The following is a 131,859-nucleotide window of genomic DNA, read 5'->3' on the forward strand; positions in this document are numbered from 1 at the left end:
AAAATTGCCTGGTTCTCCTAAGACTTTTACTACCTCAAAGAGAGAAAGATCAGCCCAGGCTGCAAAGTCTAGATCCAATCCAAAGTTCAGGGGTGTTTGAAAGACAGACCAGGAGATAAAAAAGTGCTATTAAATTGCAGTATCGACTTTCAGGGTTGGGCTGAAGCCCAGGCTCTAGGAACCTCCCGCTTTACACAGGTCTCAGAGCCCAGACTCCAGCCCAAGCCTAATGTCTACACTGCAATTTTATAGCCCCGCATCCTGAGCGCTGCGAGTCAAAGTCAGCTGACATGGGTCAAAAGAAGTTCCCCATAGGGCTGCTAACTTTCTAATCGCACAAAACTGAACACCCTTGCCATGTACCCTGCTCTGAGGCCCTGCCTCTGCCCTGCCCCCTCTCTGAGGCCCCACTCTCATTCTCTTTCACTGGGCTGGAGCAGGAGGTGGGGTGCAGAAGGGGGTGAGGGCTCTGTCTGGGGCTGAGGGCTCCGGGGTTGGGCCAGAAATGAGGGGTTAAGTATATAGGAGGGGGTTCAGGGCTGGGGCAAAGGTTTGGGGTGTGGGAGGGGGTGTGGGCTTCAGCTGGGGTTGCAGGCTCTGGGGTGGGGCCAGGGATGAGGGGTTTCAGATACAGGAGGAGGCTCCAGGCTGGGGCAGGGGGTTGGAGTGAGGGATCTGGGAGAGAATTAGGGTGCGGGAGGGTGTTCCAACCTGGGGCAGAGGGTTGGGGTGTAGAAGGGGATTAAGGGTGTGGGCTCTGGCCGGGCAGCGCTTACCTCAAGTGGCTCCTGGAAGCGGCCGGCATGTCCAGCTCCTAGGCAGTGGGGCCAGAGGGTTCTGCGTTCTGCCCGCATCCACAGCTCCCATTGGCCATGGTTCCCGGCCAATGGGAGCTGTGGAGCCAGCACTCAGGGCAGGGGCATCACACAGAGCCCTAGGAGCCGGACGTGCCAGCTGCTTCTGGGAGCCACGTGGAGCCTGCCTTAGCCTTAGAAGATCTCTTTGTTAAAGTAATATTTGCTAACTACAACGCATGCATTATACGCCAACCGGACTTTTAGTGGCCCGGTCAGCAGTGCTGGATGCCTAGCAACCCTAATTTCCCAGTGGGCATTTAATCCAGTTGACAAGCTGCTTGACACAGCTGGAGCAGGGCAAATAAGCCGGAGCAGGGACCAGTATCTGGCCCATATAATTTTTTCCTCCAACTTAAGTTAGTTGCAAACATTTCTTTTGCTCCAACAGTCTGAGCTTGGAAGTAGTGAGAGAGGGTAGTAATTCCCGCCGCAGCTGGATAAACCCTCCTTGTCACAGCTGTAACAAGACATACACGAAGGAATAACATTGATCAAAGTGGAATAATATTTAGACCAGAATGTCAGTTTCAGGCACAAATAGACATAGTGTGGAAGCAGCTGCTCTATCAGTTAGAATTTTCTAATAAACGATTATGAAGACTGACACCTTGGAAGTAATTAAGTATTAGATATTTGTAAGTAATTACTACAGCAACAACATAAAACGTGCTTATTTTGGGAATGAGGAATTATCAGTAGCTCCTGTTGTTGTGCAAGGTTTAATGATTCATAACAGTTCTGACACCAATGATTATTTTGATTACTCCAGATTTGCAACTTTCCAAACAAACTAATAGAGGCAAAAAAATTGTTTACAATCTAAAGTGAATTCCATCATTTTAACTTTTCTTAAGTCATATGGAACATCCTAGAGCGAGAGAGATGCGGAGGGCAGGACAAAAAAACCCCACTGATGATATAAGACACTCAGATGAACAGCAAGCATATTTCAGCAAAGGTCTATTCTAAATGCGCATTAAAGTGCAATTAGGCGCAGAACAAGTAGCTATGTAAAAATGTCACCTTCTTATTAAACTGACCTGTTCCCTGTGTGTGTTAGGAGCCATATCTGCTGACTTTACAAATGAAAACAAGTTTTTATTCCAGTTAACCCTAGAGACTGATCTGAATTTGGTTCCACTCCTCTCACTACATTAACTTCCAAACTGTGATCCAAGATTAGATTACAGAATCTTTTTGATTAAGTAAAGGATGTGTAGCTTGATGTTCACATCCCAGGGGGAGTTTGCAAGGCTAGCAGCTAGAAGTGGCAGGTTTAATTCCGCTCTCACTTGCACGGCTGTCAATCAGGAATAGCCCCATTCAAGCCTTCGGAATGGCAGTGCTATAAAATGAATGTGAGGTGATAATCTGGCCCATAGTCCTTTATTCAAAACCAGGAAATGTTATATGGAAGTCACCAAGAGAGAAACGATTGGACCCAGCAGTGTCATTTTTACAGGTGTCCTTTTTATTTTGTTGTATAATTGTCCTGCTAAGCGACTATAGATAATTTATGAAGTGGTTGCAGGACACCACAAACACACGGATTCTTCAGATTATGACTGTACACTGATGAAGAGGTTTGCACAGAAAGCATGTCTGTGCTGGTGCCGTTTGTGAGATGAATGGCCACACAGGATTTCAGTGAGGCTGGTATGCTGCACACTGTGACTATTCCAGAATTCAGAGCAGCAGCAGAGACCAAATTCAGATCTTCCATCTCCAAAAAGCACAGGCTTCTGCCACTGGAGCTAAGGAGGATCTCCATCATGTCTAGCAGTATTAGCATTAAAGCAATTCTCATCCCATCTAGTCACGGATACCGGTGTGCACACCGGCATATTACTCCACCTGGGGGGAAATCCCCTCCTGTACCAAACTAGTGGAAGGGAGAACATTAAGTTTAAAGAATCCTCTTGAATGACAGTGCAGAGGAATTAGCAGCTGTGCCCATGGGCATGAGCATAGCTTCATAACTAGAGCTGGGCAGGAAACATTTTACCCATCCAGCCCGAACTTTTGAGAGTCTGACAAATTTTTCCAGCCCTGAATTGGGGGGGAGGGGAGGAATGTCAAAATCTTAGAAATTTTCACAAACCAAAAGTCAGAAAACACTTCAGATCGGGTCACCTGAAAACTTTCCAGTTCAATAAATTCAAAATATGTTGATTTTGACTTTTTCATTTTAATTTTTACATATTATTAATTAAATTACAACATGAAAAGTCATTTTGAACGGACAAATGGAACGTTTTCATTTCACTTAAAATTGTCAAAACAGGACAATTTTGAAATTTTTTCCAAAAGGAGAAATGTGTTGAATCTGACCCTTTCCTACAAATAATTGTGGTTTCAACAAATGGGCTTTTTCCAAAGGAAAAATGTTTTGTCAAAAAATTCCTGACCAGCTCCACTCAGAATAGTGCATCCCCAAGGATACACGGAGAATCTTAACTACAAGTCAGTGGATCTCAGTGCATACTTTTGCAAAACCTGCCCCTTTAGGGGCCTCCTTTGGCAGCATGGCCAGGTCAGTGGTGCCACCATTTATTTATTACCTACTTGTCTATGCCATCTACTCCCTCACCCTGTCCCATCGTGGAGTTAAGAAGAAGACACAGGCTGGCCTGAGACTTAAAAGAGCAACATTAAATAATGTGCAATTTGATGCCTGTTTTGCTGGCAGGTAATCACCATGAGATCTGAGCACCTCTTCCAAACTAGTATCATCATTCTTTTTCTCCCCCCTGCAAGGAATAGAGAGGAACATCCAGCCCCTAGATAGCATCCTTCCATCCCCATTAACAGACAATTACAATAGGCATCAAATGAGAGAATAATGATTTGTCATTTATTTTAACGTACTTCCTGGTAGTTGTTGATTTTTTTTTTAAACTTACCATCTGTGCTTATACCATGATAACAAGGCTGGTGTTCACAAAACACTGCTGTTTCTTTAAAGGCCCAGAACTGATTTAAAATCTAAATGTATCCCCCTAGCTGAGAATATCACCTCCAGCTACTAGTATACATTCCTTGGGAGCTAGCCCAACAGTAGCTGCTAGTGAGTTGGACTGCAATCCCCCAACCTGTGAAAGAAAATCTCTCCAACATTGCTGGGTGCATGAATGCTTTCTGCAGAAGACTGTGTAAAATGCACCAGTAACACTGAGCTCCTTTTACAATTAAGACATAATGAGGCCCAAGGAGATTTTAGTATCAATAGATTAAAAGTAATGGCTGGATTCAGGCAGCTGGAATTGAGACGCACTCTCAGAGAGAGTGCTCATGTTTGTTTTAACCAGCAGACATTGGGATAACCTTCTTTTTAAAATCCCCGGACTCTAATAACGGTGCATTTTTCCTTAGCTACTTTTTTATTTGCATTTACTCATGAAAAGCTTTAGCATCTGCAATACAAGGCAAAAATGATTAGAAAACGGATGAAAGCTTGGGATTAGGGTGCGAGTGAATTCTCTCTAGATAAACATTTCAAACCTGCATCTAAACCCTGCTTTGGAGGGGAATTCAAAGTTTTATTAAAGATCTGTTTGGTGCTCTTTGTCAGCACATACTCTAGGCAGAAGTCTGAGATTACCATCATGCTGAAGTAAGCAGTCAAGTCGTTTAAAAGGGACCAGATGCCACTCTTCAGAGAGGAACGCTAAGGAAGTTTCCCAAATATATTTTCAGCAGAAACAAACCCCCAGATTACACTAGCAAGATGGTGGATTAATTTCATCTTCTTCAAATGGAAGCACCATTAAGGATAATGATTTTTAAAAATACAAACAAAACTAAATGACATTTTCTTGGCTAGCAATAGCTCTCGGTGCTCAGAAATAAGGAGGGTTTTTTTTTCTGATTTTGGGGTGGGCGGGGATTTTCATGCTAACTTTAAAAGTCACCATTCTTCAAGGACATGACAAACTAGAGCCTAATTTCCTACTTCCATCTCTGTCTGAGAAGGAGTTTCATTAATGAAACCCTTTGTGACCCCAAATGGAAAGGTATGGGTTATCACATGAGAGAGAGAAATAATAATATCCAGTGACCTAGTAGTGAATAAGAAACTCTGAATGAGATTTTTTTAATATTAATTCTGTGTTTGAAGTTTCAGTCTATCCTAAAGTTAAACAGAAAGCATGAACCTACCAAAATATGGAAATAAGTTTGAATTGTGTTTCAAATGGTTTTGTTCATATGCGGTGCATGTCCCCAAATTTCTTATTAAGCCACTGAGGCATTGTTCCATTTGTTAGATTATTTTAAGTTACTCAGAATGATTAAGTTTCTGGTGGAGTTATTTGGACTTGAAAGGCACCTTTATTTACCTCATTTATCATGTACGGCAGCATTCTGCTGAAGTGTGGAGGTAAACAATTTTAAATAGCTAGTCTTTACGGCTTGGAATGCAGTCCTCTTGTCTATCTTGACCACAAGTTTTGGGGAAAAAAGCAGATTTTAATGGTACCAATTATAGGTTTATCTGTATTTCAATCTGAATTAATAATTTACCATTAAGATCATCAATAGAGAAATAGGGGGAAGATAATAAATATTCATTCATCTTCAGTGGCTTGCAAGTTTTTAGCAAAAACATTAATAAAGATTACAAAAACAGAAAACGAAAATATAAATGATCCAGTCATCAGGAATGAAAAAAGCTGCCTTCCAAGTACATCAGACAATACTGCACCCTCATTAGTCTTATGTATTTACAGTAATTCTTACTGTAGAGAAAAATAATTTTCCTAGTGTTAAACAATAAATGTATAGTAGTGCCTTCCAGAAACAATAGTGTTTGCATGCTGCAGTATTAAAAAAAAAAGTCCTGGTCAGGTTCCCTCACTTTGCTACTCCATTTTTAGGCTGGGGTAATTCCATTGATTTCAGTGTATAGCTTTTCCTTAAAATTCAGTCTGACTGAAATTTTCGCTTCCATGCAGACAGCAAACACAAGGCCTATGTGTAATTCACTGTTCAGGCACTCAGATACTAGGGTGATGGGTGATAGTATCCTAAGGATTTTATACTACCACTTATCACCCTAGTAGTTGAGTGTCTGAGGCCTGGTCTACACTACGAGTTTAGGTCGACTTTAGCAGCGTTAAATCGAATTAAGCCTGGACACGTCCACACGACGAAGCCTCGACTTAAAGGGCCCTTTAAACCGGTTTCTTTACTCCACCTCCGACGAGGGGATTAGCGCTAAAATCGGCCTTTGTGGGTTGGATTTGGGGTAGTGTGAACAGAATTTGACGTTATTGGCCTCCGGGACCTATCCCACCGTGCTTCATTGTGACCGCTCTGGACAGCACTCTCAACTCAGATGCACTGACCAGGTAGACAGGAAAAGCCCTGCGAACTTTTGAATTTCATTTCCTGTTTGCCCAGCATGGAGAGCACAGGTGACCAGGCAGAGCTCATCAGCACAGGTAACCATGATGGAGTCCCAGGATCACAAAAGAGCTTGACCGAACGGGAGGTACAGGATCTGCTCGCCATATGGGGAGACGAATCAGTGCTAGCTGAACTCCGTAGCAGTAAACGAAATGGCAAAATATTAGAAAAGGTGTCAAAGGCCATGAAGGACAGAGGCCATAAGAGGGACGCACAGCAGTGCTGCGTGAAAATTAAGGAGCTAAGGCAAGCCTACCACAAAGCCAGAGAGGTAAACGGAAGGTCTGGGGCACAGCCGCAAACATGCCGCTTCTACGTGGAGCTGCATGCGATGCTAGGGGGTGCAGCCACCACTACCCCAACCGTGCGCTTTGACTCCGTCAATGGAGAAACACGCAACAGGGAAGCGGGTTCGGGGTACGAGGAAGATGACGATGAAGACAATGAAGAGAGCTCACAGCAAGGAAGCGGAGAAATCGGTTTCCCCAACAGCCAGGATATATTTGTCACCCTGGACCTGGAACCAGTAACCCCCGAACTCACCCAAGGCGTGCTCCCAGACTCTGGTGAGTGTACCTTTGTAAATATTACACATGGTTTAAAAGCAAGCGTGTTTAATCATTAATGATTAATTTGCCCTGGCAATCGCGGCCAGTACAGCTACTGGAAAAGTCTGTTAACGTGTATGGGGATGGAGCGGAAATCCTCCAGGGACATCTCCAGAAAGCTCTCCTTCATATACTCCCAAAGCCTTTGCAAAAGGTTTCTGGGGAGGACTGCCTTATCCTGTCCGCCATGGTAGGACACTTTACCACGCCAGGCCAGTAGCACGTAGTCTGGAATCATTGCATAACAAAGCATGGCAGCGTATGGTCCTCGTGTTTGCTGGCATGCAGACTCCTTATCTCTCTTCGTTATCCACAGGAGAGTGATATCATTCACGGTCATCTGGTTGAAATGGGGTGATTTTATTAAGGGGACATTCAGAGGTGCCCGTTCCTGCTCGGCTGAACAGAAATGTTCCCCGCTGTTAGCCACACAATGGGGGGGAGGGGTGAAGTGATCATCCCAGAGAATTGGGGGGGGGAAGGGGGGATAGTTTGGTTTGTGCTGCATGTTAACCCGGAAACCCCAGCCCCTCCTTTTACATAGCAAACCCATTTTAAATGGCCAACCCAATGGATCCTTGGTATGGGAAATGAAGGCGCTACTGTTTGAAACCATTCCCACGTTATGAAGGTTAAAAAAGCCAAAAGACTGTGGCTTACCATGGCTGCCTGCAAGCCGAATTCTGTTGCCTGGCATTGCGTGAGTGATCTCTCACACCAAACCGGCAGGCCCTCAATATAAGAGGAAAAATGCAACCTTGTAACGAAAGCAGATGTGCTGTGTAATGTGAACAGCAAAATTTAACGTGAAAGAGTGAACCCATTGTTCTCTAAAATGTGTCTTTTTTAACCACCTCTCCCTTCTCCTCCACCAGCTGCAAATGTTTCTCCTTCGCAGAGGCTAGCGAAGATTAGAAGGAGAAAACGGCGGACTCGGGATGACATGTTCACGGAGGTCCAGATGTCCTCCCACGCTGAAAGAGCACAGCAGAATGCGTGGAGGCAGTCGAAGTCAGAGTACAAAAAAGCACAATATGAATGAGAGGAGAGGTGGTGGGCTGAATCGTGGGCTGAACAGAGCAAGTGGTGGGCTGAAGAGGATAGGTGGCGTCAGCTTGCTGACAGAAGGCAAGAGTCGATGCTCCGGCTGCTGGAGCATCAAACTGATATGCTCCAGTGTATAGCTGAGCTGCCGGAAAGGCAGCAGGAGCAGAGACCGCCGCTACAGCCCCTATGTAACCAACAGCCCTCCTCCCCAAGTCCCATTGCCTCCTCACCCAGACGCCCAAGAACACGGTGGGGGGGCCTCCAGCCACCCAGTCACTCCACCCCAGATGATTGTCCGAGCATCGGAAGGCTGGCCTTCAATAAGTGTTATAGTTTTAAACTGCCATGTGTCCTTTTCCTTCCCTCCTCCCCCACCCATCCCGGGCTACCTTGGCAATTATCCCCCTAGTTGTGTGATGAATTAATAAAGAATGCATGAATGAGAAGTAACAATGACTTTACTATCTCTGCAAGCGGTGCTCGAAGGGGGGAGGGGAGGGTGGGGTGGTTGGTTTACAGGGAAGTAGAGTGAACGGGGGGGCAGAGGGTTCATCAAGGAGAAACAAACAGAAGTTTCACACCGTAGCCTGGCCAGTCACAAAACTGGTTTTCAAAGCTTCTCTGATGCGCACCGCACCCTGCTATACTCTTCTAACTTCCCTGGTGTCTGGCTGTGCGTAATCAGCGGCCAGGCGATGTGCCTCAACCTCCCACCCTGCCATAAATGTCTCCCCCTTACTCTCACAGATATTGTGGAGCGCACAGCAAGCGGCAATAACAATGGGGATATTGGTTTCACTGAGGTCTATCCGAGTCAGTTAGCTGCGCCAGCACGCTTTTAAACATCCAAATGCACATTCCACCACCATTCGGTACTTGCTCAGCCTATAGTTGAACAGGTACTGACTACTGTCCAGGCTGCCTGTGTACGGCTTCATGAGCCATGGCATTAAGGGGTAGGCTGGGTCCCCAAGGATAACGATAGGCATTTCAACATCTCCAACAGTTATTTTCTGGTCCGGGACGAAAGTCCGTTCCTCCAGCTTTCGAAACAGACCAGAGTGCCTGAAGACGCGAGCATCATGTACCTTTCCCGGCCATCCCATGTTGATGTTGGTGAAACGTCCCTTGTGATCCACCAGGGCTTGCAGCAGCATTGAAAAGTACCCCTTGCGGTTTATGTACTCGGTGGCTTGGTGCTCCGGTGACAAGATAGGGATATGGGTTCCGTCTATCTCCCCACCACAGTTTGGGAATCCCATTGCAGCAAAGCCATCCACTATGACCTGCATGTTTCCCAGAGTCTCTACCCTTGATATCAGCAGGTCTTTGATTGCCCTGGCAACTTGGATCACAGCACTCCCCGCAGTAGATTTGCCCACTCCAAATTAATTCCCGACTGACCGATAGCTGTCTGGCGTTGCAAGCTTCCACAGGGCTATTGCCACTCGCTTCTCAACTGTGAGGGCTGCTCTCATCCTGGTATTCTGGCGCTTCAGGGCAGGGGAAAGCAAGTCAAAGTTCCATGAAAGTGCCCTTACGCATGCGAAAGTTTCGCAGCCACTGGGAATTGTCCCACACCTGCAACACAATGCGGTCCCACCAGTCTGTGCTTGTTTCCCGGGCCCAGAATCGGCATTCCACGCCATGAACCTGCCCCAGTAACACCATGATTTGCACATTGCTGGGGCCCGTACTTTGTGAGAGGTCTATGTCCATGTCAATTTCCTCATTACTCTCGTCGCTACGCTGAAATAACCTCCTCGGCTGGTCCTGGTTTTGCTTTGGCATGTCCTGGCTCTGCATATACTCCAGGACCAATGCATGTGGTGTTCATAGTGCTCATAATTGCCGCGGTGATCTGAGCGGGCTCCATGATCCCAGTGCTATGGTGTCTGGTCTGAAAAAAGGCGCGAAACTAGTGTCTGACGGAGGAAGGGAGGGGCGACTGACGATATGGCGTACAGGTACAGGGAATTGAAATCAACAAAGGTGGCTGTGCATCAGGGAGAAACACAAACAACTGGCACACAGAATGGCCTCCCAAAGTTTGAACTCAAAACCCTGGGTTTAGCAGGCCGTTGATTTCACGGAGGGAGGGGGAAGCAAATGAATACAGAACAAATCTGGTCCATCTATTTTTTACATCTTAAGCTGGCAGCAGACGGTGCAGCATGACTGATAGCCATCGGCATCTTCTGGATGCTTGGCAGAAAATGATGTACTACAACTGATAGCCATCATCGTCAAGAATCAGATGCCCAGAGTGGAAAGTTTGGTGGTTCAGTATTTCTTAGAGGAATCTGCTGAAGAACTTTCCCGGGTGCCTCTGATTGAACTCACTGAGGAGTACAACGACGACGGATACCAGTCGTAATACACCATCCACTGCCAAAAGGCAAGGAGCTGCTGCTGTGTAGCAATGCAGTACCACGTCTGCCGGCACCCAGATGACATATGGTGACGGTGAGCTGAGCTGAGCTGAGCGGGCTCCATGCTTGCCATGGTATGTTGTCTGCACAGGTAACCCAGATAACCCAAGTAAAAAGGCGCAAATCGATTGTCTGCTGTTGCTCTGACGGAGGGGGAGGGGCCTGAGAACATGTACCCAGAACCCCCCGCGACACTGTTTTTGCATCATCAGGCATTGGGATCTCAACGCAGAATTCCAATGGGTGGCGGAGACTGTGGGAACTGTGGGATAGCTACCCACAGTGCAACGCTCTGGAAGTCGACGCTAGCCTCGGTATCGTGGATGCGGTCCGCCGACTTAATGCACTTAGAGCATTTTATGTGGGGGGACACACAATCGACTGTATAAAACCAATATCTATAAAACCGGCTTCTATAAATTTGACCTAATTTCATAGTGTAGACATACCCTAATACAGTGAGTGTTGCTAGTTCCCTTTTGTACACAGCCAGGGCCTTTAGCTCAAGCTGTAGAAACCCATGCTTCTAACTCCCAAGGTCCTTGGTTTCAACTCTCATCACTAGAGCTGGGTAGGAAAAACCGGATTTTCCATTGTGCAATTTAGAAAAAAAATCTCCATTCGAAAATAGAACAAACATTTGAAATTTCTCACAGAATTAAATTCTGAAAAAGTTTCATTTTGAATCCACCGAAACATTTCATTAAAATCGAGACATTTCATTCCAATTTCCACTTTTTTAAAACTTTCACGTGTGTTATACAAAACAATAACTTCATTTCGAAAAGTCATTTTGAAACAAAGACATGGAATTGTTCCGTTCTGAAAATATCAAACCGGGGTGTTACATGATTGTAATGCTGTACCTGGGGGCTTGTTCAAAATGAAACTGTCCAAATCAACATGGTTTTAAATATTTTGATTCCAACAAAAATGACATTTTTCATCAAAAAGTTGTGTTATCAAAACATTTCCAATCAGCTCTACTGGTCACAACCTTCATCGTGGCCTTTATGGTACAGCCACACTGAAATTTTATAGCCCTTCTGCCAGAGCCTGGTGAACCTGAGTCTGCTGACCCCGGTCAGTTACAGGTCTTTTACTGCAGCCTATGCAGACCCTAAATCCTCACCTCTGATATCCAAGAACTGCTCTGTTCCATTTCTCTGCACAGGGCTGAATTTCACCCTCTTTGCTGCAATGTACAAGGTGCTGCTAGAAGACACAGCTTTTTTAAAACAAAAAAACAAATTTTCCCCCCAATAATCCGTTTGATTGCATTATTACTGTTTGTGAGAAAATGTGCATTCATGTCAGAGGAGGACTAACTGGGACTAACGTTGCTATGAGTCGGGCACAGCGCTGGCTCACCTCTCTCCCCACAGCTCTGCAATGCTCCTCAATCCCTCCTAGTCCAGATCTAGTCCTCCACACACTCAATCTGCAGCGTTCCCTGCTTCCCAGTCCTGTCCCTCACAAGCCAAGGCGGCTCATTTCTGAGTCTTCAGTTCTGGACCTCTCCCAGGGCCGGCTCCAGGCACCAGCCGACCAAGCATGTGCTTGGGGCGGCACCTGGTAAGGGGCGGCCAACCTTGGAGTGGCAGGGGGGGCGCTCAGGGTTTTTTTTGGGGTTCGGTCGGGGGGTGCTGGGGTGGGTTGTTTTTGTTTCAGCGGCTGGGCGCGTGGGGGGGATTTGGCAGCGGCGCTCCGCGGGGGGGGGGTTGTTCGGCAGTGCGGCTCGGCAGTGGGGGTGTTTGGCGGCGCAGCGCTTGGCGGGGGGGGTTCGGCAGCGCGGCGCTGGGTTCAGCAGCGCGACGCGGCGCGGGATGGGGGTGTTCGGCTGCACTGCACTTCACGGGGGGCTGGGGGGGTGAAGCGGCACTCTGTGGGGGGGGAGGTTTGGCTGCATGGCACTCCACAGGGGGGCTGGGGGATTCGGCAGGGGGGGGTTCGGCAGCGCGGCGGTCCGCCGGGGGGGGGCGCGTGTTTGGTGCTCCGTGGGAGGCTGGGGGGTTCGGCGGTGCTCATAACACAAGAACTAGGGGCCACCAAATGAAATTAATAGGCAGCAGGTTTAAAACAAACAAAAGGAAGTATTTTTTCACACATCGCAAGTCAACCTGTGGAACTCCTTGCCAGAGGATGTTGTGAAGGCCAAGACTATTAGAGTTAAAAAAAAAATTAGATAAATTCATGGAGGATAGGGTCCATCAATGGCTATTAGCCACGATGGGCAGGGATGTTGTCCCTAGCCTCTGTTTGCCAGAAGCTGGAAATGCATGACCGGGGATGAATCACTTGATGATTATCTGTTCTGTTCATTCCCTCTGGGGTACCTGGCATTGGCCACTGTCAAAAAGCAAGATACTGGGCTAGATGGAGTTTTGGTCTGACTCAGTATGGCCGTGCTTATGAATTCATCACAGTTGCCCTCAGTTGCAGTTTTTACTCGCACATCACAGAGACATCCATCCTACACTAGCTGTTCTATCCCACAGATTAGGTGTAGCTCATATCAGCCATGCCAACTACTAGGGATAGACAGTTACCCATCATGCCTGCGTGTTAAAGCTGGTCTGTACTAGTAGATGGTGGTGTTTATAGTAAGAGTTGGTTTTTATTTCTTGCAGAAATAATTGCAGTCTCTGGAAAGAAACAGCAGATCTTTGCTGAAAGAGTCTACTATAAAGGCAACCTGTATGGATGAGTAGGGAAAAAGGAAAAGACACCAGCTACTCTGGGCCACAGCTGAAAATCAAAGATAGTTGGGATAAATAAAAAATAACCTCCACTTCACCAGGGTAAAATTTTAATAATGCCCCCCCAAATGTCAGTGTTTACATCACATATGTTCATTTCTTTAACAGGGACCACCATCAGCACGGCATAATAATGGCTATCAAGCACCACAGACACTAAACTGAAACTCAGACTTATTGCATTACAGTGGATTTTAGGTACCGCAGCTTCTCAAGGGCAGAGACGTAGGGTCAAGAACATAAAACCCACTGAACAGAAGTCTAATTCCGGAGCCGGCAAAGGCACAGATCTCTCTCCCCATCCCCAAAATAGATTCAAAAATTGAAATGAATCCCCTATTACAGCTCAGCTTCTGTCAGAGTTTCCACTTTGACTGTTTTATTACCACCTTATCAAGTGACTTCATGGTAAAAACAAAACACATATATTCCTCTAAAACCCATTTATCCAGCTAGGATTCAATAGTTCTATGGAGTATGCTCGTTTAATTGAAACTTGTTTCCAGCATATGATTCTAGGACTGTCTACTAATCTGGTATATTCACAACACCACACTGAAGTGTGTCCTTTTATTAACACTGTCTACCTCCCACATTCATAGTCCCCGTTTCAGATAATGTTCAGGCACTTTCCTTTACACTTTTACAAGCTCAGGAAATTACTTTTCTATTTGGGTTAGCTTCAATTTTAAACTTTATTTTTTGAGGAAATGGTTGTTATCCTGCAGCAGAATGACATGTATACCTCTCGTTATGCGTCTATGCTTCTGAATATGCTACTTCAGCCTTTTCTGTACTAGGAAAAAATGTTGTGCTAGCCAATAGACTACAATCCTAGTATAGACAGGGCAAGTTCTGGTTGTATCCTGGGTTCAAACTACAACTTGCCCTGTCTACACGAGGATTTTATAATGTGTTAGCTATCACACTGTAAAAACGCACCTCTCTCCCTAGTGCAGACACACCCTTGGATACATTGCACCAACAGTGACTAGTATTTTGTTGCACCTTCCATCTGAGGATCTCAAAACACTTTACCGATATAAATTGGCTGATTAAAGAAGACACTCTGAGGCCTTCTGAGAGATGTTAGTAAACCCATCTAGAAGAGTAAACAGAAATATTCCATCAATCAAATTCTCTGAGTTACACTAGTGTAAATCTGGACTATCTCATCTGATCTTTGGGACCTGTTCAGGTCTTTTTGTGATGGTGACACAGCTTTATCCCAGACCCTGTCATCCTTCTCTGCTGTGCGTTGATAGAAGAGAAGGGAAAATGGTCTAGCAGACAGGACATTAAACTGGGACTCAAAAGATGTGGATTCAATTCCCAGCTCAGGCACAAACTCCCTCTATGACTGTGAGCAACTCACTAGATCTTCCCTGTGCCTCAGTTTTCTATCTGTAATATGGGGATAGTACTTCCCTACGTCAAAGGGTTTTGTGAGGCTAAATCCGTTAGTGAGTGTGAGGTGCTCAGACAAGGGACACTAAGTAAATACCCCTAGAGATAGAACAATCCCTGGGAAACCAGCCAAACCAGCACAAGTTACAGCAGCTTTGACTTGCACTGACCACCTTTTCCTCCCCACCCCTCACAATGCCAAGAAGCCAGCTAGGGATTATGCCCACTGAGTAACTGAAAGAGAAGACAGTTACCTTTTCCGTAACTGATGTTCTTTGAGATGTGTTGCTCAGGTCTATTCCACAATAGGTGTGTGTGCTCACCACGTGCATCAGTGCCAGAAGTTTTTCCCCTAGCAGTACCCATAGGGGAGCACCCCAGCAACTCCTGGAGTGCTGCCTCCATGGCGCGGTATAAGAGGCGCTGCGCGCTCCCTCCACCCTCAGTTCCTTCTTGCCAGACAACTCCAACAGAGGGGAAGGAGGGCAGGATGTGGAATAGACATGAGCAACACATCTCGAAGAACACCAGTTACAGAAAAGGTAACTGTCTTTTCTTCTTCGAGTGATTGCTCATGTGTATTCCACAATAGGTGATTCCAAGCTATATCTGTTGGAGGTGGGAAGGAGCTCACAAAGTCTCAGGATGGAGCACAGCCCTGCCGAACCCGGCGCCATCCCTGGTGTGGGAAACGATTGCATAGTGCGAGGTGAATGTGTGAACTTAAGACCACGTGGCAGCCCTACAAATGTCCTGAATGGGTACATGAGCCAAAAAGGGCAGCCGACGAGGTCTGCACCCAAGTCGAGTGTGCCTTCACAATTGGTGGTGGAGGGATTCCCGCCAGGTCATAACAGGTACAGATGCACGAGGTGATCCAGTTGGAGAGCCGCTGAGCGGAGATTGGCCAACCTTTCATGCGCTCGGCCAAGGCAATGAACAGTTGCGAGGACTTTTTAAATGGCTTAGTCTGCTCCAGGTAAAAAGGCAGAGCCCATCTCACATCCAGCGTGTGGAGGCGGCGCTCCTCACTAGATGCATGGGGCTTGGGGCAGAGGACCGGCAGAAAAATGTTCTGATCCATGTGATAGGCGGAGACCACCTTCAGGAGAAACGCAGGGTGTGGACAGAGTTGGACCTTATCTTTATGAGATGAGGACCTTTGGCGATGTCTGCCTCGGTCCCATGGGTGTTCGCTCCTCGAGGCGAAGCGGTGCCAGGAGTCTCAGTCACATGGAACCCAACCAGACAGCCTGGTGGGCGTCGAGGGCGATCCATGTGGACTTTGCCCTGAATGGACGCTGGGTGGCGAACGGCGTTGGGAACATTCCCTTGACCGAGACTGGTACCAAGCCGGGAGCGACTGCAGAGATCCCAGCGGCAGCTTGCCTCTGGAGCATGGGGCCGACATTGGCGGTGCTCCTGGTACCGGCATGGACATAACATCCTGGGCCGCCTGCAGGGACTCTGGTGTGGAGGCCTGCCCTGAATGGGCCGGGCTACTCTGCTCGACTTGAGTTGGAGTCCTAGAGGCCAGTGGGGATTGAGGACTGCCCAACGTGGGCCTAGCCTCTGTCCCGGGTTTACTCCGGTACCACGGCGAAGGCGGCCTCTTCCTAGCCCTCTTGGCGTGCCCCATGGATGGGGAGCGGCGCCGACAAGTCGATGGCACCAGAGGGTCACAGCGTACCGACACCGCAGTGCCCAGTGCCAACTCAGAGCCGCAAGCCAGAGCCGGGATCAGCGCCGACTCCATCAGGATAGCCCGGAGCCTAATGTCCCTTTCTCTCTTGGTCCGAGGCTTAAACGACTTGCAAATCTTGCAGCAATCGCTGAGATGGGTTTCCCCCAAACAGCGTAGACAGTCCGCATGCGGATCACTCAGTGGCACAGATCGCCTACAAGTGTCGCACAACTTAAAACCCAGGGTACAGGGCATGTCCCAGCCCGGGCACTCTAGCTAAATTAAACAACTAACTAACTACAGGTACCATACGCTGAACGAACAAGCAGTTTTGGGGATGAGCTACAGCAAAGCTGGAGCAGAGCAGTTCTGAAGCACCTTCACTGGTGGCAAGAAGGAACTGAGGGAGGGGGGAGCGCGCAGCACCCCTTATACTGCACCATGGAGGCACCACTCCAGGGGTCGCTGGGGCGCTCCCTTACGGGTACTGCTAGGGGAAAAACTTCCGACACCGGTGCATGTGGCGAGCATGCACACCTGTTGTGGAATACACGTGAGCAATCACTCGAAGAATTTAACAGAACTTGCTCAAGATCATGTAGTGACTGAGTCAGGGGCAGAACTGAGAACAGAATGCAACAGCTGTAACTTCCAGTCACCTGTTCTAACCATGTCTATCTCCCCTATCCTTGTCGTTTCAAACATCAAAATCTGCAAGACAACATCCAGATTTGTGACAGGAACGCATTTATTGCATGCAATCAACATGCGCTAATTAGAGATTCTAAAAATCACACAAGTTAAGACAGATCCTAAGGTAAATAAAATGAGGTTTTTATTAGAACCAAATTGCAAATGAAGTCGCTGATGCTTGTGCAAATCACTGAGCTGCTTTCCAGATAACACTAGCATCCAAAACATCTGGGCACACATTTCACTTCTGAAAGCTAAGAAGCTTTTACTTTAGTGTGTTGTTTCCACAATATATTATTAGTGTAAAGGATCTGATGTTTCATATGTGTGTCTTTGTCCACTTCCAATAGCAGTGCCAAATGCATTTATTTGAAGGACATTATTTTAATGAAGTCATTTATGCCCTTAAAATTAATATGTCAGAGCAGTTAAAGTCTAGTGACTGTAACCAAACCAAATAATGTATAATGGAGAACTGTAATGAGATAGAAAAAATACAGCCAGAAGTCAAGGTTAAATAGCTAACTTTAAAAGAGAGAGAGAGAGAGAGAGAGAGAGAGAGGAAAGACAACTTCAGTGATATGTCCCCTTGACATAACATAAAAGGAAACTACTATACGGTCATCATTATCCTATATACCACAGCCAATTAGGATTTATGGCTGTCGCTATACTGCACACGGGAGGCATCCAGGAGTTACAATGATATAAGTGTAGATAAAACTTTGGCTGGTTGGTTCTAGAAGCACAGTCCCCGAATGCTTGATCCGTAAGAGAATCCCCTTTAGCAGTGACAATATTAGGGCTTATATCACGGACTCTTGCCTAGGTCTGACATTCTATCCAATAACTGGACATGGAATTCATCTAAATTCAGCATGGTGCAAAGCTCCTGCTTAACAACTCTCTAAGCCAATTAGCGAAGGAACAGCTCTTAATACAGTGAGCGGAAGAAAAATGTTTCATTCATCACAAAAAGTACATTCATTTTTGTTCTAAGTCAGTGAAGCCTAGTATTGCTTGAGCTAGTGTTTCCCAGTTTCTGATAATGGACTGCTTCTTTCCCTCCCCCCCTCAGAAAAAATTAAATAAGTCATGCCCCCTCCAGCCCTAAATGGCATTGTGCAGATATTCATTGCCCTGTCCTCCCTTCTGCTTTGATAGCAGTGAAATAGTTAACAGTTAACCATGTTGACATTTAAAATCATCATCAACAGCACCTGAGTTAATCTCCAGTGAAATGAATGAAGTATTTCATGCTGCAAAGCTAGTGTTTCAGGCACTCTGAAAACTCAGGTCATGTTCTAAAGGGCTTCTTTGCTACTATAACAGCTAAAGACTAACAACAAAAAGAAAGCTTGGACCCTGGAGAACAATGAAAGAACTTTTTATGCCCCCTATCCCTGCTCCAGCAAACCATGCAGTTAAGACTCCTCCTTCAATGTGTACAATAATAAATATACTACTGAGCCACTAGCTGTCTCTGTGTGCTATACAGAGCTCTAGGCTCGGCATGGACCCTGGTAAATAAAAGAGACAATGCTGGGACTAAAGCTTTGTAGAAACCTGTTCAGGTCTAGAGTTGTATTTGTTTGGCTTTTAATAAAGGCCTGCCTGTTTAAGAAAGATTGATTCCACCTATCATGCCAGGACAGAGTCCAACTATAGTCTATGATGTTTTGTATATGTACATGATCTATTATCTATGAAAAGCATGTTATAGGATTGGACCTATTCATCTGTTTGTGCAGCTTATTTCTCTCTGTTTCTTGCAATTGTTCATATTAGACGATTTCTTCACCACTAACACAGGACCATGTTCATTTCGTAAGCACTTCAAATAAAGATGCAGGTAAGGCTGTTTGCATTTGCTGAACTGAAGGCCTGACAGATTTTCACATGGTCTGTTCCTTGGAATGTAGAGTTCACTAGTGTGATCAACCTCATCTCCAATCCAATGTTACTGACACTCTCAGACGTCTCTCTTCAAACTGGGGTAATGGCCTCCTGAGCATTCATGAGGCAAGGAAATGTAATTTAATTTGTGATTGCATAACCCAGTCACGGAAGCCAGCAAGTAGCCTGAGTTTTCATTTCTTTCGTAGTAGACATTTAATTATATGATAATTACTTACAGCTTGCTGCTCAGCTTCTACTTTTATGAAATATAAATTGCACTTCACTCAAAAGTGCAAGATGAGCATTTAAAAGGCTTCATTAAGTAAGTTTTAAGATTTTTCTTATGACTTTCTCGAAGCTCTAGAATAGAAAGTAGATGTACCTGTAAACAGAAACTTGTTTCACAGAACAACAAAGCAGAATTCCTAATGAAAAACTGAGACACATGAGCTTTACAAGAAAAAAAAAATTAACTTTTAACATACACTTGCTTAACAAACCAAATATTGCTGTCAATCTGGTTTATGGAAAGGACAATAAGCAGGGAAGCCAATGATGCTAAATCACAATTTTATTACCAGGCTCAATATATTTGTTATTTTTCTTGAAGTCCCAGCTCCTGGAATCATGTGATTAAGTTAGCTTATGCACTTTCATTTTACAAAACCAAATCTCACTCATGATTGCATAGAAAAGTTTGAAAATGTGAACCCAAAAGACTCAAAAACAAGAAGGAAATAGGAAGAACTCAATATGTTTGGGGTTTTATAGTTTTGAGAAAAAAACACTTTTTTTTTGTGCTTGCCTTGTGATTTTTGCACATTTGGGGTTGGCAGTGTTGCTACGGATTCCCTGTCCAGCTACCTCGGGTTAGGCCAGATCATCAGTATGGGGATCTACAACCTCCAAGTGCTGCAGAAAGTCACCTGGCTGATTAGTGTAGGTGACAGCCTTCCCTCTTGAGCTGGTACTAATCCAGTACCCCGACAGGATGCTATGGAGGCACTGTATTGCCACAGGAGCTGGGACAGATAGACAATCAAGCCTTAAATATATCCAGAACCCCCTTTTACTGAAGTATTTCAGTACTTGCCATCCCAGGCAGAACTGAGAAGTCCAGAGATGCGCCAAATTAATTTATTATGGGGGCAATCTATCTACAATATTCTGAAGATCAAACAGGGAGGATTTTTTAAAATTATATTTCTTGCAAACTACTGCTGCATTCACGAAACATGAAAATACAATAAGATAATAAAGCTAACGCTCACAAGCTGCATGCAGAGTTCTTAGGGATTCTGTTCCTTGGGAAAAGAAGATACTCAAATTTGCAGTGTCTTCCTTTAATTGCATCAAGCTGCCATACGAAAGGCAATTAAGCCATCCTTCTAGAGTGCCTTGTCATTTTGAAGGTTTATGACAAACAATTTGTAAATACACTGACATTTAAGCCACACTTGGAGAGAAAGGCAACAAACAATAATGGCAAGTGGGAGCACTAACTCATTTCAAGAGTCTGCAAAACATATCAGTGAAAACCCTGCCCAGTCAGGGCCAGATTCTAGTCCCCTATAGTAACATGAGGCGAAGTGACCTGAATTCATATCAGTGTAATCAGATCAGAATCTGTTCCACAGTGTCTGTCGATAGGCACATCTACACTGCAAAGTGATGGTGTGATCGGAGCATTAGCAGGTAGACCCGTGCAAGCTTTTGTCTAGCATAGCAGTGAAGACGCAGTGGCACAGACTTCAGCACGGGGTAGTTGCCCAAGTTCATCCTCAGCAGGCTTGCACTGTGGCCACTAGCCCACGCTGACGTCTGTGCCACTATGTCTTCACTGTTATTGTTACCACTCTAGCTAGATTACTGCGAGCATGGAGATGCCTACCAGCACTATGATCACACCTTCACTGGCAGTGTAGATAGGGTGACCAGACAGCAAGTGTGAAAAATCGGGACAGGGGGGTGGAGGGTAATAGGAGCCTATATAAGAAAAAGACCCAAAAATCGGGACTGTCTCTATAAAATCAGGACATCTGGTCACCCTAAATGTAGATGTACCCTTAGTCCAAGCACCTCGCGATAAGGAACAGTATTTGTCCATCAGCTTATACTGTTTTTCCATCTTATGCTGTCTCCATCAGCTAAAACAGATTCCAGGGGCAAACTGAACCTCTTATTTAGCTGAAGAGAATCACTTTCTCACATTAAATATCACTCATTAGCAGCTGTTAATGACATTAGGTCCAGGCACAGAAATTTGCATAGAAATTGTTCTATGGCATAGCCACTCCCAATGATCATATTGATTTCCCAGTGCTTTTGCTGCTGCCTCTAAATTGATTCCTTTGGAGATGGCTATAGATAACACAACTGTTCAACTGTGACACCAGAATATAAACAGATTGAGATTCTGTTGGCTCAGTTGACTTGGGAGAGCTATAAATACATACAGTCTTTCATGGTAGCAAAGTATGATAAGTAGTGCTGATATTTTAAGCTTAATATTTAATACATTCTCAAAGTCAAGGTAGTTTTACACTTTTCTATGTTCTACAGCCCAGTCCGAATAATTGCTTAAAATATGTCATCCAACTTTTTCCATCTACCCAGTACACCTGAAGGTCAAATTAAAATGAAGGTCAAACAGCAGTAATTTATTTCAAGAATTGTGGCTCAGCCATTATTTGCCACCTCCCTTTGAAGCTTCTGGCCTTATGTTACAATGGAGAAGACAGACAGCGTCTATGAAACAGAAGAGCACTTATAAAACCGCCATAGATTCAGGGTTTGTGGTGTACACTATGCAGACAAGTGTGCCCCATTCAAAAACTAATCTGCAGCTATTGCGGAAAGAGATTTTTTTTGGTCCTTCGTCCCGCTGCCTGTGCTGGCAGCAAGAAGCAGACATTTCTGGAGATCACTCAACTGTAACTTCTGAGGCATGCCCATCATCTCATTCCCTGAGATCTGTAGCCATCTTCAGACAGTAAGTGAATTCAATTTAGTTTTTCACCATGACAGATTGTGGAGATACATTTTTCAAGGAGTCCCTAGCCAGTGGAGTGGCTGAGTTAAGCAAAACCACTCAAGTTAATATCTGGGTACAATACAAGTACAACACTCCCAATTTACTGTCATTTGAGGTCAGCAATTAATCAAATCAGAAAAACAACAGCAGTGGGTGAGAGTAAATGTGATGAAAGTTCATCTTTATTTTACTGAGTGCACGAATGGGCATGCCACGCCCTATCACTTCATTCTGAAGGGCGTCTTTCACAGTGGCTGCAACGCAGAGCCCTTAACACAGTTACGTAACAGCAAAGGAGGACATTAAGAGAAGGGAGAGCAATTATATTTTCAGTTGAGATTTGAAATTAATTGGGAGGAAATGGAAGGCTGTTCTAGATGGCAGTGCTAGAGGAGCAGGCAGAGGAATGAAACAATTGAGGGCTTGATCCTGAAAATCCTTAGCCATCTGTATATATTCTATGGGGTCACATTCTGATACCTTTACTTATGTTGATCAGTACCTTGCTCCATCTGTGGTCCCACTGATATCAGCCTAATACAGGAACTACAGTTCCCAGTTAGCTACAAGCTTTTATTGTAAATGAGAAAGTTCTGCAGCTTAGGTTTTGTTTTATAACAGTCAGCTCTTGAAACTTTATTGTCTCATCTCTCCAAAACACGTAAACAATTCAGAAAGCAATAAACTGCAGTTACTTGGACAAAAAATATCCACTAGAAATCCTAAAAGTGCCCTGAGCCAGGCTCTGGGAAGCCGGAAGTGAGAATATCTGAAAGCCAATGGGGCTGGTCAACATTCTCCAAATTGGCAACATACATTTTTGGTGAGATCTTGCATTTTGACCACCACAAAAAAAAAAAGAGGAAAATGTTAAGACTATTTCTGTGACTATTTCTTCCTGCTTTTCACCCACGTAGAGGGCTAGTTGAAATTTTGGGAATTCTGATGAAAATTGTCATCAAAATTCTAAATTTCAACCCAAAAAATGGGAGGGCGGGGTTTTTAAATTTTCCACAAAATTCTCCTCCCTCCCATTTTCCATCAGCTCTGCAAGTCTCCACAGAAAGTGAGATAGCTAGATGGATAATCAGGATGCCAGAAGAGTTTTTAAAACTTGACCCTTGTGTTGTAGCATGAAGGCATACAGATACAGATACAGATACAGATGACCACCGTGATCAGGACATTCTCTTATCTGAGTTCCAGACACCTGCGCGTTACTTCCTTGAGTATGACATTTGGTACAACTTTATCGTTGCTGCATATAATCATGAGCCATTACTTCTCATTATTAACCACAGAAGACTCTTTTGCTTAATTGTTTTTCAAGCTAAGAATATATCCATGACCTGCAACCTATTAACCACCATTAATTACTAATCTATTATTTTGCTAATCTGCCAATGATTTCTGTACCTTCTGAAATAATTTGTGTAGTACTAGCTACACCATGCCGTTCATAACAGTGATCTGACACTGAACCCATATGGAAGGGTAAACATAACCGGAACAAGAATACTCACTGGCTGGGAAGAAAGAGATGCTGTTAGCAGCAACCACTTGTTGCAAAATGGCCACTTTAGGGCTGCAGCTGCTTTGGTCTTCCAAATGTAATCCCACTGGGGTTTAGAAAGCGTGGCCCCCCTTTAAATCTTTTTCCTGAGGGGAGAAGTGTAGATTGTTTCAGAAGGAGGAAGTGCTGTTGGGGGAGGGGGAGCAGAGAGAGAAGGGAGAGGACATTGGGGGGTGGGAACAGGGGGTGTCTGGAGCTCCAGACAGAAGGGCTGCAGCAAGCCGGCCCTCACAGTGTGAAGCAGCCAAGAACCTGCCTGAAGCCTGGGAGGGACAGAGCGGACACCCCAGGACAGGAGTCAGAAGTCACACCGTGCCAGGGAGGAATCGCCTGAGAAGGACAAACCGGAGCTGGACCCAGTAGCACTGCTGGTCAGAGCTGCATGGGCTTGGGGCCGTGAATACTGGGGCTGGTGACTTTTAGGGTTACCATATTTCAGCAAGCAAAAAAGAGGACGGGAAGAGCCCCGCCCCTGCCCTAGCCCCGCCCCTGCCCCACCCACTTCCCGCCCCCGTCCTGCCCTAGCCCCGCCCCTGCCCCACCCACTTCCCGCCCCCTTCAGAATCCCCAACCCTCCCCCCCGCTCCTTGTCCCCTGACTGCCGCCTCCTGAGACCCTCCCCCCCCCCATCCTAACTGGCCACCTAGAACCCTACCCCCTACCTGTGCCCTGACTGCTCCAACCCTTATCCACACCCCCACCCCCAGACAGACTCCTGGGACTCCCACGCCCCATCCAACCACTCCCCACCCCCTGACAGCCCCCCCCAGAACTCCCAACCCATCTAAACCTCTCTGCTCCGTGTCCCATTGACTGCTCCGATCCCTCTCCCCACTCCTGCCCCCTGACAGCCCCCCCCCAGAACTCCCAACCCCCCCCTCGCTCCTTGTCCCCTGACTGCCCCCTCCTGGGACCCCTGCTCCTAACTGCCCTCCAGAACCCCACCCCCTACCTAAGCCTCCCTGTTCCTTGTCCCCTAACTGCCCCTTCCTAAGACCCCCCCACACCCTAACTGCCCCCCAGGACCCTACCCCCTACCCGTACCTTGACTGCCCAAAACCTTCTCCACACACCTCCCAGAAAGCCCCCTCCGAACTCCCGATCCCCCCCCGTCTCTTGACTGCCCCCTCCAGAACCTCCCTGCCCCTTCTCCTGCCCCCTGGCTCCCTTGTCGTTGGCCTTCGGTTCGCCTAAGGTCTCTCTGGGAGCTTGCTGAGTCTGAGCCGTTCTCCTGCAACACTGGGCAGCAGCGGGGGAGGAGCTCCAGACTGCCGGAGGCGAATGCAGGGAGGGAGGGAGGGAGGGAGGGAGTGAGCTATGCTGCAGGGGGAGGAGGGGGAAGTGGAGGAGGGACTCTCTCTCGCTGTCGGAGCCCCATGTAAGTGGCACCATCCGGCTGCCCTGTTAGCCGAGCGCGCTCTGCATGGGGGGTGGGGTGGGGGGGTGAGTCCGGACATTAACAAATTCCCCCCGGACGCCATTTTTAGTTCAAAAATCCGGACATATCAGGGGGAATCCGGACGAATGGTAACCCTAGTGACTTTGCATTGGGAATAAGGAGGGATACCGTTAACTAGTTAAGTGGGGAGGTGGTCACGCTGTGTGGCTTTGCAGAAAGCGGCAGAAGAGGGCACTGGAGGGGTTTGCTGGGGAAAGTTTACTGATGCCAAAGATGACCAGGAACACCCAAGACTCACCACTGGCCTGAAACGTTGCCCAGGACCCCTGAACTCTGTGTGCAGACACGTTGCTGGGTGCCTGTCCTTTCAGACTGTGGTTCCACTGGGCCTGTGAAGCCTTGTGTTGAATGCAACCGTTTTACCGCACCCCCAGCTTTCCCCGTTTTTCTCCGTTCATCCCTCTGTAAATAAATATTTCCCTTTTTTATATTCATTGTACTCATCTGGCGAGGGTGTATGGTCACAGTGGGGAGCTTAGAACAGGTGGAAGGAACTTTCCCTGCTGTGTTCCTGAGCGTGCCTTCTCTTGGCCAGACCTGCTGGCAGAGCAGACTCCATCTTGGCCACAAGGGCACTAATGTTACACAAATTTAAAGGCCTAGTACCCAGAAAGGCATGCTGAAAAAAATGTCCCCATAAGAGAGGAACCATGCAGTGGTACAATTAGTGCAGACCAAGCAGTCACTAAGGAAAGTCCTCATTGGGAGAGGGGAGGTCTGCATTGTATATGTACATGCCATACAATCCCACCATGTTTAATTTCTCCTGGGAAATGCTCATTGGTACAGAATTTTTTAAAGAAGAGAAACCAGTGGGTTCTGTCTTCTTCGTTGTCTGTGGTGAAGATAGAGAAGAACAAAACTCTGTAAAGAGAGGTTTTGGGTCACTGGTCTCCTCAAACCACCTTTCAACAAAGTTGGACACGATGAGAAATAATACTTATTTTTCAAGGACCAAACATTAATGGTTAAAATTGGCTATCTACAGTACTTATATAGCCCCCATCCCCACAGTATCTGATTGCCTAACAAACTTTAAAGTATTTAGCCTCAAAACACCTCTGAGAGGTAGGGATGTCCCATTAGCCCCATTTTATAGATGGGAACTGAGGCACAGAGAGGCTAAGTGACTTGCCCAAGGTCATGCAAGAAATCTGTGGCAGAACAGGGAATGGCACCCATGCTACCCCAGGCCCAGGCTAGCTCCCTAACCATTGGATAATACTGCCTTTCTAAAAATGGGGAATTTTGCATCACCACTTCTGTGAAAAATTCATCTTCTCCCCCCTCAAAATTTTGACATAAAAAGATTGGCAAATAGAATTTAGAAAAATTTCAACCAGTTCTCGGTTTAAGGGCCTGGCCCTTTAAACACTTCCACACAAGTAATTCTACTCAGTGATATCACTAGGACTGATTATATGAGTAAAAGCTAAGGTTTAGGCCCCTGATCCTTCAACCCCTTATGTATGTGCTTAACTTTCGGTACATGAGTGATCCCATTCAATCACTGGTACCATTCATAAGCTTAAAGTTAAGCATATATCCAAGTGTTTGTAAAACAGAGACCTTGGCAAATGTAACTACTTATTATTATAGCGGGGTCTAGGGGCCCATCCGTACAAAACACATAGTAAGAGACAGTCCCTGACCCAAGAAGTTTATTGTCCAATAGATAAAAGGTGGGAGGGGAAACTGAAGCATAGAGTAGTAAAGCCCCTCACCTAAGTTCACACAGTAGTTCTGTGGTAGCAGCGTGAATAGAACCAAGATCAGTGTGTTAGCCACTCAGTCGCAGTGCCTTTCACCCAATGGATTATCCCCACAAATCTCACCTTCCACACTCATTCCTCCAGGATGGTCCCCTGGTTTAGAGAATACCAAGGCAGAGCACCTATTTTGGTGATAACTGTAAGATTGTGTGGTCTTTTCTCTCCTAGCTTCTCTCTAGCATACTGCTTCTCAAAGAGTAGTCCATGAATGAGTGTGTTCTGTGGAGCCCATCCTGGTGGTGTGAGAAATGAACCCTTTGAGAGCCAAGTAGCAAGGATGTTCAAATAGGGTGAAAATCTTGCAAAGTGCATAAAAAGGCTGAAGAGCTGTTGCTCTAATGACACCCGATACTGCAGTTCTATTGAATTCAGCTGGTGTTCTGTGTCCAGAACAACAGCCCAACCAGGACCTTAGAGGATAAGCTGTAATTTAAATCTGTAATTAAAATAAAGCTCCTAAACTGCAAACTTTTATACCTCTCAATCTGTGCTTCTACCTTTCTGTCAGGCTGAGGCATTTTTAAAGCCCATTGCAAGACATAACACTGCTCTCCTCCCAGGAAGTTAAGTGATAAGACCTCTGATAACATCTGTGATCAGACAGGTGTACTTTGTGCTCCACTGAAGAATGTCCCATTTTTCATAGTAGGATACTGCTTGGGAACCTCATTAGAAACCAAATTACAACCTGCATCAGATTTACACTAATGTATTGACATCTACAGCACTTGTTAAATGAACCGTAAATCCAATACTCTAAAGTCATTTTCAACTGAATCAAACCAGGTTCCAGTCAAAAGAATTGCAATTGTGATATACTTAATGCCTGGCACTTTCATGGTGTCTCTAGCTAGAACATTTCAGACACAGAGAGAAAATTTTAAACCCAGGAACAGTGCAAACTAAATTGGACACACTGCATGCATACTAAAGATGGTGCCAGGAGTCTAAGGACAATAATTGACTCTAATTGACTAGTTGGTAAAGCAATCCAAGCATCCACAGTTCTCTATAGTAATCTGCTTTCAATATACTTTATTTCCTTCTCTCTTAGTTAATTTATACCTTCTTATTGTAAATAACATTTGTTTTCATTTCCTATAATCCATGCTAAGGGTAGGAATAAATGGTAAATTTTCAGAATGGAGAGGGGTAACTAGTGGTGCTCCCCAAGGGTCAGTCCTAGACCAATCCTATTCAACTTATTCATAAATGATCTGGAGAAAGGGGTAAACAGTGAGGTGGCAAAATTTGCAGATGATACTAAACTGCTCAAGATAGTTAAGACCAAAGCAGATTGTGAAGAACTTCAAAAAGATCTTATAAAACTAAGTGATTGGGCAACAAAATGGCAAATGAAATTTAATGTGGATAAATGTAAAGTAATGCACATTGGAAAAAATAACCCCAACTATACATACAATATGACGGGGACTAATTTAGCTACAACTAATCAGGAAAGAGATCTTGGAGTCTTTGTGGATAATTCTCTGAAGATGTCCCCACAGTGTGCAGCAGCAGTCAAAAAAGCAAACAGGATGCTAGGAATCATTCCAAAAGGGTTAGAGATTAAGATGGAAAATATCTTATTGCTCTTATAAAAATCCATGGTACACCCACATCTTGAATACTGCATACAGATGTGGTCTTCTCATCTCAAAAAAGATATACTGGTATTAGAAAAGGTTCAGAGAAGGGGAAGTTAAATGATTAGGGGTTTGGAACATGTCCCATTTGAGGAGAGATTAAAAAGGCTAGAACTTTTCAGGTTGGAAAAGAGGAGACTGAGAGGGGGATATGATAGAAGTATATAAAATCATGAGTGGTGTGGAGAAAGTGAATAAGGAAAAGTTATTTACTTGTTCCCATAATGTAAGAACTAGGGGCCACCAAATGAAATTAATGGGCAGCAGGTTTAAAACAAATAAAAGGAAGTTCTTCTTCACACAGCGCACAGTCAACCTGTGGAACTCCTTGCCTGAAGAAGTTGTGAAGGCTAGGACTATAACAGGGTTTAAAAGAGAACTGGATAAATTCATGAAGGTTAAGTCCATTAATGGCTATTAGCCAAGATAGGTAAGGAATGGTCCCTAGCCTCTGTTTGTCAGAGGGTGGAGATGGATGGCAGGAGAGAGATCACTTCATCATTACCTGTTAGGTTCACTCCCTCTGGGGCACGTGGCATTGGCCACTGTTGGTAGACAGGATACTGGGCTGGATGGACCTTTGGTCTGACCCAGTATGGCCATTCTTATGTTCTAGACCTTTAACTCTCTATCCCTTCACAGAAGTAATAAATTGTATAACAAATGCAGGTCTAGTTATGTGACTAAAAGAAAGGGGTGGGAGGTCATCACTGTATAGGGCTTGTTTGCATGGGGAGTTATTCCAGAATAGTTAATCCTGATTAACTCCATGTGTGGATGCTCTTATTCCAAAATGAAAATGCCTTATTACAAATTCTCTTAATCCACTTGAATTAAACTAATTCAAAATAAGGCACTCTTATTCTGGAATAAAAGCATCCATACATGGAGTTAATCAGGAATAGTTAATCCACTTTAAATTCAAACTTCCTTATTTTGGATTATTTTTCATGTATAGACAAGCCCATAGAGTGCTCCTTGTATTTGCTTCGGTACGGATAGGTATTAGAACACTTTCTGTGCCTCAAGAACATGATTGTGCTTTTGTTGTTTTCCCCATTTAACTTCTTTTCAACTTGGCCTACAAAACCCTGAGCATGTGTGTGAGTGAAAGCAGCATGCTGTGCTGCTCTCTCTTTCCCTCAGAGAGCAAATGATTTCCCAAGAAATCTATCATAAAAGTTGTGTCCCAGATTCTTGGCTGTGCCCAAGGTGGTGTACTGATTTTGATGGAATAAATGTGCCCCAAAAGAGTTAGCGGTGTTAACATGACCCTGTCACTGTCCACCGGTAATCAGCTTTAAACAAGGTTTGAGGTTTCAGAGAAACATCAGCTGCTTAGTACCATGGCAAACACACAATTAAAACCTTTTATTAAAGATCCAGAAAAGAAGGGGTGGAAAAGAGGGGGGCGGGGAGAGATTTGTTGAGGTGGGCCATTGTTCCTCTCTCCGAAGGCCCTATGTATTTTCACTAAAAAAAAACAGGAAAATGGAAATTTAATTGGAAATCTACATGGCCCAGATCTCAGCAGGCATAAATTGGCCTATTTTCGCTGGCTTGAGTGGTGCTTCGCTGCTGTACAGCCACTGAAGATCTGGAGCATTGATCATGATTTCAAAGATCATAGTTCTGGGTCTGGTAAATGAATGGAAAGATCTTTCTCAACTCTCTAGCTCTCTAAATCCTGGGCAGATTATCTGTGTTGACACTCCTCCTCCTGGCTTTGAGCTGTGCTGTCCCTATGGCATTTACTCTCCTACAGAGATGTTCATTGCAAAGGTGGCTGTAAGAAGGAATAAAAGGCCACGTTAAATTTATGCAGCCTACAAAGCGGTGACGCTGATAAGTCTGAAATCAATGGATGAACTTCTATTATGAATAGAAATATCTCAGCAAAGATGGGGGAACTATCCACTGCCATCTCTTTGCAGGGGCCACATTATCTGAAGTGCTGAGGTATGCTGCTCGGCTGTGCTCGCATACTTCAGTGGTCATTTCCCACTTGTGTTTGCTACTTTTTACATTGTAACATTGCTCTCTGACTGTCCATTGTTCCTCTCCCCAAAGGCCCTAAGAGGAGGTCACTCAGCCAGTCGGTTTCAATATATTTTTCAGCCTGCTGACATTCATCTACAATGTCTTACATGAAATTGTGGCCATTCCACATATTGCTTCCTATTACGCTGCTGCTGCCTGGAAATATGACCTGTCCCTTTTTTTCACTGGGATGTTTCTTCTGATCCTCCCGAATCGTCCCTCATCAGGGCATTCAATATGTCCACTAGCCTGATGAAAACCAAGCCAAACCCAGGGGCAGATCCCCAGCTGATGGGGAGCCATGACAGTTACATGGGCTAAGGATCTGCCCCAGAACGTTCTCCAAGGAGTGTAAGATATTCCACACACCGTGGAGCACATGCCAGGTCCAAGTGGGATCAGGTGCTCAACTAGACTGAAGATGAATGATAATTACATTCACCTTGCTTTTCAACTGCATTTTCCTGATACCCTCTGAACCCTTCCCCTTCGTCTTTCTCTGTCCCACTCACTTTCAGCACAGCCAGTGCCCTTGCTCTGGGCTGTTATCAGTTGTTCTCTCCCCTTCAAACTATCATGCCAAACTGTGTTAGGTCTTATTTCAGTTACACCCATTTTACACTTGGTACCTACTCTGACTTCAGTGGAGTTATTCCTGATTACACTCCTGATGGAAGCAAGATCAGAATGAGGCACTAGAAGTTCACCACTGTACTGCCTAAAGAATAGCAATTCTCTGCAATGATCCTATCAGATGGGGTATACAGTGGTTTTCAACCTGGGTCTGAGGATCCCTCGGAGTCTGCAGACTATGTCTAAGATTTTCAAAGAGGTCTGCTCCTCCATTTGAGGGGTCCACAAATGAAAAAAGGTTGAAAACAACTGGGGCAGTATATGGGAAGATTGTACTGCCTAAATTACAGTGGATAAATTAAGGACATCACTCACTAATTTTAAACATTTTACCAGCATTAAATTCACTTGGAAAAAACGTTTAAGGGGAAAAAATTGGGCCTGATGCTCTGTTGCCTTGCACCTTGTGTAGCCAATTACAACAGAGCAAAATGGTCGTCCTACAGCCAAGTCAGCATGGTACCATGACAGCCACCATCTTGGCTGGCACCAGAGACTGAACTGGGGACTAAACCTATGAACTGCTACAGCTTGAGCTAAAGAGTCAAGGCTCTGTAGCTAGGCTGTAACAGAGTCCTCTGTGGATCAGGGCTAGAGGCGACCTATCACGCACATGTACCAGTGGGTTACAGTAGCATATTACACCCACTTAGCAATCACTTTGCACTGTGTAAAGGACCAATAAGGTGAAAGGCCATGGAATTCCGGGAAAGCTTGTTCCATAGCATAGAGGGGAAATAGCTAGAGACTGTGCCCAGCTGTGGAGAGAGAGATACAGAGAAGTTATAGAGTAGTTCTGAGCCAGATGCAAAAGAGTTAAGCATGGTTGGGGTGCAGCTATGCAAGAATTCAAAAGCCAGCAGCAGATCCAAAAACAAAGCCAATCTTAAACCGTACATGAAGGAAACACACAAAATATATAACAATGAAACAGGAAAGGAAAGTTGTTTCAGTACAGAACTCTCCAAAAATAACAGCAGCAAACAGGCTAGTAGAATAATGCTCTCATGGAACAGAATGTGAATAGAATCACGGTAACACAGGATCTTGCCCAGTTAAAGAACAAACACAGCAAAAAATCCAGGCAGTGCTAATGTTTATAGCCATTTAATCGATGCATGAGGTTATGACCCCATCTCCAAATACCTTTGAGGGACTTTTCTGCCTGTTGAACTGAAGGCTGTGCTTCCATCTATCATTTCTCCTAACAGCTTTTGGTCTTCACCCAAACTAATTATGACCAAATCCATTGTGAGGGTTGATTTGACATTGATTAAGAAAAGTTCAACATTGCCCACCAATGATAAACAGGTTCCAGTGCATGCAGATAATTCCCTCAACGACCTCCTCCCTGCGCATTGACATAGGGATTTATTTTATTATTTTAATGCACCCATCATCATGGACTCTGGGCATATGACAAAATAGCACAGAGATACAAGCAGCTCCCAGTTCCTATACTGCCCCCAAACACCATAAGATAACCCTCCTCCGCAATGATCCACAGTCAAACAAATATTTGATTTAAAAGATATTGGATCTCAAGGTCAGTAAAGTAGGGCTCCATCCATGAGAGCAGGTTCTGCAGCCAAGAACACATACTGAATAGGATGACCAGACAGAAGCTGAAACTGGGAGTTATAATGGATCACAAATTGATATGAGTCAACAATGCGATGCAGTTGTGAAAAAGGCTGGTATTCTGGAGTGTCACAGCAGTGCCAATGGTAAGACACAGGAGGTATTTATCCCTCTCTCCTCAGCACTGGGGAGGCCTCAGCTGGAGTTGTGTGTCCAGTTCTGGGTGCCACACTTTACAAAAGCTGTGGACAAATTGGAGAGACTCTAAAATGATAAAAAGGTTTAGAAAACCTGGCCTAAGAAGAAAGGTTAAAAAAAACCTGTGCATGTTTAACAGCCTTGAGAAAAGACTAAGGGGGACCTAATCACAATCTTCAAATGTGTTAAAGGCTGTTACAAAAAGGACAATGATCAATTGTTCTCCATGTCCACTGGAGGTAAAACAAGAAGTAATTGGCTTAATCAGCAGCAAGAGAGATTTGGGTTAGATATTAGGAAAAAACTTTCTAAAAGTAAGGATAGTTAAGCACAGGAATAGGCTTCCAAGGGAGGTTGTGGAATCCCCATCACTGGGAAATTTTTAAGAACAGGTTGGACATAGACCTGTCCCGGGGCTGATTAGATGACTTCTCAAGGTCTCTTCCAGCCCTATGATTCTACCATTTTTAGGACCTTACCAGTGTAGAACAAGATGTGTATCTGATATAATAAATTGATGTGGCTCCATTGACTTTAATGGCGCTTTGCCAATTTACGCCAGCTGAGAATCTGACTCTTAATGCTGAATATCGGTCTTCTGCTGTTTTACAGACACTACTCGAATCAGCCCACCGTCTCTGTTTTTCTGAACTCTTCTCGGACGGAGTACTGAATTGTGAACCAGAGATGAGCAGACCTTACAATGGTAAGGATTTCTGATGAGGTTTACTAGATTCGTTAATGTGTTTGTATAGTGTCTTGAGCATGTAAAGTGCTAGACGTGGTATAAGTAGGTATAAGTCTGTTTTCCATCTGCCACACCTTTACATATAAAAAGTCAGCCTGCCTGTTTAAGGGGGCAGGTCTTTGAGGGAATTCCAGGTGAAGGGTCCTATAGAGTCAAAGAGAATCCCTGCTTTCTATCTCCCAGACATTATATTTGTTATTTCTTTTTTTGTTTTCCTTCATTTAACTTAAAGTTACCTAGGCTGACAGTACACGTTTGGATCTTTGCATATGGAAAATTTAATTGTGTAAGTGCAAAGAATTATTCTTACTATCACTTGAAACGATGGGTGCAAAAAAAGCATTCTCAAACATTCCTTCTACATTTGAAGATTGTGTTTGCTTATGAGACAGAACATTAGTCTCAGTGGAAGATTAATTTGCTCTTTGTTGAAGGAAAGTACTCTTCAAGAAGAAAGTAAACATTCTGGAGACAGAGCTCAGGGGAAGTGGTAATGAAATATTGTATAGTGCATTGCACCTCTAGGTCACTGGTTCAAATCCAGCCTCGATTGGTAGTAACTGAAAACTGTTAACATCTAATGGCTGTTCAATGGTCTGTGTAATATGAGTTTCTGTGGTTGTGTCTACATTGCAACAGGCAACCTTATTGAGCCTCTTAGCTGTTAGGCCAAGGACTGAATAAGTAATGTGAGTGATGAATCTTCTCCATTTTAGAGAGGTTCTTTTCAGGATAGCATTGAGGCACGTTGTCAGGTGGGGAAACTTCCCCTTCTGCTGGCAGTATTGTACCTGACCTGTGGTTAAACAGATGATTTCAGGCTTCAGAGTTTGTCAACTCAGCATTTCTCACCAGCATTAAATCCATTTTTAAAATGAATGTTCACATAGGCAGCTACCACCCAAGAACACCTGCCAGAAACAAAGCCTGATTCTCTGCCAACAAGTCTTTTCTATCTCAAATCTCTTATATCTATAAATAACTGTGTTGTTTTAAAGAAATATGTATTGTAGACTGCAGACAAGTCTCGTCACTTTCCACATGAGCTAGAAAAGACAAATTCTACCTGAAAGGGTCAGCCACAGGTAGAAACCAAAACAAAACCACCACCGTACGGTTTTGCTTAGCATATTCCTGCAACTAACAATAATGCTGCATTAATGTCTGATTCTGCATCCCATTCACTTATTGAGTCACATTTACTCACATAAGTAATCCCACTTACTTCAATATTTAGTATATTTATTGTCTGAGGTTTCCCAATTTGAGCTGGAAACTGTTTTTGAGGACAGAATTTATAGTTGTCCTAGCGATCCTAGGGGGAAATAGTTGCTCTTTGTCTGAGTCCCAGTGAGGTTCAGCAACAGCCCAAAGCAGATAAAAACACCTGAGCCAAACACTCAGGCACAGCTAGGTGAAACCCAGTGCAGCTAGGAGGGAGCAGAAAAGGACAGAGATTGGTATCACTAAGGTAGCTGAAATCCATCTTTGTGGCTCCCTAATTCTTGGGCCACCAGATGCCAGTCTGGTCCTGAGAAGTAAGTAAGAGCAGTTCAAGGCTACTCTATTTTTTCCCTGCTGTAAGGGGTAATTCAAGCAGCTAGGGTGCCCTATGCCCTAGACCCTAGCAACACCCCTTTTCACTATGTAGAGGGACTGGGAAAGGAGAGTGGAGAGACCAACTTTGCACCAGAACAGTGTAAAACAGCCATAGCTGAGGTGAAAGGTGGGGCTGGATCTAGCCCTATGTGTTTTGATGACTTGTAAACAAACTGTGTGTGGGTGGATCCTGCCCCTGTGTTTTATAAAACAGACACCCAGAGGAGGGATGCTCAGTGGTTTGAGCATTGGCCTGCTAAACCAGGGCTGTGAGCTCAATCCCTGAGGGGGCCGTTATAGGGATCTAGGGCAAAAATCTGTCTGGGGATTGGTCCTGCTTTGAGCAGAGGGGTTTGACTAGCTGAGATCCCTTCCAACCCTGATATTCTAAGTAACCAGTTGGTGAAGTGATTCTGTTCTGCACTATGGTCCCATAACAATTTGTGGGGCTTTATTTGGGAGCATTAACTTCTACACACAAAATATGTCAGTTCTTATTATTCACTGTAAACTTGTCAGATATGGGTGGAGATATGCCCAGTAAAACTACAGAGACGGATATACTGCAGCAGTAAACAGGTCATTAAATAGAAACAGTAAACGCTACAAAACGTACTCGATCTTGGTCAGTTTTAAAGTACCAGACGGACTCTAAACCTGGAAGATGCTCAACTCAGTCTAAATCCCCAATTCGAAATCCTGCAAACAGATGATGAGAAAGTGGCTCTGTAAAAATTACACCAGAGCAACACAGCCACTAGTATTTAGCAACTCGCATCCAGAGCAAGCCACCAAAACAATGACTGAGCTAGAAGTCACTGAGCAGAGGGGCAGGGGAATGGTTAAACTACAGTAAGAGAATATACCTGGGATGGGAGAGAGAGAAGTTATTATTTGTACTATATTATTAAGATGGAAGGCTTTGCTTAAAAGTACTCTTCATGGCACAAGTGGTGTTGTGGTTGGAGTGGACATAGAGACAGTGCTGCCAGTTTAGATGGGGATGAATGTATATGGGCCAGATTCTACGGCAGCAGCGCAAAGCAGCCCTGGGTGGGGCAGTTGATTCCCCTGACACAGGGCAATCCATGGGTGGTGAATAGTATATATTTTTGTATTTACGGCCCTCTAAAAAATTTTGAATGGACCCCTTTGGAAATCTATTCTCGGATCCCTTAGACGTAGTCCGCAGACCACCGGTTGAGAACCATCGGTATATATAAAAAATATTTACCCAAACGAGTCGCCTGTGTTCTGCTCCTGTTCGTTTTAGGAATCACAAAACAAGGCTTCTGTCTCTTTAAACTGCTGATTTCTAAGCACTCCTCAGGACTCCTCATAATTTTCTCCCTCCAGAGGTGTTATAAAAAAGTGGTCACAAAAAAATCTGCTCTCCCAGGGCACTGCCTGGAGGCTTTGTAAACACTGCTTCCAGCCTCTCCAGGAAGCTAGGAGAGAACACAGCAGCTGCTTTGGAGATTTTACCTGATCACATGGATGTCCATTGAGATTCTAAGGACACCACTAGATTGACAGCTCCGTGTTTCTGGAAGGTGATGAACTTCTCAACAGGCCAAGTAGCCTCACTAAACTGCATAGAAATTAGGGATTAAAAACACTGATTAGGTCATAATTTCTGTGCTCTGCACTACCTTGTCTGCTTTGGACTAGTGTTTAGCTTTAAATGACTGAAGTAAAGGAGCCTTCACCCTCATTCCTTCAGGCCACTAATATTTGGGTTCTTCCTTGATCATTACCAGCACCAGATTGTTTCCCACTCACATTAAACCGCACTGGCTGTTTCGTGTTACTTACACTTTGCTTTTTAGAGGAATTGTGACAGACATTGTAGCCAGGAGACTAAGGTTTGGTTTACACTTAAAGTTAAAATCGACATAGCTACATCATTCAGGGGTGTGAAAAATTCACACCTGTAGTGTAGACATGGTTGAATCCAGCAAGGGTAACCCTGAACTCCTGACATCCAACCACAACAAATCAAGCTCACTGGAAGCATGTACATCATTTACATGTATAATTGTAACCTAGGCCATGTCTGCTCTCAGGACCTTTTTATACTGGATATATTTGACACTGGGCTAAGCCACCGCAGCACCGTTTTACGCCAGTGCAGAGTATTTACATTAGAGTTTGCACTATTGTAGTGTAGCTATACTGGTACAAATAACCAGAGTGTACTTAGGCCAATAGATCCACTCGTGTATCTCAGATCCACGTGCATAGGGACACCAAAGTATCAGAGTCTATCTGCAGGGCCGGCTCCAGCTTTTTCGCTGTCCCAAGCAGCGAAGCAGGGGGGAAAAAAGCCAATCGGCGGCACTTCAGCTGCAGCTCAATGAGGAGGACATGGACTGAGGGACCCACTCCTGAATTGCCGCCGAAGACCCAGACGTGCCGCCCCTTTCCATTGGCCACCCCAACCACCTGCTTGGTTCGCTGGTGCCTGGAGCCAGGCCTGTCTATCTGCCAGGTGGAAATGAGAGGGGTTTTTCATTTTAAGATTGAGCCTTTGCATCTCCTGGGAACAGAGAGTCTTGGCCCCCTGCAGGAGGCAGTCAGCACCACACAGGATCTGGTCCTTGGTTTGTAGGACAATTTTGCTTTCATCACAGCAAAACCAGATGCTGCAACTGCATAAGTCGAGGCATAAATCTTTTTTCTTCCCAAATTGCACAAAGTCTCACATGGGTATTTTAGGTTCAAAACCAGACGCAACTTATAGAAACTTCCATCACTGCCCAGGACAGCAGCTACATGCTTCTTTACCAGACTACAAAAGGTGAACTACTACCCTGATTGTGTTAGCCTAGATGGAATAAAGTAACTTTTAATAAAGTGCACCGATGGCAAAGAAAAAATGATATGATCACAGAGCTGGTATAATAGGATTTAATTCTGCTTCAGATGTGCTAGTTTTAATAAAAAAGGATTGAGCAAATCTAAAATAAATTACACTGAAAGATCAGGCTTATTGCTTGTACAGTTCTGTTAACTCTTCCACAGACATTTTTAGAGACTGTATTTATGAGACCTTATGATTTTTGGAAGAGAGGTATAAAATACATCTGCAATTTTCCCATTATTTGCAACCTTGTTTCATTTTCAAGTGTCAGTTCTCAGCACTTAAATACAGTGCTCTCTAACAGAAGTAATCGAAAATGATGAGTTGTTTATGGAGTGATTTTGTTAAGCAAATTAGTGAAACAATCTTTCCTTCCCTTTGGAAAGCTATAAAATCCAACTAAGGGCTTTTTTTTACTGGAATGAGGATTCAGTTGTGTCTTTTTGTGACATTCACTAATTCTTCATTTAGATTCTAATTCACTAATAATTCTACTGAAACGTCATCTATTCAACAGGGAAAACTGTTAATTACCCCCCTTGGGATTAGTACCTCAGATCCCAATCCTGCAAATTGTTCAGTGCCAGGTCTGCTTGCAGATAAGCTTATTATATTACTGATATTCCAGTACAGCCTAGAGGCCCGCAATGAGATATGGGTCCCATTGTACAAGGCAGAGTACAAACATATAGTGAGACCTAGGGTACGTCTATACTTACCCGCTGGTTCGGCAGCAATCGATCTTCTGGGATCGTTTTATCGCGTCTTGTCTAGACTCGATAAATCGATCCCGGAAGTGCTCGCCGTTGACACCGGTAATCCTGCTCCGCGAGAGGAGTAGGCGGAGTCGACGGGGGAGCCTGCCTGCCGCATGTGGACCCGCGGTAAGTACCTTTAAGTTCGAACTAAGATATTTCGACTTCAGCTACGTTATTCACGTAGCTGAAGTTGCGTATCTTAGTTCGAACTGGGGGCTTAGTGTAGACCAGCCCTAAGTCTCTGCCCCAAGGAACTTTCTCTTGCCTGTTCATTTACAGTGTAAGAGTTGGAGAGAAAACAGAGGAACAGACAGAGAAAGTAATTTATCAAGATCATCCAGCAGCTTAGTTGCAGAGCTGGGAATACAACCCAGCTCCCCTGATTCCCAGTGCAGTGTCCTGTGTACTAGAACATGGGGCATGAGGGTGGTGAAAAGCAGCTTGTAGAATCAGGGCATAAGTAAAAGCTGAGGGCCAAATCCCACTGTGCCATCACCAGGTGCAGCGCCACTGATTTCATTCGTATAGTTCCTCACCTTTGCCAGGGCTGTGAGATTTTCTGTAACTACACCCACAGCCAGTTGCAACAAAACCCGTTTCCTGTGCATCACCAAGGATACAGTGCCAGTCTTACACATCTGCAACCCTATGTTCTTGGCTGCTTCCATGTGGTTTTATTCAACTCAGGTGCACATGGGCCCTGGCGCTGAGATGATGGATTAACATTTAAAGTTTTTATTTGAGGTCAAGCCTGACAATTGAATCATTTAGAACTGGGCCCAGGACATAAAGGGCCTAATTCTCCATTTCAGTTACACCAGTTTTAAAAACAGTGGTACTCCACTGAACTCAGGCATAAAGCTAACACAACAGAGCAGAAAATCAGGCTCAAACTTGAAATCTCGAGCTGTATCTGCACTTTCGGGGGGGTTGGCTCCAAGGTTTTGGTTCAGTCCATCAGAAATGGGGCCAGCTGCAAAGTCTGGATTCACACGCTATATCATGCCATCAGATTTTAATCAAAATACACTACTGGCTTCACTGAGAAGTTATGCTTAAAATCTCATAGTATGACGATGCTCCAGGTTTGTATCCAATTCCAAATTTTCTCAAAGTAGAGGTGTGTTAGGAGCTGTGGTTTTACTTGGCTCCATCTTGGTTATAATTGTCTTAATCTCATATGCCACTAAATTTGATAATGTACCTATAGCAGCTGATCATTCTGAAAATATTGGGCCCAGCTCTCTGGATTGTCAAGTCTGCTATGTGCTGTTCCAGACGCGCAAAGATGTACTCAAACTTACTTAGCCAAGTCCGATATGGGGCTCCAGGACGATAAACAGCTACCAGACTGGAACCTGTGCCATCTCCTGTGCAGGACTCATGGCCAGGATATGGCTGGGGCATCCCGTACATCTCCAGTTGTCACTATAAATCTCTTGTGATCATTGGCAGCTGGAACAATTTACAGGAGCCTGGAGACTTCTAAGTTTCACAGAGAACTGGACCAGCCCATAGACAGCTCCTGCACTGGTACACGGAAAAGAGGTTAAACTCCTCTTTTGGACACACTCCTCCTGAGTTGCACCAATCACTCCTTAGCTGCAGCCCAGAATCCAGGCCTTACCTTATTCTGAGCCTACTGGACTCTCCCATAATAATAAATGCTATGTCTGCAACTTGTACATCTTCATGCTGTGGAAGAGGCAGAAGAGCGCTGAAGACTCTGAAAATCCAGCAGCACAGCTCTGATTTCATTTGGAGACGAATCTACTGCAACATAAAACTATCTCCAGCTTTCATTATGAAGCAGGCCGAGGAATGAGCTTCCTTGCATGGTGGTGCAATACAGTGAGGGTGCAATGAAAAGCTGCACATGAACCGGCCAACATAGAATCAAGATACAGAAGTGTATGTTATACAGCTCCAAGGCAGTAGCATGATCATCTGTACCAATAGTAATGGGACGGTCCTGGATTTTTCTGTGATGTCCTATTGTTCCAGGAACTTGGTTTGAGACACCTGACACATCACAGGTTTTCATTTTTATCAACCGTCATGTTTGCCTTTTATAACTCAATATTTTTTTTTGTCTGAGATGGATTGCTGCACTGATTCGAATTCACTCTGTTTACCAGGTGGAAATAGGCAGTGGAACAAGAGTTCAGTAGGAAAAGTGATTGCAACAAAGAAAAAATGAACGGTTAGACATGTTTATTACAGTAACTCCTAGGAACTAGCCAAGATTGGGGCCCCATGCTGGGAGGCACTGTGCAAACAGAGCAGCACACAATCCCAGCCCCAAAGAGCTTAAGAGTTTATTGGGTTCAGACACCTTCAAAGCTGTTCTTTTGCACAAAGTGAAAGTCAACCCCCAATACTAGTGCAGTGTTCCATGACAGTACTGCCAACGAATTTCAGTTCTTGGAGGAATTCTGTCACTGAGAAATGTGCCCGTGTTGCCGCAGAATCAGAACCTGGCAGCAACACCACCTCCTCGCATTGTTTTAAGGACACTCTTGTCTTTTGTATGGACTATTGTGTGACCCTAAGAGGTCTCAACACAAACTGTCGCAGTTTTTCTATGTTGAAAATATGGTCACCTTCACACTGAGCCATGTTTAGCGATTCCCATTGACATGAATACTTTCATATTCCATTGGCTGGTTCACATAAACCTTTCCCTTCGATATCATTGAATCTCTGACACACATCATGAGAGCTATCTATCTATATCAGAGATTCAGCTACACACACAGAGACACAGTGAGCAGCCTTTGTGTAGCACCTGCTATTTATAACCCGTACAGACGGCTGCTGTGATTGATGTGGAACCCTCTGATCTCCAGCAAGAACACAGTCCCCATCTGACAAAACTGACTCTTGTGCTTTGTCTTTTATTTTGATAGGTTTCCTGCCAGCTGGGCTCTCTCTCTTTTTGATCAAGGGCAATATGTCTTTAATCAATTAGTATCCTTATTTTGCTTTATTTTTAAGAGCACTGAGCCAGGCCAATGAAAGGGGTAAAAATACTGTAATTCCTCAACTTTTATTACAAGTACTAATGACTAATAATAGCAACACTTTCTGTAGCAACTCTCCACTGGAGGTCTCAGAACTCTTTACGAACTTATTTATTGGGTTTAGAAAACCCTACAAAAGTGCGGATTCCAGGTTCTAAGCACCCTCACTACTCCAAAACCAACACACACACACACACACACACACACACACACAGAAGGCAGCTGCTCATCCTCACAACATACTATCAGTTTTAATAGGAATATATTTGAAACCAAGCTCACCATACAACCTGTGAAAGAAATCAATCATTCTCCACCTTAAGAGATTGATGATGATTCCCAAAGCAGATCCCGCCCTGGGCCTCCCCAAAAGCCCATTCAAATATATCGGTCTTGCAACATTTTCAGGAGTCCGAAGATTCAAACTGTTTGGACCAGCGGTGGGGATCTGAATTCCAAAACTGCATTCTGTTACCAGCCTCCTCCTCCCACATGAGCAATTCTGCAAGGCTCAGCTGAAGCTGCATGGCACTGGGGGAGAGACAATCTCACTGGTAAGATGCTCCCAGACCACTTACAGGGTAAAATTAATCCCTTAAATTTCACCTGGAAAGTAACAGGCAGCCAATAAAGCTTCACAACCTACCACTGAAGAAGGAGACGGGTATAAAAGAATCACATCACCCATAAATGAAATGTAGCCCCCTTTAGGGTGGCATATAGCAGCTGTTACATAGCTCACAGCAAAACTAAATCATGGGGTTCTGAGCAGGAAGGGCCCAAGATACCATATCCAGTTACAACTACTGGGGGAGTTTAGAAAGAGATAATGTATCCGCTGGCTTGGAATTAAGTTATAACACCTCAGTTTTACAAAAAGTGTCATGGGAGTTCTAATTACCACCTGTGGTCAGAACCTTAGTCACAAATACTACTTCCTGCACTTCAGGTACACAGCTTGTGGGGCTGCTTTCTGTGCTTCGTTGGCCCCTAAACCCCTGATATCAAGCTCTGCAATCAAGGCAAAGATTAGTATTCAAACACTTTCCTTACCTAGCACACCAGCTACGCCACTGTAGCGCATCTGGTGAAGACGCTCTTTATGCCAAGGGCAGAGAGCTTTTCCATTGGCATAATAAATCTCTGTGAGAGGCAGTAGCTATGCCAGTGGGAGAGGCTCTTCTGCCGACATAGCGCTGTCCACACTGGCGCTTAGGTTGGTATAACTTACGTCACTCAAGGGGGTGGCTTTCTTCACGCTCCTGAACAACGTAAGTTATACCGAAGTAAGTGGTAGTGCAGACCTGGCCTAATTCGCCTTTATACTGCTTTGGAACCGTCTCTTTGTTATGCCTCTTAGCAGAGTCACTTATTTAGACCAGCGTAAGAGAGAGTTACACTAGTGTAAAATAGGCATAAGAACCAGGCCCATTATCTTCATATTGCTGCCTTACAGCTAGAAAGCCAGAAAGCTGGTAGGCTGTGGCTATGTTGTGCTGCTCCGGTGATGCCAAGCAGCCACAGACCTGGCTCCTCTGGCAGTGAGCTGGGCTTTACATCGGCTTTATGTAACCAGAGGGGTGCCAAGCAACTGGAACACATTGTTGAAGCTGGCTCTGATTCCCCACTGCCCTGCATTTCCACCTGAGCACAGAGAATACCAAATGCTACCAAATCAGAATATTAACATTACACACCACGCAAACAACAGGGACAAATCCACTAGGTTTGCATCACTGGCATGGCCAGAGCGTGGCCCAGGGTTGAGGCCACTTTACACCAGTGTAAATGCCTAGATGCGGTGCAATGTGGAGCTAGTCAACATTTTTCAATGAAAAAAGGGGACTTATTTTTCCCTAAAATGTTCCCATTTTTCACCAGTTGGAGTGCAAGACAACGTAGAATCTGGTCCCGTGTCCATACAACGAACGTTTCAGCCTTCTAGGCCCCCTCGGTTATTTTTCTAGGAGAGTTTCTAATCTCATAGGCCTGCCAATGAGCAATCTAGGGAATCTTGCTTTCTAAGAAAATCTTATTACCGTACAAGAGGCACATAAGGTAACTTTGGCCTTGTGTTTGTATTTCTGCCTTTCAGGTTTACGAGCAAATAACTTGCCCTGAATAGGCTTTGTGATATGTTTTTATGCCATTAAAAAAAACAAAGTCGGGAAAGACTAATTTTTTCATTTTTTGCCTTGTGTGACCCAAATCAATAATTACACCTATCGATCCAGGACAAAGTCAGAACACTAATTTACACTGAGTACCTTAACCTAATAAAAAGGCAACAACTGTATTTGCTGAAATTGATTTCCCTTTTGTTTTCAAGAGAAAATCTGCAGACCCGTGGAATAATGCATCAATAAGTCTTAGTGCAAAAAAAGCACTTCATTATCAGCAAATATCACAAAAACTAAAAAAACCTCTCTGAATATGAAAATAGAGTCTGACCAAGTTCAATGGGGTTTAACACCAGAATTTCTTGTACTTCTACTAGATGCCATGATTCACATTGCACAAAAGCACAAGGTGAATTTAAGAGTCTAGTAAAATCGCTTTGTAAGGGAAACAGGTAAAATTATTTCAGTGATAGCTGCTTATATGGGCTGCAAAGTGTTGCTGAAATATTTTGTTTTGCAATATTGTTTTTATTTATTCACACTTTTGCAGGATTCTGAGGACATTATTACAAAAGTAAGTCTTACAAACCCAAAATTCTATAGGGGCTAAAATGTTCCGGTGATGTTTATATCAGCCTCTGCTGTACACACAGAATCCTGTCGTCAAGTGTCAATTAAGCTGACATGAATATAGAGTGAGAGAAATCACTAGAGGCTGGCTGTGGAGAAGTTAGGAGCATTTTACGGAGGCGTCATATCAGCTAACAACTTGAAATTGAAACTATGCACAGATCTTTGTAACGAATGAAATGTGATGCTGATTTTTGGTATAACTGCCTAGAAGAGTCAAATTCACTCCTTATGTCACATCTATCTATTTTAGGGTTTTGTATGAGCTCTGGTAAGTAGACATTGGAAGTTACCATTCCCTAGTGAAAGCGACTTGCAGATTTTGAGGAGAAATCTGCATTGTGCCATACAGTTGCCTAGACACAGGAATCTAGGCAAATACACAGAGCATTTTAGCATTGCTGTGATGTGATGTGGGTGTTGAACATATTCCCTATGCCCAAATCCAGCAATGTCATGAAAATCAGCCACATCCTCAGGCCTGCACTGGTAAAAGAGAAACTACAGCAGCTTACCCAAAAAAAGCAAAAATGTATTTAATTGTCTAAACAAACCACCAGGGTCTTGAAGTTTAAGGGCTAGATTCTGCCTTAAGATATGAATGGACGCATCTCTCAGTGTCTTCAACAGTAGCTGCACTTATCTGAAGCAAAGTACTTTCGTTTTAAGTACTTTAAATTTCAGTTGAATTTAGTGCTCTTTAAAAATACAGCGTGAAGTCCTCACTCCACAGACCAACTAGAGCACAGGCAGTCACACAGCACGTTTCCCCATGTGTGCCCCAGCCCTGACCTGGGGATGAGTAATTGTTTCCCAGTTTCAACCTTTTGCCCTTCTGCTCAAAATGCCAACGAAGGTACCACTTGTGGCGGTTTCTGTGTAATGAATAGGACCTGCATTGAGACCAACCCATTATTTCAGTGAGGGCTCCTGCTCCTTTTGTACTTAGTATTTAAAAACAAAAAAAGTCTGCTCTACAGCCTATTAAAGGAAATGGAGAGATTCCTATAGACTTTAATAGGCTAGATCAGGGGTTGGCAAACTTTTTGGCCTGCGGGCCACAGCAGGGTATGGCAGGCCATGAACGCTCACGAAATTGGGGGTAGGAGTGCGGGAGGAGGGTGAGGGCTCCAGCTGGGGGTGCAGGCTTTGGGGTGGGGGCAGAAATGAGGAGTTCAGGGTGCAGGAGGAGGCTCCGGGTTGGGGTGCGGGGGGGGTTGAGGGCTCGGAATGATGGGTTTGGGGTACAGGAGGGGGCTCTAGGCTGGGACCGAGGGATTCAGAGGACGGGAGAGGGATCAGGGATGGGACTGGCTGTTGGGGCACGGGGTGGGGTGAGGGCTCTGGGGTGGGGCTGAGGATAAGGGGCTTGGGTACAAGAGGGGGCTCTGGGCTAGAATTGAGGTGGAGGGCAGTGGGGGGGGGCGGATCAGGGCTGTGGTAGGGGATTGAGGCGTGGGGGGGGGGGCGCCTCAGGGGTGGAGGCTCTGGGCAGCTCCCGGAAGCATGTCCCCTCTCCAGTTCCAAGGCATGGCCAGGCGGCTCTGCGCACTGCCCCGTCCTCAGACGCCACCCCTGCAGCTCCCATTGGCTGGGAACAATGGCCAATGGGAGCTGCGGGGGCGGTGCCTGCGGACAGGGCAGCGTGCAGAGCCACCTGGCCACGCCGCCGCGTACAACATAAGAGACAGAAGGGATAGGGTGACCAGATGTCCCGATATTTGGGGCTTTTTTTTTTTTTTTTTTTTTTTAAATATAAAGTATGGGCTCCTATTACCCCTCACCCCATCCCAATTTTTCACACTTGCTGTCTAGTCATCCTAGAAGGGGAGGTCATGCCAGCTGCTTCCTGAGAGCTGCACAGAGCAGGGCAAACCCCTGACCCAGCTCCCCGGCTGGAGCACAGAAGCGGGGCAAACCCCCAACCCAGGTCCCCAGCAGGAGCTGAGAGACAGATTAAATGGTCTGATGGGCTGGATGTGGCCTGCAGGCCGTAGTTTGCCGACCCCTGGGCTAGATCATGCCCTAGGGACATAAATTTTCAAACCTGGGAGCATCAAGCCAATTTTTAGCACTTGAAAAAGTGGTCTGTTTTCACAGATGCATTTTGATAACTATTCTTCACTTGCATGGAAGCTAATGGGGGCTCTAAGTGTTCAACACCTCTGAAAATCTGATCATCTCTTTATCAAAATATGGATTTAGGTGCCTAAAATTAAATATTCCACTTTGGCCTTGTGAAAGGTGCTAATCAGCAGTCCCAGTCACCAAGTATTCTCCTAATTTAATAAAAGAATACAGGATAATACTAGCTAAATGGTCAAATTTTATACACAGTACATAATGAAACTACCTATTAACATACAGATAAATATGTACAGAAAGCATACGGTTTACCAATGCTATCATTTACTATGTTGAGGACTTTACTGTAAAATGAGAATGCTTTATAACCGTCCCTCAGTTTGACTGACACCTCATTAAAAATTTACTAGATTAAACTTCTTCAAGGACCCCAAATTATGTTAGAGTCAGTGCTTCAGCAAGAGAGACTAAATGTTATGATTATTTAAAACCATAGACTGATCATTTATTAAAGACATGGAAATACCCTTGGAAAAGTTGCATGAAATCTGATGGCAATCTGTACGTGCCATATTTTGCCTCATCTGGTTATATAAACTCAACAGTTCACAACTTTTGCTGTGAGGATTTAAGGCCTAAACTTTAGGCAAAATTCCCATTGCTGTAAAGACTGAAAGGTCAGCACCTATATTAAATAGTGTGATGTTCTTAGGGTTACTTTAATGAATTAAAATATCCACTGATTCAAAATAAATAAGGGTATTTATTATGTAGGGGAGAAATTTCCAATAACTGAAAGTAGCAAAAATAAAAATATATTTGTAAATCCAAAAAGGCACCATGTACGGTGTCATCTTCTAAAATCGGAGTCCTGCCTTTGATTCAATGAGCTTTGGGATCAGTCCTTGAATGAGTACGATTTGCTTTCTCCTGAAATGATATTAGTGGAGGCTAAACGCATTAATCACTTACTGCTCTCTAGAGGTGCGCTCATTCAGAAGAGGAGCATTGAAAAGGACACATAGGAAAGCTTGTCTTAAATTGCCTTTGAGGAAACTGGATCTGTTCAATGAATAAAGCAGGTACTTCATTTTCAAAGGCTGGCAAACCAGCATCTATCACAAGTACTTGTATTCGTGTTAATACATTAATTAAAAAAATAGATTTAAAATATTTAGTCATTCTTAGAACTCTGGCTGAAAGCCCCTAGTGGTATATATAGTGGAACTTCAGATTTCATATAAACAAAAAATATCAGATACTATAAACATTTTAGGAGACAAACCTGAATTGGAACTACTCTGTACATAGAAATATCTGAGTCAACATTGCAGCATATTCCTCCTATTAATTCTAATATGAAAGTATGGATATTATGCATGTGTACTCAAAGAATATGGTGCACATCAGAACAGATAAACTGAGTTCAGCACAAGGGCTTATCTATATAGTGCAGCAGTGCACACCAGAAGGGCGTCAACCATAGAGCACTCCTAAGTTTTGTGCGCTGACTGCCCCATGTAGACCCTGATGCACTCTAAAACAGTGGTTCTCAAAGCCGGTCCGCTGCTTGTTCAGGGAAAGCCCCTGGCGGGCCAGGCCAATTTGTCTACCTGCTGCGTCCGCAGGTTTGGCCGATCGCGGCTCCCACTGGCCATGGTTCGCCGCTCCAGGCCAATGGGGCTGCGGGAAGCAGCGGCCAGTATGTCCGTCAGCCAGAGCAGCTTCCCACAGCCCCCATTGGCCTGGAGCGGCGAACTGCGACTACTGGGAGCCACGATTTGCCGAACCTGCAGACGTGGCAGGTACACAAACCGGCTCGGCCCACCAGGGGCTTTCCCTGAACAAGTGGCAGACTGGCTTTGAGAACCACTGCTCTAAAAGGTCCTAGCTGCATATTAACATAGTACTGGACTACATCAAGTCGCATGAGGTACCTTTTAACATGTCAACAAGGTCTACAAGGGACCATTAGAGAGTAACACTTTACAGTACTCTAAAATTTACACCGTTCTGGTGAGCATTGCCACACCATGGAGACAAGCCTTATGTCTTTCATCAGGAATGGGTCCCTTCTTTAGAGTTTGACTCTGCAAAATACTGAACACTCTGGCCCCAATCTGGCAAAACACTTCTGTACATGCTTATCTTTAAGCATGAGTAAATTCATTAATGTCATTGTGACTATTCACATGCTTCAGTGTTTTCCTGGATGGGGACCAGAGTGCTCAGCTCCTAGCAGGTGCAAGCCCATAGTCTGTGGAAAACCAGGACCAATGTCTAAACCAATATGTAGCTGTGATTTTGCATTCTGCAGAATCCACTGCAGGCTGCAAAATTTCAGATGCCTTATCAGCATGTAAGGTCCATGTCTTTTTTATAGCTTTGGAATTATTTAGTGATCAGTGAATTTACTTAATCCTTTCATTGCACATGGACAAGCAGCATATATCTGCAGAAAGAGCCTTTGTACAATCCTGTGAATAGACACTGTCCATCTTGACAAAGCACTGCAGGAAATGAAAAATTGCCACAGCATGTTGCCCAAAGGTTACTTCCATCACGGCACTGAAGGGGTTCTGATTAATTTGCTTATACTGTACCACTCACTCCACATTTCAAGGAGAACTGAATTCTTATTTGTCGTTCTATGTAGCATTAACACCAAATCAGACCAGCAATGCTAATTCATCACAAGAGAAACTTCCTAGCTGATACGTATATCTACTAATGCAAATAGGGATAGCAAGAATTCACAATACTATACAATTGTCAGTACAGAAGGAATGCTATTTCTTCTCTCTTTGTTTTGCAGTAATACAAAAGCTTGAATTTTCACATGATGTATTTATTGGTTGGGTGACATTTTTGTTGTTGAAATCCCTAACCTAAGACCAAAAGCAAAACGAACTCAAGGATTCAGTATACCCAGTTTAAAACATTAGGTCTGTTCTTTTCTCTTCCAGAAATATACATGCTGGACCTTTCCTGTGCTCCACTCTCCCATGTCACATGAATAACCTGAGCTGTAGAAGGTGCTAAAAATTGCAGCATTTATATTCCTTTCCCAAAGACTAGCACCTCCATAACACACACACACACACACACACACACACACAAACTCACTCCAGATGTCTGCTCAGTGGGAGACCTGAAGTCATTCCTGAAACACCTCATATGGCACTGCCTCGTTTCTCTATTACACCACTTATTTAATTTGATCTAAGGGCTCAGAATTTTCAAATGCTCCTCGTAAGAACTGGATGTAATGCAAGTTATTCATATTCAGTATTTTTTTTTTTTTAAGAAAATACTAGTTAAAAGTAGGAAGATTCCTTTAATTCGGTCCATCTAAATTTGAGTCCCTGCAGCACATGATTTAGATATTGCTAGGTGCATATTGTGTACACCTCTGCAACTACAACAAAAGAAAAAGAAAAAAAAAGGATCCATTTTACTTTAATCCTGACCAGCAGCTGTTAGCAATTTTCTTTAGTTATCACTGTGGGACATGATGGATGGGACACTCAGTTTGCTGAGGAACTAGTTTATAATACACAAGTGTTCTCAAGGACTGTGGTTCAACAGCACATTTAGTCTAACCAGGAACTACAAAACACAATAGAGAACAAAGTTCCTTCCTTGGAGCAACTATCATTCTTCAGAGAAACTGTGTTGTCTGATCAGGAAGATAATCTCTAGAACAACTGCACGATCTTGGGCCATTCAGCTGGTATACTACATCAGTCAAAAAAGAGTGCATAGCCTCGCCTCATGTGGCAAGTGATGTCAAGACCACGATATAAAGGAGCGAGAAGAGTTCCAGATATTAGTATTATCTCAAGTGTCTGACAGTTTGCCAACCAATAATGCACCATGAAATTGGCCATGCAAAAATATATATAAATGAAACAAAGCAGATCGAGAGGAATCGAGAGGACTTGCAGCCAACGGAAACGGGATAGACTGGAGAATCGCACCATCACCAGGAAAAGGCAGGTCTACATGATTGGGGACCTCTTAATGAGAAGAATAGACAGGCCTGTAACCAGAGCTGATCCAGAGAACAGAAGGGTGTGTTGTCTGCCGGGTGCTAAGATACGGGATGTGGACCTGAGGCTGAAGAGGATCTTAACGGGAGCGGGAAAGAATCCACTGATTGTCCTTCATTTGGGAACAAATGATACGGCTAGAGTCTCGCTGGAACATATCAAGGGAGACTATGCCAGGCTGTGGAAGACACTCAAGGAAATTAAGGCTCAGGTGATCTTCAGTGGGATTCTGCCTGTTCCTAGAGAAGGCAACAAAGGTGTGAAAAGATTATGATGATCAGTAGATGGCTCAGGCAGTGGTGCTATAAGGAGGGCTTTGGGATGTATGGCCATTGGGAGGCATTCATGGACAGAGGACTGTTCTCTCAGGATGGACTTCACCTGAGTAGGGAGGGAAATAGACTTCTAGGATGCAGGCTGGCACAACTGATTAAGAGAGCTTTAAACTAGGAATTTGGGGGAGATGGTTGGGAGATGTCCAGGTAATCTCCACGCCTGATTTTAACATTGAGAGGGAAGAAAAGGAAGTAAAAAGGGAAACAGACATGGGTAGGAGAATGGACATAAGAAGGAAGGGTACTGTAGATACCAGTCTAATAGGTGACACTGGCAGTAGAATGTCTGTGCCTAATCGGGTAAAGAATGTGAGCTAAGCCAAACAGCAAAAATCAAGATGTTTGTACACTAATGCAAGGAGCCTAGGTAACAAAATGGAGGAACTAGAGTTAATGGTGCAGGAAGTGAAACCAGATATTAGAGGGATAACAAACATGGTGGAATAGCAGTCATAATTGGAGTACAGGTATTGAAGGGTATGTGCTGTTTAGGAAAGACAGAAATAAAGGCAAAGGTGGTGGAGTAGCATTGTATATCAATGATGAGTAAAGAAATAAGAAGTGATGGAATGGAGCACCAGTGGCTAGCGGCACACCGCACAGCTCAGAGCACCGGGTCAGGCCGGTCTCTGCAGCGGCGCTGCCCCAGGAGCTCCCGCCGCCCAGAGCATTGTGGGCCGTTGTTTGCCCACCTCTGTACTAGAACCTCCCCTGGGATAGTGCTTGGGGTGTGCTACAGACCACCGCGATCTGATTTGCATATGGATAGAAATCTCTTTAACGTTTTTAATGAAGTAAATACTAATGGGAATTGTATGATCATGGGAGACTAACTTCCCAGATATAGACTGGAGGACAAGTGCTAGTAATAATAGGGCTCAGATTTTCCTGGATGCGATAGCTGATGGATTCCTTCACCAAGTAGTTGTTGAACCAACAAGAGGAGATGCCATTTTAGATTCGGTTTTGGTGAGTAGTGAAGACCTCATACAAGAAATGGTTGTAGGGGACAACCTTGGTTCGAGCGATCATGAGCTAATTCAGTTCAAACTAAATGGAAGGATAAACAAAAATAGATCTGTGACTAGGGTTTTTGATTTCGAAAGGGTTAATTTAAGAAAAAATTAAGGAAATTAGTTAGGGAAGTGGATTGGACTGAAGAACTTGTGGATCTAAAGGCAGAGGAGACCTGGAATTATTTCAAGTCAAAGTTGCAGAAACTATCAGAAGCCTGCATCCCAAGAAAGGGGAAAAAAAATTCATAGGCAGGAGTTGTAGACCAAGCTGGATGAGCAAGCATCTCAGAGAGATGATTAAGAAAAAGCAGAAAGCCTATAAGGAGTGGAAGATGGAAGGGATCAGCAAGGAAAGCTACCGTCTTGAAGTCAGAATATGTAGGGATAAAGCGAGAAAGACCAAAAGCCATGTAGAGTTGGACCTTGCAAAGGGAATTAAAACCAATAGTAAAAGGTTATATAGCCATATAAATAAGAAGAAAACAAAGAAAGAAGAAGTGGAACCGCTAAACACTGAGAATGGAGTGGAGGTTAAGGATAATCTAGGTATGGCCCAATATCTAAACAAATACTTTGCCTCAGTCTTTAATGAGGAGCTTAGGGATAATGGCAGGATGACAAATGGGAATGAGGATATGGAGGTAGATATTACCACATCCAAGGTAGAAGCCAAACTCGAACAGCTTAATGGGACTAAATCGGGGGGCCCAGATAATCTTCATCCAAGAATATTAAAGGAACTGGCACATGAAAATGCAAGCCCATTAGCAAATATTTTTAATGAATCTGTAAACTCAGGAGTTGTACCGTATGACTGGAGAATTGCTAACATAGTTCCTATTTTTAAGAAAGGGGGGGAAAAAGTGATCTGGGTAACGACAGGCCTGTCAGTTTGACATCTGTAGTATGCAAGGTCTTGGAAAAAATTTTGAAGGAGAAAGTAGTTAAGGACATGGAGGTCCACGGTAATTGGGACAAAATACAACATGGTTTTACAAAAGGTAGATCATGCCAAACCAACCTGATCTCCTTCTTTGAGAAGGTAACAAATCTGAAAATATGAAAATTGAAAGGTGGATAAGGAACTGGTTAAAGGGGAGACTACAATGGGTCATACTGAAAGGTGAACTGTTAGGCTGGAGGGAGGTTACTTGTGGAGTTCCTCAGGGATCGGTTTTGGGACCAATCTTATTTAAATCTTTTTATTACTGACCTTGGCACAAAAAGTGGGAGTGTGCTAATAAAGTCTGTAGATGACACAAAGCTGGGAGATATTGCCAATACAGAGAAGGACCGGGATATCATACAGGAAGATCTGGATGACCTTGTAAACTGGAGTAATAGTAACAGGATGAAATTTAATAGTAAAAAGTGCAAGGACATGTATTTAGGGATTAACAACAAGATTTTTTGTTATAAACTAGGGACTCATCAGTTAGAAGCAACAGAGGAGGAGAAGGACCTCAGAGTATTGGTTGATCACAGGATGACTATGAGTCGTCAATGTGATATGGCTGTGAAAAAACCAAATGCCGTCTTGGGATGCATTAGGCGAGGTATTTCCAGTAGAGATAAGGAGGTGTTAGTACCTTTATACAAGACACTGGTGAGACCTCATCTGGAATAGTGTGTGCAGTTCTGGTCTCCCATGTTTAAGAAGGCTGAATTCAAACTGGAACAAGTACAGGGAAGGGCTACTAGGATGATCCGAGCAATGGAAAACCTGTATTATGAAAGGAGACTCAAAGAGCTTGGCTTGTTTAGCCTAAGCAAAAGAAGGCTGAGGGGAGATAGGATTGCTCTCTATAAATATATCAGAGGGATAAATACCAGGGAGGGAGAGGAATTATTTGAGCTCAGTACCAATGCAGACACAAGAACAAATGGATATAAACTGGCCATCAGGAAGTTTAGACTTGAAATTAGACAAAGGTTTCTAACCATCAGAGGAGTGCAGTTCTGGAACAGCCTTCCAAGGGGAGCAGTGGGGGCAAAAGACATATCTGGCTTCAAGACTAAGCTTGATAAGTTTATGGAGGGGATGGTATATGTGATAGCGGTAAATATGCCTAATGGCCTGTGATGGGATGTTAGATGGGGTGGGATCTGAGTTACTACAGAGAATTCTTTCCTGCGTGTCTGGCTGGTGAGTCTTGCCCACATGCTCAGGGTTTAGCTGATCGCCATATTTGGGGTCGGGAAGGAATTTTCCTCCAGGGCAGATTGGCAGAGGCCTTGGGGGTTTTTCACCTTCCTCTGCAGCATGGGGCACGGGTCACTTGCTGGAGGATTCTCTGCACCTTGAAGTCGTTAAACCATGATTTGAGAACTTCAGTGGCTCAGACATAGGTTAAGGGTTTGTTGCGGGAGTGGGTGGGTGAGATTCTGAGGTCTGCGTTGTGCAGGAGGTCAGACTAGATGATCATAATGGTCCCTTCTGACCTTAAAGTCTATGACTCTATGCAATAAAATGAAGAAAAAGTATATCTTTCTCCTTGCAAGACTAAAAACATTAATTAGCCACTTAATTCACCAAAGATTCAATTGATTCTTCAGATCATTTCCTTCCCCTCCCTCCCCGTTGTCTACTTGTTTTTATAGCTTGAGGCAATAAAGTTGTGACATGGGAGCTGGAGAGCTAATGTAAAGGAGGTGTCTTGCTCCCTAAGACTGTTCATAGTGATGCCTCAAGATTATTTGTATGTTGTTACATAACCATTTTTCAGCCCACCTTGTTCATTCCTGGCCTGGGGAAAAAAGCTGGTGGAAGTAGGATGTTAGTTGCTCTAGCTGTCTAGCATAAAGCGAAGTTTATTTGAAAAGCTATTCTCCTTGTCTTAGAGCCCTTATCTTATGGGGCCCATTTGGGTTACATTACAAATATAGATTGACAACCATCACAAAGCTGTCTTTGGTATTAATGCCTCATCATAATAATGAGGTGATGATCTGGGCATTTTACATCAATAAATAGATTTAAAAAGTGCAAATCTTACAACATACAAGACTCAGTAATTGACTCATGTCCTACTCCCAAACATGAATGAAACCAATAAACTTCCAAAAGCTTAACCAAAAAACAACACACATTTTATCCTGAATTGTCTCAAACTCAGGTTGTGGCAGAGAGAGGTGCTGTGCCTTTGCTGAGAAGTCCTTGTCATCAGCCTTGGAGAGATGAACTGACAGCAAGGGCAACCCAGTTGATGGTAAATTCCACAAAGGCATATGGGTGGAGAATCAGTATCTTTACACAACTGTGTCCTGTATCACAGAACTTTACAAACCCTGAATTTTACCCATAAACAAAACCAATCAGTTCAGATGTCTATTGGCTCCACCCACGCAAGAGTGAAGCTGCTGCATTCTACACTTAGTAGTCCTCTTCTAAAGTAGCACTGAGTAAAGTACATTGCCTTAATCAAGACAAAGTTATACGGGCATCTCTCACTACACTGAGTCCATATTAGAAACCAAATAGTGACAGCCTTTGGGAAATTAAAGAAAGGCAGTAGGCCCAGAGCCTCAAAGATCTTTAGGTGCCTAACTCCCATTGCTCTCTGCTAATCTAGGAATGACAAAGGAATCCAATATGACCAGAGACTGTGAGCCATCTTGAAAAAGGCCAGGCATATACACCACAGAAAGTGTGTTCAGGACTCTTGCCCATTCATCCAAATGGAAACGCTGAAGAGGAGTGTTACCCCTGTTGTTTCCTAGTGCCTGATGTGTTGAAACTAGGGTAGAGGGCGCAAGCAACTGCTTTATCATAAACAGGATTTGTCAGCTTGATTCTGCAGCTGGACAGCAAACCAGCCCACCAACATGCAGCTAAGTTACTTCATTCCTGAACAAGTCCTTAATGTAGTAACCAGTACAGCTTAGTAGAAAAGAATTACTGCAATAGACCTTGATCCAGCAACGCACATAAGCATGCTTGTAGTCACACAGGAATCTGTGGGATTACTCACATGCTTAAAGTTATGCATGCTCTTAAGTACCTTGCTGAATCAGGGCCTGAGCACACAGAAAAATATTTTTTACCGATATTTTTCTGCCATGTCTTCCCTCCTGAATATTTCAGACAACAATTTAAATGTAATGTTGACAGCAAGCATAAATGCTAGTTTTTATAATTTTTCCTGCTCCATATCTTGATCCTATCCTAATACTTTAGAAACAAGTATCTGGCTGACCAGTTGTTACGCTAATGTTCACATACTACAAAGCAGGTGGAGCTGATACACAATGCAAAACACACAAACAAAAAGGGTAAGAGTATATTTCTCCTCAAATCACTTTAATTTCCCACAGCCATATAAATTTAAAGTATGAAACAACAATACAGCTATAGAATCTAGGTTCTCTTTTAAAGCAGCAGCATATAAAACATATAAAAGCTAAAAGCTCAGCACGAGCTTCAAAGAACAAGGACTGAGTGAATTTTGCTGAAGACATGTAATTCACAAAATACGATACACTAAAGCAGTGGTTTTCAACCTTTTTTCATTTGCGGACCCCGAAAAAATTTCGAATGGAGGTGCGGACCCCTTTGGAAGTCTGCTCCCCGAGCTCCGTGGACCACAGATTGAAAACCACTGTTCTATGGTAAAGACAAACTTTCAAAGACCCCTTAGTCTGGAGACCCCAAGGGGCTGCGGACCACAGGTTGAAAACCACAGCACTAACGTACTGGAATGCATAAAATATAAAGCTACACATTATTTAAGTAAAGAAAGGCATTGTATAATATACAAAATTTGCAAAAATTAAACCATGAGATTTTTCTGAGAGTACCATGAACACAGAAGCTGGCAATTAACATTTGTAGATAGAAAGAAAAACTGGCAGTTTTATATTTAGCATTCAGTTTCTCCACTTTACGACTTCACTTTCTTAGCATCCTTCTTCCCAGAGCTCTCTGTTGCTGAATCTGCTTTTCTTTTCTGTGACTAAAGAAAAACAAACAGTTTTTCAAATGTTGGAAAATATGAAGGACATGACTATTCAATCTGAAGACAGAGGTTCTAATTTACTATGCAATGTATATTTCAACCATTCATATTCATAGTGCACAACAGAGGGCAAAAGAGAACCCCCTGAAAAAAAGTTAAAGTTAAAATAAGCACAAGGGCCTGATTCTGCCACACTTTTTCATGATCAGCAGTATCTTACTCCACAAAGAGTTTTATTGGTTCAGTATTACACATCATGAACAAAGGTAGCAGGATTAGGCCCCTGGTTTGTGTATGTGGCTTTGCTTGTTCTATTTAATTCATCTGAAGAACTATTTAATTCATTACTTATCAAGTATCTTCCTCCCGTAACTAGTATTTTAGAGCAGTGGTTTTCAAACATTTTCTCTGGGGACCCAGTTGAAGAAAATTGTTGATGCCCATGACCCAACGGAGCGGGGATGAGGGGTCTGGGGTGTGGAAGGGGTTCAGGACTGGGGCACAGGGTTGGGGGTGTGGTGGTGGTGCCAGAAATGAGGGGCTCTGGGTTTGGGAGGGAGGCTCTGGGCTGGGGATGCACACTGTGGGGTGGGGCTGAGGGGTTGGGGTGCAGGAAGGGGTTCCAGGTTTTGGGGGGCTCAGGGCTGTGCCAAGGGATTAGGGCATGGGCTTGGGGCGCAGACTTACCTCCGGCAGCTCCCGGTCAGCGGTGCAGAGGCAGGCTTCCCGCCTGTCCTGGCACCGCGGACCGTGCTGCGCCCTTGAAGTGACCAGCAGCAAATCTGGCTCCTTGGCAGAAGCATGCAAGCGGCTTTGCACGACTCTTGCCCACAGGCACCGCCTCCCCTCCCCCGTAGGAGTGTGGAGTCTGTGCTCGGGGCGGGGGTAGCGTGCAGAGCCCTGTGGCCCCCCGCCTATAAGACGGACCCGCTGCTGGCTGCTTCCTGGCCGCAGCACGGTGTCGAAACAGGTAGGCACTAGCCTGCCTTAGCTGGTCAGTACTGCTGATGGGACTTTTAACATCCCGATCGGCGGTGCTGACCAGAGCGACCCAGTGCCTGACATGCTGCGACCGAGAACTGGGTCGAGACCCAAAGTTTGAAAAATGCTGTTTTAGAGGCTGGATAACAATGTGAGGTTAAAGTTTATGTAACACTATCTACTTACATCTTGTTGGGGTGTCGGGAGGGGGAATATTTTCTCAAGGAATTCATCACACTCAGAAGACAGGTATCTCTATGCTACCTATATGGAAACCCTTTAAAGGGAATCAAAGAGTTGAAGTTCTGATCTTCAAGAGAGTTATTACCCACATCTCCAGGGAGACAGAGATGGACACCTATGGTATGCATGTAATCTCTTTCTCGGCCAACTAACACTTTCGTTTTGAAGAAAGGGAGGTTACAATTACCTTACTTTGCACTTCATTTTAACTAGACAAATCAATAAAAATGTTGAATCATGCCCCATTAAGAGGTAAGTAAATGCTGATAAATTTACCGCTGGAACTTTTGTTCCTCTTTTCTTCTTTTCAGCTCTCTCTTTTTCCTCAATTTCCATATTTTCTTTTTCTATCAATGATATGAGAGTATTGCAGCGTCTTTGGAATTCCTAAGAAGGGTAATAATCAAACATTAAATTCTGCAGCACAGACTGCATCACTATATACACTGAAAGTCACTAAGGATTTCAAACCATCCTGAGGCATTTTCAAAGGTGCTCGATTCCAACAATATGAACCAGATTATCCGAAGTGCTCAGGTCCCATCAATTATGGGAGTTGCTGGGTCCTGAGCATTCTTGAATATCTGGCCACTTCATTTAAGTGCCTAAATGGGAGTGAGCAGTTTTGATACCCTCACCCTTTATTGTTCATTTAAAAGCATCTAGATACAGCAAAAGGTGCTGGTCATGGTTGTGATTTGAACAGTATTTCTATAGATACCCAAGAAGTAATGTGTCCCTATGCGTCTCACATACATGAATGTGGCAGTTTCTTGCTATATGTTCCCATATCAGCAGTACAGTGCTCTGTAAGCATTAGCACAAGGGGTTAGGAAATGAAAAATATTAACTGACATTAAGCAGTGGTAGAATATCTGAGCAGAAGTACTAATTGATTATTATTAAAAAGTTTATGTAATAAGTTTATATGACACCGTGTCCCCTGCTCTTAAGGGCTTACAGTTTAAAACAGAGAAGGTAAACAGGAGACAAGAAACAGGACGTCATTTATAACAGCGAAGAGATTTCTGGTAAGAGGAGAAAGGAATGAAGGATTCATAACAGAAATGGGTCCAAGGAAGGTTAAGACAGAAGATTTGATTGGGGGCTTCCAAGATAGGAAGCAAGACACTGTTCCAAACTTATGAAAAACATGACATCAGCTGAAAGATGCAGGAATAAGGGAATTATGTATGTAGGTTTTTGAAGGTGAGGCGATATGGTAAGAGACAGGAAAGCCAGCTCATTAAGTGAAGTAAGGAGGGGGCTGTTGTGGCAAGAGATTACAGTCTAAATAGCCAAAGCGTGGGGAAAAGCAAGCATTATTATCCCCATTTTACAGATCACAGTGTTAATTTCTCTTTGGCCCCTTGACCTGCGCAAACATCTGGTTCATGAGGGTTCCCCATACAAAAGATACTGGGTTACAAGGTCAAATTGTGATCTGTTAGTGAAACTTCCTAGAGGAAGAGTGGAGGACTCACACCAGAGATTTTCTGACATTCCCTGCAATGGAAAGCTAGGTTCTCCTGCAAAGCCAAGTTTTGGTTTCAGTGTGAAAGTGGAGAGAAAAAGCAAAGATTCACTAAGCTAGGACTAATGTACTAAATTTAGCAAAAGGAGCAATTAAGCCAAATAGCTAAAGATTTATCTGATTTAGTCTCCTGTATGTCAAAGAACATTCTAATTGTTACTGCAAATTTTCTAAAGCTTTCTGTAGACAATGCACATAGCCTTCTCCAGTACTGAACTGAGCTCCCAGATAGATCTACAGCACTCATGTGAAGATTTGAGACAGTAAAGTCAGTTTACTGCAACAGTAAACCCAGAGAGCGCACACAGCCTCAATCTGGGCTTTCATCAGAGATTTGGATTTTACCAGCCAATTATCTAAATATAACACACCATGAACCCCTTGAATCCTTATGGATGGTAGCTGCTACTTTGGTTAGAATCTTTAAATTCACAGAGCTGTGGCAAGACTGAAAGGATGGTCTCTGTACAAAAACGCACTGGCTGTTGATCAGAACTATCAAACAAAAAAAAAAAGATATGAAGCATGGGGATATGGAGATGTGTCTACAAGACCTATGGATGCTAAAAATAAAGCTCCCTTTTTTACAGCTGTTACTCAGACTCAAGCTATTCTAAATGGAATTGTTTGTTCTTCTAAAAGCAGTTTAGCCATTTGAGATGTAAGACTGCCCTGAAGCCTCTTGAACGCTTTGGCACTAAAAATAGACAAAAAAATACCTGTCTACACTTTCGCGGAGGAGCTGGATGCTCTTGTTTATTACATTTGTGGGGGACGGGGAAGAATCCGACAGATAAGGTGAAAACATTTCTTAAGCTTCACAGAGGAGAGAGAAATTCTATACTAACAATGGAAATAATCTATTCTCTGATGTCTCGATTTCCCACTCAAAAAAAAAAAGTTGGGGTGAAAGAGGTCATTCTGCCCCCAATGAATAAGTGGGGTAAGGGACAATCAGAGGTTTGCATGTTCTGGAATACAGGCCTCCCAAAGATCTTCCTGGCCCAATTAGTAATTAATGTAATACATAGACCCACAAGAATTAGATTTAAAAAAATTATATATGATCTTCTGACAAAGCCTAAAAGAGTCTTGCTGACTTTACTTTTAGTTTTAATATTTACTGTGGGGTTTTTTTCATATCACCAGCAGGAAAGCTGCCTCCCTGAATGGGAGACTGATAACCCAATGTTCAGAACAGAGTTCCTGAAGGCAGCCACTCCATGGAAAGGGAGAAAGCAGCCCGTCAAGTTTCTTAACATAAGAACAGGGCATTTCCCATGGTGACGAACTGTTTTTGGCCTTCCTGTGTCTACAGGGGAACTGACTTCTGTGGTTAGGCTGAGCAGAAGGGGGCCGAGGCCAATAGCAACTGCAGAGGAAATGGCTTCACTGAAGATCTTGTTGAGGTAGCTTGCCAGCTCCAGATGCAAGGCAACAACGGATACGGTCAGATGGCAGAAGAGAGGCCAACAACATTTGAGTATATCTGTGGTATCAGAATGTGAAGCAGCCAACACTGAGGGTTTTACCTTTTTCCTGTGGATACTGTCAGAAGTTTGTGGAAGCCTGCTGATTTATGAAAAAGGGAGGGAAACCCCCCATGTTAGCCTCTGCAGCAGCATCCTGGCTCCCAGCACTTCCCAAGGCCTTCTGTATCCAATAGATAGCCATTTCAGACAGAGCAATTTGTAACAACCCTTCTATTCTTCTGGTGGGGGAAGGTTCTCTGTACTTGGTGGAATCTTCTGAAGCAAAAAGATTCTCCTAAGAAGAGTGCTGCTGGTCAGCTTTCGTTCCTCACAGAGGAGCAGTGACTGGATTCTGTGTGCACCGAAAGTAGTTACTGCTTATTCATCTGTTTATCAATCATTTGGTGGGGTGGGGGAGAGGAATCTCATTACCTCCTGCAGAAACTAGTACTTTCTCAAAGTCCTCATATACAGCAATGCAAATTACCTCCAGTGGTTTATACAATTGAAAAGAAGCTGCAGATTATTGTGCTAATTATTCTAAACATAGGAAAATAACCCAGCTCTCAAGGGACATGGGGGTTTATTAGTCAAATCTCTGGATGTTCCTATCACTAAACTGCTAGATTTTACATGACTGGCACAGGAGTGGAATTGCAATGGTATGGTATGGTATATCTGGGGAGTGGGGATTTAAGCTATGGGTAATTATGCACAGTCCTCCCCATGCTATGCCTGCCTCAAACCAGCATGATGAATCCCTCATTTTGAGGGCATTACATTCATTCACAATTTTTAAATACAAAACAAGAAAAATGGGAAAAGAACTGAAGCCTCATCTTAGAAATAATGTACACAAAATAGATCTACCAATCTGGAAATCTTTCTGCAATGCAGTATCTATGTAGGTATTTTGAGTTATTTTTAAAAGTATGCCATGATACTACATTGCCTTACTGCTCTCATATGGCAGAACTAACTGGAGTCTGCAGACCTGTGCACATGGCTTTTATTGAACAAACTCAATTATCAAGTAGGAAATACATGAAGATAAGCATTTGGGAAGGGGTTTGGACCACTTATAGTACTTTTTCTGTCACATAGCCTCTTTTGCAGTTTCTTCAGTCTACCTAGAAAAGGCAGCTAAATAATCTTTTAAACATGTACAGACAATAGGAAACTTAAAAAGACTATGCCAACTTCAGTGCATGTCATTATGCTTGGACTGAGCACTACTTTTTGAACTTTTTGAAGTAGATGGGTCACTATGAATATAAGCAATACCCCCCTTTCTATATCAATCAGTAGTCATAAAGCTGCAATACAACAAGCACAGAAAATATCAGTAAACTTGGGAGACTTATTCAAAGAGATTAAAGACTCCACATTACATTTCCTGTGCACTGAAAATCCTAGACACTAAGACTGCCTAAGTCTGAGTGACAGAAGGTCTGAATAACTTCTCTATGAAAGTCAGGGTCAAGTGAATGACAAAGGGCAAAGGAATTGCATACCACATTTGTGTGCCTCAACCTGACTTTAACAGACGATACAACCTCAACGTCAGACATTGAATCAAGCTCCTGCTAAGAACTGCATTGAAGTGAGATACTTCAAAGCAATGTTCATAATCCCAAGGGGGAATCACTTCATTTGGACTTCTACCCTCTTTGATACTGCAATGGAAAGAGTTACATTCTACTGAGCTGCCAACGTTAAATTGTTACCATTTAATCACTTCTACTTTGTGGGTATCAAACACAAACATTTACTTAGTATAAACTGTTCATATATAAAGGTTACAAGAGGGGAAAATTAAATATTTGACTAGAAAGATATGTAAAAAAAAACCCACCAGAATTCATACAATCAGAAGAAAAATCTTCTGACCACCAGTTCTTTGTTACGTGCTATCTTTGGGCTACGTTGTGCCATTGGTGTAACTGTGAGTAAATGTTCAACATTGGGATACGCTCCCCAGAGGGAGCTTCTAGAACATTTACACTCAAATAGGCATAAATCCCTCCCAGAGTTTCCAGATGTGCACATAAGGGAGGGTGAGCTGCCTCTCACTTCTATCCATAAAACAAACCCTCAGCACAATTGGGGGTGTTGCTTATGCCACCTTTACGGCTCCAGAACCCTGTTATTTATAGCAATCTCATAGATGCTCTAAGTTATGTATAATCGTCCCTGGCTCCAAGGAGGTGGGTTTCTGTTGAGACGGTCAAGTTAAAATGCTAAAGGAGAGAGAGGGAGACTTTAAAAACAGCATTCAACAGTATTTTCCCAACCTAACACCACTGTAATCAGTGGCAGGTTGGCCAGTAGCATCAGGCCCTACCACGGATTCAAAATACTGGGGTTGGGGGCTTGTTCCCTCCCACCCAATCTGTGCAGGGAAGGTATCCTTCCATGTGTGCATCTTCTTCCACCTATTCAAGAGAAGAAAAGGGACTCAGCTGCCTCCACTGCTTCACACCCACCCAACAGGTCCTGTGGGAAGGACAGAATGAAGGGTATAAGTTGCTGCCCTCTCAGCTACTGGAGGCAGGTGGCCAAGTGGGGGCACAGGAACACATGGGAACGGGGGCAGGAGAGTGGCTGAGTGGGGGCACAGAGCCACATGAGGACAGGGTGGTGCAGGAACACATGGGGATGGGGCAGATGTGCCTGACTAAATGAGAAAGGCTAGGGGTCAGCCAGGGTCTGCATAGGGGAGGCTCCCTAACCAACTCCCCTCCCCCCCCCCAAAAAAACCAAAACACACGCCTGTTCCATACCTTTCCCACCCAACAACCCTCCAAGTTCACATCCAGTCTCCTTCCCAGCAATTACTTCCCTTCCCTCAGCTCCTCCATTACCCGAGTCCCCCCCAAGCCTTTGCACTACTTCTGAGGGGTGCAGGAAATAAGTTTCTGCACTGTAGTTTAAATTAATTACTTAAAGTTCTGTATTAAGATGCCTAGTAAGGAATGTATTTGTCAAAACACATTTCCTGAATCTTTTTTGTCGTCGGTGTGGTTACAGACCTACTTGCTGACAGGGTATTTTGAAATAAATTACCAAAATAATTAAAATTGGTGTGATTATATTGTGTTATTTTGACAAATAAAATATGCAGAATTTTAAAATACCATGCACAGAATTTTACAACTTTTTGGCACAGAATTCCCCCAGAAGTAATACACATACCGAACCTGTGGCTTTCACAGGTCACTGTATGTAAAATGTACATAAGAGTTCTTTCCCCTTGTTAAGTTCTGTTCCAGTCATTTATTAAGTTTTTAAACTACACAGATTTTTCTTTGCACTCATTTTGTTACCGAATAAAATTCTACTATTTGGAAAATCATTCATCTTTATTAATTCACAAAGATGCTGCAGGGTGCCTAGCAGTTTTGAAAGCACCCACTGACTCCTTAATATATAGTGTGACAACTCATAGGATCAATGACAGCATAATAAGCATAAGTGTGAAGCAAACGCCACAAAATTAATAGGTGCATTGACAGTGTTCTATTCATGCATAGCACCACACAAATTCCTAATAGGCCCCAAAATAGCTGGGCCAGGTAGAGCACAGTCCATCAGAACACATTACTGTGGCTCACTGTTAAAGAGCTCTTTCAAAGCCTACCTGAGACAGATAGCTCTGTGTTAGTGCTTCTAATAGCCCTTGTGTCTGGCTTTTCAAACTCAGTAGACAGCCACTCCATCTCCACTCCTGCAGCAGCTTGTTCCCTTTTGCTTCAGGGATATTATAACAGGCAGCTACAACTATTGGGATTTTTCCCCCCACTGAGATCCAATCTTGTGAGTAAACACCACCAGCATCTACCAAAAAGCACATTTAACTGTCATTCTGCCTCTGGTGAGAGGGTAGCTGAATCTTTCTCCTTAGTGCTGTTAGGTGTCTGGTGTATAGCTTCATGAGCCAGGGGAGCAAGGAGTCCCCCCAGGTTCACTATTGGCACTTTAACATCACCAATAGTAATTCATGAATCGTGAAAGAAAGTCTCTGCTTGTAGTTTTCTGAATATTCCTCCGTTCTTAAAGATGCAAGTGTCAGGTATCTTCCCTGACCAGCCAACACCAATGTTGGTGAAGTGTCCCCAGTGTATCAACGCCTGCATAACCATAGAAAAGTAGCCCTTTCTGTTGATGCACTATGTGGGGCAAGGTTGTCTAATGCCAAAATAGGGATATGTATGCCATCTATTGCTCCACCACAAGTCAGGAACCCCATTGCTGCAAATCCAACCACTACATCCTGCACATTGCTGAGTCACAGTCCTGCATAGCAGAAGACACACTTGCATGGCAATGGCCCCAGCAGTGGAATATCCAACTCCAATTTGATTTTCCACTGACCAGTAGCAATCTGGCATTGCAAGTTTCCACTGTGCAATCGTTACTGGCTTCTCCACTGGCAGTGCAGCTCTCATCCTGGTGTCCCTGAGCTCACCCCATCCCTTCAGCGCAGACAGATAGATCCAGGAATGTAGCCTTGCGCATCTGAAAGTTCTGCAGCCACTGCTAGTCATCCCAAGCCTGCATCACAATACAATCCCACCAGTCAGCACTCGTTTCTCGGGCCCAGAAGCAGCACTCCACCTGCAGCTGCTCAGTGAATCCCACCAACCAACCTTGAATTGACTCTCATGTCCCACAGCAATCTGCCCTCCGAGAAATCCTCAGGTTCCCCACTGATTCAGTTCTTCTTACGCCTCTTCAAATACTGGAGGAGCATGCGTCCTGTGTTTGCAACGTTTAGGACAATAGTGCCGAGCTGTGCAGGCTCCACGTTTCTGACAGCAAAGATGGCCATTCGGAATTTTTTTTAAAAGGCAAGAAAATTATGGTATATAGATGACATTATGGGATGGACATGGTTGCACGTGGGGAAGTTAACCCCTGGCTCCCAGTCACCCCCTGCGTGACTCATTTCTCCCCCACCATATGTTGCCAAAACTTCGCAGAAGACAATGCGCTGGACGATGGCAAGTTGAAAATTGGTATACTTACTCATGGTGCACTGCATTGGACTGTGCATCAGTACAGCACTCCTGGTGAGTACATGCAGTGCCAATTCAAGGAGCCAAGTATGCAGGTGCAAAAGAGATATACTAATTGCAACAGCTTTATGCCGACGTAACTTGCATTGACCAAAGTTTGTAGTGTAGATGTGGCCTTAGAAATTGCTGATGGGAGAATCTGATTGGCCAATGCAGATAACCTTCTGCCAGGATATTAGATGCTTCTACTAGAAGCTAGAATCTCCATCATGAATTTTGTCTTCAACCTCATGCGCTCTAATATGGAATAATCCATATACTGTATTTTTCTTACAGGGAGTCAATTCTTGAGGGAAAGGCTCTACCGCCCCTTGGTCATTTCTTTCAAGGTCATTTGATATTTCTTGTCCAGGTTAGAAAGAGCAAAAAGAATTTTGTTCGCTCTTGTCATAGCTACAAAAACTAGGATTGCAACAGAGAAAGGAGGAGCACTGAATCATCACTGTTTGCATCACTGAAGATAGAGAATCTATCATGAGAGTAAAAGGACATAGTCAAGCCAAAAGTTGAGGGGACAAGTCTGGACTATCTCCTATATTTACAGAAAACAGGCTCTCTGTCAGTCCAAAGGTCTTGGACTGCCAGAGAGCTCTTCCTCTGGAGAAACGCAAAAAAAAAGATTCACAGAACAGGCACAAATTGTGGCTTGGTGAGAATAACTATGATTCAGTAGGTCATGGTATTTTCCATTCCTGAAGCATGCACACAAATAAAATAAAGAGGAAGATAATAATTACTAATCCTGAACACTTAAATAAGTCTTTATGCAGTTAAGAAAAACTATTGTTTTATAGAAGCTCTCACTCTGTTTGTGAGCTTAACCTGGGTAGGCCATTTGCTTAGGGAATAAAGAAATGCAGCAGAATTTATATTTGTTTTCTGAAGAGAAAACTTCAGAAGGAAATGAATAGGAAAGAAGATGGAGGAAAATTAGGCTGTTTAGATGGAATTCAAGAGACATCTAGTGGCTGGTAAGATACAGTGAAGTTTTTCTTGGACCAATATATCACAAGTCCTTTTCAGAATTAAACTGCCTTGCCTACTCTATTTAACACAAGTTTTGGCTATAAAATGCAAAATAAAATAATCACCACCACCACTTCAACAAAAATCAGGATTTTCATATGCAAACAGAAACTACATCACTAATGAAACCCTAAGTATTTCATCATGAGTCTGATAGAGTTTTGAGAGATTAAGAAAAATGAAAATAATAAACATTAAAACTAATAATTACCTCTAAGAAGGTTTAGTTTAAAAATATTAGAAGGTTATGAATGGTCTGTAACTGGAAGGGGGCTTGCAGCCCAAACATTACCTCTGATTTTATCTGTGTTCAATATGTATTGTTACTACTCCTTTATAGCCTGTATACTCATGCATTACTGTAAGTATTATAATAGTAGAATAATCAGCTTAATAAATAAACTAATTTTAATAGACTAAGTTTGAAAAAGACTACTTAAACCAAAATATTCACTACATTTTGGGTCCCTCAATTTCTAACCACTCACCACATTTCCACCCCGTTGTGTGGCCAGGAGAACAACTACTATATAATAAAACTTGTGCCATTCTGGCCTATGCTTTACCCTGATAAATTTACCCACAGGAGATTAACAGGCATGTAGAAATAATTTAGCTGACTAAATTAGATACCATATATGTGACCCTGTATGTTTATAGTTTTAAAATCCAACACTACCTGAAAAGGAAATTTAAGTTAGTAAAAATGGTAGCTTCCAGCAGTAAGGGCAGATATGGAAGGTAATCAAGGGGTGAGGGGGATGGTTGAGGGGATGAGGAATACAGGGATAGAAAATGTTGCTGGTAGTTGGTATCTCAAGCAGACCATCTTTGCTGTGTAATTATCAGCAGCTGTGGGAGTAGTCAGAGGGCATTTATGGCCTTTTTCCTATTGAAACGTACTGCTCAAAGCCGTGTTCAAAGCCCTGGATGGGTATTTTATAAATAAATAAACCCTGATGGTGCTGCATGAACATGGGAGGCTAGGTTTGCGATCACTAGAACAACAGGTTAAAAAAAAAAAAAGAAAGAAAGAAATATCCAGGTTTGCATATGGAACAGTACCAATCTCATCTGGACATCTTGTAGCATCTAGTCACTGATCTGCTTTGGACAACAGGGTATGGTGGCCAGGCATAGACTGTGTGATGTGCTCCTTTCTCGGTTATCAAGGAGCTCTGCTCCCTGTTCCCCCTCCCCCTTTTTTGGGCAGGGGGAGGGTTCAATTCAAGGAGCCTTTGTGAGGGGATAGATACCAGTGATCCCTTACTTCTTCCTCCCTCCCTCCTAACAACTACACTAGTGCCAAGGACAATATGGCCTGTTACAAAGGAACTGTTGTGTCCAAACTTCCCAAGCTCTTTTTGCAAACAACTAAAATATCAAAATTATTTTAAAAGTTGTGTCCTCATCTTTGTAACAAACACTTTCACTAAAATAATGTTATGTTTTCTCTTTATATTGGGCTCTGTCCTACAATATTTACTCAGGTAAACCTCTCACTGAAGTCATTGCCAGTTGTGCCCAAGTGAAGACTGCAGGACTGAGACTACAGTTGCACAAGAAGATTATACTGTCCTACTCTGAGGTTGATGGGTATTTTAATATTTGTACTCAGCATGTCTTCCCCTAGCATTGCTACTAGTTAGTCAGTGGAGAAATTCCATTAGAATGGCTATATTCTCCAGACTGAAGAAAGAATGCAGCTGAAATGCAAGGTATTAATTTGACTGATACCTTAGTCAAATTGGTACTGTGTCTTATTTATGATCCAACTGTTCATAAAATAGTCTACTGTAATATGATCTAGGTAAAGTGTCATGACTTCTTTAAAATGACTACATTATACAAGAGAATCCTTCTTTAATTTTAAGTTTTACCTACTATAACATACACTAAGTCACCTGCCACAATAACTGGTTTTTGTAGAAACACTCAGCTACTAGACTTCTCATTTTAGTCCTGAAATATAAATACAAGAGAGAAAGTATTGTAAAAGAAAATTAAAATGTTACTTTATATTTTATCAAATTCTGTTCATCTTTTGATAGCCTGTCAGCTAATTCTGAAAAGTGATTCAATTCAAGACCAGTTACAGACACGCTGTTTGGATTATTTATTTTTAGTGTGGAGTGAGCAAACAACCAATTTGTAAGGGCAGTCTATCTTTGCATTAATCTCTTTGGCTTACATGAGACTCAGACTTGCCAGGTTTTGTAATCTGTTTCGATTTCATTGTAAAGCATTGTTTAGCTGTGCTGAGAAAAAGGCCACCACATCTTATGCTAGGAACTGGTGGTGAGAACATAGACCAAAATGACCACTCTCATACCTAATTGTTTCCCTCACTCCAGTGTTCTGGTACAGGTCCAAATTCCACATAATTTGCTTAAAGAAACATAAAACATTATCTTCAAAAATCTAAGCCTCATGTAATTGATGCTTGAACATACCATAGCAGTTCTCGATTTGATAAACCAGTCAAATCTGAACTGGGGAGCATTGCGCACACACTGCCTTAGTTCTTCATAGACATTTTCTTTGTCAAAGCCCATCTTGTGTAACATGCATATCAAGAATCTATCTTCTTCTTCTGTGTAGTTTTTGCCTTTGTTTGTTCCATACTGAATACGCAGCTGATGAAAAGGGGCTTTATACCTTGCAATCTGAATGCAAAACAAAAATAAGACTTTTTATTGGTGGACGTATAACACTAAATTAAGGCTTTACCACTTCATTGTTACAAGCAGTATGAGTTGTTTATGACAACAAACGATATTTTATATTTTTATTCTGCTTTTCAACGAAAAGGGTTTATAAATTTAAACCACTATTCAAACTATACACAGGGATCACTTCCTCTCCCACTGAAAAGTAGCCAACTTTGGTGTGGTAAATACCAACGCTTCCCAACTGCTTTCTTTCTAAAGGGACCTGAAAGACACTTCATCCAACTATAACGGCAGGCAGAATTTAGTACTAGAAAATTAATGGTAAGACTAATTAAAAACAAAAATTGCAACTGTTACTTTGGCATCCAGAGCTTTCTTGATACTGATCCTTCGTTGGATTCTTGCCTCTCCTCGTTCAATCTGAGCCATAATCCTCTCAATGTCCTGCAGTTCATTGCAACGTTCCCAAAAAACAGCTAAAGGAACAAAACATTAAATCTGTAAAATAATATTTTCATTATGTCCTTGTTTGATTGAAGAATTCTATAGCAAAACAACAGTGTACTATTAAACAATGCCAAATTTTCTGTTCGTGATACTTGAAGATTTACCAAACACTATTTCACTAGGCTATGTGAAAAACAAATTAAGACACATTCGTGTTTATCAGTATCTTTAGAGGTGAGCTACAAATAACTCAAATTACACGGACTTCAGTTTATTTACTTTAATGAGGTCTGTGTGGATAAAATCCTGCACAACTCTGTATATTTAAAGGGAGTACATATTACATCAATAATAGTGGAGACAAGACAAGGCTTGTAGTCTAGTGACAGTGCAACATTCTGCCATGTGAAGGAACCAATTTTTGGTCTTTCACTTGTGCTCTGTCTTAGGTCAGCAGGGTCTAAGCAAACCAACTCATTCTTGGAGTCCTCTAAGTGACATCCGCAGACCCAAAAACAATTTAAATAAGATCTGGAGAGACTTGAGTCCAGCCTTCTTTGACTATGGGAAGAACACACAAACATAAGATGTTAGGGAGAGGTTGCCTGGTGCAATAGAATAGAGGGATGCTCAAGGAAATAAAGTAAAAAACTATTGACCCCCACTTGGTAAGGCAGCTCCCATCTTTTCATATGCTGTGTATTTATACCTCACTACTGTATGTTCCAGTCCATGCATCTGATGAATTGGATTTTAGCCTACAAAAGCTTATGCCCAAATAAATTTGTTAGTCTCTAAAGTGCCACAAGGACTCCTTGCTGATACAAACTAACACAGCTACCACTCTGAAAAACTATTGTGTACTTCGCCACAAGCAGAGGGCCTGATTTAGTACATCAATTTATGTCGTATTGCCATTTTGAGGAAAAATTTCACAGAGCCATTGACCTGCATTTATATTTTCCTCAAAGCGCTCAGTTTGCTTATTGCTACTGCATATTCACTCCGGTTCTGATGTTAATACCACAAATATTTATTTTTATTAATGGCTATTCTACAAGTCCAGAAAGCTACTTCAAGTTACGGCTCCAATCCCGCAAAGAATTGTGCATGTGCTTAACTTTACACAAAATAAAGCATGTTGCTTTGCAGGATCAGGATGTAAAATCAGCAAAAATCCCGAATAAAATAAAAAAAGAAATCACATCCATCTATATTAGTATTGGACTGGACTGAGATGTGAAAGTTTACGTGTTAAATTCATCCCGGGTGTAACCCAGTGACTTCAAGAGACTTACACGAGGGATGGATCTGGCCCTCAGATTATTTTGAGATTTCATAATATGGGTGTCTCTGCTCATGGAATATTTGCATCATAGTTTGGTTTAATTCATATGTATTGTATGGGGTGAGCAATTCTACTAATAGTGTAAATTAAATAGTGTAAATTAACCGTACTCAGAGTTGTTATTAATGGTTCCCAATCCTGCTGGAAAGGCATAACGAGTGGGGTACCGCAGGGGTCTGTTTTGGGACTGGCGCTGTTCAATATCTTCATCAACGACTTAGATATTGGCATAGAAAGTACGCTTATTAAGTTTGCGGTTGATACCAAACTGGGAGGGATTGCAACTGCTTTGGAGGACAGGGTCATAATTCAAAATGATCTGGACAAATTGGAGAAATGGGCTGAGGTAAACAGGATGAAGTTTAACAAAGACAAATGCAAAGTGCTCCACTTAGGAAGGAAAAGTCAGTTTCACACATACAGAATGGGAAGAGACTGTCTAGGAAGGAGTACGGCAGAAAGGGATCTAGGGGTTATAGTGGACCACAAGCTAAATATGAGTCAACAGTGTGACGCTGTTGCAAAAAAAGCAAACATGATTCTGGGATGTATTAACAGGTGTGTTGTGAGCAAGACACGAGAAGTCATTCTTCCGCTCTACTCTGCTCTGGTTAGGCCTCAGCTGGAGTATTGTGTCCAGTTCTGGGCACCGCATTTTAAAAAAGATGTGGAGAAATTGGAGCGGGTCCAGAGAAGAGCAACAAGAATGATTAAAGGTCTTGAGAACATGACCTATGAAGGAAGGCTGAAAGAATTGGGTTTGTTTAGTTTGGAAAAGAGAAGACTGAGAGGGGACATGATAGCAGTTTTCAGGTATTTAAAAGGGTGTCATAAGGAGAAGGGAGAAAACTTGTTCACCTTAGCCTCTAACGATAGAACCAGAAGCAATGGGTTTAAACTGCAGCAAGGGAGGTCTAGGTTGGACATTAGGAAAAAGTTCCTAACTGTCAGGGTGGTTAAACACTGGAATAAATTGCCTAGGGAGGTTGTGGAATCTCCATCTCTTGAGATATTTAAGAGTAGGTTAGATAAATGTCTATCAGGGATGGTCTAGATGGTATTTGGTCCTGCCATGCGGGCAGGGGACTGGACTCGATGACCTCTTGAGGTCCCTTCCAGTCCTAGAATCTATGAATCTATGAAATAATCTGTTCTTTTTGGTTTGTTTCATCCAGTTCTGACATGTGCACCTACTTCGCTTACACCAACGTCGAAAATGTCCTGACTGTGGGCCAAATTCAACCTTGAAGTAAATGGGCACAATTTAATTTGCTTCAACAGAATAGCCTTTGTTTACATCAGAGCTGTATTTGGCTGTCTATTATGTCCATATACCCCTAATAGGCAATGTCAGCTCTATAATCACTGCCAAGAAAACTGGAGTCCCACACTGAAAAATAAACAAGTCAGCCCCTTGTACAATGACACTGTCAAATGTAGATGAAGCAAGTCATGAACTAAAAATCAGCTAGTGCAGAATAAAGAATACATAATCACAGCATAATCCCCCCCCCAGGACTTCACGCTTTCTAAGAAGGAACACATTCTTTTAACCTTTCACATTCTTCCAAGCTCCGAACCCTGTAATTTCAAAAGTCATATGACAAAATAGTGTTATATAGATATGACTGTTAAAAGATGTACTTGAATTTAACAAACCTGAATACTCTATGACTTCCTCTGGTGACTTTCCTTCCACCTCACGGGCAATATTATCTATATCATCACGTCCATATTTCTCATTGGCTTTAATAAACTGATTGAAGTCTCTTTTGTTCCAGTTTGTAAAACCCTGAAAGCAGAGAGATAAAGACGTCACTATCAGGTGGAAATATTTTGCTAGAACTTTTGTCTTAGAATGTACCATTTGCTCCAATTGTTAATGCTTCAGTACAGTGTCACATAATAATTAGAGTGGTTAATGGTCTTTCAGGATTTCCATACATTTCTATTATCCAGGGTTTATTACTCAGTCATAAAAATCTCTAGTGAGTTATTTTTGTGCATAACCCCTCATGCATCAGTAAGAACAATTTTTTTTTCTTACCTGTAAATGGTATTTCTCCAACGAAACAAGCTCAATCCACATCCTAATGGATTTTCATTTAGCTCACACTTCAACAGGCACAAGAAACAAATAAAATGACAGGAGTTTGGGGAGCACCAGTCCTGGTGCCCTTGAAAGTCACCTAACCAAGCAAACACTAAATGTAATAGCACTTATTTAGAATACTTACAAACTATGAATAAGACACACCTGGATGGAAGCAAAAGTGTACCAAGGAAAGATCTCTGTTCTGACATGATGCAATCAAATGGAAACTCTCCATAGCACTGTCAAACAGCAAGCCAGTTATGTATTGTAGAAATGGAACCAAAACTACAAAACAGCTAAATGAGATACAGTGCACAAGATCATCATCGAAGATGATGCATTGGTTGTTAGGACAGAGGCAACTAAAAGAATCAAAGCAGCAAAGAGTCCTGTGGCACCTTATAGACTAACAGATGTATTGGAGCATGAGTTTTTGTGCGTGAATACCCACTTCGTCGGATGTATATTCACCCACGAAAGCTCATGCTCCAATACGTCTGTTGGTCTATAAGGTGCCACAGGACTCTTTGCTGCTTTTACAGATCCAGACTAACATGACTACCCCCAGATACTAAAAGAATCAAGAACAAGCAAAAAAAACCACAAGCCTGAAGAGCAGTTGTACTGCACTGCACTTGTTTAATCAGAGAAATACCATTCACAAGTAATAAAAATTGCGGATTCTCCAAGTGAACAGGCTCAGCCTACAAACTTAATGGTATCTGTATAAAAATAGTCCTATGATCACAATACAGGATTCTTTTTTTAAATCAATGAAGCTAGTACTGATGGCTACAACAGTAGAGGCATATGTTTTTACCCTGCTGTACCTGATGAAGTTGTGAGTGGTCAACAAAAACTGTGGCCTTGCAAATCTTTTCTAAAAAAAGGTAAAAGATAAATAATAAAAGATTACCTCTCCCACCTTGTCTCTCGAATATCCCGGGACCAACACGGCTACACACTGCAAACAACTAAAGCAGCATGGTTTCTCTGTCCATTAGATTGCAGCACCTTTGGTACAATATGTCCATTTCTCTACAGAGGAAGGGTTTCTAGATTATACAACTACTACTCTTTTAGACAAGTTCTCCTCCTCAATAATTAATTGTTAATATGCCAAATCATCAGGACCAGCATTCAGATATCAGGGAATTGGTCTCATCCAATGATAGTGTCAGGTACCTGCAGAAACCAAACCTATCCAATGATGTTTGGTTAAGATGAATGAGATTTTAGACCATGTCTTATCTGGCCATGTGATAACATTTGCCTGTCCTATGTGACTTCTTTTTTAGAAATCTTTGGTAAGAGTGGGTAGGGTAGAAACATACTGGAAACCCACAGGACTCGGAATGCATCCACTATATAAGTTGTGGTACCACTTGCAGATATTCAAGAGAATGGCAGTTGGATAGGAGAATCCATTGAGACCTGAGGACCCAAAAAACTCAGGGAAAATACACCTCACCGTTTGTGGGATTGTGATCAAAGATCAGAGTGAAGTATTTTCAGAGATAGTATATATGACAGTATCTGTATAATAGCATGGTTCAAGTATGTTAATAACTAATCTTGGTCTATTATATAGTTTTTTAAAGAATGTTACACTTTCTACCTTAAATGTAATGAAGGGGGAGGAAAAGTATCTTGTTTAAAAAAAAAAAATCCTGAAGTGGGTAACATAAGTTAACCTCTATGGGCCAAATCCAGCTTCTTTTATTCACACAAATATTTCCACTGATTTCATCAAGAGCACATTAGACAAGCAGGATGGCCTTAATTTAATACATAATGTATCACAGGCAAATTCAATTTGAGAATGGGATAACCATGGGAAATGACAGCTAAAAGCTCCTAACTCAAACACAGCCTCTTCCACGCGCATTTGAGGTTGTCAGAAGTATATACATAATGGGGGAAAACAGAAATTTGATCAACAGATCTTCAATCCAGCAGACAAAGGTATAACAAGATTCAATGGCTGTAAATTGAAGATAGACAAATGCAGACTAGAAATAAAGCGCCTTTTTTTTTTTTTTTTTTTTTTTTTTTTTTTTTTTATAGTGAGGGTAATTAACCATTGGAACAACTTCCAAGGGTTGGGGTGGATTCTCCATCACTGAACATTATAAAATCAAGATTGGATGCTTTACTATCAAATATACTCTAATTCAATCTCAGCTACTGGACTTCAAACAGTAATTAATTCATGGAAGTCCTATAGCTTGTGTAGGAAGTCAACTAGATCACCAGAATGGTCCCTTCTGACCTTAATATAGGACTACATCAAGAAATCCTAGGGAAGAGAACCAAAGGCCATCTTTTCCAAAACACAGGCATCTCCCTGATTCTAAGAGAGGTCACACAAAAATCTCATGGTATTTAGTCCTGTGCAGAAATTAGAAAGTATCTAAAGTTATTGTATATCATGCTGAAACTCAGATATTAACTCATGGCATCACTACTGCATACTACCTAACACATAGATCAAGTTAACAGATTAAAAGTTAGAAACCTCTGCATCAAATTCCTGAAGCACTTTCCTGGTATTTAATCAAGCAAAACTAAACACATTTTAATGACACGTTGGCTTCAGTCAGGGCTAAAGGCAGATTTGGCCCCTGATAGGGACACAAAAGCTACAATATCAAAGGATTCTGATTTTATTTATCCCACCAGAAACCCAAGTTGGAATTACAGATATACAGCACACACACTTTGGAAGTGTATTACTTGTTTAAAAGAAATATGACATGCTAAAAATGTCCTTACATTGCTTAATCTGATGATCAGTTTGGACTCTCTCTCCTCACTCTTTACCCCGTTTCTTTTATCCTCTCTCCTCTTCCCTATTCTGTGGATTTGGTTTCCTTTCTTGAGTCTTTAGTCTCCTTTCCCTCTCCCACACCTGATGAATTTCTAGTCAAATACAACTGACAAGATGGCTGGATAAATCAAAGCTCCATTTAACTATCTTTAGGGTAAAGCATCACTGCATTTAGACTGGAGGGATATTTTTCATTACACCTAAACATTTTGTGCATGTGTTGTTGTTTTTTTTAACTTTCATAACCTTTCAATAGTTTTGTTTTACTGTATACAATAGTGAATGAAAAATGTGAACTGCCATTTTTATAAACACACTGCAGTCTGCCATGTATATTTTAATAGTCATCTTTTGATGAAACGCTAGGCACTAAATACTTAAGCTACTTTTATCATTTTACTTGTGTGAGCAGCTTTTCTTTTTCTTCAGTTTCTTCTGGAGTGTGAGGTGCAGACTCATCAATCTTCTTTTGTTCCTCTTTTTGTACCTGAGCTGCGTTTGGGAGGTCAGGATTCCTAGGGACCTGAGATCAGCAATAACAGGATGAGCAAGGAGTAAAAGAACAGTGTTATTAAGGTTACTGTACATATTCATATCAATCTCACTTCACAATTTACTCTATAAACACAAGTTAAATTTGACAGGATTGATGGAGTCCTCACCACTGAGCATTTGTTACAAAAGGAAATGTTTCTGACGCCTTGATATACTGGTAGGAAAAAAAAAATTAAAACATGCCACATAGCTACTGGAACATTTTTTTTTTTCCAGCTGGATTTACAGTTTACAGAAATGTTGAGGTTGAAAATATTATCCTTTCAGGCAAGGTGTATATCTCAAATCATAAGTCATTCATCGACATTTGCTTTTTCTTGGCTTACAGGCTCTTGTTTCATTGAAGTGTAATGTTAAACCTCACTGGTAAGCAACCAAAGGATCTAAGTTAATTAAGTTCCTTAAGGGTGAAGCAATTCCTCTCTATGATAAGTGCTGTTAGATCCCATAAAAATGATAAAGGTATATTTCTCCAGTGATTAGGAACTAAAGCAGACAATGACTTTTATAACTATTATCTTTCCACTGTGAATAGAACAATTTAAACGTTATTTTTTCCACCATTGTTGCCTAAGAGACAAATGTTTTTAAAAAAATGTTATTGCTCAACCCTCTCACACAAGAGGGCCTGAGCCTGAAAAATATTAGGTCTGCTTTGCACAGTGCCAGGTCCTGTGCCAAGCACATCTTGGGCCAGACCTGCAAACAATGAAAGGAACAGATCTCAGCTGGTGTAAATTGTCACACTTCCATTCAAGTCAGTGGAACAATGTAAACCAGCTGTGTGTCTGCCCCACTGTGTATACCACAGGTGTACTCAAAATACATGTACACTGCACTCTATTTACAAAAAGAAGTTTTGCTGATTTAAAGATAGGAGATTACAGCATTTAGGTAGAGCAAGGCAGGTATCTTTTTATGTCCCTGCCCAGACTGCAGCAGGTTTCGGATTTTGTGACCTCTGTACTGTGTATTAGATTTCAAGTATGTGCTTTGGAATGTGACTTGAATGTGACTGTTGAACATGCAAGCAAGAGTTTCTTCCCTTCATACTCATCAGTATCAAAAAGGAGTTCTACATGCATGCAGGTGAAGTTCTTAAAACATGCCTATGTGGTGGAACAGCATCTACTACCCTATTGACCTATTAAAAAGTTCCCACCTATTGGATCCATGCATGTGGACTCAGGGGCTTGTTCCCTTCTCACTGCAACACTCCAGTGTGCTTCAGTACGTCTGAAGCCAGCAAAAAATCTCCTTCCTGACACAAGTAAGATCCTTCACACCTCCTCTGCAGCCACTCCACCCATGTCTTTCCTGCACAGGGTACTGCTGGAGATCTATGGCACACAGAACTTTGTTCTGGGCCTTTCCCTCATTGCTAAGTAGTGATCTTGCATACCACATATTCTGTGATGGCAAGGCACAAAGGGATAAATAAAGAATAAAATTTAAGCCTTAGCTAAGAATCTTCTCTCTTTTGTTGTTTTTAAGCTGAAACATAACTTCTATAGTTTGTTGTGATTTAATATGAACTATAATATGATCAGCACAAATTCACCCCTCTGACATTTGTTTTTTAAATAGATGTCAGTTTTAATACTAGTTTTGCCTTAAACTGAGAGAATGCATCTTTATAATAAAGATTTTTACATCAAGCATCTTCAAGAAAATCTCAGGTTGTCAAGCACATTGCATCAGCTGCGTAACAATATCAAAGAGATGATATATACTTATATACTGCTCTGTTATATGGATAGTAAACAAATGACACTCCATTGATTTCAATGGAGTTATGCTGGCATAATACTGGAGTAAAGGAATGGTGATTTGGGCCTTTAATATGAAAACAGTTTCTTTACAGGAGTTCAGTGTGGCACGATTTAGGACTATCAAAATAATCTGCAAGAGAAAACAACTGATTTTATGGCTTGCAATATACAGGACTATGTAGAAATGCCAGCTACTGAACATCTCCATTTGAACTTCAAGAGTCACAAAAGCAAAGTTAAGTAACAGTGATTTTAAATTTCCCTTTACTTCAAATTATGAAATATAAAATGTATTCTTTCTTTCTTTTCCAACAGAACAAAATTACTATCAATGTCATATTTGTTACTCTTACTCTCATTAATAATTGCACTATATTTGGAAGTTAACCAGTTCGCAGGTTTAACTTAAGCAAACTGATCGTTATTCCATAGTGAATAGGTAAGTTTAAAAAAAAGTATGTGCCACATTCTGCTGCTACTCATAATCTGCATCCCAAAACTTTGGTCCCCAAGTAATACAATGAACTAATGATGTATAGAAAAGTAACTTTCATAAGAAAACTTTTGAAGAGTTATTTTATATTTGAAAAATGTAGTAATATTCTGCAATAACCAACAGTCTGTAAAAGAGTGGAAAGAGGGCACATTTTGTCCTTCTTCCTGGCTGAGATTTTAGCAAGCTTTTTACAGAAACAGAGTGGTTTATTGAATGTGATAGTGAGTTCAGCACACACAAATTTAGTTCTACTGCTGCAAAGTTAGTTGCCTACAATGATGCATTACCAAAATTCAAGCTTAACGAGTCACCTGTATTTATCAACTTGCTGTTTTTCTCCTTAATAGATTATTAATATTTCAAAAAGCCAGGAAGCTTTCGTATTTTCCTCAGCCATGTATAAAGCAAGCCCTTCTCACTTAAGACCCCCAAGTTAGACATATTGGAACAAGTTCCATGCTATAGCACACAGGAGTTTCAAAGAACAAGCTTGAGCTTAACAGGTTAGAATCTGGCCCACTACTAATAACCAAGGACACAAGGTACCACACTATTTCCTAAGAAACCTAGATCCAGGACATTTATGATCAGAGATCAATCCGGTTGACAAAATCTCTTTGAATATGATGTAATCTGAAGTAAAGCAACAGTTAGGAGACTCATTATTAAAATACCATATATGGATCTGATTGAAAGAGAACAGACTTAGAACCCAAGTCTCAATTCCAGCCAAGGCTCACTTGGCACAAGTCCAGAAAGGGGGAGGCAAAAGGTGGCTTTATGCCATTTTTGTGCTCCTTCAATTCTGTGGCAACAAGGGATCAGCTGGGTGCAAGGATGTCCTGGTCACACCTTCTTTTCTCTGATCAAACATCTAGGCAGAAGGCTGTGGCATATCACCAAAAGGGCACCCTCAATGACGATTCAGTGGTCAGCTAAGCCAAGTACTGCCTCACATTAAGGCTGCCCAACACTTCTGATTATAAGACCCTATTTTCTGTTGCTTATAACTTTGCTGAACTTAACCATTCATGTTCAAATCCTCCATGCCAGGGGGCTGCCTCAGGCTACATTTTTTTGGGAAAACTTCAACCAAAACAATTCAGCAGTTTTTCAGAACAAGGCTATTTTTAAAAATACACATTTTAGCTGTGTGAAATTCTGGTGACCTTGTCTTTGAAAAGCTCTAGTGTCCACATATGCTGGACCAGGGACTTGAAGTTTGGCAGCAGGTGGGCTTTGTGTCAAGGACGTGCTTTTTTGCTGTCCCCATGAAAACCTGGCCAAAATTATAAGCCTTTGAAAAACTGCAACTTGCACATGCTCATTTGTAGATTTTAGTAGCTGAATTCCCCAAAGATTCCATTTACACTGGGCATGCTCCAGCTCATGGCTGAGCAGGTCTTTCCCTACAATTGCAGCTCTGGGCTGCGAAAAGTTTGGTTGTAGAAGATGGATGGTATGGAGCGGCAGAGAGAAAAATCACAGGGAGAGAAAGGACAGTCTCATGAGCTAAGGCAATTAAATGCTTCTTTGGAGAACTGGATTCTATCCCTGCTTTTACCACAGAGTTCCCATGTGATGCTAGGCAAGGTATCGTGGAGGTAAATTCTTGAATATCCATGAAACGTTCAAACACTGTAGTGCTGAGCATCACAGAAAAGCCTGTAAGGAAATTAATAATTCTGCCCACTGAATTCCCACATCAGAGTTCATTAGATCAAAAGAACAAAGGAATAAGAAATTGAAAGAAAACTTAAGAGGAGATAGGATAAAGATGTCTTAAATTAAGAATGACATACTATGCAAACGGGCCACTCCTTCCTGCCCTCTCTTATAATTCAAAGTAGAACTATGAAATTAAAGACAATCAAGTTGAATGGACAAAAGGCCATTTTTTTTCTTTAATTACACAAAGTACATAAATATGTAAAAGTCACTTCTATAGGATATTATTCAACTATAGCATTGTAAGAGTCAAAATGCAGTTGCACTTACATATAACTAAGAAACAGCAGTCGCACAAGCTATGGCAAAATTACAAACTGTATCATCCTCATACTTCTGGGCATATGGTAAGGTAATAACCAGCTGAAGTCAGCAAGGCATTTCTTGCTGTGGCATATTACAGTATTGCATAAGTGGCAAATTGCAGTGCATGCTGGGAGTTTTCCCACCTTACTCTGAAGAGTCCAACATAGGCTGCTAAATCTGAAGACAGGATAAAGGACTGTACCTCTTTTCACTGACCTGTTCCAGTAAGGTCTGTTATTAAATAGAGAAAGCTGACAATGCGTTTCCCTCCCATTCAAGCAACCAACACTATAGTTATACCATTGTGCTCAAGGTGCTTAGTGTCTCTCAAACTGTGAGGTCCGCTAATCTTGAGAGACATCAATCAGGCTTAGTAAAGTGAAAAGAATCACTGATTTTTACCTACAATGCAACTGAAGCTGACTATATAAATTAGCACATGGTTAGGAAGTTTCTAATTTGCTAAAATTTCTAGGCTCATTTTAGCTTAGAACTCTGCAAACTGCCCTCTGTCAATAGTAAATAAAAACACTTTCATTATTGCTATTTATTTACACTGTTCATAACTGTGGTAGGTACTTCACAACAATGATGAGATGACATGGTCGCTGCCCCAAAAGACTTTACAATCTATGCCACCTAATATATTTTTAATTGTATTTAACTCTAGAGGAGAATCCCATTGTATCCCCTTTTCTAAATCATACACACAGGGGAGATACAATATTACAGGTCCTCTTTACCTCGTAAGTGGAATGTTAGGGCAAATTTTACTACGTTAAAGGTGTTAAGGTTAATATACACAACTCCTTTAAGTCTTTGTATTTTCCTGGAGCGTCATTTTTCTTTAAGAATTGCTACTACATTTGCCTTTCACCTGTTCTCCATGAGTTCTCAAAAATGATTGGCAATGGCTGTGGTATCACCTCCTTCCTTTAGAACTCAGACGAATTTAATCTAGTCCTACTGATTTAAATATATTTAAGTTACCTACGTGTTCTTTTACCTGCCTCTAGTTGATATTCTAGTTCTAGTTTATACTTATATCACTAAGCCTCTTGCTTTTTTCATTCTTTTTGCTGAAAGTGTTAAGCACATGCATTGGGAAATTACCTTTTCCTCCTCTAATTGTGCTCACTCCTTATTTAACAGTAGTCCTACATTTTCCTCCATACTTATTGCTCCTAAGTAGCTACCCCCCTCCCATCAAACATTTCCTGCATTTTTTTTTTAATTAAAACCAAATTTTAGTAATACTACATCAGTTTGCCCTTGTCATTTCAACATCATATTTGTTGCCATATAATCCCATCTTCTTACTTCTCCTGCATTACATTTTTAGATCACTTTGTAATTTCATGTTCTGACTATATCTTTTCCTGGACAAATCTCTCTCCTGTGACTCTCATTTTGTCACAATTGGCCTGATTTCTGCACTAAGTTATACCTCTGTGAATAAAAGAGTAACTCCACTGGAGTCAATGGAGTCACATCAGTATAAAACTAGTTAGTGCAAGAGAGACGAGAATTCAGCAGCTGAATAGGGGAGATGCAAGTCCTAAGGCCTGCATTAGGCATGAATCCAGTTGCTAGGGCTCAATAAGGGGAACCAAACGTTGTTGGTGTCTGTTTTAGTCTTTTCTTAGTATTAATGAAGTAGGATTGTTATTTTGTAAAACAGGAGACTGTTCTCTTGGTTACATTTCCTGGATCTTGTTAACTCCACATCACAGGAGGTCCAAGAAAATGATGAGTAATCAAATCTACAGCAAGTCAACACAAATACAAGATTGCTAGAAAGCCTCTAAATTACCTATTAACATGACTTTAGTACTTTCATTTGCCTTAAGAATTTAGCAATTCTCACTATTACAACAAATCTGGATACACTGATGCTAATATATTTCATTCATTTGAAATAAAGAAAAGTCATTATTACCTTATAGCCTATAGTCTTGCGATAATAAAGAATTTCTTTTTCCAGAAGCTCAAACAATCGTGGTGGAAAAAACTGGAAATCTTGAATATTTGGCTGTTTGGGGGGTCGTGGAGCCTTTAAAAATACATATATATGACCATTACGTAATTTTCAATTACTTTCAGTTGCTATAGTCCAGACAGTAGCAACATTTTATACTGTATAACACATATTGATTTTACTACAAGTTGAAAAGAGTGGTACAGATTAAAAATCTATATTCTTTTACCTTGGGAACTTTCGGTTCACTAACACGCAGGGCTTCTCTAAAATATGCATCCACTGCATAGTTTGCTTTGCGCTCTCGTTTTGGAGGCTCTATCCATTCCATCATACTCATCTACACACAAACAAACAGAACAGTTTAAATAACTCCAAATATCTTCCTGAAATCACAAAAAAGCAATTATAGTAGTCAGTTTGGGTTTAACTAATTAAGACAGTGTCCACCAATAGACAAATAGTATTTCTATTGTGAGCACTAGTTAAAGCTTATGTTTCAACAGAATTCATGCTACTACAAGGTTCATCACTAAGAGGCAAATTCTGATTAAAGCATTTTAAACAAACATACAAAGAGGATCTCAAAGGGGTATGGAGGTGGGGGTTGAATAGGTAAGTAGCTATGTGGAGAAGACAAGGGATATGGCCCTTCATTCCACCACTACCTCTGCCAAGACATGCTAGAAAACCTACATGGAGGGTTGTACATATGCCCTACTTCCGGGCCTACTCTTGCCTCTGGCAGCATTACTCACGCACATGCTATATTCTAAGCAATATTAGCTACTGAATGGAAATCTGCCAGAAACACCACAGATATCCAGGGGATAGCGCCATATACTAAGGCTACAGCTCAACTCCATCCACTACTGTCTGATACACCACCTAACACAGAAGAGAGGTGACAATGTTGTGCTAGCTTTGCTCCCTCCCTGTGCTTTTTAAGGGACTTTCCAGAAGAAAATGTTATTTATCCCCACTGCACATGCAACTGAGAGCACGACAGACCCTTAATTAGCAAGGTGCATTTTTCTACCATATTTTCAAAAAGTTATGAACACGGCTTCAAAGAGATCTGAAATATTAATTACCATTTAAGGCTCTGAACCTTCAATGACATCTGCATGGATAGACTCCTGCAGTTTTACAAAGCTCCACCAACATCAATGAAGCTCTGTGAGAAGGCAAGATTCTATCCGTACCAATATTTTTTGCAGCATCAGAGCCTCAGGCTGCATTCAAGAATTTGTTAGTGTATATCTCCACATATGTATCATGGCCAAACTCTTCAGTAATCACCAGTGTTGGTATAACAAAAGTATTTGACAATGGTGAATTAACCGTAAATCATATAAACAGGTTCTACAAGATCAATACCACTATTAGTGCTGGTTAAGCTGGCTCGTTCCAACACAGAATAGAAGATACTAGCAGGAGGAAAATATAAAGCTGAAAAGATTTCCAAAATGGTTTCCCCTACCCCGACTGTCTGGATTGGTAGGTAAGCAAGGAAACTTAAGGTGAGAATAAATATATGACGTTCCTCCTGTGGTGCCTCGCTATAAAAAGATATTTGCTTTGGAGTGTAATTTTAAAAAGTCAAGGGCCCTTATTTTTGGTTCCTGCTAAGGAGCACTCGACAAAATTCGGTAAGGGGCACAAAGGTGGCGCAAAGCCACCTTAGTCTCATAGCCAACCTGCAACGGATGCTTAAGAGGCTGTTAACAACAGACGGGAATTGTGGAGGTGCAGGGAAAACTTTGGTCACGTCCCCTGCACCAGCCACAAGAAGGGAAGTGGCATCAGAGCTGCTACGGTGGCTCCACACACTACTGGACAACACCCTTATGCTGGGGTGATCCTCCCGTGGCCAGCTAAGCAGTTGTAGGAAACCTATAAACTACTGGAGTGGTGCAAAACTACCCTAATGCCAAGGAGAATCTGGCCAGTGTTCTTTTGAAGACAATGGGTGTAATTTTTATCTCAGTTACACAGGAATAAAATCAGTGTAACTCCAAAGACTTCCAAGAAGAATGAGGCATAATGGAAGTTTTGCCTCAGTCAGAACTACAAGATTTGGACAACAGCAGCTTTCGTCTTTTGAAATGGATGTTTGTAAAGAATAAGTTTTTTGATAGATGAACCTGATCAATTTTTCTTTTTAAATAGTACCACAGATAAAGCGAAATTTTAGAAGAGCAAAGTAAAAATTGTCAAGTGAATTCCTAGCCTCTTATTTACAGTTATGGCATTCCTAATTAAATGTTTTTATGCTTATGATTGTAATTAATCAGATTTTCACAAGACGAGTTAAAGTAAACACATTGTTACATGTATGAGAAAATAAAGTTACCTTTTGTTTTTCTCTATAATCTTCACCTTCAAAGTTGTATAAACTCATCTCTGTATCCATAGTGAAGTTCCTTAAAGAGCTCTCTCCCATTTTTTGCAAACGTTCATTCATTTCAGCTGTCTAAAATCAGGTACAAAGATAATAAAAAAAAAAAAAGTTACCTTTATCAACGCATCTGAGAGGTTTTAAATTCTGTATTAAGTTTCTAAAAATAAATCAGCATCGCTCACTTAAGTTTTCTCCCTTCTTTTTTACTTTCATGCGTATTAGTACCCATCTTTCATGACTAGTAGTACCCATCTCCTTCATTAGGATCTGAAGCGCACCTTTTATTCCAGTCCTTTGGTCTCGTGCACTGAGACTTCCTATTAAGCTAAAGTTTAGTATGCTGTTATAATGTGGCCCAACATCTCCTATACATTATGCTGGTACCAAATAATTTCAACAAAATTTATGTACAACTCTTCTGAGCTGAAAAGGTAGTTCATTAGCCCACTAAGCTACCTATTACTTCAAAAAGATCTTACATCTATTAAAAAAACTGTCATAGGATTTCTGACCAATAGTTTAACAATACACACTTCTAAAAGCTTATTTAATGAAACAGTGCTAAAACTAACATTTTATTAATTTTTCTAGACTTGAAAAAAAAAATAACTGCTGCTTTTGGGAGACCTTAAAAAAAACCTCTTATGAAAAATTAGATTGTAACATATTCAGGTAACTTACTGAGACGCAGGAAATGAGAGCACAACTAAACAGATCTACAGATTTTTCCCTTCAAAGATGTTTCCTATTATATAGAGAAATGGCAGATAGCTGCTAGTACAATAAATACAAATTCTGTCTGATTTTTTTTGGTAGATAAGCAACAAAACAAGATTTACAATTTAAACGGATTTGGTGATTCTTAACTCTTTTCTTTTACAATTATGTTCCAAATGAAACTATGCTCTCACCTTCTTTTCACCTCTTTCTAAAATAGTGGTAATATCTTCCTCTGTCAGTTCACTGTCCTTGGAAGCAAAAACATGTGTGGCTCCATGCCGGATCATCTGCAGCATTTCATCTTTTGCTAGTTTGTTAGACTGCTGATCTATGAGTCTTCCTAGCATTAGAAATATATTGAAGGCTTTAAATCAAAATGGTCAACCTTTCCCATGCCAAGCCCAACCTGAAAACACCCTTTCCATCTAGTGAGGACCAGCTTCCCATTTAGCAACACAGGAAGGACAGGGGAGTCTGACACTGAGCTTAAACTGAAATTGCAGTACAATTTTACAGTTCAATATATTACAGAAATGTAAATAAATGCAGTACCTACTGAACTGTAACTGTCATGGAACACATCCTTTTTTTATAGCATGCGTATTCAGAGAAGCACCATTCAAGAGCTACTTTGCTTTTACTAATTCAGTTTCTTAGGAGTAGGTGCTCTGTCCTGCACTCTTTACTCAGGCAAAACTCCCATTAATGTCAAAGAAAGCTCGATCTGAGTAAGAAGTAAAGAATCAGGCCTTTAAACGGAAGCTTGCTATTTTAGGTTCAATTAATATTCCACTATTACAGACATCGGGCCTAATTCTTCAGTGCCTTGCACTTTGTATGGTTATTTAATCCTGTGCAAAGTGAATGAACCAAATTCTGCCCTCAAATTTGTATACAGTATTTGATACCTTGCTGTATAACTATAGAGTCCAATCTCAGTTTTATCTCAGCTCTTTCTACAATCCTGTCTTCAACAGTATTGTCAGTGATAAGTCGGAATACACGAACTGGCTTCTTTTGACCAATACGGTGTGCACGATCCTAAATAAAATTAAATTAAAAAAAAAAACCTTTTAGTTAATAGCAACATAGCAGCAATTTGGCTGAAATACCTTAGCACAAGCATCAGAAGAAACTGTCTAACTTCAAATTAGTCTAGATTATTTTCTTGGTTTCCTCTTTACTATTGAATAAGTATTACGTCTACAGAACTGATTTTTTTTTTAAATCACTATTAGTGTAATATTTATACCAATCCCAACATACAAAGATTGACTGATCTCAGATACACCAGTGTAAATCTAGAGTAGATGAACTGAAAATCAGAATTACTCTGGATTTACATCAGTGTAACTGAGTGTTGTATTTTATCTAATCTAGCAAATATTGTGGTGACTCGTATAGAAAATTTACACAAGTTACAAACAAATATGACAAGAAAACAAATATGAAGGAATTTGTTCTTCTGTTCGATTTAAAAAACAAAAAACATAACAAAAAAATCTGCTTTCTAGTGGTCCATAAATCATTGGTACAAGAATTCTGGATTGTGTTACACTAAATCCCTGATACTTGGAGCTGTTCAATATTTTTTTTGGGTCAGGTCCCAAATGCAGAAAAGGATTGTAATAAATAATAAATTAGAGTATCATACAATAGAAAAATGGCAAATCCCAACTCCAATGCCAGAGAGATTTAGACATGGTTTTTCTACTTGTGGTTAAATAGTAGAGTGATTAGAGAACTTAGAAATACCTAAGATAGAATTATTATGTTAGTCTATGTTGTACTGTAATATTTTACATTTGATTCCTTTTAATGCCTCCATCTCCAGCTCTTATGCTCTCCTGCATAACACTAATATAGCAGCCTTCTTTCTGAATAATCTCAAAATACCTCACAAACTATGCACACATTGCACCACAGAAATTTAGCCTACATCTGCAGCACAATGCAGTAGTCAACATGCTTCACAACAACATGGTGAAAAGATATTTTCACTAAGGGTACGTCTTCACTTACCAGAGGGTCCGGCGGCAGGCAATCGATGTTCTGGGATCGATTTATCGCGTCTGGTTAAGACGCGATAAATCGATCCCGGAAGTGCTCGCCGTCGACGCCGGTACTCCAGCTCGCCGAGAGGAGTACGCGGCATCGACGGGGGAGCCTCCCTGCCGCGTCTGGACCCGCGGTACGTTCGGACTAAGGTACTTCGAATTCAGCTACGTTATTAACGTAGCTGAATTTGCGTACCTTAGTCCGAAGTGGGGGCTTAGTGGGGACCAGGCCTAAGGCCACCAAAACAAAACATATAGGTAGCATTATATGATCTTTAACTTCCATGTGAAACAAACTAGAGGCCTTGGTTGTAACATATCACCCAAAAGAGGATAACATTTTTTTAGATCAGAGCTGATCTTTTTTCCCCAATGGTAAGATTATGCCTGGATCTCTGTGTCTCTATACAGAAGCTGGGCACAATCCAACTGGGCAATAGAGGAACTACCCTAGCCTAATGCACCTATAATACTAGGCTCCCAGGAAGGGCAAAAACAGGATGTGCTGTCCTAGAACAGAGGTAAATGCTTCATTGCACCCTGTAAAAAGGTGGTGGTGGTGTTGGTCCAGCATGTGATTTTCCTAGAACCCAAGTCAGAATTCTGGCTACGCCTCTTCTGATGTGTCTCGAAGCCAATCTGCCCCTAAAACTGTATGTGCCTTTCATCGTTTATTGCAATGCGTTTTTACAGTCATTGAATTCTGCATTTACTGGAATGACTATTGTCAATGTTTGTGTGACAAAACAATACTGCTGGACTATGGTGAGGAACGTAATAATTTATGAGACACAATTTCAGTATTTTTTCTTAGATGGATATTTTGGGGGAGGCAAGAAATTTGCCATTTCTTCCATAATTCAGGTTACAACTTTTTCATCAAACTGCACACTTTTTGGAATTATCTATAAATACTAAAGTGGAAAACTCTTTGCCAACAGCCATTTTTACAGGAGAAGATTTTTCCAAAACTGCACTTTCGAATCAGAACAAGGATTTAAGGGTTCCCCCCTCCCTTTTGTTAATAGGTACTTGAAAATGGCATAACTCAACCCGGAACCTGCTTTTCTTTCCCCACTCCCTTTAATCCACACTACCACTTTAACAAAGCTGTAACGCTGAAAAAGTACTACCACTATATTCCTTCATAAGCCTTTGAGTTCTATCATATGTATTATTTTATATGGATACTCACCATAGCCTGCAGATCCACTTGTGGATTCCAGTCTGAATCATAGAGAATAACCACATCAGCAGTTGCCAGATTAATCCCCAGACCTCCTGCCCTGGTACTGAGCATAAAAATGAATTTGCTACTGTTGGGAGCATTAAAGGTGTCTATTGCTTCCTAAAAGAAAATAGAAACTCATTAAGATAGCAGAATCCTCAAATAAATGATTTTATTAGTGACTTTATTTGGTGTCCATATACCATAACAACTTTAAAAGTTGCATAGGCAAACCAAATAATTTCTCAGTCACTATAATGAAATGTTTCATCGTAAAAAAGTAAAGCCCCCACAAGTCCTACACTGTGGCACTGACCTTGCAATTTACAATACAAGCACACCACTACACACAGATGGAGCCCCAGAAGTCAGCAGGGCTGTGCACAGTCATAATAGCCTACTGCACACTGTAAAATTATAGGATTTGGACCTACATTCCCAACCAATTACTGTTAAGTACCTCAGGTTACTTATTCAATTTCAGCCCACTTTTCTAAATTTCTAAAAGTTAAACATATTCAGGGTATATTAATATTGCCTCAGATTTTCCAAAGAAGAGTTAGCAGTACTGTAGCAGACCGTATATTTGTCCTTAGGCAAATCTAGAGACTTTACTTTCAAATTGCACGCAGGTATCCAATGGCAGAGTTTGTCCAACTCTAAATAACTGGCTTAAATAATGAAGCAGTCCTTGCTAACACATCTCTCACCTCTCTTTCTTCATGAGGCGTCTGTCCATCTAGTCGGCAGTACTCATAACCACGCCACATGCAATAATCCTCCAAAATATCCAGTAAGCGGGTCATCTGACTAAAAATGAGAACTCTGGAGCCTGACAGGTTGGTACAGAAAACAAAGTAATTTTAATATAAATCTTATCACAGAACCAAACAAAAATAGGTTAAGTGCACAGAGAGAATTAATGTGAAATACAGTACCATATTTACATAATATTCCTCCCTAACTGATGAACAGTTTATTCAAACGGTTCTATTTTCTTTTGTAAGTTTATTTTTCAGTAATTAATTTTAAACACCTATTCTGCAATTTTTTCCAATAAGGGTCATTTTTACTATTTATACAACAGTATTCTGATATCAACTGAAGAAATAAAAGACCATTCTTAAAGACAGTAATACTAGATTCCGCCCCTACAAGAACCATTTTTCAAAAGATGGAGATCACTAGTCCCCACCCACCTGCCAGTGCATGCATTATGGGGAATTTTAGTTTGTTTGGTTTTTTTAAATAGGGCTTCTTCCAAACTTAAAATCCATTAAATTCTATATTCTCTACCCCACATATTGTACTGACATTCCATCAGTTAAGTGATGTTTTTTTAATCACAAAAATATCACGTGACAAAAACATACAGTACAACAGCACACAAAATTCCATTGTCAATATATGTAAAAGCAGTGGCGGAAGAGACCCAAAATGTTTGGAGCTTGAACAAACAATCTAATATACAGAAGTTTATTCAAACCTACTATGGCGCCAGCCAGTCCATGCAACCACAAACACCAGCACTCTGAACAGGACCTGGCTTTCCAATTCTTGTCCTCAACTCCCATGGAAGCCTATTGGCCTACAAGCCATATCAAACATTAACCTGACAGGTGGTCAGAAGGTCTGGTCTCTCCTGACATATCCCCTTCTCATCTCCCAAACTTCCCCCTTAATGGCTTCCTATTCCACCTTATTTTTTATTTTTTCTTAACTCTTTTCATTTTTTTCCCTCCCACCTTACCCCTCTTCATCATTATGAAGTTCTCCCTCTATGCTTTGCCTGCCACTTAGAAACTCCACAAAAACCTTTTAGTTTGTAACAAGTAAGACTTTATAGGTGGGAACGATTCTTAAACTGGACCATTTTATTTGTTATTAATACTCTTCATATAGCTATTGTCCTATAGCTTCCACTCACCCTGTTCTTTGAGTTTTGCTAGCAGTTTATCCAGAGCTACCATTTTACCACTGTTATTGACAAGATGCATGTCAGTAGTATAAGGAGGTCCAGGTTCAGCACCATCAAATAGGTATGGATGGTTACAGCACTTTCGCAACTGCATCAAAATATTCAACAGCCGCATCTTATCCATTTTCCCAGCGGAATTTAGAATGTCAATATCTTTCATCAGGATCCTTGTATACCTGAAGTTTTACAGGCAATAAATAAGGCGTTTACAGCATCTAGTTTGTGCACATTTAAAACAAAAGTAAGTCTCTAAAATGTCCTGAGGTTACTGTGCTTTGTTTGTTTGTTTTTTAAGCTGGATAATTAAAACATCCACCGTTACATTATGCAGGATTTGACAAAAATGAGAAGAGACAAATTCTTATGCTCCAGTATGCAAGTCAACATCTGACTAAAAAAAGTTTCCCTTACAAACAGGTTATTTCATAATTATTAGCCATTGGGTTTCTTTCATTTCTTCTGAAGCATCCAGTTAAGGCCACTGTCTGTCAGCTTTGGGATTAGATGGACCACTGGGTCTGATCTTGAGAAATTCTTGTTTTCCCATCACTATGTTTGAAAGCTACATAAAAAGAGATGTATGAAAAACTTCTTTTTTAAAAAACAAAACAAAACAAACAAGAACAAAAATTATCAAAATCCTTTTTCCATTTCACACCTCTGCACAATTGCATCATGCTTCTATTTTACTCCTGTTACTGTAAATACACTTTTGGCAGGTACTGGGGAAAAACATTCATGTAAGCTGCCCCCTAAAAACAGGGAAGGAGAATCAAGTCAGCATGTTAGCACATAATTCAGATAGTCCCACTGTGCATCAACAAAAGAATGAAACTGACTAAACACATTTTATTAAATGCACAAGTTCTTAAAAAAAACTTGACAAAATAGAGAAAAATCCAATTTTTCTCTAGTTCCTTTTAGTTTCAGTAGTATTGTGGTTTTTTTAACTAGCAGATACAAATATTTCAGGTGGAAATGTGCTTTTCTAATTAACCAAGTCCCTTTATATGCTGATCAGACCTATCGTAGAGACATGGGTACAAAAATAGAAGAAAAATATATTGAGTCTAATATAAAGTACTTGATTATTAGTTATAATTTAGAGCACTTTTACATTAATGTAAATAACTCACCATTCTCTCTGCATTTTACTGAGCCCAAGGTAAATCTTTACTTCCTTTTTCGGAGGCAAGCTCTTTTCTACTTCAGCTTTTATACGACGTAACAAAAAAGGCTTCAAAACCTACAAAATAAGATGTCTGTGTAAACTATTTATAAATACAAGACTACTTCAAACGTGAGATTAGTTGGCTTGATCCTGCCGCATTTGCTCAGCTCAAATTCTGAGCAACTCATATTGCTCCCATAGTGACCCCATCAGACCAGCTCTGCTGCAGCCACCGTCCGAGTGAAAAAATTAAGCTGTCCACTGGTTCCAACAGCCAGCTAAGTTCATGCAGAGAGTGGGAAGGACTTTAGAAAGGCCGCTGTAGAGTTTCCCAAGGGTACCTCTTCAGAAAGAGGCCACCTACATGCTCCCTATGACATTTAGGATAGCTGATGTGGAGCAGATGGCTGCCCTATCTCTCCACAGAACAGCAAAGTGGGAACCACCCCTCCTATCTCTTCAGAGATAACTTAATCACCACAAAAAATATAGGCGGCACAGGTGATAACGGTCTTAAGAAATGCTGTTAGGCAGAAGAGAGGGCATCATCATTTCTATAGGCCTCTCTGGATCAAGTTGTTAGATAGTTCCTCTTTACTCCCATAGCCACAGAGGGAATCTGGCCCCACTTTCATCCATGTAGCCACAGGCAGGAGAAAAGAGCAGCAATTGAAGTAGCCTTTTCTCATGGCTTAGGTAGTGAGAGGGAGAGGGCCAAGAGTAGACTGGCCCATGCAGTCAATGTTACCCCACAGTGATCGCTCCAACATTCACAGACATGCTGATGTGACTAATTTATTCTGCTGGCTCCCTTCAAGTGCTGACGGGTGAGGCTCTATTTTATTAGGAATTATGTATCTAAGGAGTGCATAAAATGTAATAAGGGGCTGCTCTTTTCAACTAGATAGGCACATCCAAAAATACACTACTCTAAATCAGAAATACACAAGTTACGACAGCCCAGGCGTTGCACTGGAACTTATGCTTCCTAACATATCAGTTCAGATCGTCCACACAGATAAACACTGCAGATGCCTCTTTCTGGATTCAAGGTTTAGAGCGGGAACTAGACAGGTCAGAGAGAAGAGTGGGTGGGATGCGGACAAGGACAGAGGTGAGGGAAGATGAACACGGTCCTCCTCATTTTGGCCCCCCAAGAGACCCCTCGGGCTATATTATTTCCCCCTCCTCCAGATCCTCCCCTACAGACTTTTGGTCCAACTGCAACCAGGGTGAGTCTTTGGTAACTCAGCTCCAACATCGGAGGAGGGAGAAGAGGATGGGGCACCAAGGCCCTGAGCCAATGAAGAAGCACAAAGCCTTTGAGCGGATGACCCTACCTTCAATGATCTGAGACATGGGTTTTTAAACATCTAGTTACTCAGATCCAATAAAATAAAAATACCGTACCATTATAACTGTAATAGAGCCGAAGAGCAAGATTTCTTACTACAGAATTTCAAAAATAAATAAGTGTTGTGAACTTTCCTCTTTTTAACATCCTCTATTAATACACTAAAGAAAATATTAAAAATGTAATTCAATATAATTAATAGTTTCAAAACTCCTTGCAATTCTTAGTTTATTTATGGATTAATAAGTTTTGATATTTCTATTGCAGACAGTAATGTTATAAAAGAAAAATTTGGAAAAAGTAACAGAAATGCTGATATAATATATATATTATGGCAGATACTACTATAAAAACAATATATGCTAATTCTAAAATTAACGAGAATACAAACATTTATATACATTTGCCACAATACATTTTATAGTAATTTGAGGAGAAATAACAGACAAGAATTAGATTTTTGTTTTAAAATTATTTTATAGCAATAATATATTACCATCACTGCTATTACTTACTGCATGAAGTCTTTCTACAAGCTTTTGATCACCAAGACAATTTTTAGTATCAAACCATGAGTCAAAATCCTGTAGAAAAAACAAATCATTGTTAGTAGGTACAGTTTCATCTTTACTTTCAATAACAGACACACACGTTAACATACGAACACCCATACTCGGTCAGACCAATAGTCCATATAGACCAGTTTCCTCTCTCAGCAGAACAAGGACAATTTCAGCGATCCATCCCCTGTCGTCTAGGCCTAGCGCCTAGTAGTTGTAGGTTTTGGGACACCCAGAGTCTGGGGTTGCGTCCCTGACCTGCTTAGCTAATAGCCCTTGATGGACTTATCGTCCATGAACTTATCCAATTTTTTTTTAACCCAGTTAGGTTTTTGGCTTTCACAATATCCAATGGCCATAAGTTCCACAGATTGACTATGTGTTGAATGAAGAAGTACTTCCTTATGTTCACTTTAAACCTAGTATTAATTTCATTGGTTGACACTTGGTTCTTGTGTTACATGAAGGGCCAAACACACTTCCTATTCACTTTCTTCATGTCATTCATGTTTTATATACCTCTACCATGCCCGCCCCCCCCCAAATCTCTTTTTAAGCAAATATCTCCTCACATGGAAGCTGTTCCATGCCCCTAATAATTTTTGTTGCCCTTCTCTGCACCTTTTCCAATTTTAATAACTTTTATAAGATAAGTCCACCAGCACTGCATGCTGTATTCAAGGTATGGACATACCATGGATTTATATAGTGGTATTATATTTTCTGTTTATTATCTATCCCTTTCTTAAAGGTTCCTAACATTTGGTTAGCTTTTTTGACTGCTGCTGAACATCGAACAGATGTTTTCAGGGAAATACCCATGAAGACTCCAATATCTGTCTTGAGTGGTAACAGCTAATTTAGACCTCATCATTTTGTACATATAGTCAGGAACAAGGTTTTCCAATGTGCATTACTTGGTTTGCCAGAGTTTATGCTCCTTTCTATTTTCCTCATTAGGATCTGACTTCCAATTTTTAAAAATGCTTTTTTACCTCTCATCACGTTTTACTCTGCTGTTTAGCTATGGTGGCATTTTTTTTAGTCCTCTTACTGGTTTTTTTTTTTTCTTTTATTTGGGGTATATGTTTAATTTGAGCCTCTATTATGGTGTTCTTTAAATAGTCTCCTTGCAGTCTGCAGGCATTTCGTCCTTGTGATGGTCTTTTAAATTTTCGTTTAACCAGCTTCCTCATTTTTGTGCAGTTCCCCTTTTAGAAGTTCAGTGCTACTGGGGGGGAGGAAGAGGGAGTTCCCTTTGGCATTTTTCCCCTACAAGGGTGTTAAATCTCATTACATTATGGTTGACATTCTCTCACTGTGATGTAAAAATGAAGTCAATGGAGTTACACAAGTGAGAGAAGACACAGGCCATTGTTCTCGGCAAGTTTAACAGCATGCATAAACTTTCAAGCCAATTGAATTACTCCACTAGTAACACGTAGAACCTCTTTTTAATAGAAATGCCTACTGTGTTCCATCTAGGAATTTATTCCAGGCCTACCACTGTAACATCTGAGTGCCTATCACAGTGTATCAAGTCAGGATGCATAATGAAAAGCAGGGGGAGAGAAGGAAATGGGACCATAAAAACTGAGATCAGATAGAGACATGAAGCAAGAAGAATGGGAGTAACTGAACCAACACAACAGGAAGACGAGTAGAGTGACAGGAAAAAAAGCAAAGGGAAGGGATGGTGAAAGGAAAAAGAGTGATAATTTTAAGTGAAAAAGCATAAAGTTTACTGTGCAAATTATATGTCACAACTTGGTTTAACTCACGTTTGTAAGCAACAGTGACATAAGCAAAGATTAAAATCAGTTTAAGTTTATCCACTTTAATTTAGCAGCATTTTACACCCACTTTGCACAGGTGTAAGTGTTACTCAAAAAGCAAAATCCTAGGAAAACAGGCCCTAAAGCCTTGTCTAGACTATGATTTAAACGTGTTAGCTAACACATGCTAACTGAAACGTCTTACAAGTCTAGTGTAGACAAGGCAGTTTTAAAATGTGCTGATTCATATGTGTTAGCCAACATCACGCCTTTAAATCCCAGTCTAGCCAACAGCTGAGCATTTGCAGAATTAAGCCCTCAGTTCGAAAGGGAACTACCAAAATGTGTATTTCAACATTACTAAGCTGGCATGAAAAATTCAGTGTGTTCCCTCTAAAGATAAGGAGGGAACTGTATTTTACCATATGAAAACTTTCTGCATGGAAGAATTTCAACTGGCTCTACCCAGAATTGAAATGATAGGTAGAAGAGACACATGGTATCCATGATTTTTAAAAATATTTATCTTATATATTTATATGGCACCCATTACCATAGTGTCTGAGCACCTCATAATCTTCAACGTATTTATCTTCTTAACACCACTGGGAATTAGGGAACTGATGCACAAAATGACTAAGATTTGCATATGGTTACATAGGAAGCCTATGATGAAACGAAGGATTGAATCTGCATATCTCAAGTCCAAGGCCACTCTAACCACTGGGTAATCCATCATCTCTGCAGAATATATCATCAGAATTATGCTAGGAAAAATATATCAGGCACCAGCTTACATCTGCAGAATTGAAGACATCAGGTAAAAGAAAGTTGAGTAATGCCCACAGTTCATGAAGGTTGTTCTGTAAAGGAGTTCCTGTCAGCAGCAACCGATTTGTTGTCTTGAACTCACGTACAATCTCAGAGAGCTAGGAAAAAAAAACGAACATCATTTGTTATCTGTGGCTTAAACACAAAGGGCCAGATTTTCAAAAATCCTGAGCACCCATCACTTCAACTGAAGTCATTGAGCGCGCCATGTGCTCGGTACCTCTGAAATTCAAGCCCCAAAAGATCAAGCTATTATTTTAAAAAAATGACCTTCAGGAAGTATTTGAACATGACTAAAATATAATCTAACATTTAAAATCTGAAAATATTTTGCTACAAAATGCTCAAGCAAAGGTTAGGAAAAAAACTGAAATTGAAGTTTACCTTAGATTTTTCATTCTTTATTCTGTGGGCTTCATCTATCACCAAGTATCTCCAGTTAAACTTTTTGAAAACAGATTTCTCCTTAATTACCATTTCATATGAGGTAACGCAAACATCCCACTCTCCAGGCATCATAACATCACGGATAAAAGCAGCCTAATGTAAAATAAGTATCTATTAATTAATAGATATTAAGTAACAACAACATGCGTAACTTATTTGGAGCTGTCACTTATGTCTGCCAATATTATTGAAACAAAAGATTAACAAGATTTAAAAAAATAAAAGATTAAACACATATGAAAAAGAATACCTGGAGTTACACTAATTCAAGTTAAACAACAAAGGCTTTCAATCTTTGTGTTTCAGGGCATAAACTGATCAACAGCTGGAGTTAAGATGAAGGGCATAAATTAAATTAATGGAGATATCCCATCTCCTAGAACTGGAAGGGACCTTGAAAGGTCATTGAGTCCAGCCCCCTGCCTTCACTAGCAGGACCAAGTACTGATTTTGCCCCAGATCCCCAAGTGGCCCCCTCAAGGATTGAACTCACAACCTGGGTTTAGCAGGCCAATGCTCAAACCACTGAGCTATCCCTCCCCCATTCACCTCAGTGGATGTTTATTCTTAAGCAGAACTATGTATTTTTAAAATAAATATTTCCTGTTAAGTGATCAGCGGTGAAATAATTAAACATGCAACTATTCAGAGACACATGCAACTATTCAGTGTGCTTTGATATTATAGAAGAGGGGAAAAGCCTACTAGGTCATCTAGTCCATCCCCTCAGTGGCATGTGAAGGAGTGTTTTCTACAATGCTGTATATCAAATGCCCAACTATTGGGTTAATGTAGAGCTAAGGTTGCCCAGTGATGCCTTTCTAGAATGTGGAAGCTAAACTTAAACCCCTGAAAACCAGGAAATAAAAAGAGGTAAGGCAACACAAATGTAAACCAGGACACACAGTTAAGATACATGCCACCCTGCAATGCAACCTTAGCTACCTGCAGTTTTAACTATGCCCCCTGCCCTGATACACACACTTTGGGGCTGGCAATAGTCATGGTCCCATTATGGTGGTGCAAAGATTAACAAATTGCCAAGGCAAATGGGGATTCTCTATCTCTTGCAGTCTTCGGATCAAGACTGGATGCCTTTCTGGAAGATCTGCTTTGGTCAAACAAGTTATTGGACTCAATACAGAAAGAGCTGGATGAAATTCTATGGCCTGTGTTAATAAGGTCAGACTAGAAGATCTAATGGTCCCCTGTATCCTTAAAAGCTATAATACAAAGACATGAGGAAGGACTAAAAATGTGCTATGTTTGTATTATGTTCTAGAGATCTGAATTAGAGCACTGTCTGCACACACTCCACCTGCATTCACTGTTAGGTGCAGCTGCATTTAGTGGTGGAGCGATTGGTTGGAGCTAGTATGCAAAGCTGTGACTGGTTCATGACAAGAGGCACATGTGTACCTTGAGACACCAAGCATGCCCCACTGAATTTTGGAGGTTGTACCTGCAGAGGTACATAGGGTCTTCTTGTCATGGGGACTGCCAGCAGTCTGGTAGCATACAGTGGTCTCCAGGGTTTAGGAGAATTAAGTGAAAGCAATGCAAAATATAGATACTGTCTCAAAAGCAATCTGCAGGCCAAGAGCAAAATGGTGGTAATATTGTACAAGCATGGGGTAGTTTGTGTGGAGTAGACTCAGTATTTAAGTGTAGGCAGCTCCTGTCTAATGTCAAGCATAGCAAACTTTGCCCTGCAGTGCTCATGTGCTCTATTCCCAAAGTTTTCCGTGACATTTGTAAAGGTAGGAGTGCTAGCATGTGTGTTAGTGACATGTTAGGCACTGCCAAAGAAGTTGCACTTCAGGGGTGGCATGTACCTTATCTTTGTATTTCTAGGCTTTCAGAGAATTAAGTTTAGTCACACTCCATATTCTGGAAGGGCACCAGGCACCACTGGGCAACCTTAACACTGCATTAGTGAAACTTTGGAACATTTAATTTCTCAGCAACCTCCGCCCACCCATAATTCTCCCTCCACCCCACCCAAACCCCGGTCTGGCTCCTTAGCCACCATTAACCCTGCCACAGAATGCACTGGCTGCATGATAGCTCCTTTACTGTCCCTGCACCATCTCATCTTTTTGCCTCTCCAGCATAGCTCAGTTCTTCCTCCGCAGCCCTCTTCCCCTCAGAGTCAGGTGTCCACATGGGATCTGCCGGTTGAAGAGCTAGGGAAGGATGCAGGTACAGTGCAGGGACATCAGCATGAATCCATGGAGACTTTTTTTTTTTTTTTTTTTTTTTTTTTTGAAAAGGAGGGATAGATTCAGGAGGGCACAGATGCAGTTCCCCCCCTCCCCCCCCCCCCACACACACGGATGAGCTCAGACCCTCTCCTTCCCACCCCTCTACCCTGTGCTGCTACAACACTCCCCCCCCACCACACACACTCTACTACAATTCTCCACATCCCCCCTCAACTCCTTAGATTCTCCTAGTACTATTCTGATGCTGCCCCAAGTCCTACATCATATTCATTGCTCTGACCAACACCACACCTCATGCTGTTCTGAGCTCCCCTATTCCAAGACCCCACCCCTAAACACACTCTGCCCTCCTGCTCACCATTCTAGGTCCCTGGTAAGCTTGGAGGCATGATGGGGAGGTGGCATGGTGGTGGGGCTGTGAAGAGTGCCTGCAGCAGCTGGAGGCAGGAAAGAGCCAAAAAGTGGAGATGCAGAGTCCCTACCCCAAATCTGGGCCTAATGTATGGGGAAGGGGCTGTCCACATGCATCTGCAGCACAGGAGGCTGAGAGAGATATGAAACAGTCCTTTCATTCACTGAAACGTTCTCAGCAGAATAAGAACTTCCCATAGAAGTGAATACAACCTACAACAATAGTGTCAGAGGTATGAATTGCTCCAATTCATGAGAGTGGGTATTCTCATCCCTGTTTTCCCCCGTTTCAGCGCTCGTGGGTCTGTGCCATGCACTGAGTTTGCCTAGTCTCAGCTCCCGAGTCCTGACTCTGGTCTTAGCAGTGCATGCCGGGAGCATGTTCAAGCATGCCTGTTCTCAGCTCCCCATTCTATCTCAGTACTGATCCCATGCCATGCACTCAACATGCTTATTCTCAGCTCCCCATTCCAGTCTAAGCACTGTGGGTCATGTTTTGAAGGGGGGACAGAAATAGGTGGTATGAATGTGGGAAGGGTTGGGAGATACCCCATACCCAGATCTAAACTCCTCTCTTTTCTGCACAGCTCTGGCCTCCCCTTTTCCTCTAGAGGCAATGGCATTAGGGGAAGGATGAGATTGATGCCCCTTCCCCACTGCTGGAAGCAGCATAGGGAAGATTATCATTTCTGGGTTAATTTGCCAGTTGGGATGCAGTAGAGGAAAGGGGAGCCGTAGAGCACCCCGGAGGAATTGTGGGGGAGGGACCAGGTGGCTCCACTTCTCTTCCCCTTAAGTATGTCACTATAGGAGAAAATGCTTAAGTTCCCCCCTTATGGATCTGCTTTGTCGCTGCTTCTGAGCTTCCAGAGATCAAGGGTCCTTTTTTGAGGACAATCCTCTATTCATCAAGGGACCTTAAAAACCACACACACAAAGTCTTCTTTTTTAGAAATCCAATTCTTTATCAAAGCTCTGTCATAAGCACAATGGTTGTGAAGGGTCGTTATCTGGCGATGTCCTGGATCCTCAGTAGCTGTGTCAGAGCACACCCCTAAGGAGCAAGTGTCAGCAATAACATAAAGCCTCCACTCTGCAGGCTGCCAAACCCCACATCCCCTGCACCACTCCAACAGCACCTCCACAGCTGCAACTACCCATATTCCTTAGGCTCTGAGCCAAAAAACTTACAAGACTATGGAAGTATTATGAACAGCTCAAGTTAGGGGGCTATGTATCTGGAACAAGTGACCCAGGACTTACCTCACCCACCTTGTCTCTCACAGAAAAGTATTCACTTTAATAGACCCACTTCTGTTGGTGGAAAAAAAGGTTTTGAGATGCAGAGCTTTTCCACCAGCAGAAGCTGACCCATTAAAAGCTATTACCTCACCCACCTTGTGTCTCTCATACCCTGGGACCAGTACAGCTAAAACACTGCAAGCAACTTGTTTTTCTTGGGTCTTGCTCAGAATATTTACATTATCCCAATTACTTCCCAGTCTTTCATTTTCACTCTGGTTAACTGTTAGTTTCTTTGAAAATACTTCTCAAGTAAAATCAGAGTCTGCATGTAGATTTTAGAGCACTTTAAAATATTGCATTTATCCAGTACATGTGGGCAAGTGGGCAACACCAACTGTCACATGCACACATCCTGGGGATGGGCAGAGGGAATTCAAAAAAAATCAAGAGTGACCAAAAAAACCCACAATATTATCTTTTTTAATAATGTCATGATTCGCTCTCCATTACAAACCCAGGAGGCTCTCGGAATGTGCTCGCAGATCAGAGCTCAAAAGAAAATAGGCTGACCTGAGCAGCTGCAGTTTTCAAAGGGGGCGAGAGGAGGGGGCACTTCCATTTTCAACAGAGTGGACTGAAGTTGTTGGGATAGAAAGGACTAAAAGTGGTCATATGGAATTGTGAGACACTTCCAGATGACTCTCAGGACCTGAACCAAGCAGGACTGTGCCTATATGCAAAGCAACAGGGGCTCAGACCCTGGGTCCCTGCTTAACTTGAGCTCAGACCTCTATCCTTTCAGGTTCTGGGATTCTGGGTCAGTGCAATTGAAATGTAGACACAAGGGGAGTTAGGCTTGAACCAGGGCTCTAGCACAGGCTTACGTTGAAGTGCAGACATACCAGTAGTCACTGTGGGGACAGACTGCCTGGAAACCCTTTAGGTGTTAACAGACCCCGAGTCTTGCTGAACATGGGCATTTCATTCCCCTTGGCTTAAGCTATTAACATGCTGACCTGTAGTTTTAAACTTATCTTGAATAATTTCTTCAGCATAATCACCCCCATGCCCAGAGGCAGAGTGGAGTGGCTGCCATGCAGTAGCTAAAATAAATCCCAAGTAGCTGAGATCCACGTTGGGAAGACGAGAGCCAGAGCTTGAACCCTGGGTATTTGTCTGTGTGCACATTAGAAGAACCAGACAATTTTATAAAATGGCAGTTTTTAGAATGATTCTATCTTGGGAACCCCTGGCTCAAATGTCCCCAAATCTGGAGCGTTAACTAAGCCACGCCGCATGAAGCACAGTGAATTTCAAGACCATCTAAGTCAGCATGTGGCTTTTAGAGCACTTATTTGTCTTTTAAACAGTAAGCAAGCTCTCAACCTCAACTATAGCAGAGCTGCTGCTGTTATAATTCACCCAATTCACTCTGGCCAGTATAGGTTTTAAATTACACAAATAATGGCTCTTCCACCAGTTCCCTTCAGGGATTCTATAATCAAGTATCTCTATTGTGCCCATCAACATGTGTTGAGTACCAGTCAAACAGAAATAAGACATCTTTCCATCTTTATTAGCCAAAGTTTTCCTCTTAATATCATCCCATTACAATTAGGTTCAAGGAATAATGGAAGCTCAGAAAAGGTGGGGAGAGCAACCACTAGAGAAAGGAAACAAAGGGAAGGTGACAACAAGGCTGAGAAGTAAAGAATATAATCAGTAGAAGGGACAAAGGGAATACAAAAGTGCAGTAGTACCCAGAGAAAGGTGAAACCAACCGAGGAAGGAGTTTGGCAAGTGGGGTACATTAAAGAAATTGATGAACAAAGTTAAATCCCTGTTATTCTACTTTAGCATTTCCTATAGCACCTATTGGCATAGCGTCCGAACACCTCCCCATAGTAAGATGGTTAAAAGCTACCGTATTTTTTCCTGCAGCCAAGGAAACTACTTCAAACAATTGTATTTCCTGGAACACCAGTTTCTGACATGCAAAGCATAATACCGTTCAGTTGTTCACTTACTCGGGCATCCTTGTCTCCAATAAGACAAACCGCACGTAAAGATGGAACCCAGCGTTTAAATTCGTTCATCCAATTGTGTAAAGTTGATTTTGGAACCAGGACCATGTGTGGTCCAGGAATGTTTCGGTAATGCTTCAGATAGCCTAGCAATGCTATTGTTTGCAAAGTTTTACCAAGACCCTACGTTAGTAAAGAAAAAAATTGAAATGAAGTGCGATCATAACATTAAGGACATCAAAACTATTTTCCAGCTATTTAATGCTGCTGCTGAAAATGCGTATAGTGAAATGCATAACATGCAAGTCTACAATGGAGATGAATTAAAAACTCATGTTGCTTCAATGTATTATAATATCCAAATTACAATTCTGAATACAGCCATTTTGTGCAAAGAAAAAAATTGTTTTATTATAAGAGAGTTCCACTGTATATAAATGAATTATAGGGACTTCAATGTTAAATTACAGGATGGCTCAGAGCAAAGTTTAATAAAAAATTTCAAGTCCCTATAATATTATGCATCTCTTGTTTGAATTACACAAAACTGTTATTTCACCGTTAATGAAACTGCATCTATTATGATTTTTTTTATTTACACAGAAAGGGTGGAAAGAGCAAAAAGGGACCTCATTTGCTGAAGCTAGAACATAACATATCCTCTCCTACAGCCCAATCCAATTGTCATTTAAGTCAATGGAAAGACTCATGGATTTTAATGGGAGTCAGATCAGCACCAGAGAAATCTATTCTTTCTTCTAGGCACATGTGTAACACTAACTTTAGTAACTTATGCATGTGTTAATGGGAAAGAAGATCACTGGGACAGATGGCAAACTCCAAGAGGACCTATCCAGGAAAAATGTTTGCCTCTGTAATCAATATCCAAATGAAGCAATAACCAAAACAAGCATATTACGGCCCAGATCCTGTTTGCCCTAATCACAGGAGAAACTCAGCTAATAGGGAAATTCATATGATTAAAATGAGCTGGATTTGGCCCTATATCAGGGGTGGCCAAACTATGGCCCACGGGACCGTCCTGCCTGGCCCCTGAGCTCCTGGCCCAGGAGGCTAGCCCCCGGCCCCTCCCCTGCTGTCCCCTCTCCCCTGCAGCCTCAGCTCACTCGCTCCACCACCGGTGCAATGCTCTGGGCAGCGGGGCTGTGAGCTCCGGGGGCAGTGCAGTTGCAGAGCTGGGGCCTGACCCAGTGCTCTGTGCTGCGCAGTGGCGGAAGCGTGGCCCGGATCCAGCCACTGGTGCTCCAGACAGCACGGAGCGGGGGCACGGAGTGGGGGGGGGGGAGGAGGATGAATAGAGGGCAGGGGAGGTCGGGGTGGTAGTCAGGGGGCAGGTGTGTGGATAGGGGTCAGGCAGTTGGGGAAGGGGGAAATAGGGGGTTGAATGGAGGTAGGGGTCCCAGGCGGGCAGTCAGGTAGGAGGGGGCGTTGGATGGGGCAGGGGTCCGGGGGGGGGGGGGCGCACGTCAGGAGACAGGGAGAAGGGGTGGTTGGATGGGGCAGGAGTCCCGGGGGGGGGGGGGCGCCCATCAGGAATAAGAGGAGGGGTTGGATGGGGTGGCACGGGTCCGGGGGCGGTCAGGGGACAGGGAGAAGGGGTGGTTGGATGGGGCAGGGGTCCCGGGGGGGGGGGGGCACGAATAAGAGGAGGGGTTGGATGGGGTGACATGGGTCCAGGGGTGGTCAGGGGACAGGGAGAAGGGGTGGTTGGATGGGGCAGTGGGTCCCAGGGGGCCGTCAGGAATGAGAGGAGGGGTTGGATGGGGTGGCAGGGGTCCGGGGGCAGTCAGGGGAGAGGGAGTGGGGGAGTGTGGATGGGGCAGGGGTCCTGGGGGGGAGGAGAGGGCCAGATAGGAGGTGGGGGCCTGGCCATGACCCCTCCCTTCGCCGGCTCTCCATACAATTTCCGAAACCCGATGTGGCCCTCGGGCCAAAAAGTTTGCCCGCCCCTGCCCTATATTATACATAGACTTTTGCGGTCAACAACTTCAACGAGGACTTGTTTTTTTTAAAGATCTAGTATAAAAAAGTTAATTCCATTCCACAAAATAAAATATATCAAGCATAACAAATTTTCAATATTGAAACAGAGCATCAGAAATGCCAGACGCAAAGAAAAAAAATATTTATTTATTTAGCAGCAACAGCAGCATCCTAAGTTAGCTAACAAATTTCGTATGGCATTTTCTTTCTGGAAAGCATCAGGAGAGAATAATTCCCATTTTCATTTAAGACATATTAACTGTATATAGCAACAGAGAGTCCTGTGGCACCTTTAAGACTAACAGATGTATTAGTCTTAAAGGTGCCACAGGACCCTCTGTTGCTTTTTACAGATCCAGACTAACACGGCGACCCCTCTGATAATTAACTGTGTCAACTATGCATGTGTTATGCTCAAATATAGGCACCAGCTTATAACTATGTATGCAATAACTAGTCAAAAGGCTACAAAGCGCTATCCTGCTTCAGTAAGTTCATCATTGCATGTATTTCTTCCTGTTAGAGAACAATAGTGCACGGAGCATGCAATTTAAATCCATGAAGAAAGTCCTTAGACTAACGCAGGTCACACATGTACACAAAAAAAAAAAAAAATTAGAATGATTACTCTACATAAATTCCAAAAGCTTGCTGCTTACCATTTCATCTGCCAGAATTCCATTAACACCATTCTCATACAAGGAGATCATCCAGTTCAACCCTCTAACCTGGTAATCTCTTAGCGTTCCTCCTTTCACATCTGCAAATGTAAGATTCCTCTAACTAGAAAATTTTTAATTTTATTGTGATCTACTTATGAGATCGTATTTAAGCCAATCAAAACAAACAGAAAACTTCCAACATGGATACTCACATGAAGGCGACTCCTCGAATCGAACACACACATTAGATGTTTTTCGACTCTCAGACAGCAGCTCTTCATCTTCCTCTTGCTCAGTGCGTCTGTGACGATAACTGAAGAAGGAAGAAAGTTTGCACATGAGTTTGGATTCTAAATCTTTTCATCAACAGAGCTAATGGAATATACCCTGACTACATTTTTGAGAAAAAACAGTAAATTATAATAGAAATCACCATTGATCCAGCTAATCTATATTCTATCACCTGCTCTTCCACAGAACCAGTTCACCGTTAAGTAATTATTCCCAGATAGTCATTCCAGCTCTGAATTATTTAGCTAACATCCAGCCCTTTCCTCCTCAGCCATGCTTGTACTGTGCAAGGAGGAAGCAAAAATTCTGCAGGTGGCTGTGCGGGGAGTGAGGCAGAGGGGCATAAAGGTACACACGGACAACGGCCACACAATCTGCCACTTGATCAGTATATACCATTCAGAAGGATAGGAGAAAATTTTCAGTTGAATGTTCAATTCCAAGAATATTTGCTTGGATGATTACTACAAATTATTCCAATTTAAAAAAAAAAATTCCAAAAAATAGCATTTAAGTGCCTCATATAAAAAAAAACAACCCAAATTAGGAGGAAAGTCTCTCTCTCATACACACACACACACACACTTTCTCCTGTTTAGTACTACAACATTACTTTTTCAAGGAGTTCTGGCATACTTAAGGCACAATTTTTCAACTGCAATTTAAAGATAGATAATAAAAATACATAATTTTGGTTGAAAAAATAAAAGGTTTGAACTTTGAGATAAGAATAGAGATACGAAAACATACTCCCCAGCTGAAAGTAAACTCTGTTTTTCATCTTTCTTTATCCGTGGTCGTCCCAATTTGACTTTCAGTGGTGATGTTGGCGATTTCTGTGCTGCAGGCTGAATAAAATGTGCAAAAAGTTCCGTCTGCTTCAGGAGAAATTCAAATCTTTTTGCCCGATCTGTTTTCTAAGTTACAAAACAAAAAAGAAGAAATGTGCATCTTTTCCCCACCAACAATAATTTTATTTATGTTCAAACAAGCAACTTACATACTGCAGTACTGATCCTGCAATCTGAGCAGGTGAACTTTGCAGGAGAACTCCATACAAACGTTACATACAGGAGATTGACAAAAAAAAATTTAATTTACAGTGAGGGATGAAATCCTGGTCCCACTAAAGTCAACGGCAAAACTCCCCATTTAAGTTATTGTGGCCAAGATTCCACCTGAGAAGTGTTTGCATTGACTAGTAATATGTTGCTGTTTCAAAAACTAAAGCAACTAATACACAGTCCTGCTCCCACTGAAGTGAATGAATTTTTCTGTTGGACTTCCATTGGAGCAGGCTCAGGCTCTAAATGTTTCTTAAGTCCATGAGTCATACCTGCTACACTGTCTTTAATAGACTATAAATAACAGCTATAACAGTTAGTTGCTGTCTTCTTTAAAAACACCATATTATTTTCCTGTCAGTTCTTAAACAGTGTTTACAAAACCTTGTGCAATATTACATAAAGGATTTCACAAAGAAATTGTTTTAAGTTAACCTCTCAATATGTGTTTGTTTCAAACACTAAAGTAAAAACAAATTAGTATCATAACTTTCTTAAGCAATATGTAAACTACAGAAGATTCCTCTAAAGAAGAGCTGGGTAACTGTTAGATGCAAACAGCAGCAGTCTATCCGTGGCAAGATAGCAAGATTCAAAGATTAAGCTGAAAAGATGCTGATACATCCTTTTTGCCACATGAGGGCAATATAAGTTTCACACAAACTCTTCAAATCTCAATGGCAAGCACAGTTTAACAATCACATAAGAACAAGTCTTTCTAAAAAACTCAGTACAGATACCATTATAGTCAGTTATTATTCCCCCTTGAATTTATAGCTACTGAATTGTTTTTGTATAAAGGTCTTTATTATTGCTGGCCTATACAATTTTAGTAGTTTTCATATACATATGGCTTACTTTTATATAACCTCTTTTAAAGAAAAAAAATACACATACAATATTATTCTGCACTGCATGAACAATGTGCAAATAACAATAACGCCACTTTATAACTAACCACAAGTATTTGTTCCCAACAAATAAAAAAAATCAAATTAAGGTTTTTAGATGTTTGTTCTGACAGTTTCTCTTACTCACTTTAAGATTTCTTTCTAAAGAGATGTGTTTTATAAACAGTACATGACACACAAAAGGCATATAAATGTACTGACCCCAAATGTATGCTTCCATTCTCCTCTCCCCAATTCATTGAAACATCACATTTGTGGGAGGCTGGACAACTCAGAGGATGGAAAAACGTGATACAGACTATTTGCTGGTTCAAATCCAGCCCAGGTCAGCAGTGATATTAGCATGGACATTTGGGATATGCCTACACAGCCTGGGGCAACAAGCCTCCCAGCATGGGTCAACAGACTTGCGTTGGTAGGGCTCACAAGAGCGCTCTTAAAAATAGCCATGCAGTTAGTGCTTTGAAGTCGTGGCTTGTGGTGAAGCTCAGTCTTCAAGACCAAAACCCTGCCTAGGCTTCAGGGACCGAGCTCCAGCCCAAGCCACAACTTCAACATGCAGTCAAAGTGATTCGCCCCCATCTCAGCTGTTTTTAGACCAATAGGAAGAGCCCTACTAACCCAATGGATCCAGGCTGGGAGGCTTGCTACTGTGGGCTGTGTGGACGTACCCTTGGTGGCTTTGGAAAAATGAGCTGGTAACAAAAGGGATCAGCTGCCTGTTATAACTAGAACAACTTTTGGCCTCTTTGTTGACAGTCTCAGAGAACAGGGCAGCACAACATAACTGCAGAGCAGATGACATCGGAGAGGAGCAGGGCAGTGGTGCTAAGGGACTAAGGGGCAACAGCAGCAGTATTTTCTGTGCATGCTGCAAGTGAGACAGTGCAAGTGAGACACTGACAGTGGGCGTGGCCAGCAGCAACAGGGCAGCGAAATAGCCCAAAATACCACAACCCACAGCTGCAAAAATAATCTGAAACTGTCAGTTAGAAATAGCCTAACTGGGCTGGGAAACTGCTTACTTGGCACCCGGAGCAAGCTAAAAACTGAACAGAGATTATATTACCATCTCAACCTCTAGAGGTGGTCTCTCCAGAACAGGATTGGGACTCTCTGTGGGAATGATGTAGATAAACTTGTATTACTGCTGCCCTTGCCTGTCCTTTGAGTAAATACAGTTATAAACTTCTAACATGCCTGAAAACGTTGCCTAAGTAGAGATAAGACAATATATTACTAAGGGCTAGATTCTGCCTGCCTCCTACACAGAGGAAGAGGGCACAAGGATACTCCGCCCCAGTTCATGCAGCCTACATAAAAGCCAATCAGAATGCCTGCCTGGGTTCAGGGATCTGAGACGGCTTCCTCCCTATTGTCTTTGGGGGAGCTGTAACATGGTGCCCCAAGGGAGGGGAAGTCAGGAAGAGAGATAGGGCCATGGCTATGTATGTTCAGCCTAACACTAACCAGAATAGCTGGTCAGACAGGCAGAGGGAAGTAAGCTGCACCATACTATCACCTCCAGTGGAGTACCCTTGTCTGAGGGGCCAAATGAACCTCCAATGAACTCAGATAACACCTCCAACAGAGGAGAGGGAAATAAAACAGTCCAGGGTCAGGAGGTCTAAATCAAACTGACAGATGACGATGCTAACTGGGAACAAAGCCAGCCACACCGGATTTATAGCCAGCCACACCTGATTTATAGGCAATAATTTTACAGGTTAGAGCAGGGGTCTCAAACTCAAATGACCATGAGGGCCACATGAGGACTAGTACGTTGGCCCGAGGGCTGCATTATTGACACCTTCCCCCCGCCGCCCTCGGTCCTGCCCCCACTCCACCCCTTCCATGAGGCCCCGCCCCTGCCCCGCCCCCATTCCAACCCCTTCCCCGAAATACCCACCCCAACTCTCCCCCTCCCTGCCCCCAGGGGTTGCAGGAGAGGTGTGGCAGGGGCTCAGGGCAGGGAATTGGGGTGTGAGGTGCAGGAGGGGTGAGGGGTACAGCAGCGGGTCAGGGTGCGGCAGGGGGATCAGGGCAGTGGATTGGGATGCAGGAGGGGTGCACGGTACGGCAGGGGGTCGGGGTGCAGGAGGGGTGTTGCATGGGGCTCAGGGAAGGGGGTCAGGGTACAGGGTGCGGCAAGGGGCTCAGGGCAGGGGGTTCGGCTGCAGGAGGAGTTCGGGGGGCAAGATCTGGCCCGGCACGTACCAGGGGCAGGGCAGGCTCCCTGCCTGCCTGCCTTGCCCTGCGCTGCTCCGGGAAGAGGCTGTAACATGGGTAAGGGGGGGCGGAGGGGCTGTGTGTTACTGTTGCTTCAGGCACCGGCCCCAGCAGCTCCCATTGGTCGCGATTCCCCGTTCCCGGCCAATGGGAGCTGCTGGGGGCGCTGCCTGAAAAGCAACAGCAACACACAGCCCCTCTGCCCCCCCTTCCCCACATTCCAGCCTCTTCCCGGAGCGGCGCAGGGCTGGGCAAGCAAGCAGGGAGCATGCCCTGCCCCCGGTGCAGGTCCAGCCAGAGCCGCTCTAGGTAAACACTGGGGGAGGGTGGGGGGGCTGTGAGGGGCTCGCGGGCCACAGAAAATAACCCTGCAGGCTGCGTGTTTGAGACCCCTGGGTTAGGAGGATATTAAGGGGTGAACCCTGGAAAATAATATCACAGTTCTATTGCTTTATTGCCTGACTGCTGAAAATACAGGCTATTTGATGCCTATTCCCTCTCTGCTTCCAAGCAGCAGAAGGGTACTATTTAGGGAAGCCTGGATCCGGACCACATAGCCTTGCAAAACACAGGTGGTACTTTTGGGGATCGGTTATTTGTATTACCATAGCACATTGATTTTCTTTCTAACCATTGACCTGTGCTTAGCACTTAAAATGAAGCATTCACTCAGCCAAGCAATCATTTCCTTAAGCCTCTCTGGCAATGGACCTCTGTCCCTGTTCCTATCTCATCTGGCATTTCCGTCAGATTCCACCACTCTCTAGAAGAGCATTAATGAAAATGTAGCGGGCCATTGGTCACTGGCATCCACCAAAATCTGACCCTGTGAGTGACATTCAAGAGTGGGCCTTGTGTGTTCTGCTATGGGTTTCTCCCTTTCCTGTAGAGCATTCTCTGTTCCCGAAACCTGACCTGATGGATCATAGTTTGCCGTGTTATGTTGTGGAGGCTGCGCAGATTTAGAATTATGTGGTGTTTTCGGAGACATAGTGTGCAAACACCAGCTTCTTGTTTTTCTCCCATTTAAGAAGTGAAAACTCTCAATTTGTGTATAAAGAATGCAGAGCTATGAAGTTATTTGCTTTGCATTCTAAAAGCAGTACAAAATTCTTGCATGGACTCAGGCCATGCAAAATCAAAAAGAAATAAATATATATTATATATGCTGCTAATATCTTTTCTCTCTCTCTCCGAAACCTAACTCCCCTTTGTCATGTGCATTTTAGATTCTGGGCCTAGTTTAAAAACGTGCCAAGCATTTCATTTGTCTTGTCCATCCTCCATGTGCCCTTGTTAGATTCTGGATGTTCACATCAGTGTGGGTAAGCGGTGCCCATGTGTCACCCTAGGTCACAACACACTCTAGCTGCCATCTCATGTATCCCAGCTTTTTTTCAAAAATCCTTAAGGATGCATACATGTCCACATACATAGGAGTAACCAAAGTATACAGAGAGGGCAATATCTTGGATGGATTTGTGGAAAGTTAAATCCCATCCACTTAGGCTTTCAAAGTGTATACCTCAATCCTCGTCAAACAAGTAAGTTTCATGATTCACTATCTCCCAGCTTTGAAAATTCCTGTGCACATAGAGATGTACTTCGAGAGCAAGAATTGTATTTAATTAATATTGTTATCCTGATTCCATTTTCCTTCCCTCCCATTGACATCCTGTCTGCAATTTCTTGTTTCCTCCCATTGTCTCTACTAAGCTCAGTCAAACAAAAAGTTAGCCATCTGTTATGCTATGAAACTACACTTACCATCTTCTCTTCATATTCTGGATCAATTTCTTTTTCAGGTCTAGATGCCTTGGGCGGAAGTTTGAGTTGAAATGGAGGATCATTTTTCTGAAATTCAAATTTTAAACATTTATTAATATCAATACAGTGAGCTACTGAAGCAAGAGAGAGTTGCCAAATTGAAAAAAGTGTGCAGACTTCAAAAACAGTATCAGAATTCTTTGACAAAAAAAAATTCCAAATGCCAAACAAAAAAGAAAATAAGCACTGAAAGAAAATGCACCATCTCACCCTAATCAGAGCCAGAAATCCATGAAGAAATAGCCAATGAAGGGCAGATATGACCAAATAAAAACCTAGGATTAGCCTTATCACTTCCCATGTATCACCTCACAAATAATTCAATTCATCCTGGGGGTGGGAGGTTTGTTTACCCTTAGGAAAGGCCATGGCTTACAAAACTGTCAGCCTGATTCCTAAATATAAAATTCCTAACTGTTTACATTTTTGGCAGCTGGACACTGATCTCCTTCCCTCCCCCGCAAGAGAACAGTGCAAGGTCTGAGATAAAGGCTTAACTTGCCTCCACCATAGCCATAAAAAAAAAAAAAAAAAAAAAAAAAGATTAAATTTCATAGATCCCCCTCCATGGGACACATTCAGCCATGTAAGGAAAAAAAGTCTGTAATTCAGGGCAAATAGTTTAAGACATTGTGCTCGCAACTGCTCATTTTCATGCTTCACACAGTTTGCAGAGATTCACAAAAATACTGGACAATCCTTATATACACAAAACTTCTACTAACTTCAATGAGATTTTTGCCTGAGTAAAGATTGCAGATTTAGGAACTTGTATGGACTTTCAATCTGTTATTTAAAAAAGATACAAGAATTCTTATCTGGCAGGTTTTTTCCAACTTAATTTAATCTTTTTAAAAATATGTCTTTTGCTCCTGAAACAAAGGGCTCACCTGCCAAAAAAGTTTAAGTACTGGCCTTTTTGATGTCTTAACATTAGAAAAGGTATATTTGAAAGGGCGTGTGTCATTTCAAATAATTGCTTAAAAAAGGCTTTTTAAAAAAGTTATCTAAGATATTCATATTTGATGCGGTATGTCCTCCATGCACAATGATCCCATTAACCATATGTTGTACAGCTCTTAGCACAATGGAGTCCTGACCTGATTGGCCTCAAAGCACTATTGCAATATAAACGTTAAACAATATATCTGAAGGTTTATTGTTTTTTAAAAAAGGCTCCCGAGGTGATCCCGGCAATTACAGACCAGTAAGCCTAACTTCAGTACCTGACAAATTGGTTGAAACAATACTAAAGGACAGAATTATCAGACACATGGATGAACACAATTTGTTGGGGAAGAGTCAACACAGCTTTTGTAAAGGGAAATCATGCCTCACCAATCTATTATACTTTTTCAGGGGGGTCAAACAAACATGTGGACATGGGTGATTCAGTGGCTTGGACTTTCAGAAAGCTTTGGACAAGGTCCCTCACCAAAGGCTCTTAAGCAAAGTAAGCGGTCATGGGGTAAGAGGAAAGGTCCTCTCATGGATTGGTAACCGGTTAAAACATAGGAAACAAAGGATAGGAATAAATGGTCAGTTTTCAGAATGGAAAGAGGTAAACAATGATGTCCCCCAAGAATCTGTACTGGGACCAGTGCTGTTCAACTTATTCTTAAATGATCTGGAAAAAGGTGTAAACAGTGAGGTGGCAAAATTTCTAGATGATACAAAATTAATCACTATAGTGAAGTCCAAAGCTATCTGTAAAGAGTTACAAAGTGATCTCACAAAACCAGGTGACTGGGCAACAAAGTGGCAGATGAAGTTCCATGTTGATAAATGCAAAGTAATGCACAGTGGAAAACATAATCCCAACTATCCAAACAAAATGATGGAGTCTAAATTAGCTGTTCCACTCAAGAAAGATCTTGGAGTCATTGTGGACAATTCTCTGAAAACATCCATTCAATGTGCAGCAGCAGTCAAAAAAGCTAACAGAACGTTAGGAACCATTAGGAAAGGGATCGGTAATAAGACAGAAAATATCATTATGCCTCTATATAAATCCATGGTAAATTCACATCTTGAATACTGAGTGCATATCTGATTGCCTTATCTCAAAAGATGATGTACTGGAATTGGGAAAGGTACAGAGAAGGGCAACAAAAATGATTAGGTGTATAGAACAGCTTCTGTACGAAGAGAGATTTAAAAAACTGGAACTTTTCAGCTTGGAAAAGTGATGATTGAGGGGGAAATATGATAGTGGTCTATAAAATTATGACTGGTGTGGAGAAAGTGAATAAGGAAACGTTATTTACTCCTTCACATAACACAGGAACTAGGGGTCACCCAATTAAATTAATAGGCAGCAGCTTTAAAACAAACAAAAGGAAGTACTTCTTCCCACAACACACAGCCAATCTGTGGAACTCTTTGCCAGGAGATGTTATGAAGGCCAAAACTATAACAGGGCTCAAAAAAGAACTAGATAAGTTCATGGAGGATAGGTCCATCAATTGTTATTAGCCAGGATGGGCAGGGATGCAACCCCATGCTCTTAGTGTCCCTAGCCTTGGTTTGCCAGAAGTTGGGAGTGGACAACAGGGGATGGATCCCTCAATGATTGCTTGTTCTGTTGATTTTCTCTGAAGCACTTGGCATTGGCCACTGTCAGAAAACAGGATACTGGGCCAGATGGACCACTGGTCAAATCTTGTATAGCCATTCTTATAAGTTCAGGTACTAAAACTAGACAAAACTACGCTGACAGTTTAAAAAATCCTAAAACTTGTAAATGGAACCAATTTAATACTGAAATCTAAGAGATGATGAAACATTGAACTCAATGAGCCATTTTCACTTGCTTTCAGGTAGCCTGGTAATTTATTCAGCTCTTGAAAAAGCTTAGCTAGCTAAACATGCCCACCTGTTTTTAGGGACAAATCGGAGAATCAGAATATTTACGCTAGAGGATGTCTTTTTTGGTTTGGTCATAATGTAGGACTGCTCTGCCTTACTTCATTATGCTTGAGTTCAGTATATCTTGGGAGGGTATATTATTGTTTTATTAAATTTACCAAAAATCCCATGAGTGCAGCATGCCATAAGTATGTGTAGAAGGTGGCTAAGGAAGAGTTTAAATGCTGCTTCATAAACCACTAACATTTGACTTCTATGCTACAGGGCCCAGACAGGTATTTAATGCTAGTCATTTGTAACATGTTTATCTAACATAAAAGACCTACTTTTTTTTCCAGTCTCATAGATCAGTGGTTCTGAACCAGGGGTCTGGGGCCCTCTGGGGGCTGTGAGCAAGTTTAAGTGGGCCCCCAAGCAGGGCCAGCATTAGATTCGCTGGGGCCCAGGGTAAAAAGCTGAAGCCCCATCACATGGGGCTGAAGCCCAGGGCCCTGAGCCCCGCCATGAGGGGCTGAAGGCGAAGCCTGAGCGATGTGGCTTTGCAAGAGCCCATGTGGCTTGGGGCCTGAGGCAATTGCCCTGCTTGCTACCCCCAAACGCCAGCCCTGGCTTTTATATGCAGAAAAACTAGTTATTGTGGCACAGGTGGCCTTTGGAGTTTTCATATGCTGGGTGGGCCTCAGAAAGAAAAAGGTTGAGAACCCCTGCCATAGATAACAGTTGCATCTGACGAAGTGAGTATTCACCCACGAAAGCTTATGCTCCAATACGTCTATTAGTCTATAAAGCGCCACAGGACTCTGTCGCTTTTTACAGTTGAACATCATGACAGCTCACTCAGGGAAAAGGAAATTAAAATAGAATTATTATTATTAAAACACAAAGTGTAAATACAACATTACTCGGCTTTACTTTGGAGAGAAGACTACTGTCAACACTAATATTGGACACAAGCTTCTTGTTACAGAAGATGAGTACTGCTTCTAACAGACAAAAGTGAAAATGACAGCATCAAATGTCAGATGCTTCCTGCAATTCTTTTAGGAACAAATGAAATGGGTAAATACAAGTGACTTGTCTATCTACCTGCAGTGAGCGGGATACTTCTCCTGGAAAGGGAAGAATTCTAGATCTTTGTTAGAAATAGCTTGTAGCCTTTATGGCTGTAAAAGAAAACCCCACAAATGAAAACTAATGCAATACTGCCATCCCAAATCTGAAGACAGATGGCTCCAGTACCTGCCTCTGGTATTCAACTTTTCCACCGGCATAGTGAAATTTGCCAAACTCATTTCAGTTTCCCTTTGGATCCTTATGGGTAACTGTGAAAGTAGGCTTCAAAACAAGAGCTGGGAGTTGCAAGTGTGACAGATGAGAAATAATGGGGAGAACATGTAAGGAGTGTAATTTTGGAAACAAATGCACAGCACATTATGCCTTCCAGAAGCTGATGTGGAAGATAAAGAACCCGAGCAGACTCATGGGACAAGTACCTGCTAACATTCCAACACCCTTTCCCTCCCTGTAAGCTTAAAAGGGTGCAGAGAGTGCAATACCTCTCATAAGGATATTGCTCCTTGTTTGTTGAGACAAATGGAGAGTGGAGGTGAGGATCATTTTGTACTTGCCTGTGGGTAACATTTAGAGTTATACAAGTTTATATTTTACTATTTTACTGGAATACAAGTAAAAATACTTCCTCTTATACCACCAAGCACATACCCTAATCAGTCACTTAAACACATGAGCTTATATTCTTAAGTATAGAATGTATTCTTACAAGTCTACACAGAAACTTTTGTTGGTACAGTAACGTAGATTACAGGTTTGATTTATTTTATTTAAAAAAAAAAAAAAAAAAAACCACATTTCTATACCAGCAGAAGTCCTAATGTAGACACAAATATATTAGCAAACAAGTGCTGTTCGTTCAGGGAACTGGTATAAGCCATAGCAGAAAAAGAATGCCAATACAAGCATGCACCTTCTACAGAGAGAGTTTGCTATATAGCATACCAGCAAGCTTGGTCTTGTAGATTAGCCTTAGAGCATTGGTTCTCAAGCCACAGGCCACTTGCGGCCCAATCAGCACACAGCCCATGTGCCATCCTCAGGGCCATTCAGGCAGTATATATATATTGTGCGCATGTGGCCCACATAACACACACAGCTGCATATGCAGGCCACAATGGTAAATAGGTTAAGCAACACTGCCTTAGAGAATTTATTCAAAGCCTGCGTAGTTTAAGCATCCCAAAACACGGAGGACTATCCAAGTAAGTCACAATTTTAACAGTATAGCTTGAGTAACCCCAGGGATCCAAAACATTTTCTCTGACAATCTCTGCTCACTAATTAAGCAAAGATACTAACTTTAGGCTATGGGAAGGCATTCCAGCTAATGGGAAAGTGCAACGGTGCATCCTAAACTGAATCAGTCATATGTCTGGCACGCAATGGGTGGGAGTAAGAAGTACTGCTGCTTTTGTTGTTTTTTACTTTGTCTTTCCTATGTTGAGCTTTTGTATGTACATACATAAAGAGCATCCATCTAGGTGCCCTTTGGTAGAGAGTTCATATATAAGAAAAAAAAAAAATCTATTCCAAGTAACTAATGAAAACATATCAAATTAATACAAGCATTCAACTGGCTGTTTACAACAAAGCATTAAAACAACACAAGGTGTAATAGCATAGTGACACAGCTTATCATTATCTAGGATTTCCAGACACTAACATGTACCTGTGCATTGTATAATGTCGCTTGTGCATCTGAATTGCAACCCAGTCCTGGGGGCACTTTGCTAAAGTGAAATCTGTAGGAGATGTAGCTTTCAATTTCTCAGCTATTCATGATTCCAGCTGAACTAGTACTAAACAGCAGCAACCAGCTTTGTTTTGTTAGAAATGTGTGACCCTCTGACATATACACAATGCTAATACAATATTTAATCCACTCACTAGCATATGTCAACTTCTCCTGTTCCGTCTAGACATTGTGTCAGGTTTTTTTTGCCAGTTGACAGATGGAAAACTTTATAGCACAAATTGTACCCTGTAGGTAATTCTTGCTCACACTTCTAACTCCTTTACTGTTCCTTAGTCTTAATGCTACAATTACACATTGCACAGTTCACAGCCAACTAACTACTACTACATCATGTTTTTTCACTTCTCTCCATCAGCCTAATTCTTTCACCCAATACATCCAGAGGTGAAATTTCATCATTTGGAGCTAAATTCTGGTCACAGTGAAATCAAAACTGCTACCATTCAGTGGAACAGAGATTTGGCCCTTCAGGGTTAATCCTAAAAGACTTTTGAAGGGATTCATTCTTATGAATGAATCTTGTTTTCCAATGGCACCTGAAAATGTCACTTTTGACATTCCTAATGATCTCACAAGAGTCCTGGCTTAGTATCTCTTCAGAAAATTGAAGGGAAGAGGAGAAAGACAGTCACACATGCTCTCTTGAGCATCTTGTTTTGGATCATGGAAGCAATTTAAACTGCATGTGCAGAAGAGAGCAGCTCTGAGTGGAAGGAATAACAGAAAAACCTAAAAGCACCAAGACACCAGCAAACAAACTCCCGCCAGTCGGTTATTGCTATTTTCACCCCTCCAAACGGCATTTAGCCACTGGCAATCCACCCCCTATCCTTTTGAGCCAGATACATTAAGCAATTAGTGGGGGAGGATTGAAGTATCATACACTTTTGAAGGGGAGTAGGAAGTGTATCCCAACAGCTCAAATCTCCCCACATCCCTGGCACTGTTTACACAAGCTTAGCTAAATGGCTCTGCATATAAGTAACCTGCTCCCCACCAGGTGGGGCCAGCTAGGACCCTTCTCCCTCACACCCTGGTGTATCGCTATCATTGAGCGCCTCCAATTAAACCCAATGGTGCAATTTACTCTCCCAGCCACAACCCACCCACTCTCCAAATGTCCAGCTTTTGGTTATGCCACACAGCACCCTAACTACCTGTCACTGCTCCCCTCCCGCATGGGCAGACAGGCCCCCTCCCCAACTGCAGCTCTTCACCCCGCTCTAAAGCAGGGAGGGGGACTATGGATGGAACTGGTAGTACCCAAGGGGAAGGCTGACAGATAGGGAGGGGCTATAAGGGTGCATGGATGGACTGTGCACAGGTGGATATGGAAGGGGCCAACGGGCTGTGTGCAGTGGTAACAGATGGGTTGGGTGGGAGGGCACAGAGATGGTTGGCAGGGTGAGCAAATAGGCTGGCTGTTTGGGTGGGCTGTAGGGGATGGATAGGGCTGAAGGTACTAGACAGACTAGGGGCACAACCAGGGCTGGTGGTACAGGGGGATATGGATAGGTGGGGTGTAGATGCAGCTACCAAGTTATAGATGGGCTAGGAACAGGGAATCGATAGGCTGGCAGTATGGGGGAAAGGAATGGCGGGGGGGGGGGGGGATATCTGGATGGGGTTGAGGGATGCAGATGGGCTGGGGGCACAGCCAGGACTGGGGACACAGACAGTTTGGCGTGTAGATGGGGCTGCAGGGTTGCAGCTGGGCTGGGGGCAGGCGGTACCGGGGAGAAGGGGTGTAGATGGGTGGGGGATATCTGGATGGGGCTGGGGGCACAGCCAGGGCTAGCGGTAGGGGGTACGGGCGGGGGAGGGGGAAGGTATCTAGATCTGTAGATAGACTCGGGTTACAGGGAGGCTGGGGTGCGCAGAGGCCCAAGGAGTCTGTAGCCGGCCGGGGTGGGGGCAGAGGAGGACCGGGGGCAGCGCGGCGGAGGGGGCTGGGGACTGCAGCCGGGCGGGCAGGGGGCAGAGGGGGCTGGGGACTGCAGCCGGGCGGGCAGGGGGCAGAGGGGGCTGGGGACTGCAGCCGGGCGGGCAGGGGGCAGAGGGGGCTGGGGACTGCAGCCGGGCGGGCAGGGGGCAGAGGGGGCTGGGGACTGCAGCCGGGCGGGCAGGGGGCAGAGGGGGCTGGGGACTGCAGCCGGGCGGGCAGGGGGCAGAGGGGGCTGGGGACTGCAGCCGGGCGGGCAGGGGGCAGAGGGGGCTGGGGACTGCAGCCGGGCGGGCAGGGGGCAGAGGGGGCTGCAGCAGCCGGGCGGGCAGGGGGCAGAGGGGGCTGCAGCAGCCGGGCGGGCAGGGGGCAGAGGGGGCTGGGGACTGCAGCCGGGCGGGCAGGGGGCAGAGGGGGCTGGGGACTGCAGCCGGGCGGGGTATTGGGATGGGGCTGGCAGAGGAGCAGGGCTCGGGCTCCGGCGCCCCCTCCCCGCGGACTCTGGCGCCCGCTCCCCCAGGCGGTACCTCCTCGGCGCCGGGCTCCCGCGAGGAGGCGGCAGAGGTGGATGGCTCCTCGCCGTCCGAGCTGGCGGGGCCGGGGTCCATCTTGTGGCGGTACCGGCGCGAGGTGGGGGCCCCACCGCCCCCAAAACACCGCACGGCCCCGCCCCCTTCTCCCGCTCCCAGCAGAGATCGCGAGATTTCCGAGGCAGAGGCTCTGCGAGAGCGGCGCACAGCCCGGGAAAGGGAATCCGGCCAATCGGCCCTTATTGGGCATGCGCGGCAGCGCTGAGCGTGCGCAGTGACGCTTGCTGAAGCCGCTGTGCCCTGCGGGATGAGGGCAGCGGACGGGAGCAGAAGAGTCGAAATCCCGGGGATGGGGGCGGGGCCCGAGGCGGAGAACGGGGCGAGGAGCGGGTGCAGCGAGCCCAGACTGGGGAGCGGGAGGAGCAGGTCCCGCTCTCCAGTCCTGGCCTGTCTGAACAGGAGAGTTGGGGAAGATCGGTTTTGTCCGGGTTAAGAAAACCACCTCGCACCAGCTTTGTTGAGACGCTCGAGCAGGGCTCGTCCTTTCGAACAGGGACTTGACACGGGGCGTGGCGGGGGGTCTGGGATGTGCCTTGTGCATCCTCCTGGTCATTCACCCAGTTCGGGTCCAGTTCTCAACCTCTGCTGGGCTGACCAGGGTGTGTGTGTGTGTAGCACCTCCCCGCAGAGTGACCTGAGCATGCTCCATCCCCTCTCACCTCTGCTGGGCAGAGGGTGGGTGGGTGTGTGTGTGTGTGTGTGTGTCAGATAGGACCACTGTGATCACCACCTGCATAACATAAGCCATTGGACTTACCTAAATTGATTCTTGTCTGAAATAGAGCATGTCTTGTTACACCTTTGACAGCAGTACTGAAGAGCCGTCTATTACCAAATTTCCCCATGTAGGTATTTGTGGACTGTGGTCAAGTCATCCCTTCTCTTTGATAAACAAATTGAGTTTCTTGAGTCTCTCTATATAAGGCATGTTTTCCGTTGTTTAATCATTTCCATAGCTCTACTCTGATCTCTCTACAATTTTTAACATCCTTCTTGAATTGTGGACACCAGAACTGGACACTGGATTCCTGTAGTGGTCACACCACTGCTAAATACAAAGGTAATATAACCTTCCTACTCAAGATTCCCCTGTTTATACATCCAAGGATCATATTACCTTTTTGGCTATAGCATCACACTGGGAACTCACGTTTAACTGATTATCCATCATGATCCACCCTTTCCCTCCCACCCAAGTCTTTTTCAGAGTTCTGAGGATAGAATTTCCTATCCTGTAAGTATGGCTTACATTCTTTGTTCTTAGATGTCTGATTTTACATTTGGCTATATTGAAATGTATATTGTTTGCTTGCACCCAGCTTATAGAGCCATCGGGATCAGTTGGGTATCAGTGGCCTATCATCTTCATTATTTATCATTCCCCCAAACTTTGTGTCATCTGCAAATTTGATCAGTAATGATTCCATGTTTTCTTTTGAGTCATTGATAACGATGTTAAATAGCATAGGGCCAACAATGGGACCATGTCTTCTCAGTGGTGATTCCCCATTTACAAATATATTTTGATACCCATCAGTTAGCCAGTTTTTAATCTATTTAGTGTGTGCTATGCTGATTTTGTTTAAGAAATTAGAATGACACAAAATGTTCTGTGGTACCCAGTCAAATGCCTTACAGAACTTGTAATCTCATTAAAAAAAGATACCTAGTTAGTTTGACAATATCTGTTTTCCATAAATCCATGTTGATTGGCATTAATTATATCCTTTTATACTTTATTAATTGAGTCTGGCATCAGATATTCCATTAATTTGCCTGCAATTGATGTCAGACTGACAGACTTATAAAATTACTCAACTCATCCTGTTTACCCTTTTTAAATAGTGGCACAACTTTAGTTTTCTCTAGTCCTCTGGAATTTCCACAGTGTTCTAGACTTACTGACAATAAGCATTAATGGTCCAGAGAGCTCTTTGGCCAGCTCTTTTAAAATTCTTGAATACAAGTTATCCTTACCTGCTAATTTAAAAATATCTACCTTTAATAGCTGATGTTTAACATCCTCCTGAGTGACTCTTGTAATTTAAGTTATTTCATCATCAGATATAAATACATCTTCTGGCTTTTTCCCAAACAGAACAGAACTAGTTATAGAACACTACTGTCCTATTATTGAAATTCTACCATTTCCAATACCTTCTAATAATAGGCCAATACCATTGTTGGGATTCCCTTTTTACTGATATACTTAAATATTCTTTCCTCTTGTCCTTAATTCTGCTGGCCATAGATTTCTCCTTATGTACTTTTGTTTCAATTTTCTACAATTCCTAGCTTCTAATTTATATTCACAGTAATCAAATTCCTCTTTTTTCCATTTGTTTTGTGTGTGTGTCTGTGTGTCTGTCTTTTATTAGTTGCTTTCACTTCCCCTCTGAGTCAACTTGTTTTATTAACCGGTGTAGCCTTCTTTCTCAATTGTGAAATTGTGGCTTTTTAGGTATCCAGTAAAGAGTTCTTAAACAGTTCCCAATTATCATTCATATTTTTTCTTTTTAAAATGTTCATCTCTCTGTGCCTCAATTCCCCAATTGTGAAGATAAATTAATCAGAGAATCTTAAAAATGTAGCAGACTGGAAGAGACCTTGAGATGTCATGTAGTCCAGCCCCCTGTGCTGAGGTAGGACAAAGTAAACCTAGACTATCCCTGACAGGTGTTTATCTAACTTCTTCTTAACCGCCTCCAAAGCCAGGGGGTTTCACAACCTCCCTTGGAAGGATATTCCAGTGCATAACTATCCTTATAGTTAGAAAGTTTTTCCCCCAATATCCAACCTAAATCTCCCTGCTACAGAATAAGCCCATTACTTCTTGTCTTACCTTCAGTGGATTTGGAAAACAATTGATCATCACCCTCTTTATAACAGCCCTTCACGTATTTGGAATCTGTTACCAGGTCCCGCCACAGTCTTCTTTTCTCAAGACTAAATATGCCCTTTTTTTTTTAGCCTTTCCTCATAGCCTTTCCAGGTTTTCTAAACCTTTTGTCATTTCTGTAGCTCTCCTCTGGATTCTCTCCAATTTGTCTACATCTTTCCTAAAGTGTGATGTCCACAACTGGACACACTATTCCGGCTGAGACCACATTATTGCTGAGTAGAATAGGACAGTTACTTCCCATGTCTTACATATGACATTCTTGTTAATACATCCCAGAATGATATTAGCGTTTTTCACAACTGCATCACGTTGTTATCCACTATAACCCCCAAATCCTATTCTGCAGTACTAACATCAAGCCAGATATTCTTCATTTTATAGTTGTGCATTTGATTTTTCTTTCCTAAGTGTAGTACTTTTTGTTTTTATTGAATTTAATTTTGTTGATTTCAGAACAGTTCTCCAATTTGTCAAGGTAGTTTTGAATTCTAATTTTTCAACTAGTTATGCACCCATCTTCTGGTAATTTCATCTAGACCACATTTCCCTAGTTTGCTTATGAGAATGTCATGTGGAACTGTGTCAAATGTCTTAGTAAACTCAAGATATATCACATCTACAGCTTCTCCCCATCCTCTAGGCCAGTAACATGATCAAAGAAGGAATTTAGGTTGGTTTTGCAGGATTTGTTCTTGACAAATCCATGTGGGTTCTTATCTATTACTCTATTATCCTCTAAGTCCTTACAAATTTATTGTTTAATACTTTATTCCAGTACCTTTCCAGGTATCAAAGTTAAGCTGACTGGTCTATAATTCCCCAGACCCTCTTGTTTCCCTTTTTATAGACAGGTACTATATTTACCCTTCTTCAGTCCTCTGGGACCTAACATGTACTCAAAGATCATTATGAATAGTTCCAAGATTGCTCCAACTAGTTTTTTAAGTACCCTTGGATGAACTTCATTCAGCCCTGCTGACTTGAATACCTCTAACTATTCTTTAAGTGTTCTTTCTCTATTATGGCTTGTATTCCTTCACCCTTGTTTATTAATATTAATTGTGCTGAGTATCTGGTCACAATTAACCTTTTTAATGAAGACTGAAGCAAAATAGGCATTAAACACCTCAGCCTTCTTGATGTCATCCATTATTAGCTCTCCTTCCCCACTAAGTAGAGGACCATACTTTCCTTCATCTTTCTCTTGCTCCTAATGTATTTATAGACCCTCTTTTTACTGCCTTTTATAGCCTTGTTCCTACATGCTTGTGCTGTCCTTTTGTGCTCATCTTTAGCAGTGTGTCCACTTTTTGTAGGATTCCTTTTATGATGTTCAGGTCATTAAAGGGCTCCTAATGGAGCCAGATTAGTCTCTTACTATTCTTCCTATCTTTCCTTTGCATTGGGATAGCTTGCAGTTGTGCCTTTAGTATTGACTCCTTAACTCCTTTTTTCCATTAAATTTTCTTCCCATGGGACTTTACCTCCCACTTCTCAGAGTTTATTAAGTTTGCTTTTTTAAAGTCCATTAATCTTTATTCTGCTGCTCTCATTCCTTCTGTTCCTTAGAATCATGAAATCATCATTTCCAGGTCACTTTTACCCAGATTGCCCTCAACCTTCAGATTCACAACCAGTTCTCCCGTTAGGTGGGCCGGCTCTATGTTTTTTGCCGCCCCAAGCACGGCAGTCAGGTGGCCTCAGGCGGCACACCTGCGGCCAGTCCGCTGGTCACGCGGATTCGGCGACGTTTCTGTGGGTGGACGGCCAGTCCCGCGCCTTCGGCGTACCCGCCGCCAAATTGCCACTAAAGCCGCGGGACCGGCAGACCTCCCGCAGGCATGCCGCCGAAGGCTGCCTGACTGCTGCCCTCATGGCAACCGGCACACCACCCCCCGCAGCTTGCCGCCCCAGGCACGTGCTTGCTGCGCTGGTGCCTGGAGCCGCCCCTGCCCCTTAGTCAGAATCAAGTCTAAAATGGCTGTCCCCCTGATTACTTCCTCCACCTTCTGAAACAAGAAGTTGTCCCCAGTACATTCAAAGAACTTACTGGAAATTTTGTGTTTTGCTGTATTACTTTGCCAACAGATGTCTGGGTAGTTAGTGTCCCCTATGACAACTAGGTCTTTTGTTTTGGATATTTCTGTTATTATTTTAGAAATACCTCATCCAACTCCTCCTCCTAATTTGGTGGTCTATAGTAGTCTGTGATCAGGGTCCTAGTGGGGGCCAGTCGTGGTCACTCAATTAGGGTGAACTGCAAAGAATGGGACAGACAATCCCCATAAAGCTGGTGGATATTCCAATACTTAGATTTACCAAGACAGCATAAAGCAGCTTCTTTATTACCTCACTGGTTACTCAGAAGTCCAAACACAGTTTCCTTAAAGTGATCCAGCTTCAGGTCTCCATCCAGCTACCTAAGTCAAATATGATGATTTCTGAAAATCTTATTTCATCATATAAAAGAAAAGGTTCTACCAATCCCAAAGGATCGGACACATTACCTCCCAGGTTATTGAATATTCTAGATCTTACCCAAATACTTGCTACAGCCAATTCTTATTAACTAAACTAAAGTTTATTAAAAAACAAAAGAGAGAGTATGGTTAAAAGATCAATATACATACAGACATGCGTTCAATTCTTAAGATTCAGATTCATAGCAGAGATGGTGAGCTTTGTAGTTGCAAAGAGTTATTTCAGAAGTAGTTCATAGGTTATAGTCCAATGTCATTGCAGGGTGTTCCAGCTTGGGACTGGGATCTCAGTCCTTATGGCCTAAGCTTCCCCTGTATGAAGCCTCAAGCAGATCTGAGATGCCAGAATCAGGACCCAAGGATCTTTTATACAATTTCATGTCCTCTTTGATAAGTTGGGAGTTCCTCCGGGAACAAAAGGTAATTAGGATGACTTTGAAGAAGATTGATCACCGGTACTTAGCTACAGAATTAACATAAGGCAATTTGCTTGTTCCTCCACCATTCACAGCACATTTCAAAGAGATATAAATACCGAAATATCCCATGTTTACAATTCATTTAAATTCTAGGATGTTCAGAATACAGCATAGACTGGGACCGTTGATTGACGCTACTCATACATATGTAAATACACAAACACTACCATGACACCACCCCTGTTGTTTCCCCTTTTATCTTCACTCAAAGACTTTCAACTGGTCTGCCTCACACCTCCTTCTGGACCTCAGAACAAATGTGTATATTCTTGATGTATAATGTAAGATCTCCTCCCTTGTCCTTCCTGAACAAGTTATACTCCTCTATACCAATATTCCAGTCATGAGATTTATCCCAACAATGCCAATTAAGTTGCCAATTAAGTCATAATTTAGTTTATGTACTAATACTCCCAGTTCTTCCTATTTATTCCCTATACTCCTTGCAGTTGTGTACAGACATCTATGTTAAGCAGATTCCCCCACTGTTTCTCTCATTACTCCTATGATCCTACTGTAATTTTCCATTCCCTCCTCCTGCCACAACATCTACCCCTCTCACAAGGTCTTTTTTTAATGCAAACCTGTGTTTTTTTGTTACCTGCCCTTTTCAAACCTCGGTTAAAGCCCTCCTCACTAGGTTGGTGAGTCAATGTCCCAAGATGCTGTTCCCCTTCTTGGTCAGGTAGACCCCATTTCTTCCCAGCAGTCCTTCATCTCATAGTTAAGGGAGCCAAAGCTCTCCTTCACCTCCAGGTGTCTGTTCCTACCTGAGCCCCTACTCTCAACCAGCAGGATGGATGAGAAGAACACTGCCCACACCCCCAACTCCTTCCCCCTTGCTCCTAGTGCCCTGTAGTCACTACTGATCTGCTCAGGGTCATACCCGACAGTATCCCTAATACCAACATGGTTGAGCACCATGGGGTAGTGGTCAGAGAGGTTGCTGAGGCTCATCTATCCTTCTGTGACATCTCAGATGTGGGCTCCAGGCAGGCAGCACACCTCTGGATCTCAGGTCAGGTCAGCAGATGGATACCGCATATACAGGGCCGTCCTTAGGCATAGGCAGCATACAAGGCTGCGTAGGGCACCTGAAAATTTGCGGCAACACTGGGTCTTAGTGTCCACCCTCCCGGCTCTTCCTATCCCTGTTCTGATCCTTCCTGCAGGCTCCCACCACAGCTGGCTGCTGCAGCCTAGTGCTCTTACTCTGGAGAGACACCAGTCTCTACGCAAAAGAATTAATGGACACAAATCTGACATCAGGAATCAAAATACTCAAAAACCAGTGGGAGAACACTTTAACCTGTCTGGTCATTCAGTGACAGACCTGCGGGTGGCTATATTACAACAGAAAAACTTCAAAAACAGACTCCAAAGAGAGACTACAGAGCTAGAATTGATATGCAAACTAGACACAATCAACTCCGGTTTGAATAAGGACTGGGAATGGCTGAGCCATTACAAACATTGACTCTATCTCCCCTTGTAAGTATTCTCACACTTATTATCAAACTGTCTGTACTGGGCTAGCTTGATTATCACTTCAAAAGTTTTTTTTTTTTCTCTTAATTAATTGGCCTCTCAGAGTTGGTAAGACAACTCCCACCTGTTTATGCTTTCTGTATGTGTGTATATATATCTCCTCAATATATGTTCCACTCTATATGCATCCGAAGAAGTGGGCTGTAGTCCACGAAAGCTTATGCTCTAATAAATTTGTTAGTCTCTAAGGTGCCACAAGTACTCCTGTTGTTCTTTTTGCGGATACAGACTAACACGGCTGTTACTCTGAAACCTGTTACTCTGGAGGGGATCTAGTAACTTAAAAGTGAAAAGGCTTCCAGCCTGCCAGACCTATTAGCACAACATTGAAACTGTTAAAGAGCCATTCAAGTGGCAATGAAGCCATTTAACAGGCATTTGCCAACCACCAGGTATACACTGTCAGTTTCTGAATTTACTGTCAAAAATAGTTGTGCATTACTGTCATAATAACTCAGAACATGTTAGTCTACAGGACCTTAGTTTAAAATTTGCTTTAAAATATTTCATTAGTGAGTTGGTGAAGATTATAAAATCACATTGCTAAAAAATCCTTGCATAGATTTTTAGATGCACAGTCATCGTTAGCCTTAAATGCTTCGATCCTCAGACATACAGTTTTTAAAATAAATCCTTCAAAACACCACCCTTATCTAAAATACACATTTTAATTTTAATTACAATAGTAAAAAAAACCAACTTGCTTCCAAAGTCGTCTTGTCCTTTCTCTCCATCTCTTTCTCCCTCCAACGCCCCACGCCCCCCTTAAGAGAGCCCATAAAGGGACAACACCCCTTTCCTTCCAGATAGCTGAACAAAGAGTTTCCCTTTCTTTACTTCTATCTGTTTTAACAGAGCCCTCCAGCAAAATCAGTACCTAGTAAGATATAAAATCCTTTGTTATGCCTAAAATCTTTGCAAACATTTTTTAAAGTTGGTGAAATTTCATAAACGTGTCTATTGTTATGGAGATCACACAAAGTAAATTAAAAGTTTTTTCTTCTGCTGCTACTGATAGCTCATCTCAATTGATTGGCCTCTTACAATTGGTATGCGTACTTCCACCTTTTCAAAGGTTGATTGTCCCTGTGTACTGAGTCCCACCCTCTCCCCATCCAGTCTAGCTCTAGCTCCAGTACGATTCCCCCCACACATTCAGCTCCATCTATTCCTATCCCAACTCAGAACCAGCACCACCCCAAGCAACCTCATCTCCCTGTACTGAGTCCCACCCTCTCCCCATCCAGTCTAGCTCCAGTACCATTCCCCCCACACACACATTCAGATCCATCTATTCCTATCACAGCTCAGAACCACCACCCCCCAAGCAACCTCATCTCCCTACCTTTTCTTGCCTAATACCTACCCTTTCAATCACCCGTGTGTCCCTGACCCCAGGCTGAGAATCCCTCCACTTCTTACCCTTGACACTTCCCCATCAGAAACATCCCACCTCTGAACCCATTCCCACTTAATATCACCCACTCACAAAGATGCACCCTCGCAGGCTGCTAACACCAGGTTCAGCCCCAGTTCAGATTCCCCTCTAAATAAGGGAGAGAAAGACTAGACGCAGGGCTGTCCTTAGGCATATGCAGCGTACGCGGCTGCGTAGGGCACCCGAAAATTTGGGGCACCAGCGGGACAGCAGGTAAGAGTGGGTCAGTTCCCGCACACCCAGCGCGCGCTGCAGTCTCCTTAGGAAGGGGCCGTATTCACAGAGCTGAATGCGCCAGCGCTGCGCATTTAGCGTGAGGGAGGAGGTACGGGGGTCTCTGCGGGGAACTGTGACTCTCCACCCCAATGAGGCAGGCCGGGTAGCTTGATATCCTTTGCTGCCTCCTCCCTCTGCCCCGTCCCTGGGCTGCTGCAGCGTCTGCTGCATACGAAGCTCGGTTTGTGTCAGCAATGGGGAGGTTCTGGGGGGTCCGCGGGCGGGGGTGGTGGCTTGCCTCAAGTCGGGCATAGGGGCACCAATTTAATAATACTGCATAGGACCCCATAAATCCTAAGGACGGCCATGACTAGACGCTTGGGGCCTGTGAAGAGTTCTCTATTCTCTGTGGGACTGATCTGAGCTAGCTCTGTAGAAGTCTGTATCCCTGTTCTGTGCCTCCTCGTGGACTCTGGAGGCAGCAGGGAACCCTATGTTCTTTCTACGGGTTAACCTGAGTTAGCCCCACAGAGGCCTGTACCAGACCTCTACTAGTCAGAAGCAGATATGACACTTGAGCGGGCCCTTCCACCAGCAAAGCTCTGGGGCAATGCTCTGGTAAGAAGCCCAGTGCCACTGAATGAACTTCTGATTTAGTGTGAACACTATTCTGTATTGTAAGGAGCACAGCTGGCTCCCAGCCTCATTGCTAAGCAACCCAGCAAGCTCAACTGGGCCCAATGCGCCTTCTCCAAATGGCTGTGCCTCCGATTGGCCTTGGGCCTTGCACCAACAACAGCACAGTGGCTGACCAGTGCATACCAGGCCTGCAGCTGTGCTTGCCCTGATCCTGCTTCCAGCCCCTTCCTCCAGCCTGCTTCCAGTCCCATTCCAGCCTTGACTCCTGTCTACTCCAGTCCAGTCTAGTCTTTGCATCCTGCCCGACTCCTGCTTCTGATTTTGGTTCTGACCACTGGCTTGGCTCCTCGACCCTGGCTCACCCTTTGGCTTTGTGTTCCCATTCCTGTCTCCCATTCTGATCTTTGGCTTGGCTCTGTCATGTACTTCTTATGCACCATGCCACCAAGTGGCTGAACAGTATAATACAGATTAACATTCCACTACAGGCTCCTCCACGCTGACTCCTGGATCTATGCCCACCTTTACACTGAATTGCCACCACAACTACTAGACAAGGTCCTACTCCACCCACTAGATAGGCTGCCCACTCCCCAGCAATTAAACATATCCTATCTTAATCCATGCGTTAACTCTGCACATGCATAGTATATACTGCAAAAAATATGTTTGGCAAAACTGTACATTAAGGCCAACATTTTCAAACTTTGGACCCGCAAATTAGGCACCTAACTTCACTTTAGATAATATAGCACTGAGTAGTATTTTGTTCAATTGCCACTAGATAGCAGTGTCATACTATAATCTATTTACTTGGTCTTAAATATAAAACTCCCAGTTTCATGCTAAGAATGACCTCCATTTCTTAGTATCAAAGTAAACTCTCTTATAGCTGCCTTTGTGGTGGTGATTTGCAATACTTCAACTCTGTTTTACCTGCTGAGCTCCAGAGCTTGCTGAAAAGATTGCTTAATAAATACACTGTAAATGCACTAGTACTGCAGTCATCACTCAGGGCATGTCTACACTACTGCCT

The 131,859-nt window shown here is 42.7% G+C and overlaps 1 protein-coding gene across 1 annotated transcript; it reads right to left on the bottom strand.

Annotated features, from left to right (window-relative positions):
* Window positions 1-56,236: 56,236 nt before the first annotated feature.
* SMARCA1 (SWI/SNF related, matrix associated, actin dependent regulator of chromatin, subfamily a, member 1) lies at window positions 56,237-121,210 on the bottom strand. Its single transcript, XM_054039460.1, has 24 exons — window positions 121,059-121,210; window positions 112,832-112,918; window positions 107,611-107,777; window positions 106,782-106,882; window positions 106,567-106,667; window positions 103,907-104,086; window positions 97,936-98,091; window positions 97,518-97,649; window positions 94,901-94,969; window positions 92,997-93,106; window positions 91,810-92,036; window positions 90,593-90,714; window positions 89,850-90,002; window positions 87,506-87,638; window positions 86,789-86,937; window positions 85,830-85,949; window positions 83,703-83,813; window positions 83,435-83,548; window positions 77,039-77,161; window positions 73,373-73,505; window positions 70,276-70,394; window positions 69,700-69,912; window positions 58,413-58,523; window positions 56,237-56,909 (listed from the first exon to the last, which is right to left on the bottom strand). Exons 1-24 carry the CDS (start codon window positions 121,137-121,139, stop codon window positions 56,838-56,840), a joined length of 3,084 nt encoding a protein of 1,027 aa, XP_053895435.1. The 5' UTR covers window positions 121,140-121,210; the 3' UTR covers window positions 56,237-56,837.
* Window positions 121,211-131,859: the final 10,649 nt, after the last annotated feature.

The sequence above is a fragment of the Malaclemys terrapin genome, chromosome 9, assembly GCF_027887155.1.
Source record: "Malaclemys terrapin pileata isolate rMalTer1 chromosome 9, rMalTer1.hap1, whole genome shotgun sequence".
Classification (NCBI taxonomy): domain Eukaryota; kingdom Metazoa; phylum Chordata; order Testudines; family Emydidae; genus Malaclemys; species Malaclemys terrapin.

Excerpts from the sequence above, each read along its gene's own strand:
- SMARCA1 (XM_054039460.1), bottom strand. The coding sequence starts at position 121,139 with ATGGACCCCGGCCCCGCCAGCTCGGACGGCGAGGAGCCATCCACCTCT. Across the intron at positions 70,395-73,372 it reads GGAAGTCATAGAGTATTCAG|CTGTTTTTTGGGAACGTTGC; the intron begins GTTTGTTAAATT and ends TTGTTCCTTTAG. Across the intron at positions 69,913-70,275 it reads AGAAAGCTCTGGATGCCAAA|ATTGCAAGGTATAAAGCCCC; the intron begins GTAACAGTTGCA and ends TTTTGCATTCAG.